The 144,179-nt window shown below is 37.3% G+C and overlaps 1 long non-coding RNA gene across 2 annotated transcripts; it reads left to right on the forward strand.

The window, feature by feature from the left end:
• Positions 1-7,033: 7,033 nt before the first annotated feature.
• Positions 7,034-81,239, forward strand: LOC121497043. 2 transcript variants are annotated; one of them, XR_005989388.1, is made up of 5 exons: positions 7,034-7,241; positions 52,602-52,660; positions 53,902-53,971; positions 72,952-72,993; positions 80,986-81,239. It is a non-coding gene; the product is annotated as an uncharacterized LOC121497043 (long non-coding RNA). The 2 variants fall into 2 exon arrangements; XR_005989387.1 differs by lacking the exon at positions 72,952-72,993.
• The last annotated feature ends 62,940 nt before the right edge of the window (positions 81,240-144,179 follow it).

Genomic DNA, 144,179 nt, shown 5'->3' on the forward strand with positions numbered 1-144,179 from the left:
ATATTATTTTATTTTATTTTTATATATAAAAAATATATACATAATCTTTGGTAATCTTCAGAACAGCAAAAAGTAAGCAGATATATATCTGCTTCTCTTTACACATGAGGAAACTGGAGCTCACAGAGGTTACAGAACTACTCAGTAACAAAACCAGGTCTTGTGGAATAAGCATAAAGTATGGAACATCGTTTTAACATTCACTCAAATTTTGATTAGAAAGTTACTATGAAGAGAGACTCCTAACTCTGGGAAACGAACAAGGGGTGGTGGAAAGGGAGGTGGGGGGGTGACTAGGTGATGGGCACTGAAGGGGGCACTTGATGGGATGAGCACTGGGAGTTATGCTATATGTTGGCAAATTGAACTCCAATAATAAAAAAAAAAAAGTAAGTTGTTATGAGCCAAACATTGTGCTGGGCATAAAGGTTAAAAAATATAATGAGTAAGCCATCATCACCTCTTCCCACAAGTAACATGTTCCCAGCCCTTTGCTAGGCACTAGATAATAGCTAAGAGCAGAAATACTTTCAGCCTAAACAATGATCAATTTCTATGTGACTCTGGATTCTTGTTTACTTACTTCATAAACACACACACACACACACACACACACACACACACATACACGCAGAAATTTAACTGGTCTCTAGGTTGAGGTAGCACAACCAAATCTCACTCTATAACCAACCACAAAGAGAACTTAAATCCCAGAACAATCACAAGTACTTATAAATTTAATTCCCTCTTACATAGCTATTTTTCTTCTTCCATCTCCTTCTTTTACCCTTCCTTTCTTCAATATTTCATATTAAAAATATTTCTAGTGCAGTGCCAATTCTTTTATGGGTTGAAATCAAATGTGTTGAAAAACAAAATTTCCATCTATGAGTTTTCAGTTTACAAGCAAAACATGCAATCAAATCGACAGTCAAAAAATATAATTGTTCTGATATTTAAGTACAGGATTCTGTGGTAGCATAAATAGGGTGAGTTACTGCAGGAGATGATCCTCAAGGGTATTCAAAAATTGAGCAGGAGTATTCCAGGGGAGAAGAGAGCATCTGTAGATAGAGCAGAAGAGACAAAGAGCTCTCTGAGTGGTTGGGAATGACTGCTGCCTATTAATGAGTGGTAGGAAGATGGAGGGTAGGAAGGTAAACAGGAGAAAAATACTGAATAGCCTCCCTGTTGTTCTGCGAAAACATGAATAACAAAATGTAAAGTTCCGGGGCCTTCTACAGCACTAATATTAGCTTAACTGGTATTAGATTTACTAATGAAGATGCTGAATTGTGAGGTGCTCAGAGAAACATACGTGATGCAGCAGGACTATATCTCTGAAGGATGGTTTAGATTTATTTTAGATGTACAAAGAAGTTATATTTGAAATTGGAACATCGGTATGGCATGGGTACTGCCATCAGAACAGATATGTGACCAATCTTACTAGTTGCTTGCAGTAGATACATGCTAAAAATCAATACTGGTTTTGTAAGAAGGAAAAATGCCACTAAGGACTTGGGATCACTTCTCAAATCCTCCTGTAGAATAATTCTGAATGTTGTGAGGAAACAGGAAGGAAAGAAAAAAAAAATCAAACCCTTACTATTTCTGTCACTGTCTTCATCAGTCTTCCAACTGATTGATCACCTGGCCTTTACTTACAAAAGATGCTTTCCTGAAGCACCGAAGTTCAAATGTGGCTCCATTAGTTAACAAATCCCTATAAAAGTCCTCACTCACTAGTCCAGCACAAAAAGTCTCCCTTGACCGTGTTCAATTAGATCATTTGAACCTACCCCTCCATGTGCTTCCACTCCATAAGCAATCAGGTCAGATTAAATATGGCCCGTACATCTTCAGTATTGAGAAAACTTGGTTTAGCAGAAAGAATGTGAGCTTTGGTTTGGCATAGTTCAGTGTGAATCTTATTTCTAACTCTGTGACCTTGAAGTCAAGTCTATTTTTTCATTTGGAAAATGAGATGAATAATAGCTACTTTGCAGAGCTGTTGTGAGCGTTAGAGATTATTTTATAAAATGTCAAGCAATGTGCCTCACACATAATAACTTCTCAATAAATAGTGGCTGTTATTGTAATTCCTTTCTCTAGGTTCCTATTTAGCAGCTCCCATGCATTTCTGTACTCCCCAAGGTGCTGTCCTAGTTCCTGTTCTATGTTCAGTTTATGTCAATTAATTCTTTCTAAATTGTTACCTGGTAGGGAATAAAGGCCCTGGCTTTGACACTGCCATCGGCACACTTAATTACCTTGAACAAGTCACCTATGTTTTCTGGACTTTGGTTTGCATAGCTGTAAAGTAAGGGGTTTGATTACATGATTTCTAATGCTGCTACCAACCCTGTGATTATGGATTCCATGGGATTAATTGGCCAGGAAAGTACCCCTTGTTGATGCCTTGTGAATTTCTTGAGAACTATAATAATTTCCTATATTTAATTGTATCCTGAAAGTCCCTTACATGTCTAATCTTAATTAATTTATTACTTTAGTGACAATTACGGTAATCAGTGAAGCAAACTATTGACTTTCCCCAAAGTCATGTTGATAACAGACAAGTAATGGAAATGGCCATATGTACATGACTTTGGTGTTTGATTTGGATCTTTCCATATTGGTCCAAAAGTACCTTCAAAGCCATGGTGAGGATATGAGGATGGAACCAAGGAAATAAAGGGAAGAAAGTCAGTGTGTTGTCTTGATGAAATTGCAAGGCCCTTTATTTTTGACCTCAATATTTTTTTTTAAGATTTATTTATTTATTTATAATGGACAGAGAGAGAGGAGAGAGAGAGAGAGAGAGAGGCAGAGACACAGGAGGAGGGAGAAGCAAGCTCCATACCTGGAGCCCGACGTGGGACTCGATCCTGGGACTCCAGGATCACGCCCTGGGCCAAAGGCAGGCGCTAAACTGCTGAGCCACCCAGGGATCCCCTGTCCTCAATATTTTGCAGACAGAAATGAAAAGGTCCAGAGTGCAGCCCAAAACTTGAGTTATAGCAATTGGTTACCCAGTTGGGATCTAATAATTTTGGCAAGAACCCCACAAATGTAACTACTGGCAGCAGGAGTAAGATGTGCATGATATAGAGACAATTATGTCTGTCAATTGGATTGGGAAGAAATAAATAGCTACTACCAATGTCAACATGGTTGACAACAAGGAAATAAATTACACAATCTGAAATGAAGACCAAGATCCGAACAGAGCCACTCCTAATATCACTTTTCCTCATTTGTCAGATGGGACACTCGTAGATCCCAGACTCTAGGCCATTTTCAACTGTCCAGGGCTTATATAGCCTGGATCAATTTGTTCCATAGAATCCAAAAGGACACTTCACCTCCAGTCAACATTATCTTTTGTGCCCAAACTCACCAAAAACTATATACTTTTCTATCTACTTTAATATACTAAGTGCTTGTAGCAAGTTTGTTTTTAATCTTTAATTTAAAATTTAAATTAAAAATGTTATTATTGCTTTAAAAATTTTGCTTTAAATGGGAATTAAAAGTTAATTTAGACTTCATGTATTACATATTTGAGATTTTTTTGCAAAGGTTTATTTCTATTAAGATCATCTTCTTGTCATCATCTTGATAATCCAAATAAATGAGTGACACATAATTCAATAAATGAATATTTTTAAATGTTTAAATATTTTTAGTATTCATGAATTTAAAATGTGAATAACTTAAAATATTGAATATTTTAAAATATTGAAATATTAAAAATTCAAATAAATATTTTTGAATGAATAGATGAATTACAGAATGAGTTACATTGTGGTTATACAACAGGGAACAAAACCAGCCAAAGTCTCTTCTTTCATGAGTATTTTGGTCTAGTAGGAAAACCAGAAAATAAAGAAGCCCATAAAATGAATAATTTTAAAAGAGTTACTATGAAACAAACAAATGGGATACTGAAGAGTAACTAGCTCCTTAGCAGCATTTAACAATGTTTTAAATAGGCTGCCCGGAAAAGCCTCACTGATAAGGTAATGTTTAAATTGAGATCTTAAATCTGAAAAGTGGCTAGTCATGCAGCAGCCTGAGGAAGAAAGCATTATGAGTTCTTTACCAGGAGGAATGTCACCATATAAATGGGGAAGTGGGATATGTACAAGATAGTAAAAATCAGTCCTGGGAAGGTTACCGAATGTCTCATCAAAACAAACGTGAGAGGTCAGCAAAGACACTGGCCAACACTGAAATAGCAGAGGCGGGATTATGACTTAGGGAAAGTCCAAATTTCAGTAAGAGGGAATCATCATTCAGTTTTGTTTTTTTTTTTTTTTTTTTTAAGAGAGAGAACAAAAATGAGAGAAGGATAGGAAGGGGGCAGGAGGTGGGGCAGAGAGAGCAAGAGAGAAAATCTAAGCAGGGTCTATGCCCAGTGAAGAGCCCAACATGGGGCTTGATCTCACAAACCTGAGATCATGCAAGACTTGAGCTGAAATCAAGAGTCATGAGCCATGCAAACTTCTCTCAGAGATGATTTTTAATTAAAGGTCTGATTATAATTTAAAATAGGATGTGTATATTGTCTCTATCTATAACATCTCTCCTTTATTCCAACTTTAGAACCAGGAAGGCAGTGTAATTTGTTTAGTTATTTGTTTGTTTGTTTTATTGCTTTGCTTATAAGTTCAATTTCCTGTGGAGTGAACTATTCACAGTGAGCAGTCAGCAAGTGTTCTCATTTGCTTACCTGAAAAGCTTAAAGCAAAGATACACAGTCCAACCACCCTTGTTCAATGCAATTTATAAGTGAGCTGCATGAAGGACAAAGTCCTAAAGAGGTAAGTTGAGCCCAATTCCAATGGGTCCCAGAGCTGTCTCATAGAGAGTTGCCTTGGAATGACTGGTGTAACAAATAACCAGAGATGAGTTGATAGGTCAGTGCAAATTAACTGCTGCACTTTATTGAAAATCTCCATAAATGAAGAATAATACTCAAGAGACCTCAATTAGTACAGTCACAGGATGAGAGGACTCAAGGAGTCCTCTTAGACTTAGAGTACAGAAACCCCCTTAGAGTACAGAAACCAAATATAGTTTGGATGAAAAATCTATCACCAGCAGTCTTGGAAGAGATATCTTAGCTATGCTAACACTTCTTTAAAAGTTGAGACAAAAACCAAACAGAGCATTATTTTCCTGTGCTGACTTACAACTCTACACAAGTCTCCTTGAATATTTGAGGAAGGGTGGTGAAGCCTGTACTTAAAAGTGCCTAAGTCCACAGGTTGGTTAGGTACTATCTCATGATTAAAAGTGGATCCTACAAGCAATTGTTTGGCTGTAACACATTTCTGGATTTAGAATTTTTTTCAAGTGCAGTTAGAATGTTGTCACATGAGAGCTGCTCCTAATTCTGCACAGTGGCCCATATGATTCAGGACCACAAAAGGGTGATTGATGGGTGGTCAGGGTTCACTTCATTATGTCAGCATTGAACAGCTAAACTGTCCCTTAAGAGCCACACATCTCATCAAGCTGCCTGTAAGCTCCTCTTTGTTTCTCATGAGTCTGTTTTTGTTTTTATTTTGGATACCATGTCAGGTTATAATGAGAGAAGGCAGATCCTTTTTATTAGATATAAAGCCAATTCTCTGCATTCTAATGAGCATCTCTTGATTACAGTACCTAGAACTTGTTGAACAACCCATACATTGCCTTATTTTTACACATTTGTGCATTAATTTGATGAACATCAGGATGACCGACTAATGTCACACAAAACCTCTCGCCCCTAGCACCAGACTGGTTGTGCCATCCATTGTTTATCTCAGTTAAGGTATGCTGGTCTCTATCAATTTCTTATTTAGATATAAACATCTCATGGAGATCTAAGTTACTTTTAGCTAGTCACCTTTTTTCAGGTTATTAGTTAATAAGATCTTCTCATACAATACAGTAGAGCCAAAGACCAGAACTGAAGGGCTGAAACATTTGATCTGGGGATGAAGTCACTGGGTTGGGCTGCAGCCCTAAGAAAGCATATCAGGACTACATTTGGCACTTGTATAAAGGAAAACAGTTGGGAACTAAGAGTTTTTTTGGGGGGGTGAGGGGACTTGGGGTTTAGATGGGATAAAAGGGGATGGTGAGAGAAAAGGGATGTAGGAGAAGACAAATACTAATCACAAAATCTGCATGAGGTTGACCACTCCATCAGTCCATGAACCCAACTTCTCAACCCTACTTTCCAACAGGAATGAATCTAAGGCTCTCTCTCCTCTCTTGCCAAAAATCCCTGGGATCATTAACCCTTTCCTCCCTTGTCTCATTTTGTGTGTTTACCCTTCTCCATTCCTGTGTCCAGGGAGCTCTCAATCAATATGAAAGATTTTTCAAAATAAATGTGAGATCATTCAAAACATAAAATCTCTAAGAAGATAATAGGATTTTAAGTGATATCTTGCCTCAGAATATGCAACAGTCTATGTGGGTGAAGATAGAATATGCAAATCTATGCAATCTCTATTCAAGTATACCCTTGGACCTAATAAGCTTTTACACCTACAAATGGGCATCCAAGAAGAGTTGAAAGAATGTGTGGCTTTTGCCATCCTGCATACTCTCCTACCCTAATCTTGAAATAATAGGTCAATCCTGCAGCACCATGCCAAGAGAGAAGCCACAAGCAAATTTTCTTTTGTGCTGCTGAACTTTTCCAGAATTGGTGGGCAGTTTGCTTAACCACATGAGAAAGAAGCATGAGCCAGATGCAGACACAAGCCAGCAAGAACCCAGGAACACCATTGCAGGCTGCTGGAATTCACAGACTCCAAATCTGCAAAGGAAAGCAGTGTTAGTCCATCCAGCTGCGCTGACAACAATGTTAACGAAATTCCCTTTATACAATGGTTTTGCTGAGGTCAGGTGATTACCTCACTAGGCCCTGCTTGCGAAACTGCAGCAGTCAGGAAAATGTGGGTTGGCTAGAAGCTCATCAGCTGGATAGCTGGGAGAACCAGTTTCAGAAAGCTGTCAGTTGAGAGATGTTTTCAACATATCAGCGATATGATATCCAGATAGCAGATTGCATGACAACTAGTGCAGCAAATAGATTGATTTTTTCTGCCCCCCTAGAAGAAAATGTTTGACACAAAGAGGCGACCCAGTGCTTGGACAGACTTTCTGCATGAGGATCATGCTGGACTTAGCACACTCGAGTGCCAAGCAGAAGGCGGAATCCAAAATGCCAGGTAATCTCACTTTTTAACTGGAAATCAAAGATTAAGTCCAAAATACAAGAATGTGTTTTTCAACAAATACTCTTTTAAATATACCAGTCATCTAATATCTTTAGGGATATACATAAAATATAACACCTTAAAATATAACACTTGTTATATGTCTTTGCAATATATATTTATCTTGAAAATCTATTTTTTCTTTTTCTCTTAATTTTCTAATATCACCTTACTTTATTTTTTTTCAAATGAGAACGTAATAATATCAAACTTCAAATAATGACATCTTTAATTCTTTTCAGAGCTATTTTTTATTGCATAGTTTTTTAGACAAGTTATGGTGCAGCACAGTTGATAGAATTCTAAGAAATTAATTAATCAAATTAATTAAACTGCCAGATGCTTAAATATGAAATTCTGTAAATTAGATATTGTTTTTGACAGCCACCAAAATAGAGTGTAATGATCAAATGAAAAATGTTAGTTCTTTTTCTTCCCCACCTTATCTGTTTTCGAATTTTTAGTGTACAACTTTGGATTTAGTTGGGCCAGAAATAAATTATTGGATTCAATTATGGAAAAAGTCATTTTCAGCCAAGAAGCCTATATGGTGGTAAAATGCCAGCTGTATGTCTCTTGGTTGAGTTGATGAAAACTGACTCAGCAATGTTCTTCAAAGACACTTAGAATCATGTGTTTTAGAGCTGTAAGTAATTTCAAGACTTTTTCTAGTTCACTGTGCTACTTTCCACAAGTTAAAATAATATTTCTGTTTTATTGTACCTCAGGTTCAGAAAGGTTAGATAAGCTCCTGGAGGTTTTAAAACTATTCTAGAGAGACCTAGAATCCAGGTTTCTGCTTCATAATACAATATCTTTGTGGTATTCCGATATAACAAATAGGTATCATATATGTTACCACTCTCTTTATCCATATGCATGGCAGTCACTGTTAATCAGTGATGACCTGCTTTCCTGCTGAGGATAGTAGCAAGCCCAGAAAACATCTTGTCTCATCAAAATAGCCGAGCAACCCACTCTGGAGAAAGGGTGAAACCAGTGTTGAACCAAGCTCCCTTAAAGGACATCCTTGAGGGGCTCAGAGTCAAGCCTTGTGACAGGAAATGTTTTTAACTAGGTCAAAAAAAAAAAAAAAACAATCAAGCTTATTAATTGCAACAATTGTACCACAGTAAGTGTAAGATACTAATAAAGAGGAAACTGTATATATGGGCAAGGGCTAGAAGCGGATATATAGGAACTCTCTGTACTTTCTGGTCAATATTTCTGCAAATTTAAAACTGCTTTAAAAACCAAAGTCTATTTTTTTTTTCTTTCTTAAGTCTGTAGATGAACTGACCTATTCCTATTGTTGATCTGTATGGATCATCACATGGTAGATTCACACATGGCCATTACTAGGAACCATAAATGCAACTGTGATGGACAAGTTAACCATACTTGCATTATCTGTTGAGTGTATTTTGAGGATGTGTTTGGAACAGGAAGCCTAAATACACATCTTTCAAATTAAACTGCCTTTGATGTGTATCCATGGTGCAAGTATTTTTTTTCCTTGATGATGGAGTAATTACCAAGGCATAATAGTTGTTGTCAAAATACTTTTTTTTCTTGCAGTTTCCCTAAAATTAGCAGGCTTAAGCTGTGTATTACAGAAGACAGTATACTTCAAGTGTGTGTACTATGATTCAAGGCTAAATAGGTCCCATAGGAAAAGTTTAAGAAAGTGATGTTGTTTAGCTTGGCAAAGAGGAGACTAAAGGGTGCTCTGAGAGTTGTGTTTGAAATATGATGATCTATTAAATGGAGGACAGTAACCAGATGTTCTTCATCTCCAGTGAGAAAAGAATAGGGAATTGACTCAATGGAAGATGTGGGTTTGGGTATAATAGTCCTTCCCTAATTAACCCCACTCCCTCTCTGAACCTTATTTTCTTTCATCAGATACTTGGATCTTAGCATATAGTATAAAATTCTATGTGTATTAATAGTCTTGCTTTGTCATTTACCCAAGATGTTTTAGGTTTTATCTGTCAGAGAGCATGTTATCTGCTATGAGCTAAACATAGTATATAAAATTTCTTACCAACTCTTCAGTAAGCCACCTGATAGCATGAACCACTTTCCTAAGAAACAGGTTAATAAATGCTTATGGTCTATTTGGTATACTGAAACTTTCTGAATATGAAAACAAACCTAACCTTACTTAAACCTTCCATGATGGGAGCAAAGAATTATCACAAACATCTCTTCTCTCTTAATCACGCCACCATGCCCATCACATATATGCCCCACAGAAAGCTTTTACTCATTTCCTGAGCTTTAACGTATTACCACATTTATCACTCATGTACCATATTCTACCTCATGACAAGTATTTCTTCAGGACAGAAGAGACACCTTGAATATTAGGTCATATCTTTGTGTAATATTAATTATATCCAAATCATATCATTGAGTAAATACACAGCAAACCTGTTATGCATAATATAATGATAAAATATAGATGCAAAAAAACCTTGATGCTTCCTCTTCAAGAGTTTACCCTTTAGAGAGGAATGAAGAAACTCAGGTATACATATCTCAGTTTGAGGCAGAGGTGGAGTAGGCAATGGGGCTTTTCTGAAAATATAATTCACCTTTGGAAACAAAGTGGAAATCATTGATTGCATCTTTAGGATCAGAGTGAGGCCTTTAAAAATAAGGGACTCAAATTGTTTCTTCCAAAGGCAAGACAGGAGTCAGGGACTTTGGTAATCCTCACACTCAAGAATTAGATCCTATGGCAGAAGCCCATTTCAACACAACTGTCAAGTAGAAAAGTAGGCATTATTACAAAAGCTTCAGAAATTAGGACAAGCTTATCCTTCTTTGTATTTCTTATTTTTGTTTCCAAAGTCTGTCTTCCTATACTCAATAAAACCCATAATGTGAAAATAATTTGTGTGCTTTAGAAGCCACCAGAAATCAGAACTGAAGGAAAATGTATCCACAGCCAACATGAGACCTAGGAGAAAGAAAACCATGGGAGAGAGAGAGAAATGTGCTGGGTGGCACAGCGGATTGGCGATGCCTTCGGCCCAGGGTGTGGTCCTGGAGACCCGGAATCGAGTCCCACCTGGGGATCCCTGGGTGGAGACTGCTTCTCCCTCTGCCTCTGTCTGTCTCTCTCTCTGTGTCTCACATGAAAAAATAAATAAAATATTTTTTTAAAAAAAGTAAAGAATAGACATAAACGGTGTTGGATCATTTGTATAGGAGACTAGTTGAAGAGTATAACACCTGTGCTAGTGCTTGAGAATAGTCTAGATCTAAAGCTGGCAAGGATGGTGGTGGATAGATGAATTTTCTAAGATCCCAGAGTTGGGAATCTATCTATTCTGAAATGAGACCTTATCCATCGTCACCCTGTGATGGCACAAGCAGAGATGTCCCATATGGATAGGCCCACCAAGAAGCAACCAATAGGAACAAGTGGGCAGATGTTGTCAGACAACTTAATCATTTTTAAAACAAATTTATTTTTTCCCAATGCACTGAAATGATTAATTTATTTGAAAACTTGTTGATTTCTTCACTGCTTTGCTTTTTCTATCATTTGAGAGCATTATAGGAGGATATTTAACTAACTGTTAAATATATGTAATTGACCACTGAGTACTTTTTTATCTGATTCTTATCCAGAAAGTTTATATATACATACACACTTATGTACACACGAGTTCTATATTCAAAGTCACAGTGAAGAGCTGGACTTTTACTTGATTTCCGATCTTCTCCCCAAAATTGCAGACATTGTGGGCAACATATTTATTATTGTCTTGACATGAGCATAGATTTTTAGAAACTCTAAATCTTGTTCTAAGTATCCACCTGGGTCAAAGCACTTGACTTAGTCTTCATGTAGGAAACAAAGGCGGGAGATAATGTAGATAAAATTAAATGTTCTTATAACCTGCAGCCCGTTGACAAATACTTGAGGCAGTCAGTATAGGTTCCTCCAGGAAGTTCCTAGCCGTCTTCATGTTAATGCCTTGCTAAGGGTAAAACAACCCTAGTTTTACAATAGGAAGGCCTCTGGTATCCTGTGAGTCTTCTTTAGCATATGAAATCCTTTTGTAATTTCCCTTACCTTTACTTCTCCCAACCCCAAAGTATGTAATCAGTTGCTCCTCACAATAACAGGGTAGCCCTCTTTCTGCCCAGGGGTCCTGTCCCCATGCTTTAATAAAACCACCATTTTGCACCAAAGACATCTCAAGAATATTTTCTTTGCTATTGGCTCAGGACCCCAGCAACACACCAATCTCACCAAAACATTCAAAAACAAAAATCATTCTCAGTCTACACTTCCCTTATAGGTTGACATTTTACAGATTAACCTTCTTTCTTGTCCTCAACCTTAGTCAAGGTCTTTTTTTTTTTTTTTTTTTTTTTTTTTGGTGTGTGATTGATTTTAGGATGTGAGTCAATAGCCGAGTTTAAGTGCATTCCAGGCTCCCCGCTCCCCTAGTGTCCTTGAGCAGGATCTTGTTAGCACCTGAAAAGTTTGGCACACACTAAGGCAATTAGCTTCCTTTCACACCTAAATTTACCTCCACCCCATGCAAACTTGCAGCTGTTCTCTTGCATTTGTTACTCAAATGATCTCCCTGGTAAACAGTGAATCATGAGGCTGAGGCAACATAACCGTATTGGCCTCCTAGGGAACTGGTCCTATCCCTTTAAAATATTCTCTTCACTACTTTTACTTGGGGAGTCATTTTCCACATTTAGCAGGAAAACTTTGAGCATTTTCAATAATGCTTTTCAATGTAATAATAGTGGAAAACAAATGAACTCCTTTAAATTGTTTACTTCTCAATGTTAGATTTTTCATTTCTTTTTAGCTGGTGATTAGCAAGTATTTATTTCATCAAACATGTATTTATTTAATGGTCAATGTATTACATACCATGTACAAAATAGTGTATTTTTTATTATGTGGAATAAAAAGTAATTAAAATCTTATTTTTTACCTGTTAGATACATAGGTATATACAAACAAACTATGCTTACACACAATATAAATAGAACTGTTGGACCCTGGCTCACGGGTGCCAACGTGTCCCGGCGGATGCCCCAGAGACTCAGACCCCAGACAGGCAGATGCAATTAGCAAGAGGGTTTATTGGACGTTTGCGCAAACGGGCTCTCCACCTCCAAAGAGGAAGAGAGCCCCGATTAGCAATTACAGGTATCTTTTAAAGGTAAAAGAAAAAAACCGCTTCAAGACAAAAGAACCGTGGGAGTCGCATGGCTTTCAGGTTACCGATTTCTCAGAAGGTCAACATGAACCTATTCAGGGACATTCCAATCAGAGTGTGGGGGGAAATGGTTTTCTTATCACAAACAGAATGCTTTTTGTTGCTAAAACTTCAGGAAGGCACCTGGATGGGCTGCCTCTGGATTAGGGCTGATCCTACTTACAGGGGGGGTTTTCTTCAGAACAATAGCTTTCATTGTGATATTTGACAGAGCTATATAGAGTTCTCAAATGGATCCTAAGAGTTCTAAATTAGGTAATATTTTTAAGGATTGAATCATCAAGTTTGGTCAAAGAAGAAACTGAAGAAGAAAGGTCTAGGCCAGACCTTGAATATGAAGATATTTGCTCATTTCATTTTTTTTTGAGGTTCAAATTCAGCATCTTTAGTTAGATGCCTACAGGCCATGAGTGAAATGTGGAGAAGTGGGGCATTCTAAGCAAAAGGTTGGTTTGAGTGGATTCATTTAGGTGGAAATCTAAACTAGTATAATGGTAAGAGAAGTAGACATAACAGCAAGCATCAACTAATAACTCAGTATGAGGAAGGCTTTCCTGCTGGTGAATGTTCAAGGGTGAGAAAGTATAAGAGTCAGAGGATTTTTAAGATATAAGAATATACAAGGAAAGCCAAAATTAGAAACCTTGACTATCCAAGAAAGGCATAAGGGTCTCTTAATGTCTGAGAAGGGAATCACAGGGTATAGCCTTCCATGGGCTTTGAACAATAGCAGAACATTATAGAATCAGTGACTAAATGCTACTCTTTCTGAGAAATCACTGCCTAAACTCTGTCAAAAGTTTTAAATTCTATCCCTGAAGGCCTTGAAGACTGTTGGCCTACTGTAGTGTGTCAGAGTCTATAAATGTATCCCTCTTATCTAATTTTCTGTATTAAGTGAGCAGGGTTAATCATAGCCACTTAAGAAAGATTATAGGTACCAGTGTAGAGGGTATCTAAAGTTACTAAATTTACAAAATATAGTAGTTATAAGGATGGGGAGTCTGTAGATAGTGAAACTAAAAGGCAGCAAAGAGGGTGACTGATAATACAGACTATACAAGCAGTTGAAGGTAAGCTGAAACATCAAACTTAAGAAAGATTCAGAAGTTGTAAACACTGTATTGAAAACTCTGTGTCATTAATTTTTACTATCTTAAAGAAATTTATAATTACATGTGTAATAATGTCCATAAGACATTCCTATATCTTTTTAATATTTGTTTTATGTGAATCATTCTGTATTCATATAAATTTAAGTAACTAATTTGCTACAGAGGTTTATAAGCAATGCATTGAAAAATGTATTTTATATATTCTCAGAAAAAAGGTTATTATTACCTGTGTCAATCTTTTCCTCTATCCTATCTTCTTGTTTTCTCTTTCTTCCTCTCCCCTCCTTTTCTTTTTTCTTTCATTCTTCGCTTCTTCTTCTTCCTTTCTTTCTTTTTTGTTTCTTTCTTGTTTTTCTCATGCATGAAGTATAACAACTCATGTTTTAATTCTCTTATTTTAAACACCTAGCTGAAAAGTAGGTTAATATGCATGGTAAGAATTTAAAATTTCTTTAAGACTTGTAATAAAACCACAGCGACTTTGCAATCCTGAAAATTATATTAGCCTTTCTGTGTCATCCTCAGACCTCTCTTTCTACATTTATAGCTGTCCTGAGTTTCTTCCAGGGAAGTACAAAGGCAAAGAGAATAAAACTCTAACTCTGCAGAATCTAGCCTTAAGTATAATCCTTGTGTTATATCTTTTTACATTTGAAATACCATTAGGTTAAAGCTTAAACAAAAAATCCGTATCACCCTCCCTGTTCTGAATTATGGTCCCTTTATCAAGCTTATTGCGGAAATTTCTTCATCATAATCAACATCCTCACTTTTCTCATCTGCAAAGACACCACATAAAAATTACCACACATTTAGGAGCTTAAACTAACACACACTTATTATTTCAGACTTTGTGTCTCCAAATTCTGGCCGTGGCTTAGTTAAGTCTTTTGCTTTCTTTTCACAAAGTTTCAATCAAAGTATCTTTTGGCTAGATTGTATTATCACCTGGCAGCTCAATTGGGGAAAAATCCACTTCCAAGCTCACTCTGTTGTTGGCAGAGTTCATTGCCTTGTGGTGGTTATATGTGACTGAGAGCCCCAGCTTCTTGCTAGCTGTCACTTGAAAGCCATCCTCAATTCCCCAGCTCCTGCCCTGTGGCCTTCTCCAGAAACAGTTCACAACATAACTCTATGCTTCCTTAGGCTAGTAGGAGAGCATGAACAAGTCCACTAGCAAGGCAGAGTGTATATGACATAACATATTCATGGGAGCGATATCCCATCACCTTTGCATATTCAGCTGGTTAGAAAAAAGTCAACATGTTACATCCACACTCAAGGAGAGAAAATTATACAAGAGCATGCACATCAGGGGTTGGGGGTCATCAGGTTGCCTTAAAATCTGTCCACCACAGAGTGGGTATGGTTTAACATTCAGAGAGTCTTCAATCTTGGAAAACAAGCAATCAGCATGGTTTCATCCATCACAGCCCAGCTGATCATCCCATCCATTTCACAAAGATCCCCAGAGGTAAGAAATATAGTGCTATAAAATAAAGATGATATTGGAGGGCAACCTGTTAGGTGACTGGTGAGTGATGAAGTTGCTGTTCATCTCGCCATTATTTGTGGTATGAGCTTCTGACTTCTAATCCTAGCCATGATTCAGGGTCTATTAATGATGACAGGCCTAATTCCTCTTTAACTTCTTCCCCAACTTTCAAAATGTAGATGATGATATACATCAATCTTAGAAGGGCAGTATGAGCTTTAGCATGTAAAGAATCCAGCCCAATTTTGTATAGAAATACTTTTGAGTAAGAATTCAGCAGAAAGCAGCATAAATCTTTAAAGAACTGGCACAAAACAGTGTTGGGGAGGAGATAGAGTTCTAATTTAATATAGAGAAGTGAAGGCTAAGGGGTGATTTAATTGCAATCTACAAATATAGGAGAAACCTTTGTAAGAAAAAAACTATTTTGCATATTCAAAGAAGCCCAAATTAGATTAAATTAAAGAAATAGGGGATTTTGTTTAGCCAACACATTTTTTTTTAAAGGCTTGAAGAGATTCTACAGTCTTCTTCATAAGGTGGGCTTTTTTTTTTTTTTTTTAGGTGGGCTTTAAATCTAAGTTTGGCATGTGTTTTAGTATGAATTGGAAATGTCCTTGACATTTTTTTTGTCTTTTCTTGGATCCTATTTATTAATACATCACCGAAAGTGTAAATTTCCTTCTAAAGTAAAGAATTAAGCAATTTTTAGTTCCTTATTCAAGAAAAAATGAGGTGAACTGTTCTGAATTTTGATGATATGAGCCAGTTAGCTTGAAAAGTGGTGTCATATTACCCAAGGGAAATAGCTGAACCTAAAAAGGTATAAAGGTACCTTTTGGTACCCAAATTAGGTCTGAGTTCTTTTGTTTGCATCAGTGGAACATTTGAATTTGTGACTGTACTTTTATATAAGATAGATAACTGTAATGAAAAGGCTTAAGTTGAGCTAACAACAATTTAGGAAACATAAATAGAAAGAAAGGAAGAGAGGGAGAAAACAAACAAATGAGTTATTATACCAGATTGGTTAGTAAGTGGTAAGACTACTAAATGTCAAATAATGCTTAACATCATAGACTCTAACAAGGAAGGTCATCTTGTCTAATCCAATCTCACAGTATATGCATGATTCACTTCAATACTCTTGACAACACTGATTTTTTCAAATCATTTCATTGGCTAAAGTCTCATCAGTTAATTTGTTCCAATGTTTCATGCTGAGAAAATTCTTATGTTGATCCTTACTTTTTTTCATAGCACTATTGTTTGTCCTCTGGACCAGTACATAGAGACTGTTTTTTTTTTTTTTTCTTTAGCATATATACCCCTTGCATATGTGAAGATGGCCACCAGGGTATTTCCTTAATATTCTCTTTTTTTGTCACTCAGCATCTAGGATTCTTCAACTGTTTAACTTATTAAGCAGCCTTAGGTTCTTTCAGGAGCTTCCCCCCAGCTCTGATACTGCATATTCTAGAGAAGAGATGGGATCATAATGGCCAAAATCCTTAGCTAGATATGAATGGAGTGTTGACTTGCCTATGAATTTAACTTCAAAACAAGTTGCTTAATCAGTTCATCACAAAGACACAGACTGGCTCATAAAACAACAGATGAGTGAGCACACAATAAAATCAAAGCTGCAAACGGCCATTAAACACTAAAGATATATTGTAGAGTAGAACTTGCTTAGGTAAGAACTTCCTGCCCAGTGCCATGCCATGATGATTAATGCGTGCATATGTGAACTTTATGAAAAAGATAATGAATTGATTGTGTTCTTAAATGATGCCATTTTAGACCTGTTTGGCTTCCTCTCCTCCCTCAGGAATCAACTGACCACACTCTGTTAGTTTAAACAAATGAACATTTAATGTTGGCCATTCTGCCAACCAAGTTGGGGGAAAATGAAATCATTTATCAAGGGAAAAAGAAAGAAAAATAATGAAATGGCTTCTGAGAAAAAGGTGAAGACCAAGAAAGGGAGGGTACTACAGAGACTGATTAAAGATATCGTAGAGGAAGTCTTGTTTTCATACTGTAGTTTCTGCCTATTTTGGTATCAGGGAGCCAATTTTAATCATATCATGAGTCTTGCTCCTTAGAAACAACCTTCTTTGGCAACTCTAATTTTAATACTATCTCCTGTGAACACATCATCTTCTTGATGGTCATCTAATGGATTGTGACTGATACAAAATAATTAGGGAATCTATAGGTGGAAAATGCAATTTGAGGGTCATCTGCTATAATAGATTAAAGGCTACTTTGGTCATATATCTAACATTTAACATCAATCCATCAATTGACTAATATTTATTGTACTTAGTACTATTCTAATAACTGAGGGAAGTACAAGGAAAATACATGTCATGACCTCTGTCTTCAGGAGCTTTTATAAGGTTTAAGAAGAAAAAATATGTGGCTAATATATATTATATTATTAATTTTATGTATTTAATGTTGATATATATCTATAATACATTTAATATACACACACATATATATATATATATACATATATACACAAAATGACCTGAGTATTATAATAATGAGAGCTATGGATTAGGAGAACTGAGAGAACCATCACTGTTGGACAAAGTATATTGTAAAGTGGTCTTAGAAGGCTGAGAAGGAAACCAGTCCTGTTTTTTCTGTGTGATTTTACTACTTATGTTAGTATCTCTTAAAGCCATCATGAATTACACATACATAATATATTCATATATTTATAATACATTATACATGTATAATTGATAAAAAAAATAACAAATCTTTCAACATAAAGATATACTGCCAGATAGAGGTTTCCATTCTAGCACAGTCATTGTACTCACACTCTGAGGATGACAGGGAGGACCAGGTGAATGGATGGGAAAGGGAATATTAAAAGATGGGTGCAACTTCTTTGGTGGTAGGTGATGATGTATCACCTTCAGCTGGCAAAAACGGTAGGTACAGAAATTCCCTTGGAAAGTTTTCTTTTTTTTTTTTTTTTTTCCTTGGAAAGTTTTCTGATGTTTATTATGTACTGAACTCTCATGTGCAATCTCACATCTCCTGGGAATAAGGCAGCTTGAATGCCAACTCTAAAGCCAACTCTAGATTTCAGTCCTCTAACTACTAAGACTTATCCATGGTCTTGCCTTTATGAGAAGTTAGCTATAGGAGAGAGGGAATAAGGTCTGGACTAAGCTGGAGTAAGTTGTTTTACTATTTACCATGGATAGAAAGAGTAGAGAACGGTTTCAGTGTTTCAGAGGCAGACTTTAGTACAGCAGTAGTGGGAAAGCATTAACATCAGCTAAATTAGTAAAGCCAAGAGAAGCTAGAACTAGGAGGAAAGAGGACAAAACAACCAGAGAAAATTAGCGAAACTGTGTCAAGTACAAGACCAAGGGTATCCAAGCACATAAAATAAATCTGATTAGGTGATGCTGTAACTCTGTCAAAGCTGCCCCAGTATGTTCTCCTGTGTTTCCTTTATAAGCAACCTGCCAGTTCTTACAAGGGTGTGGTATAGTTTTAGAGGAACTAAAGAAAGACAAATGAATTTTATTTTATTTTTTTAAAACATTTTATTTATTTATTCATAGAGACACAGAGAGAGAAAGAGAGGCAGAGACACAGGCAGAGGGAGAAGCAGGCTCCATGCTGGGAGCCCAATGTGGGACTAGATCCCGGGTCTCTAGGATCATGCCCTAGGCTGAAGGAGGCGCTAAACCACTGAGCCACCTGGGCTGCCCGACAAATGAATTTTAAAGGATCTATACTTGTGTCTCTAAAAGAAAAAAATGTATTAACATATGCTTATCTTTCAGTATACTAATCACACTCACGTAAATTGAGTGTAAAGACAATACAAGAGAAAACTATATTAAAGCTATGTATTACAACTATATTTATAATAAGAAAATATTGGAAACATCTTTATATTCAACAAAAACGAAAATATCAAGAAAATGATGGTATAGGCCTATAACGTAAATCACAAGATTAACATATTTAATGTCCATCTTTCAGTATAAAAAATATTATTCACCTAGTACCAAAAATCTTTTGAATATAAACTTGCTTTCTCATGCAGTTTCTTAAATGAATAGAGTAATAATTAATACATCATCATTGCTATAGATGAATATTTTCCTCCCATATAAAATTAGAAATTTCTGGGATCCCTGGGTGGCGCAGCGGTTTGGTGCCTGCCTTTGGCCCAGGGCACGATCCTGGAGACCCGGGATCAAATCCCACCTTGGGCTCCCGGTGCATGGAGCCTGCTTCTCCCTCTGCCTGTGTCTCTGCCTCTCTCTCTCTCTCTCTGTGACTATCATAAATGAATAAAAATTTTTTAAAAAAATAATAAAATAAAATTAGAAATTTCTTGTTGGCAGGGATAATGTCTTCCTCATCTTTCTACCCTTATAGGGCCTACTCTGTGTCTGATACACTGGACTAAATTGAACAATTGAGAATGCAGGAAATGGAAAGTGTTACAATAGTAGGAATCTTCTTTTTAGTTCTAGATTTTAGTATATTTTTTAATCATACTCTGTTAAAAGCTATCTGGTTTTATTTTCTTTGCTGATATCTTTACTTGTATTCACACCAGAAGTCAAAGAGGAAGTTTTTTCCAGAGATATAAATGATCCTTTATTGGTTTTTGATTATAGAAGTTGCATAAGGATTGATCAGTTATTTTTTTTTCCCTTGAAGACCCATTTGGCTATCATTTTTATAGTTGTGCTTCTGAGATGGAGTGTGAGGTGGGTGATAGCCAAATGTACTGGAAAGGGTTTTCTAATGGGCAGGAGGAAAATTGAGGAAAGACAAAGCTGCTTATATTTCTAATCTGAGATGGATGTGTTTGAGCAACATTTACAGATATAGTGATCTTCCAGGCTTTCCCAGAACCAGTTTGTCAAGCTTATCTAAAGGCCTGTTACCGGCTCCAGCCCTGTCATATCTCCCTGACCCAAGATGCATAGCCATTGTAGTCTCCCAGTGGTCACTTAACCCCTTTTGAGGCCTGCCTTGGCTGTTAATGTAAGACTGTTTCTACCTCCTGGGTTTCTACTTCTTTCTTTTTCAAATGACTTGAAAGAAATCCAGATTCTATCATTTATTTTTGCATTCCAATATGCCTTGAATATATATTACCAATACGTATTCTTCTATTCTCCAAGGGAAGAAAATGATTGTTCTCACACAGAAGGTATAGAGGAAACTCCCACCACAGTGTACTGTCATATCAGATAATCATTTAATCACTGACTAAATCTAAGACACTGAGATCAGAGGATTCAAGAACTCTGGGAGACTTTAAAAACCTTTCCAAATTAAGCATTTATTGTTACTTCAATGCTTTCTTGCTACTTAATTTTCCTGAGTCTCATTTTAGGAGAAATTTGCTCCTTTAGCCTTGCACACTTCATCTCAATCAATACGCTATTCTCCCTAGAGGTCCCAAATTATTCTTTTCAAATGTCTTTTTTATCTACCCTTGGAAACAACACAAGCAAATGGAGTCTGACTTCCAGCTGTCAAATCAAGTGTTGAGGCAAACCCTGTGAGCGCGAATCACTCCATCTTGCCTTGTTCAATCTGGGTAATGTGGCACAGTCCCAAAACCTCCCCTACCACCAAGAGAGAGAAAGGAGTAAAAGGCAGATTGAATAATTTTCAAAAGTTGGAAAATTTGTTTCTCTCTTTTAATTATACATTATTTATTCACACATAAACTAGTTCCTAAATAGTGAATCCTCATTTATGTTCTTTGGACTTCTTTGGGTTAAGATTTGGAAATAGGATGTTTTAAGTGGGCTACCTTGTTTTTGTTAAGAATTGAACTCAAACTTCCATATGTTTCCATCCCGGGAATCCATGCCCTGGAAAATGTGGTAACAAGGTCTCACTGATTCTTTAAGGGACTAAAACTTCCTGGTTAAGGCAGGCTAATAAATGTAAACTATTAATCACATTGTTGACTATGATAAAGAAAGGTCTGTTTTCACAGCAGCATTATTTGGAAATTGTAGGGATAATTATAAATGTTGGCTTACTTATATCTTGACTTATATGTTGCTTCGGTTCAAAACAAAATTGTATTTCCTTTAGGGCCTAATTTCAAGGCAATTTAATGAATTTTTCACACACAAATATACACACACGCATACACACATAAGTGTTAGTATTTTATAGTCAAACCTAAAGATCAAGTCTCCCTGCTTTGTTTGAAGGTCCAATTTCTCCCATTCCTGTGTAGCTTTCAGGAGATCCTATACTGTGCAAGGTGCAAAACAAACAAAACGTCTTCATTTTTACCCTGATGATGATTGTAGAGTGACAGTGATGATGTTGGAAGTTTTTAAAATAAAAATACCTAACCAGGTTGAGACATTACCCAGATATGTTTTGTGTGCTCTCCATAATATATTCACATTTAAAAAAAAAAAAACAAACTGGTAAAACAGGGACAGCAACTCTTTATTTTCCATTCTTCACTGTCCCAAACCCTTGGACTCCATCAAAGTGCACCTTGAGCTCCACCTCCCACATTGTGTTCCCCACTGGTGCCAATCTTCCAGCTAACTCCATTTCCCCTTTGTAAACGCTCAATGTGCTGACCTATTTAAAAATATAACTCAGGTGCCTGGCGAACCATGATGCCTGCCAGCTCTTCAGATAAAGAGGATCCACTTATTAATCTGCTCTGTCTCCATCTGCCCGCTCAATTGGGATTGACTGCTTGCTGTCCAGACTGATACCAGGGAAATCTGATTGAGGACAAGAATCTCTTTGTACGTTTCCCCCACTGATACGGCACAACAGGTCTGTTGCAGCCAGGGAGTTAAGCTAATGTGACATGATGTCAGATGGCCTGCCATTGTACGTCAGAAATTAAAAAGAAAATATTCTTTCAAACTGGAATTCCTTATGTGATTTTTATTTCCTTGGGCTTTGAGCAGATTGAGTATTGAATTGCTTGACTGGAGCCCACGGATAATTTAATACCTGCAACATTCATCCCTGGGTGAATTTCAGCCACATTTGACTTGTTCAGCATGGCGTCTCAGTTCTAACCATTTCTTGGAACTCTTGTAAATATTGATTGATGAAATCCCAAAGAAATACTTTTTCTAGCTCTGATTCTGAAATGCTCCAGAAGGAAAGACTTGATCTCTGTTTTCGATTTTCCTACTCCATATCTTGTGGTGTGAGAAGTAAATAAACATTTTGGACCTTCTTTTATCCTTCTCCAGTTAGAACAGTCAATTCTTACAACTTGAAAAAGAAGTGATGTGATCTGATCCACCAACGTGGGACTAACAAGAAAGCAAGTAAGCAAGAGTAGCAAACGTATAGACTCAAACCATATCAGTGGAATCAAAATATTATTGAATATTTCCTGGGAAGCTTTTTGAGTCTCCCAATTTGAGGTATTGGCTACATAAGGTTAATTATCCAGAAGAATGTAAACATAGTTTATGGTTAAAGATGAATGTAAACGTAGCATATAGTATATGGAACTACATGGTTAGCATCTCATAAACATAGTATTCAAATTTTAGTATGTGGTTGTCCTTTTGTTAAAAAAATCAAGTAGAACCATCTTTAGGTCACATCTAGAATCAAAACTGAATGGCTTATAAAATTCCTAAAAGTCATTCATTAATAAAAAATCAAGAGAGAAAAGAGACACACAGGTAAGAGTTAAAGACCTTACAGAAATTCAGGCTCAGCAACAGGGAACAAAATATTATCACTTTCGGGATCCCTGGGTGGCGCAGCGGTTTAGCGCCTGCCTTTGGCCCAGGGTGTGATCCTGGAGACCCGGGATCGAATCCCACGTCGGGCTCCTGGTGCATGGAGCCTGCTTCTCCCTCTGCCTGTGTCTCTGCCTCTCTCTCTCTCTCTGTGACTATCATAAATAAATTAAAAAAAAAAAATGTTTAAAAAAAAAATAAAAATATTATCACTTTCTTAATATTCAGCTTTTACTCTTTAGTCAAGGCTAATCATTTGTTAATTTGTGTAAGCTCCAGTGCTTAAAAATTCACATGTGAATGAAATATGTGGCTGATCCTTACTCTTTATAATAAATTAAACAGTATGAAATGTAAATACTATTGGAGAAAATAAAATCTCATTCATTCAATGTAAATAACACTGAATAAATTAATAAATTGACTATCTTCTCTATTAGTCATGTGATGAGAGTGTATGTGTGTATTTATGTGTATATGTTTGAACACTAAGTATTTGAAGCACTGGAGAGAAAAAGAACTTGGTTAAACAGATATAAGAGAGTAGCTTGCTACAACAAAAGTTTTATTTATTTTTTTAAATCAAGAAATTTGAGGGATCCCTGGGTGGTGCAGTGGTTCGGCGCCTGCCTTTGGCCCAGGGCGCGATCCTGGAGACCCGGAATCGAATCCCACATCAGGCTCTCGGCGCATGGAGCCTGCTTCTCCCTCTGCCTGTGTCTCTGCCTCTCTCTCTCTCTGTGACTATCATAAATAAGTAATAATAAAAAAAAATTAAAAAAAAATACTGATTATTTAAAAAAAAAAAAAAGAAATTTGGGGCACCTGGATGGCTCAGTGGTTGAGCGTCAAGAGGCTTTGGTACAAATTGTGGTCCCGGGGTGCTAGGATCAAGTCCTGAATCAGGCTCCCCGCAGGGACCCTGCATCTCCCTCTGCCTATGTCTCTGCCTCTCTCTGTGTGTCTCTCATGAATAAATAAATAAAATGTTAAAAAAAATCAAGAAATTATCTTAGCAGTAAGAAGTGATATTATAGATTATTTCCTTAAGTTGACATAGTTAAATTTCTTCACCATAATTATTTTAGATACAAATATATGAAGAAAAACAAATCCACAATAAGATTAGGGGGAGAAAACAATTCTGTTTTTCTGTTTTGTTTTTATTAAGGTAAAATTGACATAATATGATTTTAGTTTCAGGTGTAAAATGTAATAATTTTACATTTGTATATATATTTGATCATTGGCAAAATAATCACCACAATAAGGCTAGTTAACAGCTGTCCCCACACATAGTTACAAAATGTTTTTCTTATGTTGAGAACTTTTAAGATCCACTCTCATAGCTACTTTCTAATATGTATTATTAATGATAGTCACCATGTTGGACATTATATCCCCATGACTTATTCATATAATAACTAGAAATTTGTACTTTTGACCTTCTTCAACCACTTCTCTCCACCTGCACCCTGGACAACCAGCAATCTGTGTTCTACATCTATAAGTGTGTATTTTGTTTTGTTTCATTTTCATTTTGTTTTTTTTTTTTTAGATTCCACATGTGAGATTATACAGAATTTGTCTCTTTCTGTCTGACTTTCTTTGTACTTAGCCTAATACCCTTAAGGTCCATCAGTGTTCTAAACGGCAAGATATTTTTATGGCTGAATACTATTCTATTGTGTGTATGTACCACATTTCTTTATCCATTCACTTATCAGTGAAAATGTAGGGTGTTTCTATGTCATGGTTATTATAAATAATACTGCAATGAACATGGGGGTACAGATATCTTTTTGAATTAGTGTTTTCAATGTCTTCAAATAAATACCCCAGAAGCAGGATTGCTGGATCATATGGTAGTTCTATTTTTTATTATTTTTAGAAAACTCCATACTGTTTTCCATAGTAGCTCTACCAATTTACATTCCCACCAGCAATTATAATAAAATATTTCTTTTATTCTCTACACCTGGCAACACTTGTTATTTTTTAATATTTTTGATAATACCCATTATAACAAGTATGAAGTGATATTTCATGTTGTTGTTGTTGTTGTTTTTCTCATGTTGCTTTTGACTTCCATTTCCCTGTTTTAATCTCACCATATTGACTGAAAATTTACTTGGATGTTGAGTTTTCCTTATTCTCCATAGATCTATGTCCATTTTTCTCTAATCTAGAGTAGAAAAGATAATCCATTCAAATGAATATTCTTTATACTAAATAGGAGTTGGGTAATGCACTCATGTACCTTTTCTGGATAAATTAAGCTGAATGGAAAAAACATGAAAGAAAATTATCCTCTAGAGTGATACCTAAATTCATGTACCCGAAGTCCACTCCGAGTATGCAGGTTTTCATTTGTTTTCATCCGGTACCTGAGTCAACAGAGAATCCCCAGTGAAAACAGTATCAGTCCCCAGCTGAGGAAAAAAAAAATCACAAAAACAAGGACAGAGAAGTCACATCCCTGGAATCATGGAATTCTATGAATTCTCAGGAAAACAGAGGTCTGTGACCAGGAAAGAGCATTTAGAATGTTCTAGAACAAAAATCTTCATATTGCAAATTATGAAAATGCATAAAAACCTGTAGGACACAAAAAATGTACTTGTATTTTATAGGATGAAGTTAAAATATGGTACGTTGTTGGGGTACCTGGGTGGCTCAGTCAGTTGAGCATCCAACTCTTGATGTCAGCTCAGGTCATGATCTCAAGGTCTTGAGATCTGTGATCTAGCCCTGAGTCAGGCCTGTGCTCAGCAGGGAGTCTACTTGAGATTCTCTCCCTCCTTCTCCATCTGTGCCTCCCCCCAACTCTCTCTCTAAAAACTAAATAAATAAATCATTAAAAGATACATAGTACGAGGGCAGCCCGGGTGGCTCAGCGGTTTAGTGCCACCTTCAGCCCAGGGTGTGATTCTGGAGACCTGGGATTGAGTCCCATGTCCGGCTCCTTGCATGGAACCTGCTTCTCCCTCTGCCTGTGTCTCTGCCTCTCTCTCTCTCTCTGTGTCTCATGAATAAATAAATAAAATATTAAAAAAAAAAGATATATGGTATGATGTTAATTATAGCACGCAAAAGTAAAAAACTTCATCTGTTTCACATTGTGTGCCATATATAATTATGCACCTTGATAGTCCATAAGAATCAAAGACTGGCATGAAGGACTTGACATGACAAGCTTCTTTTTGAAGGCAGGGACATACCAATTTAAGCCAGGTAAGTGAAACATAATTTTTTACATAGATCTAGAGGAAAGTTTATTTTTCAGATTCCTAAGAAATGGAACCGCTGAAAACAAGTAAATGTTATTTCCTAGAAAGGAAGAAGAAAAATGAGGAAATAAAGGTTGTTCATTATTAATTTGCCTTTTGCTTCAAGGAAAATATTTACAGGCAGAGTTGCTTGTATATTAAACTGAATATTTTTCTCATCCACATTGTAATAGTCTTATTTTTTTTTTCCAGATTATGTTTCCTTCTTATCAAAAAGCTTTCTTGAAGCCAGTCAAGGTGGGAGGCCAGAAAGTTGATAAGGAGGTCATTATAACAACTCATGAAAGATATAAAACAATCCATTTCAAAGAGTGGGGACTATTTCCTATCAACATTTGCAATATGAGTGATTGTTTAGCAATTCCTCTTCCCGTTTTCCTCTATTCTTGTCCCCCACATGCTCTGTAGTAGAAAACTTTGACCTTGCTAGGAGAAATAATAACGTATCTGCACCATCCGTGTGATTAATACCGCCCTCTGAAAGGAGCACCTCAACTGGCAAAATACAACTAAAATGCATGAACACGCTGAGGAACTCTTTGCCTTGTTCACCTTCTTTCTAAATAATTCATCAGTTTAATGATAATGACATTCAAATATCATAATTACAGCCGACTCTTTAAAAAACATCAATTCCAAGGCCAAAAATGGAGTAACCAGCCCCCACTTCTTTTCTCACCATTAGCTGTTAATGCCAAAATATGATCTTTATTCATTTCACTGACATAATATAAAACCAATGTAGATTTCCCATTTTTCATAAAATTTTCATCTGCACTATTAGTTTCAGTGATAGCAGACTGCAAAATGTTGTTAAGCTACAAGATGGAAGACACTGCGAAAACCTCAGCATGTTAAGAAGCCATAAAATTTTATTCAGTTCATTTACTGCTACAGTCCAGTAACCCTATAGTAAGAGTGTGCTATTTTTATTGTGTATTTATTTAAAGGTTGAATATTTTGTTCCCCAGACCAGATATCTAACTGAGTTAATCTGGACCCCTCATACTCTGCATTGTATTCTACTTTGGGGTTTATCATCTCCGCGAAAGTGTTTTTGTATTTCAGCTGTTGGGAAAAGAGATGATAACACAATATTGCAAACAAAAGCTTAGCTCTGGATAAGGGGTCATTTGTGCTCGGAATTCAACCACTGGTGTATGGGTGTCACGTGATGCTGAGGAGAAAGATTTGCTTCGCCCTCTTCTTCCATCTTATGTCTCTTCCAAAGCAAATCTCAGGGCAGAGTGCAGTGAAGCACAATGTAATAGACCTTGTGTTGGTTGGTCTGGAAGTTGGCCAGGGCTGCTTAAATGCTCACAGGATCCTGCAGAAGTCAGCCACATTTTGCATTTATTGTTTTGCTAGTATGTCTTAGCAGTTTGACATAAATAGGTAAGATCTTTTTCGAACAGCATGATGCAGAACCTGTTTTAGGTCTACACTTGAAACCATAGCCATCTAAAGCTAGCTTATCTGTGTTCATACCAAGTTATATCATATCATAATCACAATCATAATCATATCATTACATGAAAGTTGCAGCATGAAGACACAGGATGCTATGCATATCTGTTTTGCCAACATTTGGAATCTATCTCAATATCCTGGACTTCTCTAACCACAGCAATGACAGTTACACCAGTGGTAGCTCTACTGTGAAAAAAAAAAATCTATCAAGTAAAACACAAAGCAGAGTAAAAGGGGCATTTGTTCCTGCTGGCCTCTCACTTAGGACCAGAGTATTGGTTGTACTAGGTTTAGCAAACTCGAAGGAAACCCATTGCTGTGCATCGTCACTCGGGCCCCAGGAGGAACTATTTCCTACTCAGTCCCAATTAAAGGCCACATGGAAACTCCAGGTGCAATAAACAGATAAACTAGCAACAGAAACTACAATGGCAAACAGACCAGACAAATGATCTACAACATCCATAATATATTTTCACTGTGTCTGTGACTTGTTAGGAACCTAGAAGACAAGGCTGTCCTTACTTGGTCCCCTCATCCATAATACAGGTTGATAAGAGAACCTATGCCAGTTGCAGTGTTTTCTCTTGAAAGTGCAAAATATGGGGTTGATAAAAGCAAAGTGTGCATTTTTAAAGGCACATGAGAGATTTAAAGCACCTGAGATAGTCTGTATTTATTCATTCCAAAGAGGTACGAAGGCTCTGTCTGGGTAGCATTAAAGAGTAAAGGTTCAAAAGGAATATGTGAGAGTCCCCAGGAGACTGGAAACATAAGAATGCATTAAAATGAGATGGAGAAAGTGTCCCAAAATAGCCAAATAATGACTATTCCTAGTTACTATCTTGTTAGCATCGATTGTGGAATATTTGAGGGCCTGGGAGAATCAATGTATATGGTAAACAATCACCTCCTAAACTGAAATGTCAGAGATACGATACAGAATAATGAATATAAAATCTAGACAAAACTAATGACCAAACAAGATAAACAAATTAAAGCAGATAAGCCACGAAGGGTGAGTGACTAACGATTCAGTTAGGCCTAATCCCAGTGAAAATCTGTCCATTTGAACAGCCTTTGCTATGTGGTATCAACACAGGCTGACAGCTGAGCCCCACATGCCTCCCTTTAGCTTCTGAGATATGAAATCTGGGCTATGGATGTAAGATGCTGGAGCCAGGTATTCAGGCAGTGGTGGGAAAAGCCATTTCCAGATTTTACAATTTCATGATCATCCATCTATCATTCCCAGAGACAAAAGGTTATGTTTTTCACTTACTATGCACCTGGTGCAGAGGTCTTCCACTCAGACTCCCCCTAGAAATGGTTTCCGTTTTTTTTTATTTTTTCTTTGCTCTTTGTTTGTTTTCACTTTGCTTTATATATTTTTTTAAAAAGGAGGCTAGAAGTCTTACACATATCTCACCGTTCTCTGTAACTTGGTGCTCCTTGCCATTTTTCTATTTTGAATTGGTCCGTGAACCTCTCTCTGCAGCTAAATGAGTCAGCAGAGATAGGGTGTTGGTGGATCTCATTGGACATGGGTCAACATTGTTCTGAAATAAAAGGAGCCAGAATGCTTTTTTTGGTATAGTACATCACAGAAAAAGCTGGGCTTCCAGACTTCTGTCATTTAGCAACTACTTAACTCCCAAAAGAGCATTATTAGGCAACACTGAGATGTAGACATGATCTGGTCTCCACTGTGTCCTTCTACCTCCCCATCCCTTCCCCTGCTGGTATCTTGGTGTCTTGTGTCCTTAACCTGTAACTTCCACTGTCCTCCTCTTCCCCATCCCATGCCTTCCTCTACTGTCATCACCACTCCACCTGACCTTCCTCTCTTTTTTCTGGTTTCTTCAAAACTGACCTGTTGAGGTTCTCATTTCAGAGGAAATTTATTTTAAAGGATATTTGCTTTAAGCAAGATTGTCTCCCTTATACAGACATAGATATAAGCAAATTACAATGTATAAATATATACACCTTTACAAGTTGTATATATATATATATATATATATATATATATATATATACACATATATATACATCCTAGATTTAGATATAAACACATTTGTATCTAAAGGTGGAAATTTCAGACACAATGCTATGTAAGTGGCAGGAATGTATTTAGATCAGAGACACTTATCTGCACACCATGTGGGAAAATATCTATTCTGCATACAAACAGAGCTTTCCCAACTTGATATTCTGTAAAATGTTATTCTCTCTCTCTCTTTTTTTTTTTTTAATAAAGGGGCCTAGGGGTTACAAAGGAGTAAGACTTCTACTTAGTAGCCTCGGCAGCAGGGAACTTTAAAGTATAACATTTAGATGGCAAATAAAATATATCATTTATGATAGTCTAGGTTGGCATTATTCTAGCAATTTCATAATGAGATACAATTTTGAAATCTTTCATCTTTGGTTATGAAATCGTGGCTAATAGCTAGAGAGATAACTATCTTCTATCTTGTTATTTATGTGCATCTGCTGGGTGTTATATATATATGATAGGGGTCATCTAATTAGAAAAAGGGGTGCAAAAGTTGTGCCTCACCTTACCTGAAGTGATCAATGACACCACCTTGGCCCTAGGAGGCATTTAGGTCAGCCTCAACTCATTGGCCATTACTGTGGATACTAGAATTGGAGTACAATACTTCCTTACAGGTCAAAGTGGAATCTATGCAATCACTAATAAAATCTGTTGTACCTACTTTAACGCCTTGGGCCAAGTAGAAAGGTCAATACAGAGACTTAAGAAGAAAGCCACCTGACTTTCTAAGGTAGACTCCAATGGTTTGATCTTTGTTTCACTGGGAACAAGAATGGGGAGATACAGTTGAGAGTTGTATATTGCAGATTGACACCACCTCTTGCTTGGGATCCCGTTGGATTCCTTAAGTAAATGCTTTATGACATAAACTGAACAGATTTGGCCTCAGCCTCTGTCGTTTGAAGTGGTTGATGGAGTGGTCTTCTGATGGAAAAAAAAACTTCCAGGAGCCGAGATGGCATAAAAATAAAGGGTATCTATCCAGGGGAGAATTATTTTCTCCATGGTTCTCACATATTTCTGCACGTATAATGAGCAAGCACACTGATTGCCTCTGTTCTGGATTTTCTTTTTGAGGATGTCTGTATAGTGAACTATTTTGGAAGACCGAACTGGTATCTGCCTCCAGAACAAAGGACAAATTTTCTTACTGCCTTGGAAGACAGAGATAGTGTCTCCCTCCCAAGCAAAGGGCAGTCATGCTTCCTGCCCAGTATAATAAAGATAATGTCTCCCTCTGGGACTAAGGGCAGACTTGCTTAATGTCCATTATAAAAGACTTGGCTTCCCTAAACTAAGGGTTTTCCTCCAAAAATGTGACCCACTGCATGTGTAGAGGTCACTTGGCCCTCTTTACATCACCCTATGGGAATTGAGAGTTAAAGAACCATCACAAGACTTGTTGATCTTTTCACTGCTGCTATTTCTGTGAGCAAAAAGTCTTTTGTCTCTGGCGCAGGAGTGACATGTCTTCTGCCCATATCCTTAAAGGTATGGCAGGCTACCTAGTTAGCTTGCAAATCAGGTAAAATCACATCTCTTTTACAGTGCTTGACAGCCCCTGATGGGATAGTATAGGACCGTCTGCTTTCAGCAAAGCTCAGTCATTTTAAGGATTATTAGTATTTCTTATAAGCTGGGGCTTCTATACTGGCAATCAAGGGATATCCAATCTGGATATAATTTTGAAGACCATCCCTCATTCTACAAATAAGAACAATTGAGGCTCAGGTGTATTTACCTAAAATATTTATTTAGTGGCAGAATTTGAGCAGGTGCTCACTTTGTCTTATTTCCTGTTTGATACTTTGCCCAGCATATTTCATTAACTGTATAATAAAACTGAAACGCTAAAGTCTACTTTAGTCACAAACAGATATCTGATAATTTTTTAATGAAAAGTTTACACTTGAGTGTAAAAACGGTGAAAGCATATTGCCTATCCTATCTCATGAGAAAGTAATGGGTTCACTTATATCTTAGGTTGGCATAGGCCTTGGGCTGGATCTAGCAGTGATTTTCAGATCTTGGATGAAAACACTTTTGACAAGGCACATTTTCCTCTTGGCTAGCTGCAGCAACATTTGCAAATGCTCTGAAGTATTTGTTGGGCCTTAAATATGTCATGTGCATGGACAACAGGAATTAGCACTTTCTGTATTCATCCAAAATATAGGATTAGTTTCAGCCATCCTTTATACTCTTGGGGAAATCTTCCTTGAAGTGACAATAATTTAACCTCATTTTTCATTTTCTTTTGAGCCTCTACACTCTTATCTCTGAAAGCCAATAGCTTATTTTATGTTTTCTTCTCTTGGTTACTGTACTCTTCAGAATAGGCTATCTTATGTATGTATGTGTAACAAACAACCTCCAAATCTCAGAGTCTTAAAACAAATTTTATTTCTTGCTCATTTTACATTTCCACCACAAATTCTTCTGGAGGTTTTGTCCTGTTTTTATCCTCACTCTGGGACTCAAGCTGACTGAGCCTCTACCACCCTGAACATTGTAAATTGTCCTGGCATCAGCTCTTGAAACATTTGTCTTGAAGTAATGTCACCACAGCTCACATTTTACCTGCCACAGGTAAAATGGTCACACCCAACTTGAGGGGTCAGGGAAGAACAATACCGTCATATGCCAGGGAGAAGCAGAACCCTATGGCCAGCAGCCTTAAGGACCACCACACTTCTCTGGACTTTGACCGCGATATTTGCTTAGGGCTTGACTGAATGCCCTTTCTCCTTCCAGAGCTTCAACTCCTGTTTGGGCTATTCTCCCTACTTATGTTAAGGACCTCTTTCCTTGCTTTAAAATGTTTTGGTATAATTGCAATGAGGAATTATTGTATGATGCTGTTGTGTAAGAGAAGTTTGGGTAAAGATTTTTAAAATGGTGAAGTCAGAGGTGAATGGAAAGTTAGAAAGAGGACTGCCAAACAGCAAAGGGAAAGGGTGATAGTAAAGGAGATGTAGAGAAAAAAGGAATTAGCAAGAGGAAAGGGAATGAAAAGAAGGGAAAGGAAAGAAAGAGAAAAGCTTTGAGAAGAGGAAATGTTGAAAGGAAAGAAAGCCAGTGGGAAATGAATACTGAGAGCAAAACTTGCACATTTCAACATGCTTAGAACTCCCTGGGAAAAAAAGGTATGAAAACCTATAAGACATTATTTAAATCTTATGATGTTGTGCCCCAGGGCTGAAACCAAGTCCTGGGCTCATCATCTCCAGTTCCCTGCTGACTTAAAGAGAAAAAAATATTTTTTAAAGTGGCAATAGAACAAAAGTTCTGAATCTCAAAGCAACTAATGAAAACACACACATAAACTCTTCAGATTTCTCCTCTTCCCTAGGGCTCATTTTTTTCTTAGAAGGAAAAAAATGTGAGAACCCAGCTGAGATCTGAATTTTCTCCCCAACTCTACAGAAAAAGAGGTAGAACATTGCTGGCCCCAAACTTCAAATACCAGGAGACCAAAATGACACTTCAATAAGTGGAAGAATTCTTGAATATATTTTTTGGTTGCAGAGTTTTCTTCTCTATTAATCCTCTTTATCCCTCTGATGGGTAGCTTTTTAGGTATGTCTGCCTGTGTGTTTGTGTGTGTGTGTGTGTGTGTGTGTGTGTGTGTGAGAGAGAGAGAGAGAGAGAGAGAGAGACAAAGACAGAGACAGAGATAGAGACCCAGAGAGAGAAAGAGAGACAGACAAAAACAAAAATTGAGGGGATGAATGGTGTCTGGAACCTACTCAGACAAATCTGAGCCAAACTAGCTATGGCGGAAGTATTTACACCATGGAAATCAGCAATGTCATGAACACAAATCAGGATGGTTGGTTTGTTTTTCAGACAGTTGTTGTATTACCAACACACCCCTGGAAGAGATAGACTATTAGACAAAAAGAAAGGAGAAAATAGAGCCTATCTGAAGAAAGAGAAAAGAGGGAAGGGAGATCTAAGAAGGAGAAAGGAAAAGGAGTGGATTTAGATTTGGAAGAAGAATTTAAAAAGTTGGGCTGCCCTAAATTCTATCCCAGGAAAGCCTTCCCTTTTTGTATAAGTAAAGATTTGTTTGTTTATTCTGAAAGTTTTGGGTTCTTCTTCTTTTTTTTTTTTTTAAACCAGTAATACGCAAGTGACCATCAAAACAAAAAACACGCCTTCATGAGAAACAGACCCAGCCCTCTGCGGATACAAACTGGGGGCACAAAGGAGGCCTATTCCTGAAGGGTGAACATGAGGCAGATCGTCTCTGCTCTGGCTACATGGTCCCGGTCTGAGTTTTAGAAGCATTACTTTTTCCACCTGAAAGACAAACAGGTTGCCCGCTCAATCTGCTTTCAGAAACACCAGAGCTCAAGTTCAGGGATGTTCATAAAGCACCATTGAAGCTTCTATTCTTTAAGGATTTGATCTCTATATTTAAAATGCAAAAATCTGACTCATTAACACTTTAAACATTTACTTCTAAGTTTGAATAACCAGATGATTTTTTTAAAGATAGGGACAAAAGAGGATGGAAACATCAAAATGCCAAACTTGCTTGTTTTATTTTCTTTGCCCTAAATCATTCAGCAGCCCCCCCCCCCCCATTTTTAAACATCAAGGGATAACAAAAGGAAGGGAGATACATGTAAACCTACAGGAAGCTGTTGATTTCAGGATTCAGATTAAATGAGTAAAAAATAAAGAAATTGTAGGTTCTTGTTTTGTTTTGTTCTGTTTTCCTTCAAACAGGCTGAGGAATTTCATCAAGGCCAGGATTAGGGATGGGGAATGGGACAGGCCCCTGAAGGATGTGTATTTTTCCCAAATCTCTCCTGACTTGGGCTCATTGAAGTTCCATTCTGCAGGTAAAGACCCTCCCAATTAAGAATTATCAGAGGAGGGATCCCTGGGTGGCGCAGCGGTTTGGCGCCTGCCTTTGGCCCAGGGCGCGATCCTGGAGACCCGGGATCGAATCCCACATCGGGCTCCCGGTGCATGGAGCCTGCTTCTCCTTCCGCCTGTGTCTCTGCCTCTCTCTCTCTCTCTGTGACTATCATAAATAAAAAAAAAAATAAAATAAAAAAATAAAATAAAAAAAAAAAAGAATTATCAGAGGAAAGAAGCCTAAAAATTCTTACAGCTGGAGCCAGAAGACTTCCAGAGTTTCTGAAGGCCAAAGTTCTCTCTCCCCTTTGGAAAACAAGGAAGCATCTACTCCAGGACCTAGTTCCTAAATTGGGCTGTGTTCCCAGACTAGGGGCACAAAGGAGACCAGAGCACTGTAGCTGGCCATTTGGATTAGAACAAAATAATAAGCACCGATGGCCATGGATTCATATGAAAGGATTATCAAATCTCCAAACCAAAGGAAGCTCCTCTTTGGTTCTAAGATTCCTGCCTTACAAAAGGCAGCTACACCAAATCTCATTTTAACCCTGATATTTTGGGCTCTCTGCAGGATGAGAAGTTAGAAACATTTGTGTATTATTACATATACCGAAAATTCTGGGGTAAGAGCCACAGCTTTGGGGTTACAGTGATTTAGAATCACTTGAAGGTCCTATTTCTTTGCTTCGAGGCTGGGCAGGTCAGCATCAAACCAGAACAGCAACAAAAAAAGGATAGATTTTATATCTTCCTCTACTAACCCATATCAATGTATAATGACTTCCATATATTTTTTTACATTTTCTTTCTTGCTTTCTTTTTATTGCAAAAGCATAGTACTCATGCTTTCTTTGTTATTGTTTGGAGAGGTACAGGGAATTCGCCATGGACATTGTTTGTTTTTTTTTCAGTAAGTGTATTTGAAGGAGGTGGTAACTCACACAAAGCCTCGTATAAGAGTGGGTTATAATAATACTAAGCAATCCAGCCTGAACCTTTGCTCCTGGAAAGCTATTTGGATTGTTTTGATGGTCTCTTTCTCATTCTGGGATTGGCTGCCACCCTCTACATCTCCACTCCTCCGCTCCCACCCAGGCCAGTCTCCCAGTGTATCATCTTTTTCCATTTAGATGCATGCACACAAACAGGTTTTCCTCTCTCAACCATTTGCAAGGGCCTCCGTGCACCCCCCCTCCCATTTCCAAGCCCTTGTTCACAGCTCTTCTGCTTTCCTATGAACCCTCCTGGAGTACATTCTCTACTTAGAACTAATTAGCCACTGGGGCACCTAGGTGGCTCAGTGGTTGAGCATCTGCTTGATTGTGATCCCAGGGTCCTGGGATTAAGTCCTGCATCAGGATCCCCATGGGGAGCCTGCTTCTGCCTCTGCCTATGTCTCTGCCTCTCTCTGTGTATCTTTCATGAATGAATAAATGAAATCTTAAAAAAAGAGAATTGGCCACCTATATTCTGCCTTGAACTACAATTTAATTCTGTCTCTATGTAGGTCTTATCTCCTTATTTCCTTATTTCTGTTATGAGAACCTCAGGAACATTTATTCATCTTTGGTGCCTTGCATGACTCTAGGTATATAGTAGATCTGTAACAAACAGTTGATGAAAGAGAGAAGGGAAGAATCAATTCATCACTCAGATAATCAAGTCTTTAAGTGGTGGAAGGTTACTATTTCAAAGGTATAATTATTGTCTCTCACACAGTTTTTTGTGGAGAGAGTATAAAATCTCCACGTGATTAGGGAAGTATTTGTCCCACTTGATTACTTATTTTGAATGAATTTCACATCATTTCTTCAGGTCTTCTGCTCAGACTAGAGCAAATTCAATTGGCACCTTGATTTACAGACCTATTAGGCTCTTCCTTAGTGTTGGATATTATGTATACAAAGAAAAGTGGGAAAGTCTTTACCCTCAACAAAGTCAGGTTGTAATGTGGAGGATAGGAAATAAATTATTGCAGTCCTACAAAAAAGCATGTATAACAAGCTGTTGGAAACAGAAAAAGGGACACTCTTCAAGATATGTCTTAGAAAGGGCAAGAGAGAGACTCCAAGAGAAAAAGTTAATCATTTGTTTATATTCTTTCCTTACATATAAATGACATAAACATATAATAAATATATCATTTAATGAAAGAACTAAAATTCTGTAGTCTTTACTGGTGGTTAAATAATTTTTATTTTTCAAATATGTAGCCCACATGTGTAAGAAGTAAGAGCACCCTGATTAGATTAGAAGAAAGGGACTTTCTCCTCCTGCCCCTTCCTCTTTTTAGCCTTGACCTTGGAAAGGGGCCTAGAAGCACACTTTAAAAACCATTAATTGAATAAATATTTAAGAGTGGTCATCTAAAAATTCTATTAAATTATGAAGACTGAGTATTTGAAATTAGAGCATGTCCATGTAATATATCACTAGAAAAATAAAATCCTCCCCTCGGTTATTATGAGACTAGAATAATGTTTAAAAATTAATAAAATATATGGAGAAAATCCCTTTGATCATTAGGAAATAGAGGGATGAATCTCATAATCCCAAGAAGTAGTATAAAGTAAATAGTGAGATAAAGTAAATAGTGAGTAATAATTACTTTGAATAAGATATTTGCAGATAATAACACTAAAATGGATCTTCAAGGAATAGCTCCATAAGAACAGCCCTCCAAATATTGAGCTTGATGCCAAGAATAACAATCATTTCCCTAAACGGGGGGATGACAGAGTGATAGTCCACAACTCAATGAACCATGGAGCCAACTTGGACACATTTTCTGTTTCTGATTGCTCAGAAATTGAGAAATTAATATTAAACATGGCCACAGTTTTTTACCCCAAGCTGAAATTTTCCTTGTTTGCATGACATGAATTTTAAATGAAGTTGCCTTTTCCTGTGAAATGGAGTCAGTCAGAATACAAGTATGTATAAGTCACATGTTAGTTTCAGTTCTTGTCCTCCCAAATCCCCTCTGGGTCCCTTTCAAAGTTTTAGATGAAGAGTTCAAGTTGGATTGGGTGTGTACATAGTTCATGAGGTTCTAAAGGAATGAGAGTTGTGTCCTTTCTTCAAACTGGAATTAATTATATTCATTGGAAGGTGGTATGTGTTTGAGATTTTGTCCCATTATCCTGTAATTAATAACTCGGGGAAAAAGGCATCAAGATGTCAGTCTGAAAGTGAAAATTACTAGGAACAACTGCCTTTTTTATATTCTCCTGTTGTGTGAGGTTAAAAACAATAACAACCTATATGGACTCTTGAAAAAAGAACAGGAGTAACTGAAAAGAAGCTTGTTCTCTGTAGTATAAAGTGCCCAAAGGCTCAGCAACTGAAAGAAGCTGGGCTTTTTCTCTTTTTTTTTTTTTTTCTGTTTTGTTTGTTTTTGTGTTTTTCCCTTTGGGCCATCTGCAAGTGAACCAGTCTAAATTGGTTTAATCAATCAATAGGAATTTGCAATTCTATACTAAGTGCAATGAGAGATAGTAAAGGACTATAAAATAGGAAGAGGTATTCTGTGAAATTGAGGCATGCATGAGGCAGGCTCCAACTGATCCTTTGATCCAGCTCTTAGACATGTCCTAAAGGGCTGAATACCAGACGTGTCACCGCTTCCAATACTTCAACATTAGCTACCAGAGAGGAAAGATTATACCCCTGGTTAGTAATTGTAATCTGGATCTTTAGAATTATAGGGCTAAGTGATAAAGATCCACAGGTCATCTATAAAATGAAAAAAAAAAAAAAGCCTTTTTTAGGTAACTAAGAAAAAGCTGCTCAAATGTCATATTCTTTTGGCTTATGTAAAATAACAATTTATTGGTATAGGAGAGGAAAAACAAATTTCTACCTTTCTAGGTTCTTTGGACTCTTCAATTAATTAAATTGACATAAGACGCATTAACAGGAGAAAAACAAATTTGATTGCAAATATACAGAAGCCTAATAAAAAATATCATAACTGAAGACAAGTTGGTTCAGGTTGAGGCTGAGCCAAGGAATGGAATGGTGACCTGGGGCTTCACAGGGGAAGAGGACAATCCAATACAGGGCAATTCACAGGACAACAAGATGAGGAGCAGATGTTTGATAGTTAGATGTTTCCCTTGCCCGATAGATGGGTCCCTCAGAGATAAAATTTATCTCTGATAACAGCTCTTATTTTGAGAAAGACCTCTAATTTAGATTCTTCTAGGTAGTTAAGGGAGGGCAAAAATATCTTGTGTGCTTGTAGAAACTCCAGCTAGTCAACGTGCCAATGGCATATTGTTGGGAGACCTATTCCAAATCCCTTTAGGGAGATATGGCCTTGAACTGGATATTAACTTTTCATTTATAAAGATCATCTTACCCCAACAAGTATGTGAACTCACTAGAGATAGGACAATACCTTCCACTTTGGATTTCCCACTGTCCTAGGCACTGTGTGGCTTTTTTCATGAAAAGAAAGTTAATGTCTTGGAATGCCTGTGAGAGTTTTACAGAGAAAAACTGAAAGTGTGAAATAGGGTCTGGAAATCACAATAACACATACAACTAAGCCCGTACCTATTGTGTGCTTTTATTATCAACGATTGCTTTAGGCTCTGTGGGCCCCTTTTATCTGAAAAAGAGGTGGTAAAAGCAGTGTTTTTATATCCCACCCAATACATGTTTACTTGAAAAATTCTTTTAAAAATTGGACTGAAATAAAAATACATCTTTTGAGAGTTTAAGACTTTTGGTAATCAGTCCCCTTCAATTTGGACTTTCAGACCAAAAACCTCTGAATAGCTACATCAGTACAATGAGTATTGTAGACATTGATTTTGTTAATTTCCTCCTTTAGAGAAGATCTCGTTAGTTTATCATTGTTGTCTTTTTATTTTATTATTCTATTATTGGCTAAATCATCAGAGAAAATATGTGAGTGCATGAGAGAACTGGAGATGTATTCAATTGAATCAAAGTCTAAATAACTTGGAAGTCTAGGAAAACAATATGTACACACACACACACACACACACTCACAAGACTTAAGATTTTATGTAGAATTATTCATATATATGCAGGATGCCAGGTGTGGTATCTTTGAGTTTTACAAAGAGGAACCAACCTTTGGAAGTTCTACTCTCTCATTCCGGTGCTTATACTCACTAGTCTTGTGACCTTAGACAACACATCTCTGGGATCCTCACTGTATGATAGGACATATAGGAGGCTAAGTGGTTAGCTAACTGTACTGACACCACAATTCAGGGTAAGTGTATATATATCTGTATGAATAATCCTGGTTTCTGAAATCACATTTATGGAGAACACTTATGGATTTTGGCTGAATATATTATTGTTACCTGACTTCACTGCAAAATCCTAGGCTTGCTACTTATTTTCATATCACTTCCTTCAAAACTAGAAAAATAACCTTTTTTTCCCTTTGACTCTTGGCATGACTGCTGGCGACAACCCATTGCTGAAGTGCTTGAGTAAATAGAGAATAAGAGATTTCTTAAACAAGTGAATTATTTAAATCTGCATATGCAATGAGACTTGTTAGGCAAAATTTCTGCTCACTAAGACCCCCAGGCTCTTAAGAAGATATTTGATATGTAATTTCCTAAACTGCTTACTGTAGTTTTTGCATCTTATTGTTTATTTTGCACGAAATTGTATTGTCAGTAGGAAGGTTCCCAGAGAGAGTTTTGATTGAAATATGCTTGGATGAGCATTAGGCTTTATTTTTTTGTGTGTGCATGTAATAATATTAAATCTCCAAGTTACTGCAAGTTGAATATTTGCCAAGATTTGAATCAAAATGGTTCCTTTTCTTTTTTGTGTGTTTTCATTACGTTTATTTCCTATAAATAATGCACATTTTCTCCTTAGTTAAGCAAAAAAATGTAAAAGTAAATGAAATGTATTTAATTAGTAGGCACAAGCATTTCTAACATATACCTGCTCTAAATCTGAGATAAGAAAGGGTCCCCTAATTTCCTTTGTCCTTCCAGCTTCACTCTCATTTGTTTTTAGGTTTATCTTTAGAGTCAGTGGCTCCTGGCCTCAAAGTCAACTCATTTTGGGTCAAAGGAGAGCTGACACAGACCCTATATATTCAAGTCAATAGGTTAGCAGATACCAAGCACAGGCAAAAGGTACCGAATTGTCTCTGTCACTATAGTGAAGCCAAAAGACATATGGCTCTGCTCTTCCTGTTACAGTGAGTAGAAAAGGTTTTCACATGTGAGACTGGTTTTCAAATACAACTGGCCAAACAGTTGTAAAACCAATTGTACATAGGTGAAGGATCAACTAGAGAACTTCCAACACACACACACACACACACACGCACACACACACACACTCATAAGCACACAGAACGTGCATCTAAAACACAAAAATTCATTCACAGAAAAATGAAATATTCCAAATATCCTGACTTTTTCTGCTCCTCTACTTTTATTTTTCCTCCTTTCCTATCCTTTGATTTCCTTCCTTTCTTTCTCTGTATCTCCACCTCTGTTTCTCTATGCTTTTCTCTCTGCCTCTTCTTTTTCTTAGGAAAATTTTCAGAAGCCAGTTTCTTAAGACTCCAACTAGTCTGGGCCTTTTTCTACACAGTTTCTTGATAAGAGCTGAATTTTGGATGATATCCTGTGTATCCTACAAAAAGCTAATATGATAAAATACACTCCCTGGTGAGATTATGCTCCAGATGGTCTTAAACTGGCCTGAAAACTTGGAGCTCATTTTTCCAAGTTTGTAGAGAAAGTGCAAGGAAGCAGGAGGAGAAAAGGATCTGCTATCTTGCAAAGAGTGTAATTTCAAGTCAAGCTCAATTTTAGTATTTTCAGCTTCTCTGTTCTGTGGTAATCTCTCTATATGCCTCCCTTTGATTTGATAATCCATAGTTCATAATAAAAAGAATAGGCACTTAACTAGTCTATGATGTGCCAGGTATCTTAGTCTTGACCCAACCCACCCCTACAATAGAATATACATTCTTTGGAATGGATACTGTGACCTCTTGAGTCATGACTAGGCCACATTTAGGAGCCTACTAAAGACTCATAAATATTTTCTGAGTGATTGTTAGTTCACTAATGTCCTAATTACAAAGGTTTTTATATTATGAGTAATATAGGAACAAATATACTAAGCCAATGATCCTTCATCCTCTGCTTTAGAGTCCTAGGTAGACAATTAATTTCTAAAGGAAAAGGAAGCTCCCAATGCTCTGCTCTGTTTCCATAGTTTACAATACAACGGCTCCTTTGCTCCTCCACCAGGAGAGATAAAAAGTAATAACCATCTTCATTTTAGCATGGACCTCAAGCCCCTCACAGTTGCATTTCCTCTCTGGGAGTAGGTCAGTTTTCTAGATGACTTTAAACAAGAAAAGATACTTAAACAAAAACCTACTTCTACTCTGGAGGGACTGGAGAGTTTTAAAAATCATTTGAAGCAAAGTATACACTTAGTTTGTTGCTAGAATTAAAATACTAAGAAATGGAGTGAATTGTGTTGAAATTTGAATATTGTGCTGATTAGCTTTAGGTTTGGGTTATTTTTTTTTTAAGATTTTATTTATTTATTCATGAAAGATAGAGAGAGAGAAGCAGAGACATAGGCAGAGGGGGAAGCAGGCTCCATGCAGAAAGCCTGATGCGGGACTCAATCCCAGGACTCCGGGATCATGACCTAAGCCAAAGGCAGACGCTCAACCATTAAACATCCAGGTGTCCCTGGGTTATTCTTGATTAGGCTCTTCTCCATTATCCTGGTAATTGAACACCAGCTCCAGTAATAAAGGTGCAAGGTTTTTGTCATCCAACAACAAGCCAGGAGGAAATGAAGCACTTGGCAATAATGATGTACCTTAGAAAGTCCGAGTTTTCCATTTTGGGGGTCAGCCTGATTTTTCCTGGGATTGGGAATCTATGGTAATTTTTTATTATGTGTTTTTCTTTCACTGTGAGTTTTAAGACTGCTCGAGTGAGCTGTTCCAATATTCTCATCTCCTGATCCCTCATTACTTTGAGCCAAAGATTTATTGTTCTTTACTTTGGAGGGTGTTGCTTGTATGCAATTATGCTGGCTTAATTGTAGTTCATTCTTCCCTATATATTGTTGTGTGACCTCGTGCTCACTTTATTGTGGGCTGTCGCTGTCAGGCCTAATCCCTGGAAAGATGTAAGTACATCAGAATTCATTACAAAAAGAAAGAAAAACACAAGTTGGGGTGGAGAAAAGCTCACAAATGGGGAGGCAGCTTAACTTGCTGCTACTGCCTTTAGAGACAGAAGAACAAAAGCCCAAGATAAAATGGTCCCCAGTGCAGCCCTAATCCAGGTCTGCGACCCAGTAGTCACCAGTGGAAAGTTCTATCATGGAAGAGACTCAAGTTTAGTTTGGACTAAGCTAGAAAAAAAAAATGGTAATGCATGTGTCTTCCTGCAGTCTCTCATCCTTTTCTGTTCATTGGTTTCTGGACTTTCCCTCCTACCATCCACGTTTTCCCTCTGTCTCATTATAGTCCACTCTCTGCCACTGGCCAGCTCCTGGCGTTGGAGGCTTTTATTCTAGCCCTTTCTCTATAACGCCAAAATCTGATTTCAGGAAAGCATCAGAAACTCATTGACTCTTAGGTGAGAGTCTTTCTGAAGAAAGTGACAGTGGTGGGTCCTGATGTAGGAAAAGAATGAATCTCTTGGGGTACAATTTAGCAACAGAAGAAGACAAGGTATTTCTGGGCAGAGAGACCTGACAAGTACCTTCCTGTCCAGAGCCTGAGCTGTCATAGAGCAACACCTGGACTCTTCCACCCTACTGCCCCATCACAGACAAGAATAGACACACACCTCTGGACCTGTAATTGAGATAAGGGGAAATTAAGGAAATAGGGCGTTGTGATCTGATTTCAGAGGCCACTGAAGGCCTTGATATCTCCATCCTTCAAACTTATGGGTTTTTTTTTCTTAAGATTTTATTTAATTATTCATGAGAGATACAGAGAGAGAGGCAGAGACATAGGCAGAGGGAGAAGCAGGCTCCCTGTGGGGAGCTCAAAACAGGACTTGATCCCAGGACCCCAGGATCAGGACCTGAGCCAAAGGTAGATACTGAACCACTGAGCCACCCAGGTGCCCCCAAATTTATGTCACTTAACTAATATCTGAAATCGCAGTGTGCCATTTATAATTTCTATTGACAGGTAACAAGAAAGCCTAGCCTAGTGTTTGGCACGTAGAAAGTATTCAACAAATGAACCACACATAAATGAGTGGATTTCCTTATCCCAATGCTTCTATTCAAAAGAAATTGCTTGGTGTTCTTAGACTGCTGGCACCTAAAGGGGGTTTTGCTCACATGTCAGTGTGATGAAGGCTCTGGGAGCCAGTTTTGATATGCAATGGTTCCTTGAGGGGTATCCAAGGTAGGGGGAGTGGGAAAAGACAGGGACTCAAAAGGCAAACTTTCAGATCTCATAATTTGCTTGCAGGCTTACCTCTCCTGTGGTCCCCGGCCGTCACAATCCTGCTCTGGTTTCTGTCTCCTCTGACTTGAGCCTGAAACTGTGCCAGTTAGCCCTCCAGCACCTGTGTATGGTTGCTGAGTATATGATCACCAAAACACTGATTAATGTTAAATAGAAATGATATATGTGAAATTTCATAGCATAGCATCTCAAGAGGCACTCAATACTCCCTTGATTCATTTGAATCAAGTCACTGTCTCTTGGGATTGTTGCAAATCCAGTTGTCCCCTAGATTGTATTTTTTTAAATAGTTCTAGTTCCAATTTAATCTGTGAGCTACTTAGGGGGAAATTCCCAGAATTGAGCCTAAGACCCAATAGGGGTAAGGCAGGAGGGAATAGAAGGTGGAGGCATAATACACCACCTTCTGGTCAATGATGACCAGCTAGTTTAACCACCCAGAAGGCTGCCGGACCTCACCAATGGTCAAATGAAAAGCAAATAATAGATGCCATGCTAAGCTCATTCACAGGATATGGGGCTGTGGGAACTCTTGCCTCAACTTCATGAAGCTTCAGTGCAGAGATGACTGGTCATTCTCAAACACTAAAGAAAAGGTCTTTTATGCACTTTCTCAGCTCATTCCTTTGTCTCCTTCCCACCCAGTACATCATCATATGAGCTCAAGTCCCACTCAGGCTCATGACTCTACACATCACACAAGTAATGCTACTCTTCCCTTTTCTTTTGCTCTAAGTTTTCTGACTCCAATATTTCTATACCACAACAACTTTATTATCCTCTCAGATGGATCATGTTCCCTTTCTCCTCTGTAGTTTACCAGTAACAGCTCAGGTATTCCCCCTCAGATGTCATTTCAGGATGTAACACCTCCCCTTCCATTTTATTGTTTTCTCCTTCATCTGTTAAAACTCCTTCCCACTTAGCATGGTTTATTTTCTCGCGTTCCTCATTTTCTTCCTCATTAACTTTTTTATTCTCATCTTCATTCTTGCCATCATGATTCAAAAAGTGGGATAATCATTGTTTGAGATTTTGAAGTGTTTAAAGTTAGTGACATACCTGTTTTAAGGCAAGGACATCATATGGTTTGAAGTGGAATAATTAGGAAGAATCAAGAACCACTGCCAATAACATATAAACCCTTGAAAAGACTCCTAAGTCTCCACCAAAATATCTGTAAAATCATTACCTATTTTTTTATTCTCTAATTAAAAAGCTATGCCTCAGTATTAGCTTAAAATACAGATAACAAAAATTTATTATTAAAAATTGTTTGAATTTTAGCATTTTTTGTTCCATTGAATTACTAGTATTGTAAAAGTGTTGGACTTTATATTATATAATTTTATTTTACATTGTTTCATTTTGAACATACAACTTAATGGGTTAACTAGGCATTGGAATACTTTCCCAGAAATCTCAATCACTATAATAAATACTGTCCCAATAGAGAAATATAAAAGATTTTCAAACAACTGATTTATAAAGAAAATTTCAGTAAATAATCTCTTAATAGGTGTTTTCTGTGGGCAGATAGAGCTAATTTTCTTGATATCCCCTTTGCCCTGATTTGATTGCTCAAAAATTTTTTTTCTTAAAAATTAGATTATATTTTATGGTATAGATATATTAATGATTTTGGACAAGTTAAGTATTAAAAAATACAATAAAAGCAAAGAAATTATTGAATAAGAAATGTCTTTGACTTCTTAGTTGCCAAAGATAAACTTATAGTTGGAATTTCTCATGCATCTAGAAACAGGGAAGACAAATTCAACATGAGCAATGGATACTCAAAGGTACTGAAGAAAAGTGAAAATAGATTTTAGAATTTAATGGCCAAGATAGGTCAGAATAAATAATATGGTACCTGTGTCTCAAAATGAAGTCCTCACAATAGCTGCAAAAATAGTATTCACCAAGCAGTTCCCTATCATCTTGAGTTTAGATGTTCCCACAAAACTTGTAGGAAAAGTAAAAACACTTTCAGGTGGAAATTTTAAGGGCTAGCAAACACAGTTCAACACATTCTCTTTCCTCAGGTGAGGCGAATGGTAATAACATCTCTGCCTTGGTCCCGGAGAATAATCTCCAACTGACCTATGTTGTGTATTTTGTCAAACAGAAAATCAGCTTTGATTGGAGGTTTGCTTATTATTGCTGTGAAAACTAGCATATCTTGACTAATAAAAATGCTCATTTAAAATATAAAGGGAGGATGAATAAGTAAGTAAATAAATAAATAAATAAATAAATAAATAAATAAATAAAACACAGATTTCAGGGGCCCATACCAAACCTCTTGAATCAGAATCCTGAGTTGGCAAAGCCTAGAATTCTCAATTTTTAGACAGAATATTAGCCTTCCTAAATTTTTTATACTATTGGCATGTGGAGCTAGCTGTTACTTTTTTGTTTTTGGTTTTGTTTTTTTTTTTAATCCATATGAGGGACGTCTGGCTGGGTAGCTCAGCAATTGAGCATCTGCCTTTGGCTCAGGGTATGATCCCAGGATCTGGGATTGAGTACTACATCCGGCTCCTTGCGGTGAGCCTGCTTCTCCCTCTGCCTGTGTCTCTGCCTCCCTTTCTCTGTGTCTCTCATGAATAAATAAATAAAAATCTTAAAAAAAATCCATATGAAATGTATGCCAGGTTCAAATGGTGAAAGGTCTTACATGCTAGACTCAGGACTTTGGCTTTCATTTTGAGGACAGTAGAAAGACTGTATATAATTGAGTGTTCATGAGGTATTGCAGTAGAGAGTTCAAGTGCAAAAACTAAACAAAATAAAAATAAAAAAATAAATAAAACAAAACAAAAACCATAATTTGAGATGATAGCCAGAAATCAGGGTAGAATGTCACTAGGGGAAATGTTTTAACTCGTTCCTTGATTATGAGGCTTTGAACACAGAAGAATAGCCTCTTATATAAACATACATGTTAGAGATATATCATGTGCAGAGGCTACCTTATCTGGGAATTAGACTGAAAAGTTAAGGTATAAACTGAAAAACAAAATCTCATATAGTGAAATCTATTGGAAATAGCTTAAATAACCAATCACTGGAAGCTGAGAACTTGGATACTGAGAAGTATTGGATGACCTTTTATTTTTGACTTTGGTTTTAGGCTGAGGGCTATATTTCCTTAGGATAGTAGAGGACAAGTTGCTGGGATAAATAAAGGGATAGTAGATGAGAGAGAGAGAGAGGGGAGGGGAGAGAAATGTATCTTAGTTTATATGTTTCTATACCTTGGGTTTTCCAAATATGAAGAAGGAAATTAAAGTAAATTAATTGTAAACTTAGTCATTCTACCGTATCAACAATGCACACTAAGCATAATTATGTATAACTGATAAAAAAAAGACCTCTTCCTTCTTTCTAAACTCTCTTTTCTGAAATTCTGTTCAGTTTGGATGATGCTGATGCACTCTCTATCACATCCCTACCTCTATCATGTTAATATTTGACTCAGGCTTGGCCAATGAGGGTGTTCCATTCTCTTTCCACAATGATGGGTTCAGAATAGGCATAGAACCTGCATGGGATAACATTGAGTCCTGCTCCTGACTTTGCTAAAGCTGTCAAGAGAGAGGAATCTTCTTCACTTCAATGTTGATGATGGATTTTCCTTTTTTCCTAATGTGGTTACTTTTTTCTTTTTTGTATATTTTTTATTGGAGTTTAAATTGCCAACATATAGTATAACACCTAGTGCTCATCCCATCAAGTGCCCCCCTCAGTGCCCGTCACCCAGTCACTCCATCCCCCTGCCCACCTCCCTTTCCACTACCCCTTGTTCGTTTTCCAGAGTTAGGAGTCTCTCATGTTTGGTCACCCTCACTGATATTTCCCACTCATTTTCACTCCTTTCCCCTATGATCCCTTTCACTATTTTTTATATTCCCCATATGAGTGGTTTCTTACTTTGCTGAATTTATATATATTCTATTCCCCTGGGATGAAGTGAGTATAACATAAAGGAAATTCATCTCAGGAAGAAAGGGAGATTAAAAAAAGCCTTAGCTTCTAGGAAGAGGACAGGAAACATGCCTAAGTGGTTCAACAGGTTGAGCATCAGCTCCTATGCACTCTCTCTCTAAAATAAATAAAATTTAAAATAAAAAAAGGAAGAGGACAGGAAATAACAAGTACATTGTTATTGCTTCCTACCCCTCAAATAAGATTCAAATGAGGGAGGAAATCCTTTTAAAACTATCATGAAATTTGAGGGGAAAATCCAAAGCAGGAAACGCTTGCATCTTGTCTCCCATTTACAATTGGTGGGAGAGATTGATTCACAAACTGCTTGAAACCAGCATTGGATGGACCAAACAGTAGTGCAGTGGAAGAACATGTCTGGTAAAAGGGAGCTGGCTCAGCACTGCACAGGTTTATACCCCCAGCCTGTGCATAACATGGAATAAACTTGGGTGAGTGAGACAGTAGGGAGCTGGGAATTGAGAATCAACAGCCTTGGTCAAGCAGACAAGGGACATCCTGGCCAAGGCCAATGAAAATAGCATGCAAACCAGCCACTTCTACCTATCTCCTTAAAGATTCATGAGTTTTCCCTATAACCAGGCACCATTTAGGGTAAGAGAAAATAGTTGGGCCAATTTCTGAGTTGAGAGAAATGTTTGAACCTCAAATTTGATTGAATATTTTCTGAAACATCTTGAAATACTCTAAAATAGAGTGGTGTCCAGTGCCAGAGACTTTTTTTTTAATCTTTTTTTTTTTTTTTTTTTTTTACTTGAGGATAGTTGATACACATTATCATATTTGTTTCAGGTATACAATGTAATGATCCAATATCTCCATACATTATACTATGCTCACCACAAGTGTACTACCTACCATATGTTACCATACAACCCCATGATAATATTGTTGACTAGAGACTGTATTATTTTTATTAACTGTGTGTGGAGTGGGAAGAAGTGCCATGTTCAGCATTAACAGAAACTCCAGAACAAAACTAGAGTAGTTACACATGCAACATACTTTTAATTCTTTGCATCTCTGAGAGGCTGTCGTGTCTATCCCCCACAGCTATAAGCTAGGCTGATAGTGACTTTCTTTGCTATCACGTAGGAATATTGCCTGAGAATGAAGACCACAGAGGAGAAAAATGATCAAGGAATGGAGAAAACAGACTGAATCCCAGTGACATCTTTGCCACACTGGGGACACATCTGACATTGGACTGCTCATGTTCATGAAATAATACATCCATATTTTACACCAAGCTGGTTTGAAATGTATTGCAACTTATTATAAAGGCAGTGTAAGTCTTCACTAGCTGGGTAACCTCAGCAAATTACCCTCCTTTTTGAGAATCAGTTTTCTCATCTGTGGAAACATCCCACAGTATTTTTAACATGATAATTTAAAACTAGATAATTGATGCAAGTAATTTAGCATATTACCACTTAATTTATAGTAATTTCATAATTATTAATGATATTCTGTTATTTACCAAGACATGGTTTGATTTTTTTGTTTTTAAGATTTTATTTATTCACTCATGAGAGATACAGAGAGAAGCAGAGACACAGGCAGAGGGAGAAGCAGGCCCCCTGCAGGAAGCCCAATGTGGGACTCCATCCCGGGGACTCCGGGATCATGCCATGAGCCAAAGGCAGACGCCCAGCCCAACCGCTCAGCCAGCCAGGGGTCCCCTAAGACAAGTTTTGTAACAGATATAACATTCCTTGCATTCTTCTGCCAAATACACATAACTTCTAGGAATATCCATTGTTTGCTTTCTACTTGAAGTAATTAGTTGGTTGATAAAGATCTGGCTAAAATGCTTTTTTTTTTTTTTCTTTTAGGTCAACTAAACTTTCTGGTTACCATTCCCTGGATGTTCCTCTTGGCTAAAAAGACTTTCCTGCTTTCTTGAGAATTCAATGTTTTTCCATATCACTGAAATCTGAAGTGCATTTAAAAAAAAAAAAACAGTTTAAAATCTTTTTTTTTTTTTTTTTTGGCTTCTCACTGCAATAAAACATAATTTGGCTGAAGTAATGAGATTCAATTGCTCATAAGTAAACTACAGCTTAAACAATGACAGTTGGGCAGTATTTGTTGTCAAGTCTCCTGTTTCAGAGGCAAGCTTTGTTATTGACTCATTTTTGATACACTTTCTACAGATTAAGAATTTGGGGGAGGGGGCCAAGAAAAAAATGCCAAAGTCCTAAACAGACTTCTAATGAAGTGCAAACCCTTGTACATTAAATTCTGATTTCCCTTTCAAGTACTTCTCAACCTTAATTTACTGACACTAACTATCAAATATTTTTTGTATCATTTATTTTCCAGTTATCCAGGTCCTAGGCTCAAATATTTTGATCGGCATAAATTCCAATTAAGTCTGATTATGTTTCTTTGGAAAAGTTAATTAAATTATTCCTTTTAGTGTTCTGGAAGGCAAATGCCAAGCCATGTGGTTTGCAAATGACCTTTAGAACATTTAGAGATTTGCATGCATGCAACACACTGGTTTACTGACATTCCCCATCCCTGCTCTCTTCAAGACATAGAAAGAACAAGTAGATTTCACTCAAGTGACACTTCTAAGTGAGGAGAAATCATTTTCATCACCTCCAGTCTCCTTTTATGAACCCATTTCTCTCTTTTTAAACATCCTGATCATCTTGTCACTTGATAGCCATTCTTTTCTGGAGTGATTATAAAAATCAGAATTGAGAATCCTTTCTGTAACATCTTTCTAGGAAAAAAACAAAAACTGTAAGTTTGACTAGGTAAATAGGGAGTAAGAACCTAAAAACTACGTATGGTAGATGAACATGTATGTGGATCTTTGGAGTCCTTTCTTGCCTCGCTGAAAGGGAGAATAGACCTGGCTTTGTTTCTTATTGATGTTTATGGGCATCCTCAGAGGTGGTGGTTAGCGGTGGGTGAGATTTTATGTTAGAAAAATGTTAGAAATGGCCTTCATAGGCAAAATAGCTGGACATGTTTACAAAGAGGTGGAGAGAGTGAGGACATCCCTTTGGTACTCTACCCGCTTTCACTCTCACTGTGACTTCTGATGTTGGCCCTTGCAGACCTCTACCAAGGCAAAGACTGTCTTCTCCTCTTGTCTCAGAATTCAACTTTCTTTCTGAGTGAAAGCTAACTAGTGTTGAAAATTGATTTTCTCTGATAAAACAAAATATACTTTTTTTATTCAGATAGTGATAGATGCTAATAATCTGTCTACTCTTCAAAGTAGAACAGATTTTATCTTTCAACTTAACTTTCTCTGACTATTTAGTGTAAAGTGATCACCCTCCCTCTGTGGACCTCTATAAGGCTTATTATGTTCTATCTTTCTTACATGCTGCTTCATATTGTTACTTAATATTTTTGTGAATGAAATAGGCTATGTCACTATTTTTTAAAATCAAATCAGAACTTACACCTTCAAATGATTATTGTCCCTTGAGCAATTATACAATTATTTTAATGATGCTGCTTTAGCTCAGAGGCTGTTTGAACTCTTTCTTTTGGAATTTTCTTCAAAGCCTTTAGCACTTTTTTTTTTTTTTTAAGACCTCGATAGTGGTAAATCTTCATCTCTTACAGATGTATTCAATTTTTGGAAATAGCTAAAAGTCATTCAGAGCCAAGTTTAGTAAATAAGTTGCGTGATCAAATTGGGTAATGTAGTTTTTGGTTAAAAACAAGATCTGATTATAACCTAATGAGATGTATGTACTTGTGTGTTCATACACTGACACTCAGAGGAATTCCTAAACAGATGTCTGAACGACCCAGGGCAGTTTTCTTTAAATACTTGGTCAGCCTTTGATGGTGACTAGACTCACACTGGACACTCAGAAACTGTGACCTAAACACCTCCTCTATAGATGAAATAACTGAGGTTGAAGGAGGTGGACTCAACTTGCTCAAATTCATAGGAGAAAGAAAAACAATGTCTGATAACTGCAATAATCCAATAATGGAATAAGGTATCTTTGGAGGTGATGAATGATCACTTCTGAGTGTATTGATCAAATTGGAAGGATGGATTAATTATGTTGTAATAAGTCAGGCATGTTTTATATCTATCTATCTATCTATCTATCAATCATCTATCATCTATCTATCTATCTATCTATCTATCTATCTATCTATCTATCTAATGGGAATGTTAAGACTTTGGTTGGGATGGAATTTGAGGAACTCCCAAACCATTCTCTACATACAAATAAATCATGGATCTGGCATCCAGCTCCAAGAGTCATCTTGAGTGGAGAAAAATCTCACTCAAACTCATCAAACCTCAACTTTAGAAGGAACCATGGAATTTATTAGGCTCAACTACTCACCTAGGGGATCAATCTGATGCAGTATTAATCAGATTCATACTTTGTCTATTTTAAACATTCTAGTGTTGAACAACATAGTATATTGAGACATATACTGTAGCTCCATTTATTAAAATTTTCTTTCTTCCATTAAGCTCAACTTGTGGTATTGCCCAGGCATTGTTTCTACTTCTGACCGCTCTTTGACCACCAGGTACGTTCAGAATAAATCTAATCACTCTTCTATATATTTGAAAAAAATCACTGAAAACTCCCTAAGTCTTCTTAAAGTTGAATTCTCTATTATCCTCAAATATCCTTCGTATTAAGTAAAAACCTTATTCCCATATGAGTGGCTTTTATAACTTGAAATTCTTTTAGGAATTTGATACATTAAAATTGTTATGGCCTTCCTCAGGGTAAAAAACAGTTTCTCCATTTGTCTCTGGAAATATACACTCTGAAACTGGATTGCATTTTCCTTAAATGGGGATTGTATCCTCTATCAATGCAGGGCATTCCAAAATGACCCAAAGAATCGGAATCTTTTCAAGAATTTTGCCTTGTATTTCAGGGCTTTGTGTTCAATAATATTGAAGGCCAACCAAATTCTGACTCTGGCCTCTATTTCATAATATTTTCTTTGGATTCATAGTGTTTCCTTTCCCAAACACTATATTATTTTTGAAAGGCTTCATACTTCTAAAAATCTTTCACTTGCGATTTCATTTGATTCCATTCCCTAAGAAAGTCAAGTGATATTACCTTTTTTTTCTTCATGGATAAACTATCTAAGAGTTGAGAAAGTGGAAGCCAGCTATCAGAGGCTGAATAAATTGTGTATTATTATTCATGTGGTTAGTAGACACTACTTAAAAAAGGAAGGCAAAAATATAGCAGGTTTAAATTGAAGAGTTTTTAAAAATGTATTTTAAAATTCTTGTTCTCAGGACTTTGTTTTGATACTGCATTGGGAATCTGAGAATGGGATAATATTATGCAAAACCTCGTTTGAAAAAGCTACTCTAAAAACAATTTAGCTGTATGTGCTATATAGCAGAATAATTTTTGTTGTTGTTGATTGCTCTGAAGTTTTAAAGTTATCTTTATATTAAATCAACCTATAGGGATTACTTAGCCTTTCTGGACTTCTATTATCTCCCCTCTAGAAGAAGGGTTTGAGAATTAGCTCTGTTTCACTCTTTATTTTTGTAGATTGATTCTATGTAATCTGCAGTTGACTGGCTGGAGATAATTTTTTCAAAGGCAAAACTTTTCATTTTCCCACAAAGTTATTTCTAAATCTATTGACAGATTTAGAGAATAGATCTTTTTTTTTTTTTTTTTTTTTTAGAGAATAGATCTTTACACAACATGGCCTGTAAACATCTCACTAGATTCCAAACTTCAAATTTCTATGCTTTCACTGAATGTTGTATGTTTGCTATGTTCCAGACACTATTCCAGACCCTGAACGTATATCAATGAAGGAGACATGCAAGAGATGCCTACTGTCCTTATGGAGGTAACATTTCTATGGGTGAGACTGTGGGATGCATTGCATAAATCAGTAATATTTGGTATGATGTAAACAAAAGAGCATCCTGTGCACCTTTTTATTGGGGAGCAAAAATATTTCTCTGGAGAATGGCATTTAACCTGAGATAGGAATGATATGAAAGAGTCAGCAAGGTAAAGGTCTGAGAGAAATACAGATAAATAAGAAACATTTTTAAAATGCAAAAGGATAGAGGGAGAAGTTGTTTAACTTATTTTATTTATTGTCTTACTGCTATTCATCTACATATTAGCTCCCTTTGTATTCATTTCTAAGAACACATTGACTCAGAAGAGAAGGAAGGTAGCAGCCATGTCTGGTCATGCATGCTAAAATTTCATATTCAGCTATTGAAAAATGCTTTATTTCTGATGATGTTGGTATGGTCTCTCTCAAGAGAAATAGGTCCACAAAATTTTTGGCTAAATTTTCTTTCATTTTCTTTCTCTATTCTTGTACAGACCTTAATTCCATGAATATCCCTGGCACAAAGCCTCAAAGTATATGTCGCCTATGCCATCTCTTGACAATTCCATTATTGATGATTTCACCAAATTCTTCAATTGTATCCTGTTATTTGGGCCTGTAATGGTTAATTGTATGTCAATTTGGGTGACAGTGCCCAGATGTCTCGTAAAATATTATTCTGGATGTTTCTCTGAGGGTATTTTTACATTAGATTTATATTTAAACCCATGGAATTTGAGTAAAGCAAATTGCTCTTCATAATGTGGGTGGGTCTCATCTAATCAGTTCAAAGGCCTGATCAATCCTGAGCAAAAGGAAATTCTGTAGCAGACTACTTTTGGACTTCAGCTGAACAAATGACTCTTCCTGGTTCTGCAGAGGTCTGACTTTGGACTCAAACTGCAACTTTTCTTGAGTGTTCAGACAGACAGCCTCCTTCATCAGATTTTAGACTCTGAAGGCCTCCACAATTACATAAGCCAATTCCTTAAAATGAGCCAAATCTATTGATTCTGTTTGTCTAGAAAACCCTGACTGATAGAGTGCCATCTAAACTGTAATGCCAAACCCAAGCCTCTTCTCAAAAACAGAGCCTCTTATCCTCATTTGTTCTTTCTACTGACTCAAAGTAATCCACACTTGAACAGATTATAATAAAAGTGAACTCTTGATATGAATCTTAACCTGTTGCCATTCTCAATAGTATTTTTATGATAAAGTTCTTGGTAGAGAGGGCTAAGCTCTGTAGAAAAGTCATACAGCAATGACAGGACTGATGAGATCCATGCTCCAAGTTCTGTTTTTAATTAATTTGTTTGTTTGTTTTAAATATACTTCGTATTTTTAGAGAGGATATGGAGATTTCCCATAAACTTCCTGCCCCCACACAGGCATAGTCTCTCCCGTTATCAACATCCCCCACCAGAGTGAGACATTTGGTACAAATTGACACATTGGCATGTCACCCAAAGACCACAGTTTACATTAAGATTTATATTGGTGTTGTACATTATATGGGTTTAGATAAATGTATAGTGACATAGATCCACCATTATAGTCTCACACAGGTAGTTTCACTGCCCTAAAAACCCTCTGTGCCCTATTTATTCATTTCTCCCTCCCTGCCAACCTCTGTCAAATATTGATCTCTTTACCGTTTCCATAATTTTGCCTTTTCCAGAATGCCATATAGTTGGATTCACACAATATGTAGCCTTTTCAGATTGGCTTCTTTCACTTAGCACTATGCACTTGAAGTTTCTCTACCCTTTTTCATGGCTGATAGCTCATTTCCTTTCAGCGCCTAATAATATTCCATTGTCTAATGTACCACAGCTTATTTTTATTTATCCATTTGCCTTACTGAAGGACACATCTTGGTGGTCTCCAAGTTTGGGCTGTTAGGACGAAAGGTGCCATAAACATCTGTGTGCAGGTTTAATGTGAACATCAATTTTCAGCTTTTGGAGGTAAATACTAAAGAACATGATTGCTAGATCATATGGTTAAGAGTATGCTTAGTTCTGTAAGAAGCTATCAAACTGGGGGTGCCTGGGTGCTTAATCAGCTAAGAGTCTACATTCAGCTCAGGTCATGACCTCAGGGTCCTGGGATTTAGCTCTGCATCAGGCTCCCTGCTCAGCAGGGAGTCTGCTTCTCTCTCTCTGTCTCTCTCTGCCCCCTCCCACATGCTCATGCTCTCTCTCCCTTTCTCTCAAGTAAATAAATAAAATCTTAAAAAAAAAAAAAGCAGCTGCCAAAGTGGCTGTACCATTTTGCACTTCCAACAGCAAAAAATGATTGCATCACATCCTTGCCAGTATTTAATGTTGTCAATGTTCTGGATTTTGACTATTCTAATAGATGTGTAGTGGTATCTCATTGTTTTTTTCATTTGCACTTTCCTGGTGACAAATGATGCAGACTATCTTTTATATGATTATTTGGCAATTGTATATCTTCTTTGATAAAGTGCCTGTTAATGTCTTTGGCCTATTTTTTAATAGAGTTGTTTGTTTTCTTATTACTGAGTTTTTAGAATTTTTGTATATGTTACCCAATACTTATACATTAAGTATATATTGGGTAACATATATTGCATTGGATAATATCTGCTAATTAGATATGTCTTTTGCAAATATTTAAAACCAGTTGGTGTCTTGACTTTTTGATGTTGCATAGTGTCAGACCTTCAATTTTGTTCTTGTCTTTCAATATCGTATCAGCCAAGATCTGTTTTTAAACCATACCTTACTGGCCAATGCTTATGAAACTGAGGCCAGCCTGACTATAGATAGCATCTTTATGCATAAAACAGAAAGGATACTAATGAAAATACAGTGACTTTAAAATTTTAGGGCAATGCTTTATGTTTTTAAGTGAGATTTGATATTATATAAATCTAGGTGTATACTTAATGCCTGAGAATACTGGTCTATGTTTCTTTTCTAGATGACTATATGGCTTAAGAGTGGAGGTTAGGAGCGTTTCTCTGTGGAAAGGAGAGGGAGGGTGAGACCTCCTGATATCTCAAGAAACAAAGATTCATGGAAGATAAGTGACTTGTTCAAGATAACTTAGCTAATGTGATGCCAGAACCGATGCTCAAGTGTTCTGTGGCCTGTCCTCATTCTTTACTCTGCCATGGGAATGGGAAACACTGGACATCCACAGAATAAGTAATCAGTTTAAAGTATATTTAACCAGAAGGTACATTTTTTTTAAAAAAAGAAAAGACTCCTACTGAAAGGGAAGAGCAGAATGCAATCCATGCTGTTCCCAGACTAGCCAGACACGTACAAGACTTTCCTGGCAGGCATTAAGAACCTTGTGACTTGGGTGATAACAGAGACCAAGGGTTCTTGATGTGCACTTCCCCAGGACTGACCTCACCTCCTTATAATCACCTCTCCAATCAATCCTCACTGATCCCCCGGCACTCTCCATTCCCTCCACACACAGGTTTTCAAAATGGCTGAGTGGAGACAAGGCTCTAAGTGGAAACATTGCTTATGTGAATCTTATTTGTTTCCTTAAGGATAAGTGCTGGATGTGAGATTGCATAATGATTCAGAATCTAGCAAATGGGCTTAACTGAGCAGAGAAGGTATTTTTATCCCAAGAGAGGTAAAAATAAAGATAAAAATGCAAGCTGAACTCTGGGGAAAACTCTCTCCAGCTACATACCAATCTGTGATACTGAGTCACAAAAATGTAGACCAAAAAATGATTTTCCAGCCTGGCCCAATTAGTTCATGGTAATGGTTGTTACCAGATGTGAAATTCATATAATGTGCTAGTTACTGTGGTAATTTTTACATAATTATCTCATGTAGTCCTCACAAAAACCCTAGGAAATTAGAATTATCATTTTATTTGTCTTACTACCACTTCCCAGCTTCCTGCTAATTATTACTTTCTTTTGGCCGCTGATATAGATTTCTTCTTTGAACATCTAGTGCCCCCATAATGCCTGACATATGATAGGCTCTCCAAAAATATTTAACAAGTAGATCAATGGATTGCTTATCTTTGAATTAGGAGATAACAACATATTCAGTGAATTATTGGAGAAAATGTTCAAATATTTGGTTTGGTGGACAAAAATGTCAGAATTTCTTCCTGGTTGAGAATTAGCCAACTGTCTCAAAATGTATGAGGCCACCTCATACATTCTATCTTTCTAGAATATTAACTTCTCATGGTTGAGACATTTAAAGATACAATTTAGGCTCTAGGAAATGTCCATTTCTAATGGACCCTGCTATGGATAGAAGGTAGGTGTTTTATACTGTTTAAAAGAATTGACTAAATGCCTTTGCTATGCTCTGGCTGTGTTAAGTACCATAAGAAGTGTCAGAGGAGATATGGCATTGGACTGGTATTTAAAGAGTTTACAAATAATTTGGAAGATCAGGTTTACACAATTGAAACAATGATATACATTCTAATGTAAGAAAGTTCAAAATATGTCAAATATGTTTTTTAATTAAGGGATGTTTCCAAAACATATCAAGACTATCAATCCAAATTTTACCCTTAATTCAAGACCTTGAGGCTCATCTAGTTCATCAAGATGTTTTGAATTAATTGTATTTAATATAAGGTCCTTGCACTGTGATGTTCATCTTCAATAGTTCACCTCTAGATGAATGAACAACAACAACAAAAAAACAATATGATTAAGTTTCAAAATTTAGTAAGATGACTTAGAGTGTTTAAAAATAAAACTGAAAAGATTACCACACATCAATAAATAAACCATTGGACCGAGGGTAAAAGTTTAACTTTTCCCTGAAAACTTTGAAAATGAATGATGGTTCATAAAGAATCCATGTTTAACTTATGGCTTTTAATGTTTCCTAGGGCACATAAATTCCTTTTTGGATGCTTAATTTAATAGTGTAAATTTCTGAAATTGGCCTATCTCTAGCACCTTTGGCCAAACTCTAAAATGTGTGAAAAACTGAGCATTTGTGGTTTGGTTTGCTTCTGAAATCAAGCTCTGTGGTTAGTCTCTGAAGTCAAGTGCACCACAGAGATTTTGTGAATTCTCCTGAGCTTTTCTTTTCTAGCTAGAAATGGCAAATCACATCATATTTCACGAATGTTATGAACTAACATTTATTGAGATTCTAATGTATCTTACACATCATAACTAAGGGATTGTAAAAATGATATGATTGGTAACCTTTGAGAAGCTCATATCACTGGACTTTAGCCAAGCAATTTGCAGTATGGGGCAGTTAGTGCTATGATAAAGATATTGACAGTAGGTCATGAGAATCCAGAAGATAGAATGACTCAATGTCAAAAGAGCTATTTTAAATCTCAAAAAATAAAAACAAAAGCAACAACTGTAGAAGCATGACTTTCAACCCCAGTGGTTCTCTCTAGGAGTGTTTCACTGTATCCAGTGGAATAAGAATTCTGATTTTCAAGTAGTCAACACAAATCAAATATATTACATACATTACATATTCACTATACACCAGGCACTGGGCCAGACTTCAGGGGTAGAGAGTTTCAAGGTAAATAATGTCTTCATTACCTCTTCAACCTAACAACCTAGGTAAGACGGTTAAGTACTCATTATTTGACCAGAACTGTGATAATTGACTTTAAAAAGGAGTAACAGTGAACCTGACTTATTCTAGAACATTGGTAAGGTCCTCTTATGAACAGGAGAAAATGATAATTGAGCCGAGTACTGAAGGTAAATAAGAATTGCCTTGGTCAAAGTTAGGTTGGTAAGGAAGAAAGTAAGGGAGTAGTAGTAGGAGAGCCTAGTGGAGAAAGATCATTGCAAGAAGAGAATAAACCTGAGGGGAAATATGATCCAATTAATCACTAACTGATTCTTAGCATGAGTTTGTCTCAGTTGTCATTTTTCCACTCACATTGTCTCTACTCTTCAAAATACTCTACCTCAAAGATGGGTGCTGGTTTAGATGAGCAAGGAAGGTATAGTGAAGTTATTTATCCATCAACCCTGCAGGTGTTAAATAGAAACTGTATGAAAGGGGCACCTGAGTGGCTCAGCCTTTTAAGCGTCTCCTTTTTGCTCAGGTCATGATCCCAGGGTCCTGGGATCAAGCACTGTGTCAAGCTCCCCGCTAAGGGGAGCATGCTTCTCCCTCTTCTCCCTGCTCATGCTCTCTCTCATTCTCTCGGTCTCTCTTGCTCTCTCCAATAAAATAAATAAATCTTAAAAAAAAATTTCTTACAAAGAAATTGTATGAAAGAAGTGGCACATGTTTACAGAATATGGAGTGAGAGACATGTGTTGGCATCCCAAATTACCCATAGGTATTTTCTATGTAACTACAGTGATCTTGTAGAATCAATCCTAGATGCTGGGAATAGAAAGACACCATACAAAAGAACAATTCTATTAGCTGACAAATGAAAAAAATAGAGTAGCTTGGGTAAACTGAGGTACACAAGACCTATTCGGTCTTAAGGCAGACCTCAAACTAGGAGCCATATTTCTTGTACTCTTAATTGCATGTACCTATTGTACAATGTAACTTTCTGAGATGATAAAAATGTTGCATAGCTGCATTGTTCAAGGTGGTGGACACCAGCCATAACCGTCATTAAGCTTTGAAAATATGGCTGCTGTGACTGAGGACCAATTTCTAAACTTTCTTAAAACTTTAATTAATTTAAATGTAAATAGCCAAATGTGTCTAGTGGCTATTATATTGGATACTGCAACTCTAGAATATTCATCTTATTTAAAATAAATTTAAAACAAGAGAGTTATTTCCATTTTAGAGTAAATGAAAAAAATCAGATTCATTCACAGGATTATTGTAAGACTGTAAGGAAATGGAAGCCATGCAAAGACTACTACACATGTTCATATTATTTTTGGTCATGTCAACAGAGTCCATAAAAATAGCCATTTATGGCAACTAATTTTAGCCCCATCAACAGTGAATTTCAATCACAGTATTTAATTGGCATGTGACAGACAGTATATATATTTAAACTGTTGATTTTTTTAAACATATGTGTGCATCTATGAAACCATCACTGCAATCAAGATAAGAAACATATGTATTACTTTAAAGTTTTCTGATGTCTCTTCATATTCTCTCCCATCTGCCAGTCTTCATTTCCCCTCCCCGTCTTCTCAGCACCTAGATGGCCATTTCTCTGTTTTCTGTTGCTATAGATTGGTTGGTTTTTACCAGAATTTTACATAAATGGAACCCTACAGATACCCTCTTTCTTGTCTGGTTTCTTTCACACAGAATAATTATTTTGAGATTTACCCATGTTTCCACATGTCATGATAGTTTTCCACTGTATGGATGTATTACAATTTGCCTATTCATCAGCTGATGAACATTTGGGCTGTTCCTAGTTCTTGGCTATGAAAAATAAAACTGCTATAAACGTTTGTGTATAGTTCTTTACATGGATGTATATATTTCCTTTTGCAGTTATATTAGTCCCTGCTTTCCGTATCTTGAGACTTTTAATTAACTATATAAATGTTTATACTTGCTATTTCCTCCTAATTAGTTGACTCCTTTATTGCTATGAAATAAGTCTCTTTATATTTGATAATGACCACATTTAACATGGATATATCTTTATCCATCCTTTTATGTCTAACTTGTTTGTGTCATTATAGTTAAAATGGTGTTTCGTAGGTGGCATATGTTTTTGTGCAGCTTTTTATCGAACTAACACTCTCTGACTTTTATTTTTTTTTATTTTTATTTTTTTAAATTTTTTTATTTATTTATGATAGTCACACAGAGAGCGAGAGAGAGGCAGAGACACAGGCAGAGGGAGAAGCAGGCTCCATGCACCGGGAGCCTGATGTGGGATTCGATCCTGGGTCTCCAGGATCGCGCCCTGGGCCAAAGGCAGGCGCCAAACTGCTGCGCCACCCAGGGATCCCACTCTCTGACTTTTAATTGGGATGTTCAGACTATTTCTATTTATGTGATTATTGATATGATATACCTCTACTATTTTGTTATTTATTTTCATTTGGCCCACATGCTTTTTGTTCCCATTATTTCTTTCTCTGCCTTTGTTTGCAATAATTGAATATTTGTTTATGATTTTATTTCATCTCTTTCATTTCTTATTAGCTGTAACTCTTTGTTCTGTTAGTTTGGTGGTAGTTTAGTATATCTGTAGAATTGCTTACCTTAAAATAGTCTTCCTTATAGTGATATTATAACCATACAGAGCATAAAAATAATTCAGCTGTATAATTCTATATCTTGCCTTGCGGACTTCAGATTAGTTTTGTCATATATATGATTTTTACATATGTTTTTATTCTATAACATATTATTGTTATTTTTGCCTTAACACAGGCCAGCATATTTAAAGAGAGTCAAGTAATAAGAAGTATTTCTATTTATCCAACTTATAATTTCAAATCTCCTTTATTTTTTTTCTTTGTGTAGATATAGATTTTTCTTCTACATATAGGGCTTCCTTTCATGTTTGTTATAGTACAGGTATGCTGGTGATGAGTTCTTTCAGCTTTGTATAACTGCAGAAGTCTATTTCTCTTTCATTTATGAAGAATTTTTCCACTGGATTAATATTTCTAGTTTGAGGGTTTTTTTCTTAAATGTTTTATTTTTATATTTTTTAAAGATTTTATTTACTTATTCATGAGAAACAGAAAGAGAGGGGGGCAGAGACACAGGCAGAAGGAGAAGCAGGCTCCTTGCAGGGAGCCTGACGTGGGACTCGATCCCAGGTCTCCAGGATCATGCCGTGGGCTGTAGGCGGCGCTAAACCACTGAGCCACCAGAGCTGCCCCTTAAATATTTTAAAGTTGATGTTCTTCTCTCTTGCATTAGTTCCAATAAGAAGTTTATTGTTCTTCTATTCAAAACATTCCCTCCACCTCATCCCCCCTTGTTAGCTACTTAAAATTTTCTCTTAATTAACAGTTTTGAGCAAATCTGGTTATGATGTGACTTGCTAGCTTTTCTCAATTTAGGGGGCCTGGGGTTCATCAAAACTCATGGATTGTGGCTTCTTTGTTCTTTTTTTCTTATCAAATTTGGAAAATATATGAACATTATATTTGTTTCTTTCTGACTCCTTAAGGAATTCTAATTAGAGTTCACCTATTCCTCAGTTTCTTAGCTCCTTATTTCTGTTTTTTTTTTTTTTTTTTCATGGTTCTTGCTCTCTCTCTCTCTCTTTCATTTTGGAAAGTTTCTATTGTAAAGATTTTAAACTCAATTTCTTCTGCAGTGTTTAATCTACCATTACTATAATTTAGTATATTTTTCCTTGTGGATTTTGAATTTTCACCTCTAAAAGTTTCACCTAGATTGTGTTTGTATCTTTCCTATCTGTTTAATATGCTGCATATTTCCTCCTGCCCCTTAAACATATGAGGTACAACTGTGACTGTTTTAGTGTCCTGTTCTACTGCTTCTATCATTTGTGTAATTTGTGGGTCAGTTTCCCTTGCTTGATTTTGATCTTTGTTAAGAATTGTATTTTCTGGGATCCCTGGGTGGCTCAGCGGTTTGGTGCCTGCCTTTAGCCCAGGGCGTGATCCTGGAGTCCTGGGATTGAGTCCCACATCAGGCTCCCTGCATGGAGCCTGCTTCTCCTCCTCTGCCTGTGCCTCTGCCTCTCTCTCTTTCTCTCTCTCTGTGTCTCTCATAAATAAATAAAATCTTAAAAAAAAAAGAAGTGATAACCTGTGGTATTGGTCACAATCTTAAAAAAAAAAAAAAAAAAAGAATTGTATTTTCTTTACATCCTTAGTAGTTTTGATCATATACCAGACAGTATAGACTTTAACTTGTTGAGTGCTGAATTTTTTTTACTCCTTAATGCTATGAATATGATTGAATTTTGTTCTGGGATACAATTAACTCACTTGGAAACATTTTAATCCTTTCAAGTCTTGCTATAAAGCTTTGTCAGGTAGGACAAAAACAACATTTGGTCTAGGGTTCATTCTTATTTACTACTGAGGTGAAGCCCTTCTCAACCTGATGCCTGGTGAATTATTATCAGGAATCTCACTGATGAGTACACAGACTATACCTGGCCCTATAAGAACTCTATGTGTTGTTCCTTCCAACCTTTGGAGTAGTTTTTCTGAGCTTTAGGAAATTGTCTCACATTCGTGAGCTGATCAACATCCAGTTGAAACTCCAGTTTCCTCTGCAGAGCCCTGGATTTGTCTCTCCATATAGTTTTCTCCTCTCAAATATTTTGCCCTGCAAACTTCAGCCATCTGAATTTTCTGGACTTTCAGCTCATTTCCTGCACTCAAGAAGTTCACTGAGCTCCCAGAGTCCTACTGCCTGTTCTGCAGCCTGGAAATTCTCTCCTAGCAGGGAGCAGGGACAGTCAGAGGGGTCATGCCACTTAAAGTCTTAACACACTACCCTTTGTAAGTTAATGCTCAATACCTTGAGAACCATTGCTTCATATAATCTCTCTAAAGTTTAGGTTGCTTCAGGTAGAAAGGTAAACCTAGTTGCTATTAGTCCTTCCTAGCTAGAGGGGAGAGCACACAGATCATACCATTTTTGACATGGCTTTTTGATAACTCACACCCTAATTGGCTCACAAATAAAATCAACAGAACATTTTTTTGGTTTGCTAATAGGTTGCTGTATTTGTCATCAATTTGTTAAAGTATTTTTTTGGGGGGTGGGGAGTCTGCTAGACAATGAGACTGGTGTCTGTTGATAAAGAATTACTTTTTTCTCCCTCTCTCCCTTCCTCCCTCCCTCTCTCCTTTCCTTTTTCCCTTCTTTTCTTCCTCCCTGCAGACAAAGCTCTAATGTAAGGGTAATGGTTAAAAGAAAGAAAGAAAGAAAGAAAGAAAGAAAGAAAGAAAGAAAGAAAGAAAGAAAGAAAGAAAAGAGAGAAAAAGAAAAGGTAAATTAATGAATGGCTGATGTTGTATTTTCCAACTTAAAAAGATACCTTTAATGTTCTAGGAAAATGAAAAAAAAAATGGTCAGACAAGTGAATGCTTGAGAGACAAAAAGGAATATAATATGGAGGGTTTAGACTGTAAGAGGCCTAGGGAAATGGGAAAGGTAGACACCAAAGCCATAGAGTGAACAACAGACCTCAATCTTGCTAGCTAACACAGAACTTGGAACTTGACCTACATTATTAAAAAATCCATAGTACAGTGAAGTATTTTGTAAAAGGATTTACTCCCATGTATTTCACATTTCCTGAGTCACAAGTTCCTGTAGTGCATAGATGGAATCCAAAAAAGAGTTTATTAAATTGATTCTGATCTGCACTAGGAACTCTTTTCAAACTTAAAATCTCTCCAAATAATGACTCCCCTGTTCTTTATTATTATAACAGTGCCTTGAAAGGTAAGAAGGGGATAAGTCACTCACCCTTGGCCCTTTGTTCTTGGGAAGTCTAAAGAAGTTGCTAGTCCTTGTTCTCTCTGCCTCTTGCAAAGTATTACCTCAAGCCGCTCCTGTTCTAACATTGTCCCCACCCTCTATCAATATAGCACATTTTGTGGTTGTCAGCACGTGCATGCAAATACAGGGAAGGAGACATGTGGAAATGATGCTCAGCACCACTCATCTTGGCTTGGCTGAACAGTTATCCTGGGCAAGCTGAGGATCACTGCCCTCAAGGTGGTTTACCGGGCTCCCTGGACTATCATTATTGTGTCCCCAATAGGTGTGAGTTCTCTGATCGGCTGGGGGGAAAAATGGAAATCATGGCAGTTTATTGTATTCCATTCATCATGTCATGCTTGTTAGCATGCTGTTTTATAGCCACATTGCTCCACAGTAGAACCATTTTAGTGTGCAAACTCTACATTTTACTTTAATTTGCAATAGATATGATATAAAGATAAACGAGTTTATGTTTCTCATTCACCAACAGGAATTGTCCCCAGTAGTTTACAGGTGATCAATCAAGATGGGACAGGAATCCTCCTGATGAATATTAAATACCATACTTACAAGGAGGGAAATGAACTAATGAGCAAGTACTACTAACAAATGTTCAATTTCATTCAACTTTTTTATTAGACAGGGAGAGTGCCAGTGGGAGAAAGGGGCAGAAAGAGAGGGAGAGAGAATCTTAAGCAGGCTCCACCCTAAGCGCAGAGCCCAGTGTGAGGCTAGATCTCATGGACTTGAGATCACGACCTGAGCTGAAACAGTCAGACATCCAACCAACTGAGCCAGCCGGGCACCCCAATTTCATTCAACTTTCTAAGTTTCAGAGTGACACAGCTGAGTGGCCATGGACAGATGCTGATGCTTCAAAGACCAATCATTGCTAGCTCTTGAACACCCAATGAGGATGGGGCATGTCACTTTTTAAAAGGTGCCTTCTGTGTCATATGCTTTCTGGTCAAGGCCCAGTTGAAACCCTTCCATTCTTTTTTTAAAGGGCTGCATATTTTTGTGAATTTCAAGCAAATTGATACTGACAGATCAAATCTTTTCCCCCATTTAAAAAAAATGAACAAAAAAGACAGTTTAGACATCTGCTATTCACCTTTGTAATTGCTTTCAAAACCATTACATCAGTCAAAAAAGTATTTATTAGCTGAAATGTGCACACCAGGCAGTATAAACTAAAAGTGAAGTAATACCCATTGAGCCTTTCATTTTAAGCAATGTAAAAAGCAAGAATAGCCATACACTTTTGACAATGAGTAACCATAACAATTTATTGAATACATATTATTGCCAGACACTGCATTGTAGACATTTTAAATTTATCTTTAAACCTCATAGCAAGTTTTAGAGTTATGACAATCCTCACCTTATAAATGAAGAAAATAATTAGTAGCAGTGGTTGGGTAACTTGCCCAGGCACATGGTCATGGGATTGAAGAACCAAAATACAAATTCCCATCTGTCTATTGCTCAAGTATAAATTCCACAATAACTCTTTGTATTCATTTTCTAGAGTTGCTGAAGCCAGGTGTCACATCTTCGGGTATTAAAAAACAGAAATTTATTTTCTCACATGTCTGGAGACGAGAAGTCTGAAAACAAGGTGTCAGTAAGGGTTGGTTCCCACTGGAGGGTCTGAGGGAAATTCTTTTCCCTTCTTTTCTCCTTGCTTCCAGTGGTTGCAGGTAATTCATGGTGTCTCTTGTCTTCTGGATGTCTAACTCCAAACTCTGCCTCTGTCTTCATACAACATCCTCTTTTGTACGCATCTATGTCTGTTCTCCTCTTACAAAGGAATGAGTCATCTTGGAGTAAGGTGCACCTAATCCAGGCTGACCTTGTCTTAACTTGATTACATCTGCAAAGATCCTATTTCCAAACATAGTCATGTTCACAAGTACTGGGGATTAGGAATAAACATACTTCTTTGAGGGACAAAATTCAACCCATCACATTCTTCAAATATGCTTTATGCTGCATTCTTCAAATTCATGGTTAAATTGAAAAAAAATGTCAGAACTCTTTGAAACTCTGAATCTTGCATGTAATCAGAGCTCAATAAATTCATGATGAATATCATTGCTTCCATTAACACAACAGATTCATGCAATAGAATTTGAAATTAGTCCTAACATATCTCCTGAATCTATGACTGTGAAGGGAGATCAAAAGGTTTTCCACTGAGGAAAAAAATTAGCTTATATGCCTATGATTCAGTCCCATCACGTTGAGTTAATTATTCAAAAATAAACGAACAATTTCAGACTAAATTCTGCCCACATGAAACACCATAAAGACACACTAGGGCAGCCTGGGTGCCTCAGTGGTTTAGCACCACCTTTGGCCCAGGGTGTGATCCTGGAGACCTGGGATTGAGTCCTACATAGGGCTCCCTGTATGGAGCCTGCTTCTCCCTCTGCCTGTGTCTCTGCCTCTGTGTCTCTCATGAACAAATAAATAAAATCTTAAAAAAAAAAAGACACAATAAAGAGATAGATACACATATAATTGTATTATCACAAGACTGACAAGTGCTATAAAGAAACTCATTGTAGTGGTCACAATGAATAATGGTGCTGGGTCACAAACCTTTATTTAATTGAAGAACAAACTTTGAGGAGAAAAAATAATGAACTGTGGCATGAGAGAATACAGTAACTTAAATATATACCAGAATTTGAAAATGATCTCTATAGAATACCCCAGAAAAGTTTATTATTGCAATTAAATACACCTCATGAAATGTAACTCCTGACATATTTTTGATGATTTGTAACAAACTGAACCATTAGAACTTCACAAAAGCCTCATATTGTTGATTTCTTGTGCAATTAAATATCTACCCAAAGGATTTGCTTTTGGTTTTGTTTTCCCACTACAGATTGATTGTGGTTTCAAATAAAATGCGATGGCAATGCAGATGTAAGCCCATGTTGGATTTTTGACATCCCGAAATACAGCAAAACAAAGAAGGGCAGAAAATAGTGGCAAACATGATATTTACTGTTAAGTAGAAAGGACTCTGGATTAAAATATGCAGTAATGCCAAAAGCATTTTGATCTTATTTTGTGAGTCTAAAAATGAATGTGATTGAAACAGATAATCACTAGGACTCTTTCAGCTTAAATATTGCATGACTAAAGTTCAATTATTCTAATTAAAGGACATATTATTTGTCTCATTGGTAATATCATCATCATCATCATCACTGTCAGCATCATCATCATTATTCTTAAAAGAGAGACCAAGGAAAAATGGAGGGAGTGGGCAGTTCGAACATGGAAGGTCTTCAAATCAAAAGATAAAGGACGGAGCCGTCAACCAGGAGAATGCAGAGCAATTAGGGGTGTCAATCTAGTCAGGTTCCGAAAAGGCAGGCCCTACTTTAGGTAGTACAGAAAAAACTTGTTTGTTGTGGTTGTGATTTTGTTTTAAGCATACTACACAACAGATGTTCCATTACACTGCTCTGTCAGAATGTCTAAATAAAGAGAATGGATTCTGCTTTTTCCCTTGCTATCTCAATTTCAGAAGTCTTAATTAGGACATTGGAGTAGAAGTTTATTTTCTGTGTTTGAGATGGAATTATCACGAAACCATTCCCAGAGGTCCTCATACTTGCCTCAGCTGCTAAGGACCTCATGCCCAATATACACTTCATTGCAACATGAAAGACATCACCTCATCCCCTGGCAAAGAGGTGTCAAGCCATGAAGTCTCATCTAAATAGTTCATCATCTTCCTGAAAGTCTCTGAAATCTCTCCCCATGTGTATGATCACTGATTTTGTATCCACCAAAATAAGAAACATGATATAAGCAGTTGTTCCTTCAAGGATTTAGTCTGCCAGCAATTGGTTTACATTCCATTCATTTCTTAGAAATAAAAATACAATGAAAGATTCCAATCCTAGAAATGTTTCACTAAAAGACTATGTTCACATCTCATTAGGTGATGACTTCTGTGAATGGCTCAGAGTATCAAATAAGGTAGGAATTGGAGAATTTGTGTCAAAGTAACATAGCTACTCCAAGTCTGTGCTTTCCCATTCATAATATGGGGAGACTTAAATGATAATACAGTGAATTCTGTCTCAGGGACTGAGCTATTCAATTAGGTTAGCTCTATTAGATCTATTCCAACTATTTCCTGTTCTACCAAATAGTACCATAAATGTGGAGTGTTTCAACCACTGTGCTTATACTATGGAGGTGATGGAATTGATACGACTATAATCATTACTATATCATAGTTTTCTAGCAATTCATCTTCGTTATTTATAGCTCTCAAATTTATTTTCTGCCAGGGCTGATTGGATGATACTACAAGTCTGGCAAACTGTATTTTTTTAGAGGACATAGCCTTGAATGTGTAGACTCAAGAAAGGAGTTACTAGCTTTGCAATCTCTAAAGAGTCACACCCCTGCACACTGCTACGTAGTCTTGTCATGTTCTAAATACGTATTTATGTTTAGGAATCAGAAAAAGTAGGGGCACTCGGTGGCTCAGTCAGTTAAGCATCTGACTCTTGATTTTGGCTCAGGTCACTATATCAGGATAGTAAGATGGAGCCCCATGGCAGGCTCTGCTCTGGGTCACATGAAGCCTGCTTAAGATTTTCTCTTTTCTTCTCCTTCTGTCCCTCCTCCCATCCTGAGCATGTGCATGCACGCTCGCTCTCTCTCTCCTCTCATTAAGGAAAAGGAATCAGGAAAAGTAAATCAAAATTCCCAGGGATACTCAGAAATTCTTGAAATCAGAGGAAACTCTATGTTTTTATAACCATTTACATCGGTAATATTATAGTGACCCACAATAATAATAAACAAGGAATCATTTTTCTATGACAGAGTTATATAAAGTTTTAGATAATTTTCTACAAAAAAGGAAAAGATAACAATAATTGATGCGTAGTTTTGTATTATTACGAGCCAATATATAGTGGAAAAAGTATATATTTTAGTAACACATAAAATGTTATCTACTTGATATTGTCATTTGATAATAGGAATAAATAGAAGAAATGGCTATTAACAAAATAAAGGTCAAATAAAATCATTTGAAGCATTGAAAGACAGCACAAATATTTAAAAGCTTTTCTTAAAAAAAAAAAAAATAAAAGCTTTTCTTAAAAGTAAATATATAAATAAATAAAATATATAAAAGGGAATTTTGAAAATTCCCTGCTCCATATTCTTTGCATGTGACCAATGTTGAAGATGTGGAAAATTTCCCTTCTTTTTTCATTGACTCTATGGTTGGACTTTTAGAGTGAATTCATATTGTTCATATAAACTCTGTATTAATTTCCTATTGCCACTGTAACAAATTACCACAAAATTATTGGCTTAAGACAAGTTTATTTTCTTACAACTTGTGAGTCAAAAGTGTTACAGAGCTAAAATGAAGGTGTCTGTAGGGCTACATTCTTTCTGGAACCTCTAGGGGAACATCCTTTCCTTAGGCTTTCCCAGCATCTGGAGGCCACCTGCATTCTTTGGCTAGTGGTCCTTTCATCATCTTCAAAGGGAGCAGTGCAGCATTTACAAATCTTTTTCTCTCTGACCTTCTGCCTCCTTCTCCCAATGTTTGAAGACTCCTGTTATTAAATTGGGCCCATTTGTATAATTCAGATTAACCTCCCCTTCTCAAGATCTTTAACTGAATCGCACTTGCTAAATCCAGTTTGCCATAGACAGTAACATATTGTGCGATTAGGAAGCAAGCATCTTTGGGGGCCATTATGCTGCCTACCACAAAGCTCATTTCCTTTTTTAATGATAAAAGCACTGGGTATGCTTTACAAAGAATGGTAGCTTATAGCAAATATTCAAATACTAACTAACATCATTGGGCAATATTTAATAACATAACATAGGGATCTCCCAGCATCATGAAGAATACCACACAAACTTACCTGTCAGCGTTGCCAATTTAAGGATTTATTTTGCTTCCCAAATTTATTTCTTGAAACATCAATTATAGGATTTGTATAATACATAAAATGCATGTAAACTTATTAATATATGTTTTATTTGCAAGAATGACTCCTCATTTATAGCAGACAGGGCCACAAACACATACTTATAAGATAGTGTCAGTTATAACAAAGTAGATTGATTATATTGTGACCACTTCTTTCCTATGTGCTCCTGTCCTGACTCCCAGAGATGGCAACATTATCCTCCTGCTGCAAGTCTCTGTTTCTTGCTTTTGTTTTGAGTTGACATTAGCAGATTCCTTTGAATTAGGAGGTCTTTAACGCTGCTTGTTAAATTTTAAATCTCACAAAATTATAATACTTTTTCCTATTTTCCTAACTTCTTTTATTTTTTAAGATTTTATGTATTTGTGAGAGAGAGCACGAGGAGGGGGCAGGGCAGAAGGAGAGGGAGAAGTAGACTCTCCACTGAACAAGGAGCCCCACACAGGGCTCTATCCCAGGATTCTGAGATCAGGGCCTGAGCCAAAGGCAGATGCTCAACCAATTGGGGCCCAAGGCATCCCTATTTTCCCAACTTCTTACCAGATTTTTCTTCAAATACAAGTCAGGTAAATATTCTAAGAAATTCCAGGCTGGAATTCCTACACAGAAACACTGATTACCAGAACAGCCAAATCCCAGGGTTGACTGGGTTGTATGGAAGATCCTTTATGGCACACAGTAAATTGTTAATTCTTTTGTAAGAGTGTCTTCCTTCATTTGAGCTAAATATTTGGATATCTCTCCTCTGTTAAGTTTCCAGGACCTCTACGATTAGTAGAGGTGTTTTGAGTCAGCCAGAAATGGGTTCATATCACCTCCCTGCCGAGTAACAGAAATAGTTTTTTTTTTCCTCAGTATCTACTGAAACATTTAACAATTCAGCACAATGTAATGTAATAATTAAGGGAATAGGCATTGAAGCCAGATATCTTTAGTTCAGCGTAGGCTTTACCCCAAATTACTTGTGCAATCGTGGGGCAATTACATTATTTCTCTGTACCTTCGTTTCCCCACCTGTAAAAAGAGGGCAATACTATTATTTGCTTTCCAGAGATTTTATTTTTCAGACATATTTTATAAGAAATAAAATATAAATACAATAAAGTAACAAAATAGAAAGCTCTATTTGGCTCCCTTCTCCGAGGTAATCATTATCTTAAAATTGTTATGTAATCTTCCCAAGCATTTTCTTTTATGTTTACTGTGCATCAATAGGCACAAAAGACCTGTCTGGCATCTTTTAAAATATGACACACATATTATATTGTTTCAGTTGCCATTCTCTAGTTTGATTTTATTTTCTTTTTCTATTTGATAAAGGAAGATCTCATTTATTCCTTTTAATTAGTGTATAGTATTTCCTTGTTGGATACAGCACAACTCTCACTTTATCCCTGGTGTACATGTGCAAATCTTTCTCTGATAGACTGAAAATGAGTTTTCTCACTGTCAAGTATATGGAAGTCTACATTTACTGTGTATTAACAAATTGCTTGTGCCTTTTCATTTACATGGATTCTCACCCATGTTTGATTATTTTTTTTCCAACCTGTTGGGTGTAATTTGACAGATCACTGCTGTCTAAATCTTCATGACTCAGCCACTGGCAGGGGTAAGCAACTTTTCATAAGTTTATCAATAATTCAAGTTTCCATTTTAGGAATTATTTATAGACTTAGAACTTTTTTCTGCTGTTTTTCTTCTTATTATTTTTATCTAGGAATTCTATTTTAAGTAGAGATGCCCCGAAGTTTAACTTTGGCTTCAGAATTAAGAAATAAAATATAATACTTAGGTTTAGCCTCAGCTTTGAAAGACAAAGTAGCCAACTATCTCCTTTTCACACCTTGGTCATCTTCCTACTCCATGGCACTGTGGTCATACACATTCCCATCATCTCTAGTGCAGTGATATCAAGGATATGAACATGGCCCTCGAATTGATTGTTAACATCTGAATGTTCATTAGTATCCATTTTCAAATTTAAGCAAGCATTCTAGATACAACTTGGAATGAAAATCTCCATGGGCTAGGCTTCTTATGCAGTTGAAACATAAGCATATTTATTTATTACAATAATAAAATTCTTGAAATAATTATTTTTTTAATTCTTGAAATAATTAATGTTGATTTTGAAAGCTGTTAATTTGGTGTACGAAAATTATTAAGAATTTCAAATAGTTAAACAATATTAGCAGTTATTATGAATAAGAGAGAGTGCATTAGATAGATAACATTAACAAGAGCATAATATCCGTTTTGAGCCAGCAAATGTTTATAAAAATTTAAATGCTAATAAAAAGGCAGGATAATAGAAATTAGATTATATCACAATGCTAATCTTTAGAAGCATTAAGAGCTATATTTAATTTTTAGTTATTTAATTCAGCTTAGGCCAAGAGTCTTTCAAGAAAAAAGTCCTATTTGAGAAGACTTTATATCTCGTAAGGATGAATTAAAAGCAGATTTTCAACTCGGCCACCTCTAAATGTCATGAGGAGGAAAAACTGCAAAATCATGTGCAACAATATCCATGATAAATCATTTTTTATCTCGACATGGTGAAGGATATAAAGAGTAGAAGAAAGAGTGGAAGGGAAATAAAAAAGCTCAAACAAATTTTCTTCTCACTCATCCAACTTCAAAACAGCATTCTTTAAAAGCACACATTAACAAGACAATTCCCTATCCCCCTTTGAGTCTATGGAGGCCAAAATCCTAAGCATCACTGAAACAATTTTTAGAGACAGTTTTCAATATCTGAAATTGAAAGATATTTGAGATGTGCCCAAGCTTAAAAGAAAAAGCCCTTCTAGAAATGTTACTGATTTTTTTTTTTGCCACTGATTGATGTTCTGGTGTGTGTAAATACCTTAGTGGTCCCATTGCCTGTCCCCTGCAAGTAAGCTTCACTTTTAGAACATCAGTGTGCCCGGAGGAGCTGTCAGTAGCCAATACTACAGAGAAATGATTGTTTCTCCACCAGGATGTCCAACTTTTAACGTTGCCTATTCCAATTCTCAGTGAGTAAATTGCCACACTCGTTTATTTTTGCCAAGAACTCAGATTTGATCATATACCTAAGAAATCAATTCTATGATATTTGCATTCAAAGTGGGCCAAATATTTGTTTTTTAGCCACAATGTGTATTCAGTCAACTTCTACCCAATAGAAGTCCAATTGTTTGTTCTGTTTTCAAGTATCTTTTTCCAGTCTGTTAGCTTACTTTAGGATTTGTCTATAGTATCTTTGGGGTGAGCTTCAGCACTCAAAAGCTGCAATGCCGTTATCTTCCAGAACGGTTATAGCTACAGAGACCTTGGCTATGGGTATAATTTTAATTCCATGGTAGATAATCCAGAATCAGTTCGAAATCAGGTCTTGCATTGGTAACTTCGGGTTCCTGCACTCCTGGTATGTTTTGGTAGTAATGAAGATTGGTATTCTTGTTTCTTACCTGTTTCTCAGTGTTCTTGTGGGGATCCAACATTCTCTTACTATTTCTGGGATTCCTCAGCCCCTGACTATGGTGCTCCTCTTCTGTTACTGTATAATTCCACTTTGCTGTCCCTTGTGCAGATGAGAAATACAGCCTTGGTCTGCAATGTTCTGGGTACCAATACTGTCCATTGCAAACATGAGTAAGAAAGGGGCACAGCCTTCCATGCCACATAATCCATATAGGTAGGAATGTGAGAAACAGTTACAAATCAATGTATTTTCATTCAAGTAAATGTAAAAGTATATGTAACTATGATACCTTTTCTGTGTATGTAAATACAGAATCTGATTCTTAACAGATTGGGAAAATTAGCCATTTTTGGTACTTGGTCTGATTCATAAATACCTGCATTTGAAAGGTTTTATTTTACAAAGATCTCTGAGAATTTGAGATTTTGCAGGAGCTGGAATCTGGTCTCAGACTGCCCCTTCTATGAGTACCTCTCTCCCAGCCCCCTCTCTCTGCGAAGTTGCCAAGCCTGAAGCCCAAGTTGGCTTAAGGCAGCCTACTCTAGGGAAATCACCCTTTGATACACATTCTTAAGTAGCAAATTCTAGGGCTCCTTTATTGTACTCCATTGCACTTGGGGAGCAGTTTTACCCTTACAGAGTTTCTATGGCAGCCAGGGAGTAGGGGATAGAGCTTTAAAAATGTTCTGTGAAAGTAACAGAACTTCTTGTGTCTGACCGATTTCACAATTACTGTAGGGTAGCATCAGCAGCTCAGTGTCCTGATAGGGAGCATTAGGGGCTCCTAGAAAGCCTGTACCTCCTCTGGGAATATGTGCCTACTTGGAGATGCCTTCCTCATGTCCTTTAAAGTTGGCCTGTTGCTGTCTTTCCATCAGTTATGCCTGTGTCCCGTTTCAGCAATCACAAAATACCCTAGCTAAATGGAAGTTACCTAACATGATGCCCAAGAGATAACAGATTCTCAGTAAGTACTATGGAAATAAATATTTAATTATAATAAGCACAATCAAAATCCTCATCATTATTAGATTAAAGAAGCTTGAACATGATGCAATAAAATTTCAGCTGGACAGTGGGTCATTTACTTGAGGACTCTCTTTCCGAAGGCCACGTGCGGTCATTTTGGACAGCTTTTACTGTTAGAACATTCTCATGATTATTTAGCCAAAATCTGCCCCCTTACCATTCTACCACCACATCTCATTTTGCCCTATATGTTTTCAGAGCAAGCCCAATTCTTTTCCCTACATGAGTCCTTCAAATGTCTACGTATAATCATCTTTATCTCTTCTTCTCTATTTCTTTCTTTTGTTCTTTTGTCATTTGTCATTGCAAGATGCATTTCCCTTACATTTTATTGGTCCCCTTCAGAGTACACCATAATCCCCTAATCCTTTTCATAATATGTGTTATTGAGAAGCTAACAGCATCCCTCTTCTGCCTGCATGAGGACTGTGGGATCACCTTCTCCCTTGTTCTTTCCAAACACTGTGCATCCTGAAATGAGTCTCAGTTTGCATTATCCACTATGATTTGCCTATTGATCACTAATATTGATCTTTTGCTTTCACCTGGCATTTTGAACATGCCTGTATTTTCTGCTCCCCATGCCATACACTAACTCATCCTCAGTTTGCATAGCAATGTGTGAGATCATTGAGAAGAGAGACAGCTCAATGTCTCTTTTTTTTCCAGCTTAATGTGAGGCACCTCTCAGGTCATCATAAAGGCTTCATGAGTACATAAAAATAAAGGAATAAATGAAAAACCTCGCTCCTTATTATATAGAAACCGTTTTTAGTATATTACTACTATTCTATACATACAACTCCATTTTCACTCCTACATACAGAATTTTATCATTTTATTATTTTTTTAATAGACCTGAAGTGCACAGAATTGAGTTAATCATGCTTGGCAGTTCGTGGCATACTATTGTCATTGGCCAAGGTCAGACTTTTCATTTGTTCCTATCAAATTTTAGCATGGTGTCTTGCACCCATTACTCCTGCCTATTGTAATTTGTACTTCCTGTGATTAGCTATCTCAAACAGCTTTGTATCATTTGCAATTTTGTTAAGCAGCGTAAGAGGATTAAGATACAAGAAACAACAACAAAGAATAGATGATATATTAAGCACTGAATTGTAAGCTACAGACTTTAAATGCTCTAAGAATTTGGCAGAGAGGAAGAGCTCAAGCATGTGAACTAGATAAGAAAAGAGTAGAATTCCTGAGATGTGAGCTGAGTCAAGAAGGCTGGGTGGGATTTGGATAAGTGGAAAAGACAGGAACCTGTGAGCAAAGGGAAAATAACAGCTCCGTATGTTTGCCAGATGAAGTGGGGTAGGATATATAAAGGGAAGTGGTAGGATATTCTTTTTTTTTTTTTTTTGGTAGGATATTCATTTAGAAATCTAGAATCAGGATTCTTCTTCCTTCTTAACCTTTCTCTATGAAGGCAGATACATAAGAGATATTGCCCAGATAGATTTTGCATTTTCTCAAGGTGTTCTTATAAACATTGTGTTAGAATTTTTGAATTGGTATTAGGAAAAAAAAAAAACCAAATTGAAAAAAGAAAGGGTATGTAGCATATGAAGGAGTAGCAATGATCTATGTCTCTTGTTGCTATTTGCCCTCCTTCTTCCATTCCAGGCAGATCCAGCATCTAGGAAAGACCCCATTTCCACTTTTTATCCCGATTCATATCCACCTTCCCAAAGGCCTGAGGACTTTTCTACTTGGGAAAGTCACACAGATGGCTATTGTATCTGGAATCTTGAAAATCTCATATTTGGCTGATCCTGTGGAGAGCTCATCATATCATATTAAATCTTTCCTGATCAACCACTGTGATGCTGCTGAAACTTTTTGCTGCTGGATTCCATCAGTTCCACTGTATCTGACATTATGAATTATCTAAGTAACATGGTTTGGTTCTTCACACTGATTGATAAAACGTAGAGAATTGGATTTGTTCTTCTTTACAACCAATATTGTTATCACAATATAATCCATATTTTAGCTTCACTGCCTACATTTCCTTGGCCTCACTCTTGTATTACTTTTATCTCATTATTATCATTATGTCAGGGCACAAGCCCCCAATCTGCCTCTGCACCCCAGACATCATATTTGAGAGCCACTGATCTAAATAATTTTGTATAAAATACGGGCATCAATCTAAACATAGTGTTTGACATGTGGCTACAATAAATAAGAATTGACTAATCAAGCTACAGATGTTAAATTTTTATTAACATCAATTTTAAAGCTCCGTTTTTTTATTGCATTGTATTTGTATTGTATTACATTGTGTGAATAATTTGCAAATGATTAGCACAATTAAAAAAGAGCTTCTGCAGGGCTTTGTATATACATATGGAAATATTTTCAAGTGCTAAAATAATAAAAATAAGAGAGGACTTGACATATATATATATATATTCTTTTCAGCTTACCATACTTCCTTGACTATAATCAAAACCAATATTCTAGAGTTGAGTTTGTGAATTATATAATGATGACATAATCAGAACCCACATGGTTTCAGAAATGGATGAGTCTCATCCAGATTCCTGATTTTTTCAGGGCATTGTTGGAGACAGTCAGTAACAAAGAACACTGTGATAGCTGGTTTTCTTTTATCAAAAATTTCCATGCAGATTTTAGATACACACAGTCCATCTAGTCCAATGCATGAGAAAGACAGAAATGGACTTTTAGAGGATGTTCTGTTGAGCATAAAATAAAACATAATGATAAAACACTCCTAATGTCTATATATTTCCTTGACATCTGAAGTAGCTGTTCAACATTTGAGACTATTCAAAATACCACTCGATAGTTTGATTGTTTCCAAGTAGTGCAAATTCTGACTTTCCAGTATAGAATTATAGTAAAAAAAAATATCTAAGGCTGTATTTTCTGGCTTCCAGGAAGCTGGAGTGAAAATATTTTTAGATTCTACACCAATCAGATGTTTCTTTACAGAACTGATTTGTAATTAAATTATGTAAGGAAAGTAAGTGAACAGAGAACGCATTTTTGCTAGGGTGCATCAAAGCAGAGTTAGTGGGGAAGAAGTGGCATTGACCCTGGCTTCCTGATTCAGAAACTACCTGCCCTTGACAGAGGTGATTTTTGGTGGGTCAGTATAGAGTCTGTTTCTTTCTACATGAGCTAGAGGAAGACAACAGCAAGAAGCATCTAGAATGGATCTATCACACATTAATTTATCTGAACAATCTTAAATATGTCTCTGTTTTACTTACTTTGGGGTTCAATTTATTATATTCCCCACTAGAAAGGTAAATGTATGACTGTTTTTTCCTCCATAATGCCATCAGAATTTAATGAGACATACAGAATAATTTATACATTTAGACCCATAAGATGTGGACTGAATTAAAGAATTTAAAGAAAAGTATTGGAGAGTATTTTCATTATAAGTATATTTTGCTTCTATTATACCCTACAACTACAACCCAATCTTTACATTTAAAAAATTTAAATATCAACGTTCTCTTCAAGCAATAATTATTATATGCACAAGTGGACACAGTTATATGAGGTAATTAGACTATACTAAAGTAATCTATAAATTAATCAATAATCATTGATGGAGCACTATTGTGCAACAATCTTGGCTAGGTACAAGTAGTCCAATACATCATCCACTTTACATTCCAACTGGAATATTCAATATACATAAAACCATAGTTGTGGCAACACCACTACCAAAAGGAGAAGCAGTTGACCACCCTAAAAGAGAAGAGGATGGTTCTATGCATGGCTCCCTCACTTATAAATTTCATGCTTTGGAGATAGTATGCTGAATCTCAACTGTGACATTTTTGAGCCGAGAAAGATATGAGACAATGTTTGAAATACCATTATATGTTCTAAAATGGCTTTTCCTCAATTCACTCACCTGCAGATACTTTACACAGCAGTATCAGCCCAATCTAGTTTTTAAGCCAATCTTACCCCCCCCAACCCATGATATTGTTACATTATCATCATGAAGACACAGTGGGGAGTGTGATTCTCCTCAACTACCAAACCCCAATACTTGGCTATGGAGAGTGAACTTCAGACATTTGTTTGTTCACCAAGCCACAGCCTTCACCTAAATACCACTGTATTCACTTTGGATTCCTATTTGGAATTTCATTGCCATCCCCTGGGGGTTGGACCCCAACACCTCTATTTCTAGCCATGGATGTGACCCAATGCCAAAGGACCATCTGGAACCACAGTGCTTCCATCCACCTGATTGTCATTATGGCCTCTGCCTGGAACCTCCTACTACATGCCCCAGCAGGCAGGGCTGGACACCCTCAAATATGGATATTGGCCTAAATCAAGCCTGAGATAATGACACATCTTGAAGCATTGCAATGGATGCTGCTAGCTCCTCAGGAGCTAATCTAATGAAAATGCTAATATTTATTAAGTACTGCTTCTGTGCCAAGTGCTGCTCTAAATATTTTGTGTACATTTTTCCGCTTAATTTTATAATAACCCATGAGTTAGATACTATAATCATTACCATTTTTTATACGTAAATAAATCTGACCAAGCATGCTTGGTAATTTACCCAAAAATCAGGTTTGGGGCCTAAATACAAGCTCTCAATGTCTAGGCCATGCCAATTAGTACATCTCTTGACCTGTGTTGATTTAGTTTCAACCTTATTCTTTCCCATGAGCTGGTGGCTGAGATTTTAGCATTCCATGAGTGCTATGAAAGATATTTATTACTATTATAGTAGAATTAAACAAAGCAACATGTATACACTATAAAATTTTAAAATTTTAAACCAATATAAGAAAAAACCCATTTCAATCATGTATTTTGTTCAGATAACTAAGATTTATTTTTCTAAGTATCAAAATATTTTGAACTATTTTGGTTTGAAGTTTTCTAAAATAATTCACAACTTCCCAAAGTAAAAAGTGGAATGATGGACATAGGCAGTATTTTCTTCCAGGTAAGTGGTTTAAATAGATCTTGAGTTTAGAGGATCTTGTGAGGGCAGGAGACTGTAGGTATTTACAATGTATTAGTTATTAGAGGTTGTCCTGACTATTGTCCTGATTATGTTTTTTTTTTTTTTTCTAGAAAATTACTAAGTAGGAGAAACATCAGCAGCCACGCCAGTGCAAAGCGGGTACCTTGAGAGGAATGTTCTATGTGTTGGGGAGCATCGTGTTTCTTACTCTCCCTTCCTTTCCCCTCCATCTACCGATCCCTCCCTCCTCACCTACTTACACACTCTGCCTTCTTGTGCAGGAGAAAGGATCTGATATGCACTAACAAATTGATCTTTAAGCCCAAATAACCATATCTGAGTAAACATTTTGATGGGAAGATATGAACAGAATCAGAGAGTAGCATGTTCTTCTTTCATTTGATTCTTTGTGCACTGTGGGTTTTTTTTTTTTTTTCCCCCTAGTTTTCTTCCCCTTTCTTTTATTTCATGATATCAGTGAGCTACAGTGAATCCTGTGGTATCTCTTATGTTTGGCTACCCTCACCCTTTTGGGATCAAATGGAGGAAAGGAATGGGAGTTTCTTTGGACTAGGGCTTTCAATAATCCCCTAGGCCTACATTTAGTTTAGTTAAGAAGCAAATGATGTCCTCAAGGGCCTACCTGATGCAAAAGGATAAAAGTTTAACTTGAGTTTGGAGGCTAATATCTCAGCTAGTAATAATATATGATTGCCTTAAGTCTTCTTTTTTATACATCTTTTCTAATATATAAAGATGGATTGCAAAGGAGATAGCATAAGATTCAAATTCTGGTCATCTTTCTACTTTGTAAAATACTAGATATCAAAAAATATTGTATTTAATACATGCCAATGCCAAAGGCGTACTACAGGCTCATGCAGCCACAGGATGATCCCTGGAATCTTGATGGATTTAAAAAAATTAAAAGACCCAGCAGGCATGTGCCATGAAATTGACAGGCACATTGGAACATGGGTGTGAGCCACAAGATCATTCTACTCAGGAAAATTTAAATTGAGTACAAGAAGCATTAACTAATAGAAAACCAAGTTTATGATCGAAACTGATAAAACAAGAAGAAACACAAAAGAGGAACAAGAGACAAAGAGATGGTATATGGATCTTGACTGTCAGACAGGGAGTTTCAATGGTATCTGACAGCATGAAGACCCAGCTATGTTAGGGCTCAGAAGCAAAAAAAGTTAATACTTTCTGAGCAGACTCAATTTCTGAGTCTCATACTACCATGGAGAGATTACAGACCCTTCCCTTGCTACCTGAGCTTCTTCCACATTATGTTAAATCATGCCTTTACTTCTCTGTCTGCCTCATCTCTGGATGAGAAATGTGTCTATGTATCTTCATTTTCTGTACATCCAGCTCTATCCTTCTGTCTGGAATAGAGTAGATACCCAATGAGCCATTGAATGAAAAAAGTACTGAGATCCAAACAGTGTTGATTCCTTGTGGGCCAATGGGAATTTCCCCTTTTTAATTTCTCCCAGAGCACAAGTGGCTCTGGGGTCTGGGCAGGATTACAACTATAGGCCAGGATAATGATCCCCACTATAAAGTTTCAGAGTTCTAGATAAACACACCCTCTCTTCATGGAGAATGTATACTGTGGAGACACACAAGAAATAATGAGAAAATACCTGTACTCTAGAATGGAATACAGTCTGGATTTCTAAAGACAGAATGTAATACTAAACCCTCAACAAATATTTTCCACATGAATAAATGACCCTGTCCAGAGGGTTTAGTCATTGAAATGCTCAGAGGAGACATCAGCAGGCCCCTGAAGGACAGGCAAGATTTGAAGAGTTGGAGAGGAGGGTGTCAGGGAATGCTAGACAGGATCAGAGCCAAACTTAGTGATTCAGCATGGCACAGCATTTACTGTCAACGTCCTCCATGCCAAGAGCCATATTACCATATGGGCGAATTCAGTTCTGATAACTTTTCCCAAAACTTCTCTGTTCCCTTGTATTGATGTTTTATGCTAACTCTGTCCTCTAGGTACCGTGGAATGCCTTAAAAATAAGATTGTCTTATTAAAAGCCTGCTTCAGACACTGGGGCTTTTATATCCTAGGATGGGGATCTAAATAAGACATAAACTAATCATAAAGAAATATGACTTCTTTTCTCCCATTTTTTTTAACCAAGAAAATATTATTGTTATTGTTGCTCTTTGACAAACAGGGAGATTAAACTTGCTCCTGATAAGGAATCTGGAAGTAAATCTTCTGTGGCAGGCAATAAAGAAGAACGTTTCTGGACACACCTCACTCAAACCTTTTCTTTCAGCATTCCACTCAAACAAAACATTCTCCTTTGTACCATTAGTTGTCACTAATTCAGCCGAGCCGAATAAGACCCTTCTTTGCTCCTGGTACTGTGGTCCTTTGTAATATAGACACTACATTCTTACAATAGGGGAGAGGTAGAACTTGACCAGCCCCAAACAACATGGGTCCTAAGAAAACACCTAGATATAGCTTGCATGACGTCTTGAACCACCAAAATCTTTTAATTCATTATGTTGCTTTTCACGATGCCTTGGTATGAAATGTGGAATGAAGGATCTGTTTTTAAAGAGAGACCATTCTAATCTCTCCATCTAGGCACCCTTTACTACAAATATTCTTAACACAATTGCCTCCAAGAAGTTTGCAAACAAAGGCAAAGACAGACAAAGAACATATGCTAAATTGATCATCTTTGTGTCTGAATATTCACTGTTTGAGAGACAGGAAACTGTTCAATCTGATCTGGGGTATGATTATACTGGAGTCCAAATTGAAGTGTCTGCGGAAATGGATTGGGCGAGCTTCTCGCTTGTCAGTCATATCACTTATGCGGTGCACAGTGAGATGAGGGCACTCATGGGAAACAGTAGAAGTGGTTCTGCACTACACCTAGACAGATGGGTGTTCCTCTCCTGTGAGGAGGAGGCCCTTGCTGCCTCAGCAACCACTGCAGACAGACTATAGGGTGGGAGAGCCCTCTCTAACACTGCCCACACCCTCTGAGGCCTTGCTTGGGGAGAGCTCCAGGCACATTCCCTGAGCTCAGATTCGAGGACCAGCTGTTCTTCAATCCAATGGGCAAGCACATGGGTTGGGGAGAAGGAAGCTTTGGACATGACACTGCAACACAGTGAGAGAAATAGGGTGGAAACCTGGAAACACTGAAATAGTGGAAGGTGCCAGGAGCACTTTAAGACAAAAGAAAAGTAAAGTAAACATGTGCTGCCTCAGAGCGCTGTGCAGAAGAGGATTTCCGGTGAGAAATGATGTTTCTGGAATCGATCCTCATCACTTACCAAGAACAATTTAAATTATATGTGTCAGTTTTAGCGAGAGATGTCAGGACATAATTGGGTTTGCTCTCAGGGCAGTGGGTGCAAGATTCCTTCTTTGCTTCTCTCTTCCCACCTGTTTCAGTCCAGGTTCTCCAGAAAACAAACCAACCAACCCAGAACCGATGCAGGTGAAGCAAAGAGAGAGAGAGAGAGAGAGAGAGAGATTGATTAAGGAATTAATTCATGAAATTATGAGAACTGTCAAAGTTGAAGTCTGTAGGGCAGGTCAACAGGCTGGAAACTCAGCAGCATTTATATTTTATAATCTTGAGGCAGAATTCCTTCCTCTCGGGGAAACCTCAGTGTTTTCTCTTAAGGCATCCAGCCGATTGGATGAGGCCCACACACATTATTGAGGGTCATTACCTTTATTTAAAGTCAACTGATGTAAATGTTAATCACATCTGCAAAAGACCTTCACAGCAATAGCTAGACTACTGCTTGGTGAACTGGGGGTGTATCACAGCCTACCATGTTGACATGGAAAAGTAACTGTCAGAGGGATCCCTGGGTGGCACAGCGGTTTGGCGCCTGCCTTTGGCCCAGGGCGCGATCCTGGAGACTCGGGATTGAGTCCCACGTCGGGCTCCCGGTGCATGGAGCCTGCTTCTCCCTCTGCCTATGTCTCTGCCTCTCTCTCCGTGTTTCTCATGAATAATAAATAAAATCTTTAAAAAAAGAAAAATATAAAAAAAAGAAAAGTAACTGTCAGAGTACACACACACACACACACACACACACACGTGAGGCAGTATATGATGCCCAATAATCCCTTAAAATACATTTCTGCTTTAAATGACCCCAATTTTCCCTCCATTCCACTATTAACACTTGTAATGTTTTCTTCTGTTAAATATTTATAATAGTGGTTCCACATCTTTCATTGTGTTATTTCCGTTATAAAAATGGGCTCCCCCATCCATTTCCTGTTAACATTCTCAGGTTCCCCACACTCTGAGCCCACCCAGCCTCTCAGTCTTACTGCCTGGCATCCCTCTAAAACAAGTTTTGGTCCGTTTCTTGGTGCCCTCTGATGGAGACTCTTTCTTGCTCGGCTTTTTGGATCTCTCCATCAAGAGAACTTTCACCTTGTTTTCAAATATTGGCATTTTTACCAATATTTTACTGTGGATTCTTTCCTGATTGACTAAGTGCAGATTTGTTACTCTCAGAAGCCCTGGTGTATGTATGTATTTGCTCTAATCATTCTTCTTCCGAAAAAAGGAAGGACCACTCTCCCCGCCCCTGTGAATTTGGGCCAAGTCAGGTGTCTTGCTTTGGCCAGTGTAATGCAGGAGAAAGTGGCATGCCAGTTCCCTCCTCGAGAGTACCTCTTTTGTGCTTCTCTTCCCTCCTCGAGAGTACCTCTCAGTGTTTCAGACAATGGAGGCTCTGTAAGTCAAGTTTTGAGTAAGTAAAGTTTCAATTTGATTCATGTTTTTATTTGATTCATATGATTTGTTTTAGTGTTTCTTCCTGTGCAACTCTGTGTTAGCAGAGGCTAGAACTCAAGAGTGAGGCATGGATAGTTACTTTTACCAAATATTTGTGAATTCTCTGACACTTGCTCGCCTTCTGACAATTAGATATATTCAGGTGACTGGTTCTAGTTAAGGGACTGTAAGTAAAAGGTGATAAATCTCCCTTCCAGGCAAAATAATTTAATTGTTGGTAGGCAGCCCTGCAGCCTCTCTTCCCCTTTGGTGTGACTGAGGAGGCTGTGTGTTGGGATGGCAGAAAAAGAAGATGGAAGCCGCCTGGGTTGCTAAGTTACCACTTGGAAGATAGCTGCCTCGTGGAGCTGCTGGGCTTATGTTAGATTTGCATGAGCAAGAAATAAATTGTTATGTGTTAAGTCACGGAGATCTGGAGTCATTTGTTACTGCGGCATATGCCTATCCCATTCTTCCCCCAAAATGAAGCATAGTGTGCATGTGTAATAGTGGGGGTGCATATAGGTGCCAAAGGAACAATGCACAACAGAAGGGAAATGAAGGCCTTGGTCCCTCAGTACAGTGAGTTTTCTTTATTTTTTGTTCTTTTCTTTTTAATTTAGGATGGAAAGATACCAAGAAAAATCTTCATCTGCTTTGCTATTTTTCCTAGGGCTTGTCTCGAATACCAACCTAACGGAACCATCTTTTCTCCCTGGACAATTTGCACTTCAGAAAAGCATTTGGAACTAAGTTTTCATAAGGTAGAAAGTAATTTAATGTTGAAAAGGTAGAGCCAACCATACATGAATAAATGCATATCCATTGCATATTAATAATGCAATATAATAATCTACCCTTCTCACTTTTAGAAGACTCCTCTGAGCCTTTCCCAATGTGAAGGCAGCTCTGAGCTCCAGGCCAATTCTGACTTTTTTCTCCTTGTTTCTACGGAGTGTTCAGGAGAGTTACAAGCAGACTCCAGGAAATCCATTTGAAATGGAACACTGACAAAGTTCACCTAGACTAGAGAGTGTGGAACCAAAATGTGTGTAGCTATGTCCTATCTGAAATAATTGAATGAAAAATGGCCTTTTTTTCTAGATGAGGAAGAACTTAAAAAGAACATGATTACTGTTTTGAGTTATGTTAGAGGGTGTCGTGTATATGATTGTAATAGAGAAACCACAAACAGTTTGGGCTTATTGTTTGCTTCGGAGCAATAGCAACTCGTATATTGGCAGGGCCTAAAGTAAAGGAGAAATCTCTGCCTCTCAGGGCTAATGAAAGAGAAATTTCTATTTTTGAAACTCTGTGCTTGGTTTAATGAAAAAGTTGTCATCTACTATTGACAGGATTTATTCATTATTTATTCAACATACATATGACCAACATTGAGATCAGTGATGTATTTATAAAGATCAAGGAAGTTTTAGTCCCTGACTTCAAATAGCTCAGATAACTCGTATTCTCGTAGAGGAAACAAACCAAAAATTCTATGACAGAGGGAGAGACCATGTATAGTGGCATGTAAAGAGAGAAACATTAATTCTCCCAAGGGTTGCTAGAGGTTATCTTCGAGAAGGTCACACTCAGGCTGGGATTCTAAGAAAGACAAGATCAAGAACAGACCATTATCAGAAGAGGAAATAGAGCATGCAATAGCACTGAAAATGAAAAATATGTGTTTTATGTGTTTTGTTTTAGAGAAATGTAAGAGATTCTGTACAGGTAGAGCCTTCTCATAGTGTGAGAGGAATTTGGGACAGTAGAGAAGCCAGGATGTGGAAGCCTTGAGTTTTGGGGATTTTAGAATAATAGGCAGTGGGGAACCGTAGGGAGCCTTGGAGAAGCTTAGTCAACTTTGTACAATCCCAAAGTTCCATGGCTCTATGGAACTGTTGCTTCTTTTTAACTTCCACAGTCCTTGCTATATACATCTCAGTAGTACTTATCTTTTTCCTGCCATAATTGCCCTTAATTTTGAAGCTCTTTTGTTCCATTTTTTCCACCAACACAGGAGTGTCCTTAGTACAAGAATCATATCCTCTGTCTTGATATTTCTTATGGTGCCTAGCATATACATTTGCCTATAATAGATGTTCAACAAAAGGGTATTGCTACAATTCTATGATTTAAACCTTATGGAGATCTCTTTATGTCCCAGAGAGGATGCCAGAAAAGAAGTATAAAACTCTCATAGCAAATTCTGAAGCCACAGCAAGTATTCAATGAGCATGCAATTTAGGTTAGAATATCTGAGATCAATATCAAGCCACTGCCACTTACCAGGTGAAGTTATTAACAGATCTGAGACTGGAGTTCTTCATGTGTAAAATGGGTACTATAATTATAATATTTATCATACAGGGCTTTTGTGAAAATCAAGGAACATGATATAAGTAAAAATGTTGCAGGAATTATGAAATAGCATAAAATTGCCCTCAAAATTGATAATGACAGTGATGTCATTGGTGAAAATAATGACAATTTTTATGGTAGCCAGTCATACAGAAATATTCTATACTCATATAATTCAGGTATGAGTACTTGAGGAAAAAAAAAAAAGCACATCTTTCTTATCATGTTAAATCCAGAAATATTTACTACCTAAATAATTTAACCAGTGGTTTTCCCCTCCCAATACAGCTTCCATTTAGAAAGTCGTATTGCATATTGATGAAAACAGAATGGGAAGTCAGAATGATGCTGCTGACAGTGAGGTGCTGCTCGTTCTGGCTCCATAACTAACCACCTTTTTTGGCTTTCACAGCCATGAAATGGCTAGTAATACAATTTTGGCCCCTTCCACTGGAGGATTACATTGCTGGTCAAATTAAAGAATGTCAAAATGCACCACCATATTTATGCAAAGAATATGCTATTCCTAGAAGCGGAATACTGCATGGTGCAATATGGTACTCATCTGGTGATTTCTGCGGGCATATGTAGCCAAGAATGTTGAAGCTGGGGAACTCACAGTGTTGGCCATCAACTACATCACCTATAGCCACCTACTCTACCCCACACTTGTTCACCCGGGAACTTTATGCATAGAAATGGTTTTCCCAATCACAGGGATTGTAAGAGCAAGGTTATTGCAGCTGCATGGGCACATAAAAAAGGCAGGAAATGAAATGTCAACAGCAAGTGTAATACCTTTCTAATATATGTCCTTCACTTATTGAGACAGTTACCAGGATGTTCTTGAAAGAAGAATGATTTGTTTATAAACCAGGTACGTTATTTCAGCTCTTTAGAGGAGGGGAAAAATGTCTTCATCATATTTTCCTCTCCTCACATCATCCAACAAGATATTTTCTACATTTCTTTGAATATGCCATTCCTTTATTAATTCATTCACAACTAATTCCTAGACACCTACTATGTGCTAGTTACACTGAGAATATTGAGGCTAAATGAGTTGTCCTTGTTCTCAAACACTTTTCCATTTAGTAGGGAAAGTCAGGCAGGCAAACAAATCAGAGCAATAAAATATTATAGTTGTTATGATAGAAGTATATGCAGCATACACAGGGAGACACAAAAGGGAATGTTTAATTCTGCCTGGGGAGAAAGAAAAGACTTTATGAAGGAGGTGGTGTTTGATGTGGTTCTTAAAATATGAGTGGTTTTTACAGGCAGACAACAGAGAGAATAGCTTCCTTGGCCAAAGACAATGGGGAGCTAAAAGTAGCTCACTGTAGAACAGGTCAGAGGAGGGGATGTTCAGCTTCCTGAGTGAACTGTGAAGACAGAGTGTGCAAGGGCGGATCATGGAGGATGTATGGAGTCAGATGGAGGAAGTTAGACTTTATTGTGTGAGAAATGAGAACACTAGTGGAGATGTTAAGCCAGCGAGTGACAATGAGCAGTTTCTCATTTTAGAAAGGGGCTGTGGTGGTTGGTGGAATAAGAAGTGGGAGTAGGCAGTAGGACACCAGTGAAGAGACATTTGCCATGGTCCACGTAAGTGAGGATGGCCTCCCTGGCCAAGACAGGATGAGCTGGGGGAGGGACAGCAAGCTGCCGAGTTATTCCCACTCTCTTTCCTACATCTTCAACCTCTGCCCTGTTCCTAACCTGTCAGTATTTAAAGATACTTCAGGACCTCTCATCTTAAAAACAAATCAAACTTTCAGCTACCACACCATTCTCGTTTCCTCACTGCTAGAGTTCTTCAAGATTTGTGTGTTTCTCAAAAAGGGGGCTAGAGTGAGCTACTGCTGTCTTTAAAAATGTCATAGAAGAAGCAGCACTACAATAAGACTTTTAATAATAAGAAAGCTATTCAGAGAAACAGCAAAATAAAGGCCTGTGTACCAAATCAGTCTCTAATGTTACTTCTATAAATATATAGAATTTTATCCACATTTATATCACTGTGCTAGGCCCTCTGGGAAGTGGAAAGATGCCTAGGATATAGTTTGCTGTTCACAGAACATAGCTCATCCAGGAGGATAAATCATATTTAAAATAATTTAGAAGTAGGAGTGCCTGGGTGGTTCAGTCAATTTAGAGGCTGACTCTTGGTTTTGGCTCAGGTCATGATCTCAGGGTCCTGGGATGGAGCCCCGCATTTGGCTCCATGCTCAAGATAGTGTCTGCTTGAGAATTCTCTCTCTCTCTCTGCCCTTTGGCCCCTCCCTCCCCACATAAATAAATAAATCTTTAAAAAATGATTTTAAAATAAGTTCAAAAGCCCTGGGTGGAGGCACAGCCATAGTCAAGTATCTAGATATGGGATATAACATTCAGTAGTACACACTACAGTGATCCACCTCTGACCCTATTGTTGAGTGTTGAGGCCATAACTCAGTTTTCCAAACTACAGACATACTTCCTGTTGTGTACTTGGAGAAGAGCGTCATAGTTAATTCAGTCATTAGACACAGGTTTTCGTTTGTTTGTTTGTTTATTTGTTTGTTTGTTTTAGACACAGTTCTTATCCCACTTGATTCCATCGTCAGATTTAGAGACTCATCCTGAACAAGGGTCAGTCCTCCTATAAGGCATGTCTGTCTATCTAGCTGGTGTTACAAAATTTGCATAGTCATCATTATCAGAACAGAAATTAGGTCACACGTGACAGTCTTTTCTAATGGTTGGGAAGTAACATTGCCTAGAGCTTAAGGGCATGGAGAGTCAGACAACAGGAAGCTCATATTCAAACCCTAAGTGTGGGATCAAGGGAAAGACCCTTTACTTTCCTGTGCCTTAGTTTCTTTATCTATAAAGTGTAGATAACAATAGTATCTGCCTCTTAGAGTTGCTATAAGACATCTAGTATGTGGCAAAAATTAACTTCTGTCATCATTATGATTCTTATCAGGTAAAGATGGTGAGATCTTGTCCCTAGTGCCTGGATAACTGGGTCAAAGCTATTTATGAAAACCTCATGCGTACCAACGACTCTGCCCAAGCACTTCAAGCAAAGTATCACCAAGACCACAAATGAGAATTTGACTTGGACTTTCCTAAATGGTTAGGTTAGGTTTTTATCTAAACATTTTGGTTTTCATGCACTTAAATGTAAAAGGAAATGGCCTATATTAAATGCTGGTCAAAGCATTTTTTTTTTTTTTTTTGATTCTTAAAACAAAACAAAACAAAACAAAACAAAACCAAACCCACACTCTCCATGATGTTAAATTACTTAAAATTCACATACAAAAGTAGTGACCTTTCTCCTATAAATAAATAAAAAAATCTCAGCATGGAAATGCATTAGCTAAAATAAGTGTTTGATCCTTTCAACCAAAGCCCATTTCCTTCTTCCATCCAGAAAGCCTTGAAGTGTGAGTATTACACTACTTGCAGATTTCTATGTAAGCAGGGGATAAATAGTCCGCTTCTGTAATTAATAACTATTAAAGCTGTTTGACTGATCATATCTTTGGGCTCCTGAAATCTCTTCTGTGCAGGTGTGCATTAATGGAATCCATTAAATTCATATATTTCAACAGATAGTAATTTACGATCTTTTATAAGATCTGTCAGGAGCCGCAGCAAGAGATACAGGACTGTCTCAGGGCATTACAGAACAAACCAGACTCCCTCTCTCAGAAACGACTTGCTGTTGCGTACCAAATATGAATGTCAATGCACTGGGCAGTCACATTAGGTGCATTCTATGCCATTCGCTGTCTGGGAATATGCAGAATAAGCTTTTTATCACTGGTGAAGCCCTGACCAGGGCTGAACAATTTTCAGAGATGCTGAAGGAAGAGTGTGTGGGAGTTCTAACCACTTTATATTTACCATAAAAATGGAGAAATTGAGAATATAGCAGGGCTCTGAGAAAGTAATGGGTTTTCCTAGGGGTGAGTCACCCTCAAAAAACCAAATAGTTTGCAAGCTCTCTTAATGGGGCAGCCTCCCCATTCTTTCCCTGTTTCCAAGGGAAATAAAAGTCAGCCTTGTCTTCAGCCTGAACACCTTCTGGCTTGGCCCAAAGAGAAGCTCTGTCCTCTCAGAGGTGGGATATTCTTTTAGCAGGGCTGGGGTTCTGAATAAGCAGAGTAGTCACTTGCATTCCTAGGAGCTATTTGAGAGTGGCAGAGCTATGTTTACAATGTGAAATTCTACTTGAGGAGTTTTCATAATTAATTGAAAGCTGAAAACAAGCCTGAGAAATCCAGTTATGTAGATGTTATGTAATTATCTAGTAGAATCTGAAGGTATGGTTAGTGGACACCTTGCTGAGAGCCAAGAGTGGGTGAATGAGGAAGTTGCTCTGAGCCACAAAGGGCAGAACGATGGGATCAAGTTGGGAAAGTAGGAATGGCAAGAGCCTTAAAAGGTCTCTTTCATACTTTTTATGAATGAAGCAGAATTGTTTTCTGGTGATTTGGAAAAGAGGGACAGATTTGAGTTGAGATCAAAGCCCATAAGATTGCAATGAACCTTTCCTATTTATGGAATGCTTTTATCACTCAAAGAATTCTGTGAGACAATTAAATGAGACTGGTTGTCTCTACTTTAAAGCAGGTAGCTTCAAAAGTTAGTTTGTGTCTTTCAAGATGAAACTAGAATTTGTCCTTTTCTGGAGATTTCTAAAGAGACACATACAGAGATATAGGCTTTCCGGGCTTAGCCATGCCATGAAACTAAATCCAGAGTGACAGTGTGAGTGCATATGACTGTTACCATTGGGGGAAGAGGGGTGTAAAGTTTTGTTTGCCTCTTTGTTCAAGATTTCTTTTTAAGTTGGCTCCCCACCCAGCATGGAGCCCAACATGGAGCTTGAATTCACGACCCTAAGATCAAGCCTGAGCTAAGATTAAGAGTCTGTCACTTAACCAAATGAGATATCCAGTTGCCCCTAAAATTCTTTGTTTTTATACACCAACCTATTATAGAGTTCTGTAGATAGTCCACACCCAACATTTTTCTGCCCCCATCTTTAAACGTGGGCTTGTGAAATATGACTCCGGCATAAATATGGAATAGAACTATGAAGTAAATCTAAATAAATTAATATATTTCATATTCTGGCTATGTTATAATTGGAATTTCTTTAACCTCCTTATTGCATTCAAATACTTTGAGAGATATTATGGATAAGATCAATCAGTGTTAACTACTTATATTAATGATTCAGGTTAAATCTTTCAAACAATAATTTGTCAAATAAATATTCTAAGACACATGTTAAGTACTACGTTTACAAGGAAAAGTAAAACATGGTCCTTGGTCTTGAAAAACTTACCATTTAGTGAGAAAGCCCAGGAGCCAATAATTACAAGACAACTTGCTAATACAAATGAAGGTGCACACACCGATGCTATGGGGATTTAAGGCAGTCAGTGATCTCAACAAGGATGGGGTTGGGGCTTCAGAGTCCTGAGGACATTTGATCTGAGTCTTGAAGAGACTTCATTCACCCAACATGTATTCATTAAGTGTCAATTATGTTCAGATGCTAAGTGAATAGAATTGAATTTTGTAAAAAGGGAAGGTCAAAGTGGGAAGATTGTATCCAATCTGGAGCTGACAAATTGACAGTGAAAGAGAAGGAAATTAATATTTGCTGCACATGTATTGTTTGCCAGGTATTTGATCCTCTCAGCAGGTCAGTTTTAAGCACTTGTATTCCCACATTACAGATGAGAAACCTGAGTGTCAGAGAAGCTAATCTGCTCGTGCAGGTTTATGGAGCTAGTATGAAGCTGAGCTGGAGTATAAATGTAACTGGGCTCCTTCCAGGACCATGGTCTTCCCATCTTCATGACAGTTGTCTTCTTGTACATTCTTAGAAACAATAAAATGAGATGAAGGGAAGGTGAGAAATGGCACCAGAGTCAATGTGATTTTGGTAACTGAGATATTTTGTGCTTTAGCTGGAGATGGAAGCCTTAGAAGAAGAACATAAGAAAAACATTGGCTTTAGAATCAGAATCAACTGGGCTCATATCCTGTTGTTGGCTCTGTTGTCACTGATTCCCAGCTTAATCAGACATGGAATGGGGATAATAATATTAATTGCAGCAATGTGTAGTGAAGTCCAGGGTTTATTTTAAGTAAATATAATACATAGTAGTCATATGGCTAATATTATTTCAACTTTCCACTCTGCTCACCCTAAGAAAAGCAATTTTTTAATATTTTGAAGCAGAGAATTTCACTAGGAGAATGAATTGATATGAAGCAAACAAAAAGGGGTTCTTCATATTTATTTAGGCAATGAATGATTCTTGCTACATATATCGCTGACCAAATTCCATATGCAAAGGATTAACGGGACTGGTTTTGCTTCCCATGTGGACTTTCTTGTTTCTTCTCCTGTATCTTTATTTTGCTTTGTTCAGGACATTGTTGAGAAAGTCTAACTGCATTCTAATTCCAAAAGGTCTATCCATATCCATCCATCACCTACTTTTAGAATGTTTATTGGTCTTGACTTTGAGAAGCCTTAATAGTCTATACTCATATTACTTTCATGATATTAAGATTAATTACCTCCATTGCATTTAGACCACTGTTTCTCATTATTTTGGTTAAAGCTTAGCTGACTTGAGCCTGTTTTAGGAACTTTCATTTCATCCTGATTCACTGGTCTCACAGTGCTTGCGGTGGGTCTATCCAGTGACCTTGGCCACAGTTGAGAGCACCTGCCAACTCCATGGGAGCAATAATCAGAAGTTGTTTCTGACTGAGCATGTCATATGATGGCTATATTGGAGCACTGAGATAATTACCTTAAGATCAAGCCAGTGAACTAAAGGAAGAAAAAGAGGATCTTTAAATTGTTGGGTAGTTGTGTATAATCAGATTAAGTATCTACTTTCTCATGACCCATAGATAGACTAAATGGTGAGTGTTAAAGACAGTGGGCACATAAATGCTCCTAACACAGAATAAAAAAATACAACGTTATAGAGAACTTCTTTACGGTAAGCCTAGAAAGTAGAGTAAAAATGAACTGAGTAGTATTTCTATGAGATTGGCTCAAGTTGAAAAGCTGGTAGAATCAAAACCAAAAGAGTAGAACCATCCAATTGGAGAATACTTTGAGTGAGATATAATCTCTTAGGTGATGGTTAAACCCAGACTGGACATGGCAGTAGCAAATGCACTCTAAGGAACAATTTTGGCGGGAGGAACAAGTTGGCCTTATTGCCTTAATGGATCATCCCTTTCTCTATCTGCTGTGATATGAGAGCTGATGAGATCCTGCCCGAGGCAGCAGGACTGTCTCAACACAGATTGTCTCTCCATCCACAGGGGTAAACACTATACTGGGAGATTTAAAGTGAAATTTAGAATTACAGGGAAGTACCTAGGAAACGAATATTTTTTTCTTCAGTGAACTCTTAAGAGGGCTTGTCAGTAAAGTTCAAGCAAGCAGGTGTGCTGAAAATTGCTTTAAAACCAAAGAGACAGTAGGAGGCATGCATATGCCAGAAATCATAGCCCCCGTGAGAGAGACAAGCCCATTTTTCAGCAGGAGCAGCTGTTGGTGCATCTGCAGACAGGTTGTTGTCAGGAGTGTTGAGCAGAGAAATTTCAGGAGAAAGGCGCTCATGAGGGGGGAAGAGGCGCGAGGTCTCTAGTGAGACTTTAGATTGGAGTTTGTTAAATCCTGAGCAATAAAAATTGCAGTTCACTCTAATGAAACTTCCTGGGAAGACTATTAGTATTAAACAGGGTGACTCTCCCCCCAGAAATAATGCTAAATCACAGTCACAAATAATTCCGAGTCCAGTTCTGCACAAGGCAGAACATGATTGCACTTTTTAAATTAAATTCACTCTTATTGCTTTGGTGGTGGCCGTTTTCTGAAATTAATAGGAATTGCACACATGAGCCAAAGGGCCAAGGGTGGCCATCCTGCATAGAGGGCATGAAGGTACAGATGACAGAGATGGGTGGGCAGGCAGGGTAGCAGCCATGATATTTTATTAGGCATTTACTTGAAGGGAGTAGGTAGATTAAAATGTCTTTAAAGTTCTAGAATCACAGTTTCACAAAACCGTTGTTGGTTTTAAGGCTCAAAATAATGCTCTGTGTTGTACTATATGAAAGTAAACTGTTTCTTTTAATATCACTGTGAGCATCATGTGAACCAAAATTATCTTCTTTATATGGCCCATAGTTGGTAGCAATTACTGTCCACCAGGTAGGCACTTACTCCTTACTTTTTAAATATATATATATATATATATATATATTTTTTTTTTTTTTTTTTTTTTTTGAGAGAGAGAGAGAAACTCAGGTATGTGAGCAGGGGTGGGGGGGAGGGGCAGGGGATTGGGGAGACAGAGAATCTTAAGCAGGCTCCACAGTCAACATGGAGCCCAAGCCCAAGGTAGGGTTGGAGCTCATGAACCTGATATGGACATGAACTAAAATTGAGAGTTCAACACCTAACCAACTAATCCACCCAGGTGCCCCTCACTCCTTACTTTTTGAATTACATGGTAACATTCAAAGTAAGTCTTTGAGACTCTAATTTATTAATAGTAATCATCTTTATTCCACAAGCCTCAATGTGAATCATTTATTGAAATTCAATAAGCAAATCATTTATTCATGAGTTTATGAAATATTTGTTGTGTGTTCTCACTCAAAAAGAACCAAGTGATTATTTTTCTGATACAGAGATAAATAGCACATGGTTCCTACCCTCAAGGAGCTCACTGTAGAGTGAGTGAAATGGATAACAAAATAAGCAATCACAATACCAAGGAGTAGGGATCCCTGGGTGGCCCAGCGGTTTGGCGCCTGCCTTGGGCCCAGGGCGCGATCCTGGAGACCCGGGATCGAATCCCACGTCGGGCTCCCGGTGCATGGAGCCTGCTTCTCCCTCTGCCTGTGTCTCTGCCTCTCTCTCTCTCTCTCTGTGACTATCATAAATAAAAAAAAAAAATGTTTAAAAAAAAAAAAACAATACCAAGGAGTAAGTACTAAAGTATCTGTATTTACCAACAGTGACAAGGAGGCTAGACCTCAGCCTGGGGACTAGGATTAGGAAACATTGCTAGGAGGAGGGGATACTGGTTTGGGGAAGATGAGTGAAGACCAGCCAAGTGGGCAGGATTGAGCAGGGTTGTAAATGGCAACAGCATGGGCACAATGGGGAGAAAACAAAACAAACAAACAAAAACAAACAAACAAAACCCCCCCAAAACATGACAATTAGGGATCTGAACATGGATCAGGAGAACCAAAAGGAGAGAGGATGAAAAATCATGGATTGAGAGTAGCCTGAAGAAACAAGTTGGGGCCAGAGGCTGAAGCAGGTTGTGTGAAGATGCATGAAAGTAATTACAAGTCATTAGAATTTGAATAGCAGTAATGTAAATAGATTCACACTTTAGAAAGGACTTTTGGTGGCACTGTGGAGGATGAATTAGAGTAAAGTGAAGCTGAAGGCCCAAAGGTTGTTTAGGAAATTATTGCAACATGCCAGATGAACTAAGGCAGCAGAGTAGATAGCAGTGGGGTGACCTGAGGTATTTGGGAAATAATGTTAACAAGACTTGGAGAAGAATAGGATGGAGGTGAGTGGGGAGGGTGAGGATAGTTCCAGGAAACATTCCTGTAAGCACATTGAACATATTAACCTATTTAAAATCACCAAGAGTCCAATTCATTAGGTACTAATGTTAAGTCCATATTACTGATGAGGAAATGGAAGCAAACTCAGGTAGGTTAATTCATTGTACTATACTCATCAGGGTACCCTTGTTGTAGGATCTTGCTGCAGATTGGTGCATTCCAAATAATCAGGGAAAAGAGTCAGAATCAAACTCAGCATGAGTGTTCTTTCAAGTATACGCTTGGACACAGCAATTGGAAATGCATGAAATCAAGGATGAGGGTAACATTTCATATAGACCTTGTTGCACTAGCTAGGGGATGAGGGAAAGAACACCATAGAGAGAAACAGACTCCAGTCCAGATGACAGGTGAGTCCATGCCTACCTATCTCTGTCCCTTTAATACTACACATGTTTCTGTGAAGTGTTTATTGCAGGGGATAGCCTTGGAACAGTTACTTATAAGTAGGGTTCTCAAAGATGAGGTGATAGAAATTGAGGGCAAGCAATATTCAGAACACAGTGGCTAAATTTTTTATAACAAAAACTCTCAAGTTCAAAAAATTGAAAGTTTAAAATGAATATTTTTGGGGGGGAGGGTCTTGTCTCCATTTTCTCATCTGTAATATGGTCATCACATTGATACCTAACTTATAGAAGTCTTCTAATATTAAATAGATTGATATTTTCAATGTGCTTGAAAGAATGTTTTCTGAACTTATCTTTCTCCTCCCTAAAACCCTATCCTGTCACTCTCCAAGCTTTGTATATGAGATATACAAAAAAGAATCCACCCGTGGACAAATAGTAAAAATGATAAATATTAAAGTTTAGAAAAATTGAGGGGGAAAAAGATACATTACGAAGAGATACCAATTGGGCTGAAAGAAGAACTTGTCATTGCCCTTGGGAGATGTCACTAAAGAATGCAGGTCATAATATCAAATCGATTGGTGAATAACTCATCAGTCTAGAATTTTATGCCTAACACAATGGAAGAGTGAACAAAACAGCTCTCTTTTATATAAATGCTGAGTTAACTACCTGCCAGTCTTCCTGGAAAGCTCAGGTAAGAATGAACAATGAGCAAAGGTAGAAATAGGGTCTGAGAAAAATGGCAAATATTGAAATGGATAAAATATATTAGTAAGTCATTTAATTATTATGTAAAAAATAAGTAATGACTACTTTGCGTCTTTTAAAGGAAACACAAAAAATCTAAATAGTAAATAATAAGAATGGGAGGTGATTATCAGTCTATAATTAAAATTTTTTCTTGTCATATTTTTAAAGAGAAACCAATGAATAATTTATACTTTAATAAAAGATTATGATATATATGCAGAGATATACGATTAAGCAATTGAAAGAGGAAAAATAACATCTGGCACTTTTCACAGAAAAGCAATATAAAGAAAATTATGATAATCAAACAAAAACTGGGATAATAAAAAGGTGTTAAAGAAACATAATCAGTAAACACTAAAAAAACACTTTAGTTTTTTTTAGAAAAAACTAAAATACTAAGTATGGTAGAATTAAGATAAAATATATCAACAAATATAATAATTGTAAAAAGATTAAGGTTTCTTATTAATATCAGAAAATGTAATGTGGATTTTAAAAATCCATTATGCTACTTGTAAAAGATAAATTCAAACAAAGTGACACAGAATGATTAAAAAATGAGAGAAAGAAAGAGATATGGAAGGTAAAAGTAAACAAAAGAATGCTTTATGATATAGTAATATTAAACTCATAATTATGATGCATAGCAAACAGTGTCTAATGAAGAGAAGTAATGTAGTGATAAAAGGAACAACCCTAACAATATAGAACAATCATAAGTATGTATATTCCTAAACTAATTATGTTAAAAGATAGAAAGCAAAATTTAACATAATTAGGAAAATCAAAAGATAAGTTAAACTGAAGATTTTAATACATATCAGACCAAATATTTGGAAAATGTCAACATCAAAATGACTGGAATAAATATATTAAGAAGTTCGAATATATCTACCTAAGTCTCTATTTATTTCTACTTCTATTCAACTATGTATAAAACTCTGTGCTTAAAAGTAGACTGTTTTCAAATACAGTTATTTTTTAAAAGCCTATATCCTAGTGAAAAAAAAAAAGCAGTCTCCATATATTTTGAAGAATCAATGTCATATCAGTCATATTTTCTAACACATTTCAATAAATGCATCAATGATGTAAAATTAGATAATAAAGAGTTTGGACTTTTTCTGAAGTTTATGTAATTATATTAGTCCTTGAGTAAAAAGTAAAATAGAAATAATATTTAGAAGCAACTAGCAAATAAGCCATTAAACATCAAACTTTATGAGGCAAAATGGTATTTAAATTAAAATTTAAATAGAAATATATGGATCTAAATTACCTGCTTAAAAAATAATCATCGATATATAAAAAAGTTATGTTATAAAAATAGACTGATAAATTATGAGTAAACTTTCAGCTGATAAAGCCAGAAACATATCATAGTTAATACAAACAGTAAAAAAGAAATAATAATAATTAAATCATATACTAATGAAATAGAAAGCAAAAACCAACACAAAAATGCCACATTATTAGGAAAAATGTAATATTTAATAAAATTAAAAACTTCCCAAAACAGATTAACAAAAAAAAATTTTGAAAAACTCTAGTAAGACTGTTTGAGAAATAACAGTACCTCAGCTAAACAATACTCTGAACAAAGAGATATAATTACAGAAATATTTTTTTATAATTACAGAAATAATATTAATATTTAAAATGACTTAGGTATTTTAAATGAACTGGGTTTTATACTGCAATGCAAGGATGGTTTAATGTCAGAAAGTCTACTGTTACTTTCAACAGATGGAAGGACAATGATATGATGAACATTTAAGTAGATATATAGAAGAATTGAATAAAAAAAAGTATTTATAGATGATAAACAAAAAAAATTATAGCAAAATGAGAATGGAAGAGCATGCCCTTAACCTGATGAAGGATATCTATGAAACGGCACAGCAAACAGATGACTTAAAAGTTAATGGTAAAGCATTACTGTCTGTTAAGTGCAAGAGAGTCCACAATTTGTTAGAATTAATGAAAGAGTTCAGCAACATTGCTACATACCAGTTCTATCTTCTAAAACTCTAACATTTCTTTATAATATTCCTCATCAGCAGTAATAAATCTAAAGTTAATAGCAAAAGATACCATTAAGTATGACAACAAAAATGAAAAGGCACTTAAGTATGAATCTGACAAAAGATGTAATAAAAGACCTAAGAATTTAGAAATTAAGGGAAAAGTTACAAGCAATTGGGAATGCCTGGATGGCTCAGTGGTTGAGCATCTGCCTTCTGCTCAGAGTGTGATCTCAGGTTCTTGGAATTGAGTCCTGCATCCAGCTCCCTGCAGGGAGCCTGCTTCTCCCTCTACCTATGTCTTTGCCTTTCTCTGTGTCTCTCATGAATAAATAAATAAAATCTTTTAAAAAAGACATATATTATAACTAGGGATGTATGAAAATTGCATAAATATGATGATTTTTAGTTAGAATTTCACATATATTCAATACAATTACAAACAATATGGTAACAGAGTGTTTTGAAGAACTTGACCCATGAACCATCTGGAAAGTTAAAGAGCAAAGAATAATCTAAAAGTAAAGCAGCAGAAGAGGTCTTCCTGGAAAGCTCAGGTAAGAATGAACAATGAGCAAAGGTAGAAATAGGGTCTGAGAATAAAGACTGTCTTATTATTTTCCAAGATTTCTTAAAACACTGTGCAGGTGGAGCAGTGCAGACATATTACACTACTGGAACAAAATGGAAAACCCAAATTAGACCTACTCATATGTGAAAACTTGATGAGTGACAAAAGAGGTATTAAAAACCAGTGGGAGACACTATAACAAACATTGCTTGAAAAGTAGCTGTTCACAGGGAAAATAAGATAGATAACATAGATCCCTAGGTTATAAAGAAGAGTTAGTTTCAGATGAAAAAAAAAAAAAGCCTATATGCAAAAAGCTGAACTCAGGAACTTTCAGAAGAAACTATAGGAAAAGATCTTCATTATACTAAAAATTTCAAGAACTTCTTCAACAAGTTACATAAAATCCAACTATAAGTGTATAAAATTAAAACTTCATATGGTAAAATATATTTCAAAGAAATAAAAAATGCCACATTATTAGGAAAAAATATTGACAGTAAATATATACATGACAAAAGATTACTTTGCACAAGGTGTAATTTATACTCACAAGTCATTAACAAAAAAAAAGAAAAGTGTGCAATTAAAAAAAAAACGGAAAAGGATCTAAACATACAGTTCCACAAAGACCAAAAACAAATGTCTAACATGGAAACTTACTGAATCTCCCTACTTATCAGAAAATGTCTATTAAAACAATGTGGTATTTAATAACCACCATATTGGTAAAATTAAAAACCTAGTAATTGCAAATATTTGGATGGATGTGGGTAAGTGGGAACTCTTGCATTGGCATATATAAATAATGTTGGTGAAGCTATCTTGGAAAGCCGTTTAGCAATACATACAAAATTATACTCCACCCAATTTCCAATCATTTAGGGGAAATGGACAAATGATTCTTAATCTTACAATGGAGTACTCTCCAACAGTTAAAAAGAAACAACTAAACACAATGCTGAGTGAAAATGCAATTGCAAAGAACCTGTAAAGGATTTTTGTGATTTATTTTGAAATGAATTTAAAAATTAATATGGATTAACGGGTGGATAGAGAGATGAGTACATGGAGAGAAGCATGATAAAGCAAGTGTAGTGAAATGTCAATGATGAAATCTAGGTGATAGCTGTATAGGTATTGACTGAAAAATTCTTTCACTCTGTGATATGTTGAAATTTTTTATGAAAAGTTTCATGAAAAAAGAACATGTTCAACATAACAATATTTTGTAAATACGCAAAAATTATATTATTGTCTGTGGAGAAACACATAAATAATAAAGTTATAAAAACATCCATGGAAATGACACACACCAACCTCAAGATAATGGTTATACTAAGGCAGGAAGGAAGGGAAGGGGCTAGGAGGTCTTGAATCCTTCCATTAAAGAAAGAGAGAAAGAGAGAACTCTGAAACAAATACAGCAAAATATCTGCACCATCAAAATTATGTTAAAAGGATTATAGTGACTAGAAAAACAGGCTAAAAAATTATTTCCATGGTGTAATGCCTATTTCATAAGTTTTGGGGGTTTTTTTTTTGTTGTTGTTGTTGTTGTTCCATAAGTTTTTAAATACAATACATTCCTATATTTTGCATGTGGATATAAGCATATATAATAAAAGTATAATAATACAAATACAAAGATGCTCATCAGATTAAAAAATATTGGTTACCCCAGGGAAGGGAAAGAGCAAAATGGGTTAGAGAGTGGTAAAGGTCATTTCAATTGAATTTGCAACATCAGAGTCCTCAAAACAATTTCACTTTTGACAAATCTGGGTAATAGAACACAGTTTTTCATGTTTTAAAATTTTCATGATACATAATAAAAAAGGAATCATAAATCTGTAGAGTATAAAAGAATGACCCTCCTTCTCAAGTCAGAAACAGCAACACAAAAGATTCCTATGATGCATGGGAATTTGCTAGCACATTTCAAGAATTATTTTTCCGATTAGTCTATGATATTAGCTTAGATCATGATTTATTAATTATTTTTTATTATAGCCATTGGTTACTGTACATATACTATACATCTGCTTTATGGCCATTATTTTATATATCTTCCATTGCATCCCGAAATTATAAAGTTTAAAGAATTCTTACTATTGTGAGTACAACCATCTAAGTAAACTAAACATTCACCTGCATCGTTCTGGACAGTTCTCATTCCCTTTTATTAAGGAGCAGAGATCACAAGAACTAAGAAATTCCCTGGGGAAGTTGCATGTCCAAAAGGACTCTTTAATTCAGCATCTAGCAAACCACAATTGTTTAAGACAAGGACATCTTTATTAGATTGAAACTAGAAGGCCTACAATGGTTACAGTTGAACTCTTCCAGGTCTATATTTGACTTTACCAGCTAAGGAAATCAACCCTGAAGCTATTGGCATCCAGAGTGACCAGAGCAATGCAGAAGATTCTAGAGCTGCGATAGGGTTCTTGCAAACAGAAACCAGAGAAGCAAAGGGACACTGGAATTGTTATAGGACAAGAGTGCCTAGAAGTCGGATTTCTATTTTCTTAAGATATAACACTGGACTGAAATTCCCCTCCATGGGGTTAAGTGTTCCATGGCTAAACTCAGGGTAACTGGGTACAGAGGTATGAGAAAAAAGAGCCTTCGAAGGATCCTTTAGGCAGATGTCTGGTCATTTCCTTTCCCTTTCTTTCCCTTCCATAGTACTACAAAATTTTTCCTGCTGAAAGAGCACATTCACAGCCATGACAAAGCCCTCCTCTAAATCCATCCATCAATTTGAAGTGGTTTCTACTTTACAATCTCAATCCACCCCACTTCTATCTCCTTAGAGGGAAAGTACAATGGAAGTGCAAAGTGCTAATAACATATACATCCTCAACTCTTTCACAAGGGTATTGTAAAGACTAATGAGTTATTGTTTGAAAAGACCTTTGTGGCTCTCTGATGAAAGGTGGGATATACATACAGTTCTGAATGTTTTATTTTGTTGTCATTGTTGGTGTTATAATTACAATAGTTGTATAGTCTGTGAGGCATACCGCCAACCAAGCATCTCCTTCTCTCTCCTTCCTTGTTTATGCTTAAAAAGTAAGCCTGCCGTGCTCAATAGGTCTTGGTTGTGTTAATCACTTTTTACTCTGCTGACAGACACCACGGACCAAACTTTGGATTATTTAGTTTGCTGAAAGGCCAAATTCAACATTTTGGAAACTGCCCTGAGCTTTCTAACGTTCTCCTTTCCCCTTTCCCATACCTAAAGAGTGTCTTCTCAAGTGTGCAATACTTTTTCTATTTGGGGAATTTTCTAATCTGCTACATTTGGTTGGGGAGATCTGGAAAGCCCTGGTAAGCAGCAGGGGAAGATATATTTTGCCCCCTTGCAAGATGGAAGCTGGTCTTCTTTACAGATTTGTACCACCGGATACACGAGCTCAAAAGCATCACTCAAGGATAATTGTGCATAGGGCTTTGTTTCTGTGCAAGCTGATTCCTCTAGGTCCTCTTTGACCCTGGGTTCTGGGGGGCTGCTTTGCATTTACTGAATGGTACACCTTTTCCCTGTTGCCCGCCTCTCTCTTGTTATGTATGGGCTGTCTCTGTCTAAAATCCCTTATGCTGATTTTCCAGACACGTTTATTTATGTTCACTCACTAATTGAAAATCTCATATTTGAAGTTATTATTCTGATTGATGTCTGTCATTTTGATCAAGCAGTAGCTCACAGATGCTTTGTTAGAACAATTTTACAAGTGAGTTTATCATCATGCCTTTCTCTCCTGACCTTCTCTATGGCTGGTAGCAAAAAAAAAAGAAAAAGAAAAAAAAAACAGCAACAACAACAACAACAAAAAACCAGTGGAGGCTCAGAGAGGAGATGTTTGGCAAGCCTCCCGAATTCAAGTTTCATTGTGTCTCTACTACTGAAAACAATTCTTCTATTTCAGACATTGTTGACAGGTTGACAGTAATGGAGGAGAAGTGTAGCAGTCAGATTCAGTGCAAGGGAACAAAAATAAGTGGAATAGTGACCTCTCCCATGGGTCAGAACTACCTCTCCCAGTCCCCAAGCCAAGCCACCTTCCCACTGTCCTACATCGGTAACTTCTGGGATTGAGGTAGGGGGAAAGTTAGTTGTACCTGCTATTAAAAGATGCATCGTGATGCACCCTTATTTTAAATGCCCTGACAGGCTGAGCATCCTCATTCAGCAGATGGCACCCCGTATCTTGATACCACAGTGTTTGATGCTGTAACATTAAGAGGTCATATTTATGCCTAGGTCCCAGTTCCATCGTTAGTAGTTCTGGGACAAGAACAAGCCATTTTATCTCCCTGAGCCTTAACTTTCTCTCTGGCAAAGTAAAGATTATCATGTGTGCCGTTTATTTCTAGGTTACAGATTAAATCACTTAGAACTTCATTTTGTAAAAGTTATAGGAAAATGAGCTGGTTTTCTGTTACTGTTAAAACCCTTTATATGGCATAATCTCCAAAAAGTATTTTAGATTATTTTTTTAAATGCAAACACTGAAAAAGGCTTGATTATTTTCCGTGATAGGTGAAGTTCAGAGAAGTTTGAAATTCTGAGTTACTTCAGATGAGAGGGCCCTGTGGGGTGGAAAGGTAGTCAGAAGAAAGAGGTGTGGGACAGAGTAAGCAAAACTTTCAAGCACTTTACACATTTGCTAAGTCCCACTAACTTATTCATTTTGTTAGGAAAAACTGTTTCCCGAAATATTGAAGTTGCTCTACAACCAAATATATTCACATTCAAATAAATCTGGTTAAAGCTGCAAATGATATTCCTGCTTTGAAGATTAACAATACCCACTCTCATAGTTAAGTTCATTCCATCAAGAAGCTTATTTCGATTTATTTTATTCAAATTTCTCAAATGCAACTTTTTATTTATCACAAAGATTCAGATCCCAAAAAACTATTACTTTCTGAAACAGTTTTAAAAACCATGCATTAGACCATAGGCCTCCTGTGATTAGGTACTTCTGTCTGTAGAATCATGAACCATTAGTGTTGGAAGGACTTTGAGCTCATTTAATCCAACCCTGTGTCTAATTGCATGGATTTTTTTTTCCCCTGTAGGAGGAATTCCTCTTAACACATGAGCACTCAGACTTTGCTGAAATATCTTCCAAAATCCTACCTCACGAGGCCAGAAAGACTAATGGAGGAAAGCTTGAATTTTTGGAAAGTGATTCAGATTGAGTTAAAATTTTGGTTTCTGATTACTTTAAATGAATGATTAAAATTTCTCTTGGGACTCTCCTTTCCATTCTTTTACTTATTTATTTTTTAAAAAGTATCAAAAGCCTTTTTTTTTTTTTTTTTTTTTGACAGGCACTCTTTTAGATATTAGGGATATTTCATTGAATAAGACTGACAAAGACTCTGCCCTTACGGAGCTTACACTCTGTCTGAAAACAAACAAAGCAAGAGTATTCACACATAATATAATGTCAGGAGATGATACATAAAATGGAGAAAAAGCAATTTTATAGATAGAGAAGAGGAGATAGAGGGAACGTGGTCAGGGCAATCTTCTCTGAGCAGACAGCCAAAGGAAGTGAGAGGAGCTAGTGTTGCAATAGGAATGGGGAGCCAGGTCTCAAGGGCATGAATAAGTTGGATGAGTTAGAGGAGTAACAGAAAGGCCCTTGGTGAAAAGGGAACAAGAAGAAGATGAGGTTGGAGAGTTGTCAGAGACCAGAGGGCAGGAGTGTGGATCCCAGGGTAAGGCCTGTGGATTGTGTTCCAGGTGGGATGGAAGCCACTGCAGGATCCAGGAAGCAGAGGGATGGTATTACTAGCATTAGGTTTTCTTTTTTTTTTTTTTTTTTCTTTTTTTTTTTTTTTTTAAATTTTTATTTATTTATGATAGTCACAGAGAGAGAGAGAGGCAGAGACACAGGCGGAGGGAGAAGCAGGCTCCATGCACCGGGAGCCTGATGTGGGATTCGATCCCGGGTCTCCAGGATCGCGCCCTGGGCCAAAGGCAGGCGCCAAACCGCTGCGCCACCCAGGGATCCCGCATTAGGTTTTCAAAGGGATCACTTTGGCTGCCCTGTGGAAAATATTGTGAGGGCAAGAGCAGAAGCAGGAAGACAAGAGTCCACTGCCCTGGGTGAATATTCCTCAGACTCCTCATCCTTAGGTGATCTGATGCCCATCCTCTGAGCCCATGTTCCTCTGGACATCCTCCTACTGTAGCCATAGCTATTTCCAGTGAAACTCAGTTCCTTACAAACTCATCCCACCACTCCTGATAGACTGTCAGCCTGGTAGAGGCAAAGACCATGATTTATTTTTCCTCCTATCCCCAGAACCAACTGCAGTGTGGGGTACATGCATACTTAAATGAAGTCAGACAGAATTTCTCTACTCTTTCTTACTAGTGTCAGCCTTAAAGGTCTGCATCTGAAGGCAGTTATGTTAATTTCTTTACCTAAAAGTCACTTCAGGTCTGTCTTCCCTTTCCACATCTGTCTCCCCACGTTCACATACCAAGTGAAAGGTACCTTCTCTTCCAAGGCCATTTCTAACTTGGTTTGTGTGACCTGTGTTACCGATGCATTTTCCTACTTGGTTTATAGTTTGCCTTATCAGTAATTACAGTGTTGACTGTTGTTCTCCAGAGTTTGTGATCATAGAAAAGATGTACATGCATCCCTTATCTCCAGATCATAGTGACTAACCCAAATAAGTAATTAAGCAATGTTTGCAAGGCAAGGAATTTGAGAAATTGAGCAGGTATGCACAATTTCACATTAGGGTTCTTTAATTCAATGAATAATTCTCTTCTAATTTTTGAAGATCAAATAATATTGCAGTGTTTCACAATAGGCGAAAGAACTAGCATTCTGAAAAAAATGGGGGCACATGGTCAATCTATGTAGATGAGGAAGCAAAAGCATAACATAGACTTCTTAGTATTATGGTTTTGGGAGGTATGAAGAGAGGAAACACACTGTGTGGTATTTCATAAATTTGATATAGCTTGGGAAAAAAAATCCTTCCAAATATTGACCTATTCGACTTAAAGCAGTCTCCCTTATTCATGACTTCACTTTCACATTTTTAGTTATCCATGGTCAACTGCAGTCTGGAAGCAGATGATGCTCCTTTGGACAATATCATCAGAAAGTCAATAGCAACCTATGACTAGATCGTGATGCCTATGTCTTTCTTTTCATTTCATTTTGTCACTAGGCATTTAATCACCACAGATCATCACAAGAAGGGTGAGTACAGTACAATAAGATATTTTGAGAGACACATTCATATAATTTTTATCATATTACATTGTTATAATTGTTCTATTTTATTATTGTTGTTAATCTCTTACTGTGAATCATTTATAAATTAAACCTTATCATATGTGTGTATATATACACACACAGTATATATAGGGTTCAGTACTATCCATGGTTTCAGGCATCTACTGGGGATCTTGGAACGTATCCCTCATGGATGAAGGTGAAATATTATACTTACTGGAGAATAGGTATAGTTCAAGAATCAGCATTATTTGATTCAGATAAATGGTCCAAAGTAAGATCAGAGGTTACAAGTAGTGTAAATCAGAATTATTAAAAAATTAGTTAAAAAAAAAAGGAAAGAAAAAGCCTCTTAAAACATAGGTTCAAACATCAGGAAGGATTTTCATTCAGTAATTTAGCTTTATGAAATTTTAGAGATTGTTCAAAAACTAGAAGTTTGGATAGGAAAGGTATTGTGTAAGAAAAAAATTAATATGAAACAAAACATCAATAACATTTGTAGTCCCATTTAACAAGATTCTAAATTCACTGGGCACTTATGCTAACCGTTTTTTTTTGGAGGGGGGGGCGTTGGTTTTTTTTAATTTCTCAGGTTAAAACCAACCTGAGCTTTTAAGCCAGTCAAGGGAAAGTATATTATTTCCATCCTCTTTTTAAACACTCTATAAAGAACTCTCTCGTTCATAATAGCTTTGTTTACTGCGTAGTACAGCATGTTCTAATTATCACCCCTGCCTCACTAACCACACGGCTTATGTTCCCACACTCATCAGTTATTTTTATGCCTCCTGCAGAAATGAAGAGAACATTAATAAGAATAATACTTGGGGAATAACATTTTTGATAAAACCAGAAAAAAATGTGTTGAATAGTTCAGGAAATCAGAGCATTTCAGTGAAATTGAAATGACCCGCTACCAACAGCATACTTTCTTTTCTGTTGTCATTTGCAATTTGCCATCAGTCCCTGATCTGATCTTTTCCTTCTTTTCTCTAATATTTTATTTGGTTATTATTCAATGTTGCTATTTATTTTTCCCTGTCGTTGACTTTGCTTCATTATTTTCCCATCCTTAATTTAGGAATTGCTTCCAGCTTTCTTGTTCTTTCCATATTTTGAAATTCTCTCTTACTTCCATTTTCTTTTGCTCTATATTCTTCTCATTTTATCCTTTGCTCTTTTTTAAAAATGTTTTATTTATTTATTTATTTGGCACAGAGAGAGAAAGCATAGGCAGGTGGAGCGAGAGAAGGAGAAGCAGGCTCCCCACTGAGCAGGGAGCCCAATGCAGGGCTCTATCCCAGGACTCTGGGATCATGACCTAAGCCAAAGGCAGACAGTTAACCACCCTTTCTTTGCTTTTTTAATTTCCCTCCTTTTCCTCTCTCTTTCTTTCTTCTACTTATAATAACTTCTCTAATTATGCGCGGAAAATATCTTTTTTTAAAAATATCTTTTTATACCCTTGACTGGCAAGCATGTATATACATATATATTGATATGGGAATTAATACCTTTTCAGCACAAGAAATGAGACCGGCAGGAATGTCAAATAGAACATTAAAACGTTTTAGAATCACCACATAAGCTGAGTAAGGCTTAAATAATGTTTGCATGGCCAAGAGTCTAAATAAAGGAGCAAGAACAACTAAGTAATAGAAAGAAATAATAGCCATAAAAGTGATTCTTGCAAAAAAAAAAAAAAATCTGTTGGCACAGAATTGCAAGAATCTTTCCAATCTGTGAAAGGTGGAGTCAATATGCTTTTTTTCACACAATCTTTCTTAACATTTAAAAATATGTACATGAGCGAATATTTCTCATGAGACTGAGGAGGCAAGAGGTCTCACCTCATTTAGGACCACATTTGCTGTGCTGTTGATTTCACCATTCAAATAGTGGTTACTGTTTGTAGGAATCTTTTCTAGGCTAGAAACCTTAAATGGATAGGAAAGAAAAAAAAAACCCACCACACACACAAGAGGCGAAGATTGCTAATTAAAAGGGAAAGAAGCAGCAAGGCGAGATACAGCAGACTGTGGATACAAACATTTTCAGCGATGACTCAGGAGCACGTTTGGATAGATGACGTCAACCCTTCCCTCAATAGTTGAATATAATCATCCCTGTGAACTGATTGAAGTTTGAAAAAATAGCAACTAAGACTTCTTTCACATGCTTATAATCAGCTCTCTTGGAAATATTCCACTTTAGATAAAATGGTTTACCAAGAGAACCTTGGTATGATGAAGAAATATTTCAGATGAGTACGTATGGATTAATCGCGCTTAGGGCTGAACTCCCCCAGAAGCCACTTATCCCAGCCCCTAAAGGGGCAGCCACTTTGCTGAAGTGGACATCTAATCCAACAGTGCCTTTGTCCTCTACACCCATGGCCTGGTAGGGCACCAGCTCCAGGCCTGCTTCCCAAGGCTCATGGTGCCAGTCAGCCTCTTCCTTCTTCCCTCCCATGTGAGCATTCCTTGTACAAAGTAATTGTGATACAAAGGAAAAGAAAACAGTGTCTCTTCCTATCTCCCAGGCTATCCCTGGCCCAGACCACCGCCATTTTCCCTTTGCTTCCTGGCAGCATCTGTCTCAGAAGAGACCCTACTGTGGAGCCCGAGGAGGTACAGTGGAGATGGACAGACCACAGGCTGACTGTAGTACCTCACTTCAGTGCAAACAGTGGGCGGTTCATAGTTGAGGCACAAAACTAAACAAAAGCTATTTTGTGCTTTGATTTACTCTCTGCCTTCTCTGAGGAGCAAGGTGTCATGGTGCCTCAGCTCCTATGGTCTAAGGAAACAAGGGAGAGCTGAGATCCTCAGAAAGCCTGTTAACCAGGCCACCTGCCTGACCTGCCTTCCAGGCCAGGACAGCTGTATTCCCAAATGTACCCGTGGCAGGTAAAACTCTCAGACCTCGTTACAGAACATGCACTCAGCACAGCAAAACCATGCGGTATTCAGGAGACAGGAAGATAGGCGCCATCTAGCTACATTCCTGCCTTGCCAGGTATTTCTCAGTGGGTGCCCAAGACGGATATGCTCAGTTCCTAGTTAGGAGGGGGGGTTTAAGAAACAGGGCTAGGGCTAAGCAGGTGTAGAATAGAACTAAAACCAGTTTTGTAGCTGAGGACAAAATAGAGTGAGCTGTTAATGCATGTGACTTACAAGTGCTCAGGGTTCCCAGGGAATCAGCACCTACATCAGCTTGTCACAAAGGAGAATGGGGACATGTTTGCTCGGGGAAGAGGGAGATTGCAGAGATGGGAGGTGTAAGGGGGTGAGACATTGGCCTAACAGCTTCATCTAGGACCTTGGCTTTTGTGCCTGAGCCAGGATGTGTAATTCCAAGTTACACCAGATTTAAGCCAGTGTAGAAGCACAGGAGGCCATTGAGACAGTACTTAGAATTCTTTTCAAGCATTGCTTAGAACTGAATCTGTGGTTATGAGAGCCAGTGGATGACAAAGGCTGGAGAAAAATGCAGAAGCTTCCAGGGTCCACCGTCTTAACATGTGGTATGAAAAGGACAAATTACATACCACACCCATAGCTTCTTCTTCCCTTGCCAGCTTGAAACAAGAGTCCCTCTCAGGTCCCATGCTGTATTTCCTGCCCTTTCCCAAATTAAGACACTGGAGAAGAAGCTTGTTGTTGCCATGGTTACACAAAAGCTAGTGCATCAACACTGTTGCGTTCCTTTGAAAACATCCTCAACTGCGACCCTTTGGACTGGTTTGCCGACAAATCTATAGCACCTGAAAGAAATTTATGGAAAAGAAAATGTTTGTGTGTTCATGCTGGTGATGCAATGTTCCTTTGCTCTGCTTTGTGTTGGCAAAGAAAACCATCACCCGGTTGTATGCACAGAGATAGAAGGTTTCTCTTGTCACGGAATCCACGTATCATCAGTCTGGCAGAGCACAGCACATGCCCCTTTGGCTAATGGCTGGTGTGTTGAGGGAGGTGCATGCTGCTTAACCCAGATCTGCGTGTTCCTGACCACTCTCGATGGTGAAGACCATTAATGACATCATGGCCTTCTTTCCTCTATCTTCTACTCACTCAAAATCATTTTTTGACCTACACAAATCTCTCCTTGTGAATGCTAGAACAAGCAATTCTTTTTTTTTTTTTTAAGATTTTATTTATTTATTAATGAGACACATGGAGAGAGAGAGAGGCAGAGACACAGGTAGAGAGAGAGAAGAAGGCTCCATGCAGGGAGCCCGATGTGGGACTCGATCCCGGTACTTCAGGATCAAGCCCCGAGCCAAAGGTAGATGCTCTACTGCTGAGCTACCCAGGTGTCCCTAGGACAGAAATTCTCACTCTAAAAGTCAGAGGATAATCCATTCTGGTATCTTAAATTAAAAGGCTTATCAGGGAACATTTTCAGGGCTTATTTTCAAAAGGAAATAAACGCATCCTCTGTAATTTCATATACTTTATATAAATATATAGAATAACCTTCAGTTCGCTCCATCTGTATGCAAAAACAGTCATTTGTAAAAAAAAAAAAAAAAATTTCTCCTCTGTTAAATAGAACTCTGTTGCTTTAGGTTTTTCCCCTTTTTCTCTCCTCAGGTCTTGCTGTCAGCTGTTAGTATCAGCAATGATTAAACATAAGCAAGCATTGTGATTCATCAAGAACTGATAGACTCATCACTGATGTAAACATTCTTTCGTCCCAAGGTCAGATCAGGTAGGGAGCTGAGACAATTTCATATGGAGATGTATGAACTTGAGTTTATGTAAATCCATCTATTGTCATATCATTACCGAACCACACACACAGGCACACACAGACACACGCACATGCACCTAAACGTCCATTTTATGGAATATAGACGTTTGGAAAGAAATTATTACTGAGGCATAAAAATATTTGCATTCCTAACTTCTTAGAACTTCAAAGAGACTCTGAAACTAGTACTTTATTCAAGTAATTCAGCCTGCTAGCTCACCAGCTTCCAGAAGCTCACATGGAAATCTCCCAGCAAGAGCACCACTGCATTATATGCTGCCTCCCAATATGCATACAAAAAGCTTAAAGCCCAATGAGATACATAGAAAAATATTTTCTCTTCAACACGAGAGAACAGAAGAGAGCTAGCCTTGGGACCATATATTGGAAAGTGCAAACCTGCATGAATCTGCATAAGGAAACCAAGAGTTTAGAATCCTTCTCTGTGACTTCCATCACCCTTCTGCATCTCAAACTGTCAAACTGAGAGATAAAGAATTTCTGTGTACTTTTCAATACTGGACATTCTTTTGAATCTCTCTCTCCCTTAGTTTCTGTGACTCCATGAACACTACCGATTCACCTCTTACTCCTTCTTCTACTACTAATTTAATATTTTATATATGCTCTGTGTACTAGGTTCCAATTGCTGCTGTAGAAATTGACCGCAGGGGTGCCTGCGTGGCTCAGTGGTTGAGCATCTGCCTTCCGCTCAGGTTGTGACCCCGGGGTCCTGGGATCAAGTCCCACATCGGGCTCCCTGCAGGGAGCTGGCTTCTCCCTTTACTTAGGTCTCTGCCTCTCTCTCGATGTCTTTCATGAATAAATAACTAAAATCTTTAAAAAGAAAAGAAAAGATATTTACTATAAACTTGGTTTAGAACAATAGAAATTTACTCTCTTAAAGTTCTGGAGGCCAAAAGCCTGAAATCAGTTTTCACTGGGCTAAATTGAAGGTATGAACAGAGCTCGTTCCTTCTGGAATCTCTGGGAATGCATCTATTCTTTGACTCCTCCACGTTCTTAGAGGTCTCTGGCACTCCCTGGCCTGTGGCTGCAATCACTCCAATCTTTGCTTTCCCTGTTGTGAAAAGCTTCCTTTTTTCTCCAGGCAAGTCTCATTCTGCCTCCCTCCCTCTTACAAGGACACTTGGGATTTCATTTACAGCCAAAGCAGGATAATATCCCCTTCACAAAAGCCTAAACTTAATCCAATCTACAGATCCTTTTGCCAAGGAAAGTGACCTTCATGGATTCCAAGGACTAAGCCCTGGTCACCATTGGGCACATTATTAAGCCTACCCCCATCCTGGTTCCTCAGATCATTTATTTTTGCCCTTTTGTGGTGATATTGTGACAGCACCTGCTTCAAGCTTATGCACTCCTCACTTGCTGACTAAACTCCCTTGGTCTATAGCAGAACTAACCTACTTTCCTTAAGAGTTGCAGACCACTGGCTTTGAGGAGTGAAGGACCAATATTTCCCAGAAGATAAGACCTGAGCACATTCAAAATCAGCCACCACTGATGCCAGCAAGTCAGGTCAGGTTTCTGTTGACCTCCAACTAACCGCCTGACACCAGCTTCTCCTCACATAGCCCCCATCATTTCCCGTTCCTTCTCTTTTTAAACCCTCTAGCTTCGCCTGGACACGGAAGATGGTCTTTAAAACGTTAGTCCTCCATCTTCCCAGGCTGCTGGCTTCCTGAATAAAGCAACTTTCCTTTCTCACCCTCACTTGTCTCTTGAGAATTAACTTTTGAAAGGCAAGTAGCTGAACCCAAGTTCAGAACTGGCTCTCTGTCTAGTAACTATATCTTCTTGACCCCATTGTGCCTTCTTTATTCAGGAGACTTGTATACTAAATCTCCAGTGGAAATCTTAGATTTAACACCCAAACCTGACTTTCCAAGTAGCTGTTGCACACTTCCACTCAAATGGTATGGTATGCTCAAAGCAAACTGAAAATGCCTGAAATTTAACACAAAGACTCCTTCCTCTCTTCAGAGAGATAAATGAGTATCCACCTTATTTGATTACTCATATTTGAACCTGCAGGATTATTGACTGAGACCTTTCCCTTCTGCCCATAACTTCCCTCAGTTGTCTAGAGAGCCTTCCTTTGATGTTTTTTAGGCTCTCCTTTTGGTCTTTCCTAAATCTGCCACAGTAGACATTACATTGTTTTATTGAAATTCCCTGCTCCCAGTCTCTCCCCATTCCAGTTTATTATACATTTTGATTCCAGTACAGTCGCTCTTCCAAACTACTTTGGTTAGTGTCATTCTCTTCCTCAAAACATTCAACAGGCTTCCCAATGCCCCAAGTCCACATTGTTACATCTTCATCAAGCTAAGTAGCCCCAACTTTTTTCAGATGCACACTGTTTTCTCCTGTATGATAATCTCTACGTTTTAGAACCATGCATCCTCATCCCCTTTTTTATGGATTTACTGATGTGATTCTTTCACCCTGAAATGCCTCCTCATCCATGATACCACCCCTGATGACTCAAGTCAGCTACCTCTTTTCTTAAAGTCAAAATTATTTTATGACAGACTTTCCTATGTCCATGTATATGAATGAGAGGTATTCAGAACACACGTGTTAAATGGATTAACCAACTTTTGCTGAGAGGAGGGAAACAAGTAAGGTATGATTCACAAAACCTTTTTTTTTTTTTTTTTTTTTTTTCAAAATTTTGCAGTGTGCATCTTTTTTGAAGAAGCCAGATGTAATTTTCTCCTGGGACTCTTGAAGCATTCTCTCACCTGACTTTTTAAAATTATATTTTAATTTTCTCGGGCATCCGTCTCTCAACTTACCTTGGTCCTGCATTTCACAAGCAGGACAGAAACTTTAAAAAAATGGAAGTTCTGCCTTTCTTTTCTTTCGCACATCATTTGAGTTTGATGGATACCAGGAGACATATATCAGGTCCTGAGCAGGATCCCATTGAGAGTTCCCACGGCACTTCAGTCACTTAGTCATGATCTATGCTTTCAACAGTTGAAGATAATGACTTCAGGAACAATCTTTCACGGGTTTCATATTAAATGAGACGAAAGTGCAGGCACGGCATTAAAGCACCTTGTTATTTGCAGAGTACTTAGAGTAACCTTAAATATGGAGATGATCAAATTTCATGACCTTTAGTTTTAATTCTTCCATCAAATCTTCTTGTGCAATTCCTCTTTTTAATAAAGATGTGTGTGTGTGTGTGTGTGTGTGTGTGTGTTTCTGCCTAAATCAACCTAGCCACTTAATACAACATTAACACTTTAGCGTTAAATATGGAAGCCAGGAGATGACAATATAAATATGCTTATTTTTATTGTAAGCTTATCTATATTGCCTTCATGACCGTATACTTTTAAGAGACTGTTATTTTTAAAGTGTGCTAAGGGCACATTATAATGTTAAGAGCCTCCACCTTTGATTTTCATTCTACTGATTTGCATATTTCAATTCATAATAAAATGCAGAGCTCATTAAGTTCTATATTTGACAAGATGTTTTCCCTTTAACTTGAGTCACTAACAGAAAACTCTCCTGTGACAACAATGGAAAGTATCAGAGTCCTCCAAAGATGGTGGAAGAATTGGAAGAGAATAGTACCTAAGGGAATGAATGTGTGCTTATTTGCCCAGAAAGAACCACTTATCCTTGTTAAAATCTATAAACACAAAGCAAATGAGCATGTGTTATCAGAGAAACTGATATCTGTAGGTCTGCTCAGAATCAACAAGAGAAAGTATCATGCCACACGCCTGACTGAGGAAAGTAGTATTCCTCAAGCCCCATTCCCACTGAAAACCTGGAGATGTGGGGCCCCTAGATGGCTCAGTCAGTTGGGCATCTACCTTTGATTCAGGTTGTGATCCCAGGGTCCTGGGATCAAGTGTCATATTAAGCTCCCTGCTCAGCAGGGAGTCTGCTTCTCCTTCTGCCCCTCACGTTACTCATACACTTTCTCTATCGTATTCTCTCTCTCTGAAATAAATAAAATCTTAACAAAGAAAAAAAAAAAAGCTGGAAATGTGACCTTCCCTAGGAAAATCCTGGAATGAGTACCATCTTGTGTTTGATGACCTTTCTGACTAAATCTACCTATTTTCTAGAAGTCACACAGTGCTTGTGATAAGTGGACTCTACAGCAGCACTCTAGTTTGTACAAAGTGTGAATTCAAAGAGAGAGAGGGAGAGAGAGAAAAAATGAAATAGAGAAAGGGAGAGAGAGAACAGTAAACCTGATTTGACCTAAATAATATTTTTTAATCCTTCCGAAGTGGAAACTAGTTTGGCTGCCTTCTTGACTTTTAAATAAGATCCAAGCAAAGCTATCAAAGGTCAAATGCCTCATGTCTTTTGTGTAATGTGGCTCATTGTTTCCCCTCTCCATTTTGTGTTGCTATCAGAGATAACCTGATAGATGTGTTTTATTACTAGGCTTTCTCTAAGTAAATTAATGGTGGGAAGGCATAGGTTGTGTGTTTCAGCTCAGAAGCCCCTGTTTCTTCTGAGAAAGCCATTCCGATATGCTTTGCATTATATATGGACCTTAACAATGCCATTATCAATTACCCTCAGAAGGGTGCCTGTGATTTTTTTCATACTTATTTGTAAAATTTTCTCAGTGTTTTTATGCCCTTTTCATATTTGTTTTCTTGTTTTGCTATTAAAAATGTAAGTTCCTTGAGGGGAATCATTGTAGCCTGCGTTCCTTTTGCTATTCCGGGCTTTATCAATAAAGGGTGGAACAAATATATCATTTGCATGCAATGAATGTTATTGACTGCCTGGCAAGCATTTATTTCCTGAATAAAAATGTCACATTCAGAAACAGCTTCAGAAAGACTCTGAAGATTCCTCCTGAAACTTGGCAACTCCTCCAAGCGAGTACAGCCGTGTCTATAGGAGTCTAGGCACACAGCTAATAAACTGCCCAACTCCTGTGCGATTTAAAGATCTTCCGAAGAGTGGTTCTCTTTGGGTCACCACACTTGCCAGTTTGGACTTTTGAAACCTACTAATATGGGCTGACATAACAAATTAGCAACAAGAAAAGTTCACGGAAGGACAAGTGTGAGAAAGTGTGCCAAATATATTAGCATTCGGTTTGCAACCTTGTCTCCAGTTTGTGTGAAGTTGATGGTTTGAGGTTACGCTTTCATTAAAAATTGACAACATTTTAAATGCTAATCAAAACTGCTTGTCCTTTCTACTTCTATTTATCTTGGAAGGAGAAAAAAAAAGAGAGAGAGAGAAAGAAAAAAAAAACACACACAGCTTGCTTTGAACTGCAACAAATATTCTCTCTTCATTGCCCCCAGACCCTGTTACCTCCTCCTGTGTAGGATAGATAAGAGCTATGCAGATTGAGTGTCAGGACCTCTGCCTGGAGTGTGAAGGCGCCACAACATTGAGTTAGAGATGTGCGTTCCGAAGAAGAGAGATTGTGTGTGTGTGTGTGTGTGTGTGTGTGTGTACGCACCCCGCATGCATAGGATGGCCTTCTCCTGTGAGTCTTTTTTTAAATTTTTTTAAAAGATTTTATTTATTTATTTGAGAGAGAAAGAGCACACACACACACACACACACACACACACGAGCACGGGGAGGGGCAGAGGGAGAGGGAGAAGCAGGCTCCGCACTGAGCAGGGAGCCTGACATGGGGCTCAAGTCCAGGACCCCGAGATCAGGACCTGGGCCAAGGGCAGACACTCAGCTGAGCCACCCAGGTGCCCCTCGTGTGAGTCTTTTTAATGAATGTTAGGAAGGAATGGTGGAGATTAAAGTTGGTTTTTCAGTGGGCAAGAGAGAAAGAAAATATATTTTCTGAAGAGAAGAGCTGTGTGGGAAACAAAAAAGTAAGAACTTATACAATTAAAAAGAAAGAACTATCTGTGGATAGCAAAACATGATTGGCAAGGAGCCTTCAGAGATAGCACACTTCATTTCAGATCATTCTTAGGAAAGGCTGAAGGGCATGAAGGAAAATGCTTGACTCATATTCCCTTTTTTTCTCACTAGCTTTACTGAGATATAATTGACATTTAACATTGTGTAAGTTTAAAATGTATAGTGTGTTGATTTCATACATTTATATATTTGCAAAATGATTACCAGGATAGCATTAGCTATCCATCCCGTCACATAATTAGCATTTCCTTTTTTGAGGTGAGAACATTTAAGATTTATTATCTTGGGGCACCTGGATAGCTCAATGGTTGAGCGTCTGCCTTTGGCTCAGGTCATGATCCCGAGGTTGGGATCAAGTCCCACACTGGGCTCCCCACAGGGAGCCTGCTTCTCCCTCTGCCTGTGTCTTTGCCTCTCTCTCTGTATCTTTCATGAATAAATAAATAAAATCTTTTAAAAAAAACCTACTATCTTAGCAACATTCAAATATATGAATCAGTATTATTAGCTATAATCACCATACTATACTTATTAATCACATAACTGGCAGTGTATACCCTTGGCCCAATATCTCCCCATTTCCCCCACACCCCAGCCTTTGGTAACCTCATTCTACTCCCTGTTTCTCTAGGTTCAGCCTTTTTTAGATTCCACATATAACTGATATCATATAGTATTTGTCTTTCTCTGTCTGACTTATTTCACTTAGCATAATGCCCTTAATGTTTATCCAAGTTGTTGCAAATGGCAAAATTTTCTTTTTCCCATGGCTGAATAATATTGCACATACCACATTTTCTTTATTCATTCTATTGACTGCCACTTAGATTGTTTTATCTTCGTTGTTGAGAGTAATGCTACAGAGAACATGGGGCTGCAGATGTAAGTTGGGTGTGCACAGAATATATCATCCAGTGTCCCATATGGAATTACTTGATTGCTCATCACTTTGTGAGTTTCCATGAAGAGGGCAGAAACACAATTCAAAGAGAAAAACAAGTCTACACTTAGTATATACCAAAAGACAGCCTATATTTATAAAGAAAATTTACTCAATTGGATTTTTGATCAGATCAACTTAGAAAACTATATATATTTAATTTCTTACTAAATTAAAAACTCATTGGATCAAAGAGTTGAATTGTGTGTGTCCACATGTGTCTGTGTTTACATGTATACATTTGTGTGTATATGTCAACAGAGCTCAGTAATTTATAATTAAGCGGATTAAGTCTGGAATAGTTTTCTTCAATGCAGATCTATGGTCTAAGTCCCTGTTTCTCAAATGGGGCCCTATTTGCATTCTGAACAATGTAACTCAGGGTTGGGTGGGACTGTTCTGCAGGTGTCAGACATATACATATCCTGACTAGGATATTAAGCGAGATTGACAACACATCAACCTAGAAAGATTTCATAGTATTCTTCTGCCCTCTTTCTCCCTCTCTCCCCTCCTTCTTCCTCCTTCCTCCTTCTTCCCTCCTCTCTCTTCCACACCCGCTTTGTCTTCATCTTCGTCTTCTTCATTTCCTTTATTTTCATTGTCATCACATTCTACCTTGAGGTTAGCAAGCTTCACCTCATTTCATCACTCCAACAACACTAAAATATAAGTACAATGATTATCTCTATGGCACAAGGCAAGTTGGAGCTTTGAAGGTTAAGTCATCTCTTCAGTAAGGGCTGTGCTAGAACTTCAAACCAAGTATGGATGACAATAATGCAAAAGTTCCCAACCATTGAACTAAACCTGAACATTCCTTAGTAACCCATTACTGATCTTTATTCAGAAACGAATCTTTGTCTCTGTATCTATTTATATTTTTAATGAATAGGAGTAGTTGGGATAATGAGTTCCGTAAGTTTATCCCCCACTGTGTTAAAAAATAGTTCTTTCCATTTATCCTAAATCCTCCTTTTTCAAGCTTCAAAGGGGGCCCTTTGTTCTGGAATTTGATGAATAAGTCTATCTCAATCCTCTCTCTATTCTTTTCAATTTTATAGACTTGTAGACTTTGAGTCTATTCAGCTTTGATTTTTACAGACTGAAAAACCTGATTATACGATGCCCCCAAAGAAAATATTTTCCTTCATTTGGTCGCTTTCATTGCTGTGTTCTCCAAACTTTCTCTAACTATCTTTGAAACAAAAGACGGTTTAAATATAACACAACCAAGCAAAACATGGCTAATTCCTGAAGTGGAGCCTGGCCAAGTGGACTGGGCTGAGCTTCCATCTCACTTTTCCAGTGATGCAATATTGTAGCTGACCTCAATTCATGACTGCATAGGAAGAATGATTTTAAGTGACAGGGAATTACCCAGTGCAGCATTCTTTCCTAACCCCACCCCCCAATTCTGAAATCTGGTTTAAAAGTTGTTGATCTATTTCAAATAGATCTATTGCAAATGAACCATGAGAAGGACAGTGTATCATGTATCACTGTTTCATTTTGTTTTTATTTTTTTAAAAGATTTTATTTATTTATTTATTTATGAGAGAGAGAGAGAGAGAGAGAGAGAGAGAGAGAGTCAGAAACATAGGCAGAGGGAGAAGCAGGCTCTATGCAGGGAACCTGATGTGGGACTTGATCCCAGGTCTCCAGGATCAGGCCCTGGGCTGAAGGCGGCACTAAACCACTGAGCCACCGGGCTGCCCCTTGTTTTGTTTTTAATCAATAAAACCTCAACATGATTTTGGATTCCTGGAGCTGGAGCCCTGAGTCGTAGTGTAGCATGGAGAGTGGACAATACATTAGGAGCTCTTGGGCTTGCCTGGGAAATTGGATGGCAGAAAAAAACCTCCCCTGGCTCTTCTGGAAATAAGACAGTGGCATAAAGCTATTAGACTTGACAGGAAGTGGAAAGTTTGCCAGGAGCAGAGTAAGAGCCAGTAAAGGTAGAGGTAAAGGTAAAGGTAAAGGCTGAGTCTACGCAAGACTTACATTGTCTGTCTCCCTCCAAGGCAGCCGAAGGTGCAGACATTCCTTCTAGATTTGCTTCCATGTTTGTATGCTGCTATCCACTGTGCTAGGCTTAAAATCATCCATGCTTGAGTTTTCTTAGCTCAAAGACCATCTGATACCTGGATTTGTATGAGGAAAACAGCTTGGAAAAATTACTGGGAGGTGCTTTGCATCAATAAATGCAATTTATATGCTAAATAATCACATCAAATAGATAAAGTCTCCTTCCACTTTCTCAGTTCTATCATAATGTTTAAGTTTCAGAACCCCAAATATAGTGAAATATACTTTTTTTAGTGCTTGGTGAGAAGGAGGGCTTAGAAACAGTACATGGATTCTCTTCCTGACATTGTAATTGCAACAACAAGCTTGTGCTGTTCTAATCACCTCTTACCCTTCTCAATGACATGGTACGTGCTATCATTTCATTAATATAATTTTATAGATAGAGAAACTCGGGATACTGAGAGGTGAAGCCATTTCCCCAAGGTCACATTGTCCATGCTGGGAGTAGAGCTAAGCAAAGACAACTAATTCGTAATTCAAAGAATACTATTTAGGCTGATGAGATATTCCTGTGATCGATAAAACGGGGGCCCCAGCTAAATGTGGACAACCAGAGTGTCATGCCAAGATAGAAGTGAGAGACACAGTGGCGGAAATATCCTGCTGCTTATGAAAATAATGGAGGGCAACATCAGCATATTCTGTAACTGGAAACTGTTCAATTAAGTATTCATTTCATTTCACAGTCATTTTTGAAAAATAAATCTGTGTTTCTTTATACCTTTAAGCTCAGTAGTTTTATGCATTAGGTTGACGTGCATAACAAAATGTGGACTATTTTTTAAATTGCCAGATAAGAGCTAGTATGTCGTTACTATTTATATATTGAAGTTGTAACAATCATGTGCTTTTAATTCATTTCACCTTCAAAGATCCGAATGTTTCCAGTTTGTAATATATTGCAGGATGTATTAGGTACACTGAGTCTGTCTGATTCACAGCTTTCTAATTGGCTATTTAGAGTTTAGACCAAGCAGAAAATCAATGTATTCAAAATGTAGTAGCTCTCTTGTTAACTCTAGTCATTTGCTTAAAGAGTAATGTCAAGCTGATAATTGAAATATGGCTTAAACCGTGCATTTTAATTCAAAAGAAAAAATGTTTGAAATATTACTCATTTGATCTTTTCCTATTCCAACCCCAAAGGGCATATTTTGTCTGCCTAGCTCCACAATTGCATTCAGGGATAGCTAGTCCTTACACAGTTGCTGGCTGATGCTCAGGGTCAGACTTGACCCCATCTCAGTGATGATTTGGCTGCAAATCATTGGGGCTTCTAGAAAGACTAGTGATCTGACTCTCTGGAAACTGGTTTATATTCTGTTGGTGGGTGGGCAGGTTGCCACACTGAGTTTATGGAGGTGGGTCCCACCCTTTACAAGGATGCTTTAGTTTTCTTGCTGTGTTAATGAGCATGAAGTCATTTGCTGTTGGGTAGTAACTGGGGTCTTATGTTCGAATTTAAATGCTCCACATTTAGAGACTTAACATGACCTTTGAAGTACACTCTATGTGTAGAAATAGAGATAATGTGACACTTGTTAGCTAAACGGCCAATTCTGTGTTATATAGTCAGTTTAACTCTGCAGCACCAATCATAATTCTGCCAAAACAATTTACATAACCTCATATAAGCCTGCACTCTCCGCTTGGAATTTGGAGTATGCTTTTGATTTCGGTTGGCTCTGTGTCTCCTGGATTGCAATCTGTAAGATCTCAAATAAATGCTTTTGATTGCTTTATAGCCTCATCTTCTTCTTGGTTGACAATGCTCAGGGATTGTTTCAAAGACTTGATCCAAAACCAACATGATGGAGTGCAGGCGACAGATGATATGTGAGGTCTTTTCCAATCATTAGACCAGGGTAGGTGGTGCCTGTGCTCTGTGTTCTCTTACTGTCTTGTGCTCATTGTGAATCTATCCTTTGCCACCTTTTACTAAAATTTTTGGTGTCCAGTGTAGTGCCTTGTACACAATAGGTACACAATAAGTGTTTATTGCCCTGGCAATTAGAATAGAGGGAGTAGAAAAGCAGATGCTGCTGATAGCGAGATAATGAGTAAAGTCCTGGAGAGACTACATCACAATTTATTTTTACAAAAGCCACTGCTACTGGTCTAGTAGACATATAAGCAAAGTTGCTTATTGCTAGACTCTGTTCAGATTTGTGTTAATTCTTTCAAATGTTGAATGTCAGCTATCTGTATAGTCAAACAGGAAAGTGCTAACTGTGTTGATCTTTCAACAATACACATTAGGGCTAAGAAGTAAAGGGGAAGAATGCATCCCATTGAATTTTCAGGAAGCCAAAGATAATAGAATGTAAATATCACATATGTAATATGATTAAAATATTGAAGTGAAAATTTCCATTCCTGTTTAGTGGGTCATTGGATCTGTACTCTGTAAAAAGTATAAAAATGACAACGAAACCACGTTCCTGGCCCTCTCTCAGCTTTGAGTATATCCCTTCCAAATCCTACTTTTCATTTAGAAGAAAGGACGTACCAAAGAAGCAATGTGAGCCAAACAAGAAAAGAGCTTTCTTCACAGGTCTAATTTATGACGGCTCTCAGCAAGAGATAATTTTTCCCTCCTGAAGAAATTTGGCAATATCTGGACATATCATTGATTGTTAAGGTTGGGGATAGGCATGCTACTGGCATATAGTACACAGAGGACAGGAATGCTCTTTAACATCCTAGAATGTACAGGACAGCCCCTTACAATGCAAAATCATCCAGCATAAAATGTCAATAAGGCTGAGTTAGGAAATCCTGGGTTATAACTATGAATGTATTTTATGTAATAAGGAAGTAGATGAGAAACTATCCAGATACTACAGGTCACTAAATTACTTTTTCTGGAAAAAAATGCATACAAGTCAGTTAATTAGGGGACTGTTGGCCTATAGTACTTGGGGTGCATGTCCTATTTTGACATTCATTTCTTTTTGACTCTGAAAATGAAGACACTAAAGTGAAATAGAAGATGGGATAAAAGATCATAGGAAAGAAGTGGGTAAAGAGAAAAAGAGTAGGGGAGTAGTATACAAAGGAGGAAGGGAGAAGCAAAAGGAGAAAACAGAGAAGAAAGACTGCAAGAAAGAAATGGAGGAAGTGAACTAACAATATAAATCAGAATTCTATTTTTATTATACTGAACATTATGGATAATCTTTAATTATTAGAAGAGTGTCAAATTCTCTTTTTCTCTCACTTCTATGGCTCCTTCAGAGGAGCCAATTACTATACCTGTTAACAGGAATGAGAAGAGATCTTCCATTTTGAGTTTATAAGAGTACAGTGCCAATATATATTAAAAATAGGGCTTCATTCATTTTAAGCTGGTAAGAGCAAGTCATCCCTGTGCCCCATATCTACAATGGCAGCGCATCTCCATCACCAACTCTTTTTATTTTTTTTAACATTTTATTTATTTATTTATGAGAGACACACACACAGAGAGAGAGAGAGAGAGAGAGAGAGAGGCAGAGACACGGGCAGAGGGAGAAGCAGGCTCCATGAAGGGAGCCTTATGTGGGACTCGATCCCAGGTCTCCAGGATCACGGCCTGGGCTACAGGCAGCGCTAAACCACTGAGCCACTGGGGCTGCCCACCAACTATTTTTAAAACTCAACCCCATCTGATATGTTCCTTATTATTGTGTTGGTTTTAAAATCAGAACTACATTGAGATACATTTTGCATACCATAGAACTTATTTATTTATTTATTTATTTATTTATTTATTTATTTATTTATTTATTTTTAAAGATTTTATATATTTATTCATGAGACACACACACACAGAGAGAGAGAGAGAGAGAGAGAGAGAGTCAAAGACACAGGCAGAGGGAGAAGCAGGCTCCATGCAAGGAGCCCAACGTGGGACTTGATCCCAGGTCTCTAGGATCAGGCCCTAGGCTGAAGGCAGCACTAAACTGCTGAGCCACCAGGGCTGCCTAACTTACCCATTTAAAGTGTACAATTCAATAGTTTCTCAGTATACTCATGTATGTACAACCATCACCACAGTCAAGTTTAGAGCATTTTCATCATGTCAAAAAGCAACTTATACTTTTATCTATCTCCCATCCTTTCATTCTCCCATTTCCAGCCCCAAGCAACCACTAATCTGATTTTTCTAGATAGAATTGCCTATTTTGGCAACTATATAAAACTCTCAAACTATCTTCTGAGAGTTTTATAGTTTGGCCCTTGCATTTAGGTCTTAAATACTTTTTCCTTGCCAATCTGGATGACTTTTACTTGTATTTCTTGTGCATTTGCCATAGTGAAAACCTCTAACATGATGTTGAATAGAAGTGCAAGAGCAAATATCCTTATTATGTTTCCAATCTTAAGAAGAAAGCATTCAGGGACTCCTGAGTGGCTCAGTTGCTTAAGCATCAGACCCTTGATTTTGGCTCAGGTCATGACCTCAAGGTTGTGAGATTGAGTTCAACACTGGTCTCCACACTGGGTGTGGAACCTGCTTATGATTTTTTCTCCCTCTCCCTATGCCCCTCCCCACCTCTCTCCACCTCTCGAAGAAGAAGAAGAAGAAAGAAGAAGAAGAAGTGGAAGAAGAAGAAGAAGAAGAAGAAGAAGAAGAAGAAGAAGAAGAAAAGAAGAAGAAGAAGAAGAAGAAGAAGAAGAAGAAGAAGAAAAGAAGAAGAAGAAGAAGAAGAAAAAGAAGAAGAAGAAGAAGAAGAAGAAGAAGAAGAAGAAGAAGAAGAAGAAGAAGAAGAAGAAGAAAGCATTCAGTCTTTTTTCATTGAGTATGATGTTAGCTGGATTTTTTTTTTTTTTAAGATTCCCTTTATCAGTTTAAGTACATTCCTTTTTTCCCCCTTGTGATTATATTTAATCATGAAAGTTCATTGAATTTTGTCAATGATGTTTCCACCTCTGTGGAGAAAATAATTGTTTTTAAAATTATTTTATTGATATGATGTATAACATTAATGGATTTTCTGATGTTAAACTGACCTTGCATTTCTGGGATAAATCCCTGTTAGACATGGTATATAATTGCTTCCATATGTTACTGGTATCAGTAACTGCTAGTGTTTTGTTAAAGATTTTGCAGTCCACTTTCTAAGAGATATTAGACTGTTGTTTTATTTATTTATTTATTGGGAAATGTTTCTACTATTTTATGGAAAAGCTTTTGAGGAACTATTATTAATTCTTCTTAAATGTTAGGAAGAATTCATCAGTGAAGTCACATGGGCCTAAACTTTCCTTTGTGGATAATCTAATTCATCTTTTTTCTTATTGTTGGTCTATCCAAATTGTCTCTTTCTCCTTGAGTCAGTTTCAGTAGTTTATGTCTTTCTACAAATTTGTCCATTTCAATTATGTTACCTAATTTATTGGCATAAAATTGTTTACATTCCTTTATTTTTTTTTATTTCTATAAGGCTAGTAGTATTGTGTCCCTTTTCTTCTGATTCTAATAATTTGAGTCTCATTTTTGTGTAATCAATCAGTTAAAGGTTTGCCCATTTTGTTATTCTTCTCAAAGAACAAGATTATGGTTTTACTGACTTCCTTCTTTTGTTTTCTATTCTCTATTTTACTAATACCCACTCTAATTATTACTAATCTCTTCCATTTGTTTATATTAGATTTATTTTGCTCTAATTTTTCCAGTGTCTTAAGGTAGAAAGACAGGTTATTTATTTTAGGTCTTTTTTTTTAACATAGGCACCTACAGCTACAGATTTTCTTGTGTGACCTGTGTTAGCTGTAGCCCATAAGTTTTGGTATTTTGTGTCTTCATTTTCATTCATTTAAAAATATTTTCAAATGTACTTGGTTTTTCCTTTGACTATTACTCATTTAGGAATGTAATGTTTAATTCCTACATATTTGTGAACTTCCCAAATTTCTTTCTGTTACTAATTTCTGATTTTATTTCATTGTGGTCAAGGACAAGCCTTGTATTAGTTCTATCCTTTTAAATATATTGAGGTTTGCTTTCTGGCTTGACATATGACCTGTCTTGGCGGATGTTACGTATGCACTTGAGAAGAATATATTCTGCTGTTGTTGGGCAAGGTATACTGTGGAAATCTGTTAGGTCTAGTTGGCTCTAGTGCTGTTCATGTTTTCTAAGTGCCTGGCTTTCTTTTGTTCTGTAATTGTCTTCTTTTTGAGGCAAGCAATTTATTTTTTTATTCACTGCTAAATTCTTAGCACCTAGAACAGATACCATATCGTGGGCCATCACTAAATGATTAATACATTCATATTTTATTAAGTGTATGGCAGACCTTACAAATGAAGGAACAATTAAAGGCAAATTTGAGCTCCGTTTTAAAACTTACACCAACTCTAATCACAAGCTTACACATCAAATTTTGACCATCCGTCTCCTTAATGAATGTTATTGACCATAAAGAGGACAAGCACGAAACAAAAAAGCACCACACCACTATTTGCTGGAGTGACAGAAGCATGAAGCCCTTGGGGACACATGTTGGGGATGTCTGTGGTAGTAAGGACAGCAGGGATTTCAGTGTAAACCTTGAGTGTTTCAGGTCACTGGAAATGCTGCAAAGAAGACAATCAAGGACCAGGAGTTTGTTTTTGAGGCTAGATGATAATGGATGTTCTAAAATAAAGCATAAAACCCCCAAATTTGCTTAATTGTACAATATTATACCAGGAGGGGAGATTTCTTTCTGACCTCAGCTGGTGATCAGTTTATGCCCTGATGTATGCGATTTAATGGTCTGTATCATTTTTATCATGTCACTGCAGATGTTATTCTTACTCATATGAATGCCTAATCCTCTTGTTGGATACTTATCCCTGCTAATTATCTCTACCGTGTCTGAAGCAAGCCTCTCACAGCCACAGCTTATGAATGGAAGTGCCTCCTCCCTGCAGCCAAACCAGAAAAAAAGTGGGGGAGAGGACCCTCAAAGTTTATGTAAAAAATACACCTTCATTTATGGTATAGAAACTCAAGATAGAATTTTGGCAAAGATGAGGTAGCTTTATTAAAGGAAGATATTCTCTTTGTTTTTATGTTGCCTTGCTTATATCATGCTCAGAGAGAGAAACCACATTCTAATTTCTCAAAAAACTGAAATCAAGTGTGAAAAACTTCCATAAAAAAAAAAAAAAGTAAGAAAGATACCTACATGTCACTTTCCAGGAAAGTCAAAAAAACTATCAAATGTCCACATAAACAGGCCTCCATGAACTCCCACATCAGGTGCAAAGAATGAAGCACTGAGGTCTGGATAAGATCAGGCTTTAAAAATAGCAATTAAATATTCAATATGTGCCTCTAGGACCAATAGATAATACAACCTCATGCTTGCCCTATATAAATATGCATGCAGCGATGGTTGATTCCATGTTCTACCAGTAAGTTTGTGGGAACCTGGGAGAGTCATTCCCCCTGTGCAGGTCTCTAAGGCCCCTCAGTTCTAAAATAATGAGATTTTATTCAATTTTAGAGCTTATGTATCAGAGCTTATGTATCTGGCATGAATATAGCCAAAGGAGCTATGAAACAATGAAGGTATCCTTCCATGTAAGTTAATTGGTCAAACCAAATTTTATCAAATGTTCCCTCTTAATTCTAGATGCCAAGGAAATGTTCCCATAAAATCTCATTTATGAAGGGAAGTTAGAAATCAGCTAAGTTCAAAGTTTTCACTTATTTGTGAGCGTCTATTCTAAATATTCTCTGATATGGATTCAGGTCATGCTGAGAACCTCCTCAGAAAAGGGACATTTTCCATCTCACCCTCTAGCTCTTTCCAATATCCCAAAACACCATCAGCAGGACTCCCTGTTAATATCATCCAAGAACAGGGCAGCCCCGGTGGCGCAGCAGTTTGGCGCCGCCTGCAGCCTGGGGTGTGATCCTGGAGACCCAGGATCGAGTTCCACATTGGGCTCCCTGCGTGGAGCCTGCTTCTCCCTCTGTCTGTGTCTCTGACTCTCTCTCTCTCTGTGTCTATGAATAAATAAATAAAATCTTAAAAAAAAAAAAAGAATATCATCCAGGAACAAATAATAAACCTAGAACACGATCTCAGTGAGAACAAGAAGAAGCAGCTGAGAGCCAGTGGAAAGCAGAAGGGATCACAAGGGGAAAAAAATGCAGTATTTAGAGGAAAATGAGGGAATTAACACATTTTGAGGTTTCCTGGGTGCCAGACTTTGTAGTGAATCTTTTGCTGACACCAGGCCAGGGAGGCAAATAGGATTTGTCTACTTTATGTATAAGAAAACTGTATCTAGAGATGGAATAGCTTGACCACTGGCACAAGATTGTAGGTTGCAGAAGCAAGGTTTAGTTCCTTGGCTCTCTGAATCTCTTGAGCACACTACATACTGCTGCCTCTTTCTACTTATTTTGTCCTCATCTGTTGCCTAATTGTGCTATGTAATTGAGGGCCACTCATTTAACCCTGTGGGGGCTCATTTTCATCTAGCTCAACACGGTGACATTCCCCCAGCATGAAATTGTAATGTATAAGTAAGACCCAAGTTTATCAGGTGTACAGTAGTTACCACTTCAAGAGTCCATTTCAGTGTGTCCAGTCAGCCCAGTGTAATTCCCATTCCGGGCAAGGATGACTTACCATGTCTTAATAATATGTGGCCAAGATAAAACCACAGATAACCACAGATGATGTGTTGGCACAAGAGATCCAAAATGGATGGTGCCTATCATTTATTCAATACCAGTGGCAGTTCATCAGGCTTTAGGGCTAATGTTAGATATAGTAAAATAAAAGTGGTCATTGTAAATTTGAGATCCGTTATCATCTAATAATATAGTAATCTCTACTCTGACATGTTTAAACAATCCTCATGCATTGTGAGGTCTGCTTCTGTGGATTTTAAACCATATGACACACCTAATAAAACTGCTTTACAAAAATAAGCTTTACTACTGAACTTCTGTAATTAAATACGTTTATTATAATAGGGATACAATTTACTGGAGCTCTGAATGCTAGTCTGTATAATTAATAATGAAACATGTTTTAATGAACATTTATTAGCGGTATGAAATACAAATATCTTGTAGATCAGCTACCATCTAGGAAAACTTCATTTATTCTCTGAGATTAAAAAGCCCTGCATTACCACTGTCACTGTTGCAGGCTTGACAGCTCAACAATCTGCTCTGTAGAAACTCATTAATTTGGACCCCCACAAATATGGACACTGTGATAATTCAGAAGGTGGTGGGACTGAAGTTTGCCCTTGTGCTATCTATGAAAAAGAGATTGCTAAGTAAATTAATCATGTAAACAAGATTATATAAAGGTCTGTTTAACCACTTAAAAGAATTTTCTTTCAAATATCCTAGCACCATGCATTTGCATACACACAATTAGTATGCCAATTACAAATGAGTCTTACTTATTCCTTCAAAGGGACTGAGCCCCTTGCTTACCAAAAAAAATGGCTGAATGCATGTTGCGAATATAGTTAAGTATAAAATGATGTATTAAGAACTTGAACAGATACAAAAAATTTAGGAAGTGAGCAATTCTCCCAAGAAGGTTGCATTCTAAATCAGTGGTTTCTAACACTGGTTCTATAGCAGAAACATCTGTGGGTATTTTAAAAAATATTAATGCACAGGCTCTACCCCTAAGAGCTCTAATTTAATGAATCTGGGTTGGAGCCCGGGCAAACATTAGAAAGTGATTATTTGGAGTTAAAGCATTACAGTTCTTCGAATGGAGTCTTTTAAAATGCAAAAAGTTCCTGTGAGTATTAGTGTACTAAGTTGTATTTCTTGTCCTCCTGAACATGCCACTGAGGATGCTTTCTTTTAGCATCTAGGTACTGCAGTTGGCAAGGATGTGCCGGTGTGACTCTTATCTTCAGGGTGAGCATACGTCCTTGGTGGCCTAGGACCATTCTGGTTGATAACTATCATACTGGCATAATTATTGGGGGGTACACCCTCCATGCCTTGGTTTGGACATTAAATTATTTGTCACTTGAGCTCTCCTATCAATCTTTAAGTCTCTGTTAATCATGTCAAAACCCCCTCTTCCTGTCCACCCTCACAAACTCTTCTAACACAGGACCAGACTATCTCTTGCATCCAGCCTCATCATTTCCCAGTACCTCACCACAAGAGCCTCTCTGCAATTGGTCACGTTACCACTATTCCATTAAAATAAACCTTACACTACTTGGCATGGTCAGTCGGGTCCTCCAATGACTTGTTCTCTGCCTATTTTCAGAACTCATCTCTAGCTCCCCCACCCTTCCATAGTCCTATAAGTGGATCCCTTTTTCCTTTGTTCTTCCGTGCCTCAAGGTACTCTATATGCTCTGCCCAGATTCACTTCCCTCCCTCCTCAAATACCAGCCCCATGTCCTGGGGGAGCACTAAACACAAAAGTCACATTCTTAATAAAGCGTTCTTTGGTTTTTCAGGGAACAGCCACTGTAGGTTTTGATCAGATTCTCCTGTATTTGTTCATTTGGTTGTTTTTGTTTATTTTTTATATGCCAGTATCAACCATCTTTATTGAGGAATAAAATACGTATTTTCCCCCAACTTCTGTCTCAGGGTTTCTACTTAGTGAATATATCAATAATATTGGAGATAAATGCAAAATACTACACTAGCATCATAGAACGTGCTGCACGAACCCCTGTTTACCCTGGACTCTTCTGTATCTGATTGATAGTGTGTGGAGTACTTAACATTTTGCAGTGATCTTGAGTAAATAACCTGTCCTGTAACCAGGTTTAAATAACCATCAAATAGACACTTTAGTGTGCCTTATATTCCTCCACAGTGCAATAGGGGCATATTCATTACAAACTGTTTTGAAGATGATCCATTCCAGAACTATGACAATTATTATAAATATTGCAAGATATATAACCGTTATTTCTAGTTCCCATAAGATCCTAAACAAAATAGGAACAGTAAGATGAAAGGTACGCCTGTTCACACACATACAAGTGTCTTACATCTCATCCTAAAATACATACTGATTGGTGATAATGAGGGTATGTCATTCTGGCTGATGGCCTCTTGTAAGATTTTTGAAAAATATCTTTATTAAAATAGTTTTAGGAGACCAATTCTATTAAAACCAGAACTAACCTTGGCTTCACGTCAAGAAATTCCAAGCTCAAACGTTGAGGTCTGTTGAAGAAGTTGAACTTTAATTGACTTTATATGATTGGTCTTGTCATAAGGGTCTTCACTTAAGTTTATTATACTACTTAAAGCCACATTCTAATGAAAAGTGATTTCCAGAAAATAACAAAATAAGAATAGGTTTATGGTAATTATTTAAATTTAGCTCAATTTTGTATGTTACTTTTATAAATGATAGAGGGATTGATTCAGAAATAAAGGAAATCTGATATCCAAATATGAAACAACCTGTTATATTGTAGACTGCAAAATCTATAAGGACAAATTAGTTTTGTGATGTCCATTGTAGTTATGCAAACATTTTATTTGTTTTTAGCTATTATAAACATATTAACTAAAACCTTTGATAATCACTAATATTGGAAGCACAGATTTTGCTATGAGACTATGTAGGCTTATAACAAGAATCTAAAATTTGAAAAGAAGCAGAAGATGTAGTGAGCTGGTAATTATTGTACTTGGAGAAAACAAAAGCTGATCATTGAGTTAGCTGGGCATATGTCAGAGTAGATAAGTAGGTGACTTCACCGTGAATACAGACTGTGGCCACACAGAGTCTCCAGTTTCTGTCTATAGTTTGGACCCAAAATATACAGATCATCACAGAATTCAAATTAAAACATTTGATGGAAGTCTTGAGGAGTTTGGCAGGAGGTTGCTAATTCTTGAAACAATCATCTTGAGGCCTCATATTTCCTCATTGTCATACTGTGAGGCAAATTTACTTTCCTGACTGAGCATTATCAGAATGCATTGATAATAAGACAGGACGTGAAAGCTATGAACTCAAAGCAGATCAACACATCCTGAAATGAAAAAGCACATTTTATGAAGTTTATTAACCACTCTTAAATGTGATTTCAGGAACATTGAGAATCTCTTTCCTAAGTTACTCTCCTGATTCCTAAACCTAAACATTCCCTGCTTTACAACGTGAACTCTAACAGGATAGATGCGCTGCTTGATCTTTTATCAGCCTCAGAAAACTGAATGTGAGTAAGGAACTAGAGAAATGATGGCAAAGGAAAAGGAGATGGCTGGAGAGAGAGTAAAATGTCACACAAATGTCTGAAATAGGGATGGGAAAGAGCTGGGAGCTAAAAACACACACACACACACACACACACACACACACAAATAAAGCCACCCCCTACCCCCCACCCCCCAGCCAGTGGAGTGAAAAGACAGATTTGGTATCTTCACAATTCTGATGTGTTAATAAACTAGTAAATGGATAATGCCCTTGCCCAGAGGTTTCATCTAAGATACATAAACACCCTCTTTCAAAATCTGCAAACTTGCCAAATAATAAATTGGAAAATAATAAAATAATAAATAAAATAATAAAATAATAAATTGGAAGAACTACCATTTTGCTTTACAAATGTCCTCAGAAGTGGTGAACATTCCTTGGTTTATTTGTTTCTGGCCAGATGACATTACTGTGGCTGTGACCATGGGAGACAAACACTATTTCCCAAACCTCGTCCTCCCTCCCCTCAAACCCAACCATGTACTCAACGACTTTCAAACAAACTACACGTTTACTTTCACCTGTGGACAGTTCCATTTCTAGAAATCTAGTGAAACCGGAAAGTGGAAGCCAAAGTGTTGGACCTGGAGAATTTCCAGGGTTCTATTCCAACAGCAGGTTGTCATGTCAGGGGACTCAGCCATTATCTACTTCCAACTAACAACTGTAGAGGATTAACAGCAAACCTTCCTACATAATTCATTACCTTGAGGTACAGACTCCAATTAAAATTTCTTGAGTTGAAGGATGTCAGCTGGGGGCCACACAGCCATAAACAGTGTCTACTCAGTGCTCATAATGGAATTGCCTATCTCTATATGCTTTTGCCCATAGAGACCCCATTTGTTTTGTGGGTTTGTAAAAAAGCTTGTGAGGGATTTGTATATATATTTTAAAGCTAGTAGACTGCCAATTCATTTATGCAGAAATTATCTATAGCGTAGCCATACTTGCAATTATCCAAAGCAACATCACAGGAAGCAATTTAAATGAACAGAAAGAAAAATCAACCCACATTACATTTTCAGATTACAGATGGCAGCAGAAAGCATCAGGAAACCATGGTCTTAGGCCAATCACCAACTCCAGTGAGAGAGACTTTCTCTTCCTCAGTCGGTGATATTTCAGCCATGTTCTTGGTCACATGTCCTGCTTCCCAAGTACCTCTACCAATTTTATATCCTGACAGTTTCTTTATTAATGCCCTTTAAAAAGGTGAAGTAAAGGCCTCTTGAAAATACAAATACTCCTTGCATTTAATATCCTCTCCTGAGCTTCTCTAGCAGGTTCCCCTCTAGCTCTCTGGAACATGTTTCTCTGTTCCTTTGCCCAGAAAAATGGAGTTGGAGGCTGCCCAATAATACTTGCTTACCAAGTAATGAAGGTAAATGTCATTATTATTGTACAAAAGCCTACAGAAGAAAGAGAGGGTTAAAATCCTCCTACTGGGGCAACTCACTTCACAAATTTATTATAATTTAGTTTTTTCTATAGTTTACTCATTGATAAGCTTTATATCTTTTATTTGTCAGGTGCTTGTAATTCTGCTGCTGTGCTCAATAGGTGGTTTTGTACTGTTATCGTTAGGAAGGCATGAACAGGACCCAATTTAAGATACAACTTAAGGCAATTGGTCAAAATTCAGGCCCAGTTTCCAAGTTATTTCTGACCTAAGAGTTGCCTTTATTCTCAGATATTTTTCACTGTGGTTCCGGAAATTGGTCTTGCTACTACAAGGCTAGATCTATCAGGGGCTTATTATCAACATTCATAAAATCCTCTCCAGAATCCCAGCAATTGATGCCCACATGTATCTCCTGTGCCTAGAATTTCATTTCATGTCAGGCTCAATTCAACGAGGTCATCTTGACTAGCCCAGCCTCCCTTGGAGATGAGGATGACCATTCCCCTAAGGAAGAAGGGAGAGAACTGACTGCTTGCTGGGCATGCACAGGTGCCTCACATAGACATTTGGACATGTGATGAAGTGTGCTTTGGCTTGATTTTTACATTATAAAGATGCAAGGCAGATCCTCATTTTATCAGGTAGAGCACTGAATTTATTGTACTGGGAAGACAATAAATATCTATCCCAACTCTACATTCAGATGCATCCTTATTCCAGCTCAAGAGGAAAATAATACTTGGATTTTCTCAAAAGAAGACATGCCATGAGCCTAAATCAAGAAAGGGGTTTTCTGCAAAAAATGGGAGCTTAAAAGTCATTTCCTCTATCCACAACTGACATCATTGCTATCAACTTAATCATATTTTAGATCCAGAGAATTTCGGTTATGTAAGAAAATAGTTACAGATCCAGCCGGTAGCTTACCTATAGACCATGTACTGCACTCAGGTAGTTAGCAGGTCTCTGGTCCCCGCTTTTCCAGAGAGCCTTTGCAGGAGACCCAGCTGTCTGTTTCTTTGCTGTAAACTAGTTAGTTTAAAAGCAGTCCTAGGAATGGGACCTGTTCAGGAAAGAATGGATTTTATGCCCTGCTTATTGCCTTCCAAATGCCAGGAGCTTTTCAGAGTAATAGCAACTGGTGTAAAAAGAGAATTTGAAATAAAAGAAGCTTTTATTGCTCCAGAAAGAGGCTGCCCATAAACTTTCCACCTGCCTTAACCACTGGGGAATGTGTATGTGTGTATATATATCAACCATTTCTGGCCAATAAGAATTTACCTTTCCTATTAGCCTCATATCCTCTGGAATAATGTACATGATAAAAACAGGGGAGGAAAACAGGATCAAACCTCTTTAATTGCAGTTGTCAAATGTATTCCAGTTTAACACTTCATGCATTCTGTCATCAAGAGGACATTTTACTGCTGGTGCCAAGGCTTTACCCTTATGCAAAACCTTTCATCTTGGAATATCAAAGATTTCTGCAAATACTAATTCATTAATTAAGCCTCTCGATGACTGTTCAGAGAAAGAGAGAAGAAAATGTATTTCAAAAAGAAAGAGATTTAAAATTCGAATTGTTTGGGTAGCAGCTTCAGTGAACAAAGGATGCCATTTCACTGTGTCACTGTGACCGCCCCCCACCCCCCACCCCAATCAGTCCAGAACGGACCTTTTTCTATGAAGATGCAAACATTTTTCAGGTGAATGTTTCACAGGTTTGTCTTCAGCTTTTAATGAACCTTCTTTGTGACACTTGGTCACATCATTTGTCTCTAATTCTGTTGTTCCTTTGTTCTCCTTCTCTAATAGAATGTGAAACCTTGTGAACTTGCTGAGATTTATCGGTTTGCATCAGAGTTGCAGTTGAAAACTGTGGTGCTAAAACCCCACCCCAGGGAGAGGGAAACCTGCTTTGGATCCAAGCCAGGTTTTCAAGAAACTGTTCTCAAATGCAAAGCCAATAACAATGTTTGACTATTTTGGTCTTAATTAGTTGAAATGCTGAAGCTCAAAATAAATCAAAATAAAACATTATCACCCCAAACCAATATATAAATAAAAGAGACAGGAGAATATTTTCTACTCTTTCTACCACTCAACAGGTGTCATCTAAATAAAGTCAAAGCCAATCCAGAACCAATACATAGCCTTCTCTTAGGATTTTTGGAAGTGTAACTTGCTTATCTTAATACAGGCCCCTTACCTCCTTTGAAAGGACGAAAGACATAGTTTAGGGAAAAGTTACTAGCAATGTATGACCAGAAACATACCTGCAAGTCTGATCATTACATGTCTGAGTCCATCTAAATGCATCTAAGGGTTACCAGTATTATCATTGGTGATGTCAGGAAGAATTTAATGAATCAGCCATGAATATTGTAGGGAGTAGTTTATAAATTGACATGTACAGCCATTATGACCAAACCATTCAACCAATAATTAGTGAGTATGAGGTACAGACACTGTGTTGGTGCCACATTTGATTCTTTAGAAATTAAATCCCATGTCTGCAAAACACATACTAAGATTTAATTATTTCTTTGGACTTGTTAGAACAGATCATACTTATCACATTGTGTAGAGATTTGGAACCTTCTTGAAAAAGAAGACAATACAAAAAAAAAAAAAAAGGGACAATACCTCGAGTTCAGCTGAAAATACATTATGCAAACATCTTCCTACATCAAAACCTGTTAAAACTGCATACATATAACAAGAGGAAAAATCTAAACAGTGCCTAACAAGCAACATTGTATTTTTGAAAATAAGCAGATTAGAAAATTCAGAAATAATAATTAGAACTGCTCCCTCCTTATGTAATGCCTTCTGCAGTCTAGCATTTAAGGCAAAGATCAAATCAGCCCGAAAGGAGACACTTCCCAAATCTATGACAAGGTCCTTTCACGGTCAAGACCCCAAGTCTAGTTTTTTCCTTGCCATGGTGATAGACAAATCTTTTTCAGCTTTGTTACCATTTATCAAACATTCATCGAGTGACTTTTGTTTACTTGATTCTTCATTAAAGCATGCTAAGGAAAATTCAAAGTAGAAGATCCCTTCCTTCAAACATTTTATGTTCTCCTTGGGCTGCCAAGGTACATATTTGTGAAAAGCTCCATTGTAATGCAGAATTATGTGTGATTAATCTCAAAGGGAATTGACTGTTTTTTCCTATGAAAATTCAGAGGAAAGAATAAGGACCCTGTGGAATGTCCTTGAATAGAAAATTTGACATTATGGAAACACATGATATGAGCTTTGAAAGTTCAGTAAGACTGGGAGACTGGGAGAGATAGAGGAAACATTTTAGGTACATAAAACAGAGTAAATCGCACAATCAGGAAACCAAATGGCCAATGAATGTGAGGTCTGAAAGATAAGGGGAGGCTCTACCAGCCTATGCAAAAACAAGCAATGTTTGTTTGGCATAAACAAAACACTTTTTAGTTCCTTGGACTTCACATCAAGTATAATCATCACATTCTGGTGAAGAGATTTGCAAGATTTAGATGGGATATTTAGAAAAATAATAAGAGACATTTGACTGCAAGATAAAATGAGCCAGGAATGAGGTATGTGGCTATTTTAACAAAATTTGAGTTACATTGATAGAATTATGGCACCTTGAAATCAAAAGAGTAATAGACCATGTTTAAAGAACTTAACTTAATTCTAGATATCACATTTTAGTAACAAACCAAATCCATCAAAAATGAATCCAGGCAAGACATTGAACTAGAAACTGATTTTATAATTAAGCAACTAGAAACTCTGTCTTCTGAGGAATAGTTGAGGTATTTACTAGGAAACAAGTATCTCAAAATATTTTGAGGGTTGTATGTAGAAGAGGAATACATATATAGTGAATACTCTCAAAGAGAGTAAAGGAGTGTGCTGCAGGAATCTACTGAACTTCTGTTCTCAATGCAAAAGAGCTTCTATTACTTAGAGCTATAACAGGAGAGAAGATGATGCTGCTGTAGCTAATGTCATAGCTGAACCAAATGGCCATATTTATCTGTGCCATACAAGGACTCCATCCATGCTAGTTGAGAAATTGCACTATATGGATCCTAAGGTCTTTCTTACAACATACACTTTTATTCACATTTTAATTTCATCTATCAAACTGTGATACTCCTTTGCACAATTTTAATCAAGTGCTAAATTGTGGGGCTGACTTCCACAACATATGCTTGCTACAGGAATATTAGGGAATCTTTCCATTAGAAATCTTCTATTTGCTTTGGAGGACATTGTCCATGTTTTCTCCACTTGGAAAAGAAGATAGCTTCTGAATTTGAACGCAAATCAACAAAGAGTTAGGTTTTTAATCATGCTATCTAATACTTCTTTCCAAAGAAGTTAGAAGTTTGAAATACATAACTGTCTTCCTGCCTTTGCATTTTTATGAAAAAGAGATTACACAATGGAGTTCTCTGTCAACTATAAATAAAATGTTTCCTTTTTATCCCATTTATAAGACTTCCTAATAGTTGTTGAACTTGTTAGCTTAATTCCAACATCTTCAAATTCAAATGGTTTTATCATTATTAAAAACAGAACACCTATTGGTGAATTGAATAATCAAATAATGGCTATATGCAGTAATGAAGCTATTGCATTAATTTAAAGTCATTAATGCAAATGCAAATGACCCAAGGCTGCAAGTCTGAGTTTAATAAAGCAGCAGAATAAATCCATGCAGTCTAAGGATGTTTGAATTTTCAGCCATGCACTGATTGGGACTTCCGTCCATCTATCAGTCATGGCTTCTAGTACCCAATTTTGCATCTTTTACATGCTACTCTACAGGTAAGATTTTCTTGCTTCTATTTCCTACATTTTTATCTTCCTTGTGAAAGTGTTGGCTTATGTTCCTGTGAATTAAGTTGTGCTGGTTTTCTTCCAGCTCATATGGTGACTTATAGAAAGAAAACAGTTGAGTTATTTGCATGACCTTTTATATTCATTTTGCATGAAATGAAATCATGTGCTTTTCTTGTAAAAGATACTAACGCCACTCAGCAGTGTATAGGGTTAATTGTTATTTTAATGAGAGTGACATGCAGCACTGGGTAAGAATATGATTTTAAAAGCTACAAGCTATAAAGGTCACATATCAGTGGAGTGGCAAGTTTTTATGGCATATTGCTAGGAACCTGGTCCATTCTATGCTCACAATCATGTTATTCTTTGCCTAGTGCAGGCCATGTGCTTTGACAGCATACTAGAATTTTTTACTGGAAAACATTGTATCTTAAAATATTTCCAAATAACTCAATGTTAAACCATGGGATTATGTGATTGGAACAACTTTAGATGTAGACAGCATATCAAAGATTAATAATTATACTAATAAAGCTATAATCTATGATAGAAGTTCAGATCAGATTTCATTAAATATTTACAGAGACAATACCATTGGGTAACCAACATTGTCTGTGTGCTCATAATTCCAAGCAGCACTGAGTGCTATAAAGACTGTACCTAGGTTTATGTCATAGGTAGTGACATTCAAATGGTGGATCAGAGAAGGGTTCCCTGAAGAGAGAGCATTTTAACTAATACTGAGGTAATGAGGAGCCAGGAAGGTTAAGCTCAGGCAGAGGGAATAGCAAGTGCAAGGCCCAAAAATAGAACTAAAGTATTCTATTTGAAAAAATGCAAACAAAGCCAGGAAGAGTAGAATATAATAGAAAAGCCAGGGAATTGCTCATCATGAGGCCTAGGAGGCCACAAATACATGGGACATGAAGCTGGATCTCATTCTAGGGGAAATAGAAAATCATTGGTGAGGTCCAGGCATGAACATGATATAATTCAAAGTAGCTGTGTTATGGGGAAAGGATTGTAGGCTGGCAAGAGTAACAGCAGGGAGACCGATTGGAAGTGTCTTGATGATGTCCATCTGAGAGGTGATGGCATCTAAATTGAGCATCAGTAGAGGTGAAGGGAAGTAGACAGGTGAGCAGTAAATTCTGTGGTGAAAGCGGAAAGGGCAGTGGCTGCATCGCTCAAACCAGCACAGAGTTGTACCCCTTGCAAAATGAAATTCTGTGTGTCAGTGTTTCAGCTCCTTTGACCTCTTGGACAAACTTCTAGAAGAAGAGATGACATGATTAAGAATCAACATTTTCCTACCTGTCTTCAAAAAGAACATAAGCAGGGGATCCCTGGGTGGCTCAGCGGTTTGGCACCTGCCTTTGGCCCAGGGCGTGATCCTGGGGTCCTGGGATCGAGTCCTGTGATGGGCTCCTGGCGTGGAGCTTGCTTCTCCCTCCTCCTCTCTCTCTCTCTCTCTCTCTCTCTCTGTCTATCATAAATGAATAAATAAATAAATCTTTAAAAAGAAAGAGCATAAGCGGAGTCATCCCAGAAAGATAGATATTTTACTTCAAGAATACATTTGCAATGGGAATCTTTGTCCACAGGAACCATAGTTTTAAATGTCTCAGTTCTATAAATTTTAAATTAACAATCGGTGAGCTTAATGATCAAGTTATAATGATTTGTACTTGAAGATCTTTGGGGAGATGAGTTTTGCAGAAACTAACCTAGGAGCTGCCATATATTCTACAGTAATGAATAGAATATAAAAATAAGAGATACTGGGGTGCTTGGGTAGTTCAGTGGGTTGAGCATCCAACTCTTGAGCATCAGGTCATGATCTTGGGGCCGTGAGATCAAGCCCCGTATCTAGCTCCGTGCTCAGTGGGGAATCTGCTGGAGATTGCCTTTCTCTCTCTTTCTCTCTCTCTCTCTGCCCTTCTCCTTGCTCTCTCTCTCAAATAAATTAATCTTTAAGGAAAAATAAGAGATACTTTAACCACTGCTGATAGGATGGAAAGGGCCTTTAGTGAGGGCATCTTCCCTTACTTGCTCCAGGCAGAGGCTCTGAGGAGTCACCTGGCTTTGCTTAGTAACCAAAAGAGATTTAGATTTGAAATCAGATGAAAAGATAACCATAACTACATGGAAAGACTGACTGAGGCTCAGGCAATTGGCACAGAATTACTGGCTGCTTGTTATGTAAGGATAATTTCATCTGCTTTAAGGCAATAAAGGAGAAAACCAGTCCCTGCTTTTGTGATTTGCCAATATTCCTTCTGCACAGCCTGCTTAGCCATTGTCTGGTTATAGGAGTTTGAAGCATGTGTGAAAAATCAGCCCATTGCTGGTCCTTTCTGGATAGTGACATTATCTTCTCCACACAGGGGCTGTCACAGGCTTCTAATAGAGCCCTGTGGATGGTGGAGATAGGAGGCTATTGGACCAAAAACCTTGTTTCTTTTAATTCTTTCCTTTTACAAATGATTAAAGATAAGTTTCCTTTTTCTTTAAAAGACAGAATCCAGAGAATTTCTAATATGTATATCTGACATTTTTTTTCTTGGCTTTTTTTTTTCTTTTTCCACTGATGTTTTCTTTAAATCCTTAACATCTTGTGTCATACTTCTCTTGTACTCCTCCTACCAATAGTACTATTAGTAATGTGTTCGAATCATGGATTACCAAGCCTGAGGGAATACAGACATGAAATGAAATGATTAGACTGGCTAGGTGTCCACTGGAAGAGACATGCAGGAGGCTTAGGGGGAAGAGTAACTTGTGAATTTTCACTGGCCCGTGGTCTTCTACCTAAAAATTCGGAGGGGAAAAAACATCCTTCAGGGCAAAAGTCAGAACTGAACACGTCTGATGCTGCCTGCAAGAAGATGCTTTCATAAATCATCTTGCTGGACCACCTACTGAGTCTTTCTTCTTGTCAGTATTGTCTCTCAAACACTTGCCTAAATTTTCTAACAATATTTTTTCAGCTGTTGAGTAAGGAGCTGTCATCAGGAACAATGTAATTGGTCAAGTATGTGGTGTCCACGTCACTAGTAGAGTATTTGACGATACTACCCTCATCTACATGGTTAGAGTCCGTCAGCTACGGGGCCATACATAGGTTTAAGCCAAAAGTAAACAAATGGCACAAGATCAGATAAAATTGATCAATTGTTAAATGTATAGGACAGAATGGTTGTTTTTTATGCTAATGGGGACTGATTGCCTGCTCAGAACTAGAATGCATGGCCTTTCTCTCTTTGGATGTGGTGTAGTCAACTT

This window comes from Vulpes lagopus, chromosome 1 (assembly GCF_018345385.1).
Source record: "Vulpes lagopus strain Blue_001 chromosome 1, ASM1834538v1, whole genome shotgun sequence".
Classification (NCBI taxonomy): domain Eukaryota; kingdom Metazoa; phylum Chordata; class Mammalia; order Carnivora; family Canidae; genus Vulpes; species Vulpes lagopus.